Here is a 142,910-nt window from a genome sequence, read left to right on the forward strand (position 1 = left end):
CTTGCCTGGAAGGAAGGAAGACACGCTGGAATCACAGGTTGCAACCTCAGAGACTCGCTTCCTGACTTTGCAGCGACCCAGCGAGGAGGGCAGAGTGCAGGCTCCAGGGTCTCAGAATGCCGGGTCCAGTTCTGCGTGTCCCCTGTAAATGGTCTCACCTAGCAAGTTCTTCACTCTACCCTCAGCCTTGTGCCGGGTCTATAACCAGGGTGCGGCGACTCCTCTCCCACGTCTCCAGGTTGTTCCCGGGACCCAATGTGGGACTCCACACATGGTGCAACAGCTTGTGGAAAGGACTGCAAGCCCTCGCCAGAATAGTTTCTCATGCTTTACGAAGATTGTATTTCTGTTTTTTATCAACATGGCTGCACTCTCACGAAGCCGGTTTGCCTTCTTTATTTGATCATTCGATTGGTTAACAGAAACGTGCTGGGAGTACGCCACAGGCTTCCAGGGAATTTGCTGTCTGACGTCTCCCTTCTCGTGGAATCCAGATTTGTAGGAGGTTAGAGCTGAAGAGAAGCAAGAGGGCGTCTGGATCTTTCTTCTACTTTCCAAAGCTGAAGTCCCTGTCTGTTCTTTTAAACTTTAAAAGCTTCTTTTCTTTCACTCTGACATCGCTCTCTGGCTGGGGTCCACAGACCAGAGACCAAAAACTCCCAAACCCAAGGACCGCCTCTTTCCTTCCATGGCGCCCCCTGCTGTTGAAGGTGTGGCTGCCTCAACTTCCCTCCTCTTGGTGAGAGCCTCTTTCTCCAGGGGCAGGGCTCCAGCCCAAACCTCAGCCAGCTGTCCTCCCAGGGGCAGAGGCCAATGACTTGTGGCTCATGTTCAACCATAACTTGTACAAACAAATTTATGCGTACGTATATGCACAAAGGAGATTTAAAATCCAGTCGAGGAGATTTCTTCACAGCAGACGGGAATGAAAGAGATGGAAGTCTATGCTATTGGCCTCTGTTGGGTCATAGACTCTTCAGGAGTCTGTCATCACAGCTTTGCCACCACTACCCAGAAAAACACACCGAAGCACATATTCACAAAACTTAGCTCCCAAATGCAGGAGATTCTGGACACAGGGTTGAGAATGCCAGGTAAAGAGGCTTCTGTAAGTTTAAGGATACAAGGAGAAAGCAGCAAGACAGTAGGGTGAGGTGATGGGTATGGTTAAGGTGCCCAGTTTTTGCTGTCAGTGACACTGTCCCTGCACCCTCAAGTTGCCAACTCCATCTGAGGCCACCCAGCCACCATCCACCTGGACGCAGACTGAGGCAGCCCAGGTCAGGGGGCAAGCTCACCCAGCCCAGCATCCCTGTCAGCTGCTTCTCTGGGACCCTCGGGAATCTCAGTGCACCATGGCCAAGGTCCAGCATCCTTATTCAACTCTCGGCAGCTCCCTGAGTACCCTCTCATGTTACTGAGTCTTCATTCTCTTGGGCTTGGACCAGTACAAAAAAATAAAAATGTGCAAGTTCTTCACTCTACCCACCGCCTGGTGCCGGGTCTATAACCAGGGTGCGGCGGCTCCTCTCCCATATCTCCAGGTTGTTCCCAGGACCCAGTGTGCTTTCTCCCAGCACAGAAGTCCACACACCTTTACTAGGAACCCAGAGGAAGCAAAAGGAAATAAACAACTAGTTCCAAATGCATTCAAATGGCCTATCATACTCAGGACCTCTACCTGACCCCAGATCCTGGCCACAAGATGGTGGCTCTGGGAGTTGGCTTCTTCTCTCCTTGTCCTTGTCTTATGGTCTGTCCTTCTTAAAGTAGCCCTTTATCACTTTTTTTTTCTCATGCTCCTTCTCACTGCTCCTGCTGTCCCAGTTCTCCTTAGAGCAGGCATCCTCAAACTACGGCCCGTGGGCCACATGAGGCGGTGTGATTGTATTTGTTCCCATTTTGTTTTTTTACTTCAATATAAGATATGTTCAGTGTGCATAGGAATTTGTACATAGTTTGTTTTTTTTTTAAACTATAGGCTGGCTATAGTGAACTGGCCCCCTGTTTAAAAAGTTTGAGGACCCCTGCCTTAGAGGCTGAATATGAAAAAGATTCAGCTATCCCCAGGAAGAGAAAAGGAACTGCTAGTTTTCCACCTACATCCAGTCCCCCTTGTTTCTTTACCATGTCTGTGTTTTGGCTGGGCATACCATCAGATAGCTAAAGATTACACTTCCCAGCCTCCCTTGCAGCTTGTGTGAGGCCATATAGCTAAATTCTGACTGATGGCTAGAAAGAAGTCAGATATATGCCACTTCTGGGTTATGTCTTTAAATGGAATGAATGTGTGCTCCCCTTGCTTTTTCCTTCTTCCCACTAACTGGGAGGCAGACATGATGGCAGGAACTAGAGCAGCCACTTTGAGCCCATTTATGGGAATTATCAGGGATCTCAAAAAGTGACTGACCATGACTGACTGTAGTAGGTGCTCAATAAATAATTTTGGAAAAACTTAACTCATGCAATCCTCAAAACTGTCCTATGAGGTAGGTATTGTAATTATCCCAACTTTACAGTTGGGGACCTGAAACACAGATTGAATAATTTCTTTTTCTTTTTTTTTTTTTTTTGTAGAGACAGAGTCTCACTTTATGGCCCTCAGTAGAGTGCCGTGGCCTCACATAGCTCACAGCAACCTCCAACTCCTGGGCTTAAGCAATTCTCTTGCCTCAGCCTCCCAAGCAGCTGGGACTACAGGCGCCCGCCACAACACCCGGCTATTTTTTGGTTGCAGTTCAGCCAGGCAGATTGAATAATTTCTATAAGGTCACCAAGAACAGTATTTGATCTCAGGCAAATGGTTCCAGAATCTGTGCTTTTAATTATGACAGCATGTGTGTTGGAGAAGACACCTATCTCAGTTAGCCTCTGCATTGGGGGAGACTCTTTGTTATGGTAACTTAGATGTACTTTAACATACCCTCTGTGCCATCCCATAGGTAAACATAAGTTTCTGCCTCTCCAAACTCTGAGTTCAAACCCCTTGAAGGCCAGTAGCCAAGCAAGCACAATCCTAGGAGGTTTCTGGGGGTGGGGAGAAAACGGCGCTCTAAAGGAGCTGAAAGCTCCTAATTGGTTCCATTTGTTTTCACTCCAGGCTGTATATTACTAAAAATCAGAAAAATCCCCATTCTACTTGGGTTACCAGCTGCTGAAGCACCTGTGCATAATCACAATCCCTCCCATTTTCCCTCCCTATTAACACAAAGACATGGGCGCACTGCACACACACTACCCTCCAGTGAGAAAACGCCCTTCAACGCTCCCCAAAAGGTAGTTTTTTCTCTGAGTTATTTAAATTAACTAATATTTCAATAGTTTTGCACGTTAAAAGGTACCAACATGGAATATCAGCAGGGAAATATATCCAAGATATATTTTTAAGCAAAAAAAGAAAACTTCAGAACAGGGTGCATATTCTGTTCTTGTTTCCACACACATACACACATATCTACATGCTTGTAAAACTGTAAACCCCTCTCTGGAAACAGTACTCATAACTGCTGAGGCAATGGAACAGGTCTCAGTATCATCCCCATTATAAGATGAAGAAATTGTGGCTTAGCAAGGTTCAGGAAGAGCTAGAATAAGTGAGACCCATGTAATGCTGTCCTGCCCCACACTTCAAAGCCCTTCTATTTCAAATTGCTCTGTCTCCTGAGGTTCTAAGTCAATGCCATTCTAGGTCATGGTCCCCATAGTCTTCCCAGCTCACTACTCTCCACCCCAAACTTGGAATAAAACCAGAGATAAAGGGTTGGTCTCTGGGAGGGCTTTCCCATAGGAAAGCTCTTCGGCCTGCTTTTGTCAAAACATTAGATATTCCAGGGTGTGGTCTCACCCCAGGGAACAAAAGAGTCTAAATATGCTGGATACCATGATAAAAATATAACAGAGCCCAGCCTGTGTAGTTCTAACAGGTTCCCTAGAACTCAACGTGTAACACTTAATGTCTGGAACTGACCCTAGGCAAACCAAATTCTTTTCTCAGGAGGATAGTTAGTGTGGGCATTTTCTTCTTTGATTTCCCACAAAGATCATTTACATTTCTTTGGTGGGAGAGGACAGCTGGGAAGAAGAGGTGAGAGCAGTGTGGAGATCTTGGGGTGCCGCAAATGAGAGGCCCTCATTGACCTACAAGGAGAACTATCTGGAGGAAGGGGTTACCCCATCTGGCCACTTATCTTTGGACCACTCCTTTTCATCTCCAGAGCTCAGGCCTGGAAGATGTTTTCCTAGACTTATAACACCTCTGCATCTGCCACTGAAGTTCCTTTCTTTTCTTTTTTTTTTTCTGTTTGTAGAGATTGGGGTTTTACTAAGTTGCCCAGACTGGCCTCAAACTTCTGCCTTCAAATTATGCTCCTGCCTCAGCCTTCCAAAGTGCTGGGATTACAGCCTGAGCCACCTAACCTAGACTAGAGTTCTTGAATAATAACCAGCATTTGAAATGAAATGTGCCTTTTGCGCTATCAGCTAATGTTCTATGGGAAAATTAGCTTACCTGGCTCTCAGTGCACCCCCTGAGGCAGGGATTATTGTCCTCAACTCACAGATAAAGAAACTGAGGCTCAGGGAGATCAAATGACTTGCCAAAGTTCTACAGCTAGGAAGTTACAGACTTAAAGCCAGGATGTTTAATTCCAAATGGCAGGTTGATTTCCTCATCTGTAAGCCACACTGGGGAGAAGGGGTGGGTGGGAAAGGGAGAGGTTCTGCAGTTCTCATAGTTAGTTGGCAAAAGCGTATGTGGAAGGGGTAAAGAAGGAGCAGGCTTCTCATTAAAGGGAAGATTCTCAGGCCCATCTCCCAGAGATTCTACATGTATAATATATCAGTGGCCCTGGAATCGGGTCCTGAAATCTGCATGTTCTCAAGCTCAGACTAGCAGCCAACCAGGCCCATTAGCAACTCTTCTCTGCTGCCCTCTCCTCCTAGACTTGAGGGAGGAAAGGGGACACATAAGGCAATATAGCTGTAGTGCAGCAACTCAAGGACCCCAAGGACACTGAGAAGAGGAAAGACCATATCCCACCACCACAGAAAACTACTAAAGACCCCAAGAGAAAGGATGGAAAAGAAAGGAAGAACAGATGATCCCCTTACCTCTTTCCCCATCTAAGGCCTGGGGCTAAAGATTCTCATGTTCCCTGGCTGCTTAGACTAACTGGGAATTCCCAGTACTTGTGCTTTAATCTGATCTGTGTTCAGGTGGGAGTGCTGCTTTTATGATAGGGGAGTGGGAGGGGTTCTGGGTCACAGTTCTGGGAAATGTACATACAATCACAGAGCAGCACCTCAAATGAAAGTTGTCACCAGATCTCAAGTCACAAGCCCAGTACCCCTCCTTCTCTTTCTCTCTCTCTCCCTCTCTCTCTCTATCTCTCTCTCACACACACACACACACTGCCACCCTGTTTCTTTAAGGACAGTCTCAAAATTGAAGACAAACACCCAGAGTAAGGCCAGGTGAGGTGGCTCACACCTGTAATCCTAGCTCTCTGAAAGGCCAAGGTGGACAGATTGCCTGAGCTCACAGGTTCAAGACCAGCCTGAGCAAGAGCAGCACCCCATCTCTAAAAATAGCCAGGCATTGTGGCAGGTGCCTATAGTCCCAGCTACTTGGGAGGCTGAGACAAGAGAATCAATTGAGCCCAAGAGTTTGAGGTTGCTGTGAGCTATGACACCATGGCACTCTACCAAGGGTGACAAAGTGCAAAGTGAGAATCTCAACAATAACAACAACTGTAGCTCAGTGGGTAGGGCACTAGCCACACACATTAAGGCTGGCGGTTCAAACCCAGCCCAGGCCAAAATAACAATGACAAATGCAACATCAAAAAAAAATAGCTGGGCGTAGTGGTGGGCGCCTGTAGTCCCAGCTACTTGGGAGACTGAGGTAAGAGAATCCCTTATGCCCAAGAGTCAGAGGTTGCTGTGAGCTGTGACGCCATGGCACTCTACCCAGGGCAGCAGCTTGAAACTGTCTCAAAAAAAAAAAAAACAAAGTTGGGGCAGCACCTGTGGCTCAGTGGGTAGGGCACCGGTCACATATACTGAGGGTGGCCGGTTCAAACCCTGCCCCGGCCAAACTACAACAAAAAAATAGCCGGGTGTTGTGGCAGGCGCCTGTAGTCCCAGCTACTTGGGAGGCTGAGTCAAGAGAATTGCCTAAGCACAGGAGTTGGAGGTTGCTGTGAGCTGTGTGACACCACAGCTCTCTACCAAGGGCGATAAAGTGAGACTCTGTCTCTACAAAAAAATAAAAATAAAAGACTCAGAGTGACCTTAATGAACTACTCCATTACATACCTGCCTCTGGAGTCCTGCTCACTATGATTCTTGCTTCTCCTAGATGTTCTGAGCTGGAGAATGTCCTGCAGGGGGGGTAGGAGGCTTCAGTATCAGAAGGTGCCAGACTAGGCCAATGGGAACGAGTGTTTGGTGTACCTGGGAGTCCATATGTGTCAGGTGTGTGAGGGATCTCCTGGGGCACAGAGTTTACCCCCATCCATTAGGTTCTCTGCTACGAAGGTCACCTCTTTTAGAAATGCCAGTCATTGCTGTCACCATCTCACACTTTTTATCTTCTCTGAACAGTTGGCCCAAGACCCCTGGACTGAGCCAGGGTTGCCACTCACTCTTCCCCAGACTTTTCCCTCTCTAATGTGCTGGCTGGGGAACGCAGGCTTGCTGATCACACTATAAGGGGAGAAATTTCTTTTTATTCTTGTGCTATGTTATTTTTTAATTGACAAGTAAAACTGCATATATTTATAGTGTGCAACATGATTTTTTTTTTTTTGAGACAGAGTTTCACTATGTTGCCCTCAGTAGAGAGCTATGGCGTCACAGCTCACAGCAACCTCAAACTCTTGGGCTTAAGTAATTCTCTTGCCTCAGCCTCCCAAGTAGCTGGGAATACAGGTGCCTGCCACAACGCCCGGGTATTTTTTTGTTGTAGCTATCATTGTTGTTTACCAGGCCCAGCCGGGGTCGAACCTCACAGCGGGGTATGTGACCGGCTCCCTAACCACTGAGGTACGAGCGCCGAGCCATGACGTTTTGATATATGTATACACGTGGTGTAGGGGAAGAAATTTCAAACTTTCCAGGCACCATGTCAGTTGGGGGCAGCTGACCCCAGAAACAAGATGGAAGCAGTAAAATCAATGAAGAACCAGCAGTGAGGGTGGAACTCAGCAACACTGCGTCAACCTTTCCCTGCGCAAACCCCTGAAGCCCGGAGAAGCCCTGCTGCCCATTTGCGAAGGCCAGCAAATCAAATTAGCAATGTCGAAACCCTCAGCGCGACAGCTGCAGTAGTGCAAAGATGACAGCAGAGGGAGCTCTTGCCTAACTTTTCTCGCGCCCAGGCCGGTGCGGGGACCAGAATTGCGAGAGCCGGCGGGCTTCTGATTTTGCTCGTAGTGTAAGGGTGACTGAGGCTCGGGGCTGGGCTGGGGGTAAGAACAAGGATGACTAGAGGCTCATAACTTCCCCTTTAAGAACTCAACCCGAAAAGAGAGCAGCCGCTTGCAACAGCCCAAGGAGGATCTTTCTAGCTCTCTAACAGCAGAGACATGAGATGGTCCCTTCCTCAGCCTCACCCCACACCCGGACCCTGAGCGTTCCTGTATCTGTGGGTTCGAATTGGGAGCCCTCCCCAACTACAGCCCTGCTATATACCTTGCAGCAGGCCCCTACTAAAGGCTACGTGCTAGAAAATGGGGTAGTTGTCTACCGTGAGGGGTAGCGTACTCATATAAGGGCTGGGGCTTTGAGAATGAGACGGCGCCAGGGTGGGTATTGAGGTTCCGGTTGGGTAGGTGCGGGAGAGGGGTGGCGGAAGGGGGCGAGCTGCTGTTGAGCGTCTTCATAAATGCCACTAAGTGGCGCTCGAAGCTCGCGTCACAGAGAAGCGCGGGATTTTAAAGAGCAGGGCTCTAGTGGAGAGGGCCGGCTGGGAGACCCGAGAGGGCTGGAGGAAGAAGGAGCCAGGGTATAAGGATCCTTCTCAGTGAAACAGAGAACAGCAGCCGTTGTTCCCGGAGGCATGAAGAGGAAAGATGAAGAGGAGGCTGAAGGCTTGACACGCGCCGAAAGGACTAGAGGATGCGTCCTCCGACCTTCTTTGGAAGGTAGAGAGAGGCGAGGAATTCAGGGTCTCAGTCTGACGTCGGCACACCTGCCTCTCCGAATTTATGGATTCTATTCCATGGAGGCCACTGGAGAAGAATTAGGGTTTTGGAGTTCAGATTCAGCCTGGGAGTCAGTAATACAAGAGCACGCCCATCTGTCTTTCTCCCCAAGATTTGTGGGTCAGCGCATGTGCACCTGCGCTTGCCAGGCTCCACCTCTTGGGACTGGGGAGAGCAGAAGGTGTGGATTTCCGCACCTCTGAGCTCACTTCCTTGCTCTTTTTTCGGACACCCTAAGCAGCTTCACCTGATTTGGAGAACCTACTCCAATCCTCAAGGAACTGATCCTCCAGGGGAGCCAAAAAGGAAAGGGGCAGGGGGCTCTATATGTGTGTAACTCAGACCCGCTCCCCTGGTCAGAATTAGTCCCTCAAGGACGTCCCCGCGCTGTGCACCTTTCTCTGCCTGAGGCCTTCCCTGGACTGATCCATGGAGCACCACCCTGGCTTTCCACCACCGCCTGTAAATTAGAAACCGATGCCCCAAACGGGGTGTCCTCCCTCCAGCCCATCCCTATCTCCCCGACGTTTGGCCGAAGGTCCCATCCCTCCCCATTCCACTCCTCACCCTCCCAGTTCAGTCGGGGAACCTGTGGGGAGCGAAAGGAAGACCTGGAGAGATCGAGCGGCCGCTCTACTGCAGGCGTTGGTCCCGCCTGGCCACCCATCCAGGAATGTAGGAAGTCGAGACCCGATGAGCGGTACTTAAAGCCACCGGCAGGGCGGGGTCAGGCCTAGCGGACTAAGCCTCCTGGTGAGACCGGAACCCACTGGCTTCTCCCTCAGAAACAGAGGGCGGCGGGGACAGGATGTATTCTCACTGAAGGGGAGATAGAAATCCGGAATCCTATAGGGGCGGGGACTGGGATCCGGGAAGGGGCTTCCTGACAGTCCCTGCCCCCTTGCCCGGCCCCACAGGCGTTAGCAGCGTCGCTGGGGTTACTAATCCCCTGGAAAGGATCTTGAAAGGATTCCTTCTCCCTTTGGGGCTGCAAAGTCCGCTCAACTTCCCTGGCGGTAGCTCCGAGCCCAGCACCCTGAGATGTAGGCTTGCCCAGTGGGTGACCTCAAACGGAACGAATCCAAGATTCTGGGAGAAACTGGGAGAAGTGGTGGGTTGAGTGTCTGCCACGACAAGGTTTGCCAACAGTTTGACAGCTTTGGTTCTACCGGCCCTAGGCCTCCCGGGGAATGGAGCCCGCCCCTGAGAGTCTCCGCCCCCTCCCCGAGGCCGGAGGTATTAGTGCTGCTTGATCAGACCTCATTTCCTGCGAAAATGTTAACATATCCAGGGCCCTTAATAAAGTGAATGACGAGGCTTCAGTATAATTGGGCTTCCATTTGGTGGTTATTTCCTTAAACTGACAGTGGAAAAAATGTAAACTCACAGCGCCCAGATGTAATTATGGTTATCAGAAGACGTGCAGGGTGGATTAGTTGAGAACCAGAGCAAGGACCTGCGGTCTGAGAAATGGGCACAAAGGCTTACCCAGATCAAGGGATACAGGCGCCCGGGACTTCCACACTGATCCCCGCATCCAAGCAATCGCTTCTGCAACCTTAGGCCTCAGCTCCCAGCCTGAGACTCGCCCTGCCACAGCCCTCAGAACAGGAAAGATCTTTATACGCTGGGGCTGGGGCTGGGGTGGGTCTTGTCCTTCCTGGTAGAGGAGGAGCGTCCTCTAGGCCAGGGGGCGCCAGGCCCCCAACCGCTCCCCCGGCCCGCGTGCGCTGGCTGCATATTTCTATGCATAATCCAATTTTCTCCGTGACTATCTAGTTAAACTCTTTAACAACAGCTACATAATTAGAATTTGGATTCCCATTAATTTTCCTTGGGCCTTAAACCATTTGCAGCTCACACTAGTAATTAATGCGATACATCACTAACTTTACCCAGTGCAGGCCAGATTGGTTCAGGTCACTCGGCCCGCGCCCGCTGCACCCGCGCAGGACCCTGACTCTGGACCCTGTTTTCCGGGTGGGGCAGTTTTCCTCCCTCCAAAGCCGGGTGCCTCGGCCGCGTACCCAAAGTCTTCTTTCCAGGAAATTTCACAATTAAAAATATTTATCGGGAGCAGATTTACGTTTCTGGGTTTCCAGTCTTGGGGCGTCTGGGTAGGCTATTAAGAGTAATTAGCATCTTTTGCGCATGCAGATTTACTTCGCTCATTACCACATAACTCATCCCTAAAAGCCGGCGCAGGCAAACGCAGGCGCTGCCGCCAGAGCCGCTGCCAGAGTTACCGCTGCTGCCCGGGTCTGACTCGGGCTCCCCGGGCTCTGCTCCCCCTCTGCGCTGCCGGCTCCCAGTCTCCCCGGCTGACTTATCCGCTCCAGGCTGGATAGAGAGCAAAAAAGGCTCCCATTCTGAAGACAAATGACCAAAGGGCGACCTCAGGCGGCGTGGGGAAGGCCCAGGCCAGTCTGAACCCCAGGCATAGCGACCGTGCACTGTGTGCACCAGCGAGTGGGCATCTCTGTGTGTCCATGCTCGCGTGCGCGCGAGTGCACATTAATATGGTTGCTAGCACGCGCTACTTGGGAGTGAGCGAGGGTGCATGTGGAAAACGAGTTGATTTCCATCTCAACCTCCCCTGCAGCCCACTGGTTCCCAGGATGGAAACTCAAATGCCAGTCAAATGCTATAGGGTAGTGAGTTTCAGAGGGAGACTCGGGCCCCTGCCTTACCTCGATTTCCCTTCTACAGAGCCAGCTCTATCCAAACGGTCGGCCTGGAGCACTCGGGGGCCCAGATGGTGAAGGGGGATTGGGAGGCCCTTCGCCGGCCGCGTCCAAGTGTGTGGCCTGCCGGGTACCGGTGAGAGGACACACGAAAAAGCGCAGGTGGAGCCGGGGGTCACTGAACGGACATCCGGGGCCTCTAGGGGGTGGCCTGAGACAATGAGGCCAGGCCAGTGAAAGGGTTGGGGCGGGGAGGGCAGGATAAGCGGGGGCACAAAACGTCAAAGCAGTGGTGAAAAGGGCCCAGCGGAGGAACACGGCTGTGGCTCCCGCTCTCTGGGCTGAGACACCCACCCTGGTTTCGTTATTAACGCACTGGGAAGTCCGCGAGCCGCCCAGAGCCGCCCAACTTTCTTCTCTTTAATGAGCCTAGAAGAAGAGGTTGCCCTGAAGGGGTTTGTTCATTAAAGATGTAGCTGGAGGAATATTGTCTCATTAATTATCTGGTTTTAATTACACTCCTACCCTTCGAATCCGGAGATGGGAAAAGTTGATTTGGTGGCACCACCCGCTTTAGCTTAAAGAGTCAGGCTGGAGTAGGGGACCGGGAGGGGGCAATGGGGACCGCCAGGGAGGGTGTGGGCTGGTGTCTGGGGCATGTCTCATCAAGGAAACCTGTGTGAGGGGCCTTCATGCTTTGGTATGTGTGTAGAAGAGGTCTGTGTGTAGATCTGAAAATGTGTGTGTGTGTGTGAGAGAGAGAGAGACCACGTGTGCCTGAGAAGCTGTGTGAACGTGACTTGGGTGTCTATGTATCTTCCTGTGTGTGTGAGTTTCTGTGTGGCTGGGTGTGCATGTGGGTAACTGAGTGTGTCTACACACAGGCTGGAGAGCAGGGGTCTCAGTGAATAGCCCTGGGACTGGGTAGCTGTGACTTTTGTGTCTAAGACTGTGGCTATCCTGCCCATCAGCTCAAGAGACAGTGTCTGACCATCTCTCTGGGTCTCTGCCATGCCTTCATGTGCCCCTATGTATATGAATGTTGGGGGAGGAGGTTCATGACTGGAGCATCCTGGGAGTTTGACTCCAAGGACACCGCACTGTTTCCAAGAGTCCCCAGAGCTGGGGCCCACCAAGAAACCATGGTCCTGGGGGGGGGGGCGGGGAGTTATTTAAGGGGGGAGCTCTCCCTGCCTCGTCCCTTGTCATTCGGGTGCGGTGCTAAAGTGGGGGCTGTTTTCCCTTTAAATCGCGGACACTTTGACAGGGGACATTAAGGACCCGGCTGCTCAGGCTGAGCAGATCATAAAACCGGACAGGCAATTTCTGCTCCCGCCAAATAGCCGGGCAAACTCGTTCTGCATCTTTGGTTTTAATGCACTAAACTGGCAGCTAAGCAGGGAGCGACCAAAGGGAGGGGGTTGGGAGCCCCCACACACACCGCGCACACACCGGCACACGCACAAACACCCCATCACACCCTCAAGCCCCACGCCCCGCCCCTGACACCCCCACCAGCGGAATTATCAACTAGAATTTGATTAATATGCAAATCGCAGGCAAACAGCTCCATATAATTCTTTCAGTGGAGAGTAATTAATCACCAGTTAAAGCAAATTAATACATATATCAATTTTGTCAGAAACATGCTTAGTTCAATCGCCCGTAAAATTGAAGTTTGAAGTATTAAGAGGCTCTGCAGAAACGCCAGGACTAAAACTTTCAAATTGATCCTATTTAGTAATCAATCAGGCTCTCCCCTCAGGTTAATCTGCCTAATTTTTCATCTCAAATCATACACTTTACTGACACGCCATCTAGCAAACAGTCGATAAAAAGTTAACAAAAATGATAACGACTCCAGCCAGAGCCATTGTGCAGGGCGGGTGGGCAGCAGTAGCTTTGATTGCATTTCGGGGTGGTTGGGGACTTGGTTTTTCAGTGGGAAACCTGCACTGGTGGTGCAGTGGGAACCTCCCTGCGCCACCAACCCTTGTCTGCTGCTGGCTGCCCTCTCTGCAATTGAAAACCCCTCAAAACATCACAACACTGGCAGAATTTCCACAAAAGTTGCCTAAACCAGCTAGTGCCCACCTCACTCCAGTGTTTGCATAAACTGTCAGGAAGCTTGTGCCTTGTGTGCGTACAGTACTGTGAGCTGTGCCTCTGTCCTGGAGCATGTGGTGTGTGTGTAACAGTGGAGATGGAGTATATGTATGACTGTTTAATTCTTGTGTGTGCTACTGGCTGCCTGTATTTGGATGGACGAGCTATGTCATATGTGACCACACTGTGTTTTCCAGGCACCATGTTTGTGTCATTGTGGTTGTGTACTGGGTTTCTGCATTGTCAGTCTGTGTAAACGGATGCCTGCCTTGTGTGTGTTTGCAGTTTCTGGGATGCTTGTATTATGGGTGTTCTGGAATGGCTGTGGGCCTGTGGGCCTTCCTGGGCTTACCCTTCATCTACATGTGGATGTGTGGTCCCAGGGAGACATTAAAGCAGCCAGATCGATAGGACCAGTGATGACATCAGGAGAGAGGAGACAGTCCCTATGGAGATCCAGACACTTCACCTTGAACAGCCTCTGGGGGATGGAGGGGGTCACTCACCTCTTTTCTACGTTGGCCTCTATCCCAGCCTCTGGGTTGGGAGTAGGAGTTATGAAGGGGAGAGGAAGGCTGTCATTTTTTTGTTGGAGGGGACTTAACAGCCTAGGTCTCCATATCTACAGAGCCCTAAACCCACTCCTGAATTTGGGAGGACTGGTGCAGATACCCACTTCCATCTTATGTGCTCAGATGTCACATCCAGATCCAGCTGTGGCTACAACTCGTCCTGTACTCCTGTATGTGCTTGATGACAACTAAACCTACCCGGGCCCCTGGATACCCACAGGTAACCAGTCTCCCTTCCCCACCTCATCCACCCACATTCAAACAACTAGCTACATCCACCCTTTCATGGGGAAGCCTGCATGTGCCCCTGCATACACTGAATGAATGCACAGCAATCTCTGACACATTTGCACACACAGAGACCAGACTCCAAAGTGGCAGGACTCGCTTGCTCCCAATCCTGCTGGCAGCATCTTCCATCTGATATTCCCACACCTGCACATTGCCATTTGTGTCCTCCCCAATTTGGGCAGCCCTGACCCTACAAGGAGGAGAAACTCCCCTTAAATGAGCTGAGGGAAGCTGCTCCTTTGAGGAAGGAAACTCTCCTTGAATGAGCTGAGGAAGCTGCTACCTAGGACTGGAGCAGCCAAGTGTAGGTCTGCAGAGCACTCCGGAGACAAACGTGCAGCCTAGTGACCAACTCGAATGGCAGGGAGCAAGCAGGCCAGCCTGGCTATTACCCAACCTCACAGCAGAGGACCCACATACACAACCTGTTCTCAAAGAGTCTCTGCCTGCACAGTGCTCATTCAATATTCCCAGCTGCCCTCAGAATAAACTCACACCCAAGCTAACAGTTCTGTCCCTGCCTCTGCCCCTAGTTTTATAAATGTAAATAAATTTGACTAGTCTGGTTGAGCTAGGATTCTGGCTGTCTGTAGCTTCAGTTCCACATCAATATTCATTCTCCCAGTTATCCGCCCAGCTCCCTGCACACACCCCAGGCATTGCTCACCTTCGGGTCATACCCACTCCAGTGACAGATTTACTTTTTTCCTCTTCATCGCACAAACTTAGTCACACCTAGCTGCACACACTAGTTTGCAACAATCATTCACATCAACACAGCAGCATACACCCAGTCCCACACTCCAGTTCCATCAATCAGCCATACATGCTCAGTCTCTGAGTTGCACATGCTCCATGACACACTCAGGAACACACCCTTCCCCCCCCCCCCACAGCTCACCAAACATACTCTCACAGCCTCAAATCTCTCCCAGAGCTGGCAGCTGTTAGGAGGAGACAGGGAGATTTGCTAGTGCAGCCTTGGACCTGGGAGTGCAGAGGTGGGATTCCAGGGGTTCTTCTCTCTCCTAGTTATTGGCCTTGCATACACTTGTGTACCAAGCCCAGGAACCCCCACCATTCTTTGCTCCCCAGGAGCCTGTTCTTTTCACCTATAGATACATGCAGGGGTCAGGTTGGCTCCCCAAGGCCTGCCAATCTTTGCCAAGACCTCCATTCCTGTGCGTGTACAGTCTAGGGAGGCAACCATTCCCAACCGACTCCTCACACCTACCCAACTACTGCCATCCAGCACACCCATTTCTACCCCGCCTCCAAGCCACATGTACTTCACTTTACTACAACAGCCTCCTGCTCAGTGACCCTGGCCACCCCAGCCCGCTCGGGGATCTCCTCCCTTCTCTCACATGCCTTATACCCTCGACCTTACCCACCATGGCCTCTTATCCAGGTGCTCGTGTTTGGGGATCATACATACTGTCCACACAAATCACTTTCTGGGTTCAGAGAAAGAGGGTTTGGTTGTTGGGGGTGAGGCAAAAAGGCTGAGTGTCCATGGATCCAGGTGACGGGTAAGCACAGGGCAGGGCGAGTGGACTTCTCTGGATCTGGTGTCTCAGAATGATGGGGAGGAGGGGGTCCCCACGGCGACCGGCAGGGGCGGAGGGGAGGTGCGAGGCCCCAGCCCGTCCCTTTCAGGGGGGACTCATGCATCAAACTTCAATTTTCCGGACGATTGAATTAGTGATTTTTTTTCTCCTGAACTAAAATACACTTAAGTCTTTGGGATTAATTACCACGTTCTGGTCCCTCAGACTGGAGTATTACTTATCGGAGCTGCGTCTGACACTGGCCCGACACCTCGTAAAATAAGGAACTGCGCCTCCCGGCCTCACCCGGCGCCGCCCGCCAGTTGGGAAAGCCGAGCCAGCCGAATCACGAAGTGTGGCCCGGCCTGTCCCTTCTCGATGGGGTCCTCGACCTGGACCACAGAAACTGCTGGAGTCCCGGGATTTGGCAAGCTGGGCTGGGCCCAATGGGAAAAGGAGAGACAAAGCCCGGCCAGCCTTCCCCTGGGTAGCCTGGAATCGAAAGTAGGTCCGCATAGAGGCTGGAGTCTTCTGGGAACAGATTGGCAACGGCCTCTGGCAGTCATGGAACTCTGGCCGGCTGAAGGATGGGCAGCTCAGAGGGTCCCAAGCTTTAACGAACTTCGCCCTGTGAATGGGAGTAGGGCCTATAACCTCTCACACAATGTACATTTCAGACCCTGAGAAGGGACAGACACTCAAGCACTAGCCCTGCTGTCACGGAGTGTACACATTTTAGGTGCACACCCAACACACATCTGCATCCGGAAACTGGCCAGTGGGCCAGGCAGGTGCTGGCTAAGAGGCCCAGGGCCAGGAGTGCCCTTCTAGGCCCTGCGACATTACAGGTCCCCTGAAGTGAACCCAAGACCATCCAGGCTCCCAGCCCACCCGTGCCCAGAAAACAGCCTTCATCACAAATGCAAAAGCTAAAAAGGTGAGTTGGAGCTCCAGGCCTCCCTGGATCCCAGCCCCTGGCCTCTGTCTACCGCCAAGCCCAAGCCCCTAGGCTTTTGCCCACTGTTACCAACTTCCCTGCTGCCTGTCTGCCCAGTGAGGCCTGGAGATAAGTCTCTGCACTTGGCAGGGCAAAGTCAGGTCTCAACAGCCTCACAAAGTGACGGAGCTCTGGAAGCCCACTCAGAGCACAATGGAGGCATGGAATCCCTCAGAGCCCCAGAGAATATGAGGTGTCTCGTATCCACTCCCCACACTGTGCAGGACCAAGCGCCTGCACCATCCCGGGGTCTCCCCATCAGATTCAGCCCAGGGTTCTGAGGTACACTGTACACCTCATTCCCTGTTCCCTCCTGACATCCATCCAGTCTTCCCTTTCATCCACCCTCCTCTGACCTATAGAAACAACGAAATACTTCTTGTCTTTCAAGGCCTGGGTTCCTTATCACTTTCTTTGTGAAGTCCCCACCACCCTGGAAGCCCAAAGCCATCTCTCCGGGTTTTTCAAGTGGCATTTCCCTGACCCTCGTCCAGATCTTCCCTTAGCGCCAAGAGTGCTGCGGGTCTTGCCCACTAGACTGGGAGCTTCTTGAGGGCAAGAACTGGATCTGATTCGTTTCAATTTCCCCAGCTTCCTGAGCGGCCTGGGATAGAACAAACGTTTGCCGAACTGAATTGAATTTTCCCTTTATTTTATTAATCCGACCCCTTCTTTCTTTCATTCTTTCTTTTCCTCTTTCCTTCCTCCCTCGTTATTTTTTATTTCTTGGTTATATTCAATTGTCATGTTTTTCAGGCTCATTAAATCCATTTAGAGACAAAAGAATAAAAGGCAGAAGGGGAAGGGAGGGGGAGGAGGAAAGGGGGAGGGGAGGGGAGGCCGGAGAAGCAAACAAATAACCCGCTTTAACTAGACGGGCGGATAAATGGCCCCGTTTCTCCTCAGCCCCGATGCGCCTGCTTAGCTGCGCGCCCCGCGGGCGCCGCAGCTCGGGTGGGCTCAGCCCCGGGGCCGCCTCCCCCGGCCCGAAGGGACTCAGCAGGGCCCAGCCCAGGTCCTGGAAGCAGGGAGCGGCCGGAGGTGCCAGGGCCGCTTCATTGAGATTCATGGGCGTGTTGGGCGGGCGGCCCGGGGCTTAGGGCGCGGGGCGGGGGCCGGACAAGGGGGGGTGCACACGGCGGGCGCAGATGCCCGGGTGACCGCCGCGCCGCGGTCCCTGCGCCTCCTTTGTGCCGGGGAGGCGCGCGCGGGGACCTAATCCATCAAATTGTCTACAAATTGTGAAGAAAATTCAAAAACCATATGGTCGCCAGCGCCGGCGCGCTCTGGGCTGCGGAGGGCCGCGGCCGTGCCCGCACCAGGAGCCACGGGGGGCTGGGCCGGGCTATTGTCGCCTGTCAGCGGCCGCCCGGGCCCATTCGTCCCGGCCTTCATGGTCCGCGCTCCGAATTACAGACCCATCCATCCTAAGAGAGGGCGATTTATGTCGCCCGAGAGGAACCCGCCGCATGCTGGCCTGGCTGCCAGACCACCTCCTTCCTTCTCTCCCCTTCTTCCTCCTTCTCTCTCTCTCTTTCTTCCTCCCTCTCTAGCCTTTCCTCTTTTTCTCTCCCTGTCTCGCTGTGGCTGTCCACTTTCTTCCTCTGCTTTTGAAATGTCTTTCTGAGCTCCTTTTTCCCTGTTTCTGTTTCCTCTGGACATGCACGTTCCTGACTTAGGCCCGAGGGCCCCATTGCCTGCCTCGTCGCCTGCCTCGTCTCCTGCCCGAGACCAGATGCGCATTTCTCACATCAATTTTGCGGAGATAGAGTCGGGCGGCCTGGAGGAGGGACCCTACTCTGGTGACAGTGGCCACTCGCCAGCCCAGCGACAACAAAAGCCCAGAGAGAAACCCACTCTGGGAAAGTGAAAGCAGCCTGAGCCCCCACCCAAGCCGCCCTCGGGGCACCGCAGACCACAGAGAGTCTTTGAGAGATAATGTTTCTGTCCCTAACCCAGTTCCAGGCCCAGGATTTGTGATGTTACCGGAAAGTCAGCCCAACTCAGACGCTTTGGGTTCACAATTCCGGGTGCCCATATGCTCAATTAAACCTATTCTTGCTGCCTTTGGCCTCATCCCTCTCAACTCCCAAGGAAGATCGAAACTTAAAGCCCCAAGCTCAGCAGGGATGTCACACTGAATGATACCCACGCTGCACTCCCGGCTTAGCCCGGGTCTCAGAGCACTGGGCACGATGCCCTAGGGTCTGGGGTGCCACTCAGGAACTACAGAGCAAGTCCTCCTCCCCAGCCTTCGTTCCACACTAATTTTGTGCCTGCGATAACCCCCAAGTACACGCGAATTTTCTCCTAGTATTGCACGCCTCGATGTTTACCCCGACCTGGCGAATCCCGCTTCTTTCCGCAATTAGTAGCTGACCCGCATTATGAACAAGAAGCGCCTCCTTCTGCTGCTTCCCTTTCGCCCCTCACCCCTCACTCTCACGCCTGCCCTGAAAGTCCCCACAAATCTTCAAAGCTGGGGTGACCAGAGAGGAGCAGCAGCTAGAAGCCCAGCTTGCCGCTGCTTCTCCGAAGCCGGCCACTCACTCAGACAAGGTCACCGCTGGTTCTAGTAAAATGGCAAAGACTTTATTGGAGAAAGAGGCCTTGGGTACAGTCCAGGGAGGAGAGGGCAGGAGCAGGGAAGGGGCACTCAGGACCACCCTCATCTGGCCACCCTTGTCTGGCCAAGTCCAGTTAGGAATAGGGTTGGGGACAGCAAGAGAGACCCAGAGCTGCAGAGGCGGTGGGATAAGGACTTGGGTGGGCCTCCTCTCTGTCTCTGTCACATGCAAAAAAATTCTAAAAAGAGTAAAAAATAATTCTAGGGCTTTAGGTTCTGTTTTCGATGGTTGGTTGGTTGATTTTTCCCCTGCATTGTCCCTAAGACTCGGACTTCTGAAGTCAGTCTGAGGAAATGCAAGGAAATGTGGGAGAGAGGGAAGAATCTTCAAAATAGCATTAGTGGGCATTGGGAGACAGAAATGGCATCGAAAACAGACTTCTCTTGGGGTGGAAGAGGAAAGATCAATTTTGAAACTTGCAAGTCAGGACCCAGCTACCCCTCTCATCCCCTTCCCAAGCGGGAAAACAGGCAGAAGGAAATAAGTCAACTGCAATAGGACGAGGGCGGCGAGGAGGGAGTGGGCCCGTGCATTCGCCACATGCAGAGAAAAATCAAAATAGCGGTTGCTGCCCCCTCCTCTAGACTGCAGGTTTGTGTTCGCCGCCCTGGATTCTGCCTCGCCCTCAGCAAACCCAGCAGTCCAAGAGCTTTGAAAACACCGAAATCTCCGAGATTTAAAAAAATAAAAGAAAAAAATCAGGCTGCAATGGGGAAAAACCCGCTATGTAAGTTTAAATATTTATACAGAAGCCATACAGAATTGCACGGCGAGGGCTCCGGGGGCGGCTGAGGCCGCGTGCGGTGGCCGGCCCGGCCGGCCAGCCCGGGGTTTATTGCTTCGAGAGGAAAGAGGCGGCTGCTGAGAGCCGAGTCCGGGGCCAGAGACAAGGGAGAAAGCGGGAGTTCCAGAGGAGGTCCCAGCTCCTCTCTGCGGTCCGGTCCAGGAGGCGACCAGCGGGCGTTAGGGGCCCAGGCAGCGGAAGATCCCGGCGCCGCTCAATCGTCCACATCGATCTCTTCGTCTTCCTCGTCCTCCGAGCAGTCCTGGCTGCTGGCTGGCTGGTCCGTGAGCGGAGAGGCCGGTGAGAGCTGCAGGGGCCCAGCGCCCGGGGCCTGCGGAGCGCCTGGGGGGAGCGCCGGAGAACCAGGCCTGGACTTGGCCCTGCCACAGCCGCCACCACCGCCGCCTGTGGCCTCCGAGTTCTGCTCGAGTTCGGCCAGCGCCACGATGTCCATCTGCCCGCTGGGGCCCAGTTTCTTGGCGGACTCCACGTCGGCCTTCATTTCCTCCAGGTCCCGCTTGAGCTTGGCGCGCCGATTCTGGAACCAGGTAATGACCTGCGCGTTGGTGAGGCCCAGCTGCTGCGCGATTTGGTCGCGATCGGCGGGGGACAGGTACTTTTGGTATAGGAAGCGCTTTTCCAACTCGTAGATCTGGTGGTTAGTGAAAGCGGTGCGCGACTTTCGCCGCTTCTTGGGGGTCTGCCGCTGCCCAAAGATGGTCATCCCGTCGCGGCCTGAGAGGAAAGGACAGTGTAGGCTCATATTGGGAAACAGGAAGCCCCACCCTGGCTCTCCCCCCAGTAACTCCCTACCCCACCCAGGCACTTGGGGCCTGCAGTCTGCGTTTCCTTCTCAGATTTAATTCCGCCTCCGTCACTAAGGCAAGCAAGCTTCAGCTATGGCAAAACTCCTTCTTCTGTCTCTGGTGTCCCGGAAGTCCCAAAGAAAAAATTGTTTTGGTCTCTGACCTCCTCCCAGAGTTGTTTTGAAAGACCCAAAGTCTGAGAGCAGGAGAACACCAGACAGGGACTCCAATGCAGTGTGAACGTTGTTTCGTTAACCTTTCCCAATCACCCTGACTCTACCCTACCCAGAAGTTCCCCGTACGATTCTCCACCCCAAAAAAGATTCCCCACCCCAAAGAGCAGGGCTGGGAGATCTCAGGCCACCAGAAATAGGAGGGAGCCCGGCAAAGCACTCAGACTGCAGAGAGAGTTTGGGTTCCTGCCACCGCTCAGGTCATCCAGACTTTGGCCAACACAGCGATCCCTAAAAAATAGGTACTAGGTTCATCCCACCTAGCTCCACTCCCAGCAGGAAGGGCCCTGGCGGCAGGCTCGGGTAGAGGCGGACGGAGGCATAGGGCACGAAGCGTGCAAGGCACGGGGCACTGGGTGCAGGATAAACGAGTAGCGGCGCCTACCTTCGGCTGCCTGCAGGACGCTGACCTCCAGCCCCTTAAAGGTCTTGCTGGCTAGCTCCTCCAGAGCGCACAGCGGCGAGGTCTGCGAAAGCAGCGCGCGGCCCGCCAGGGGCAAGCCGCCCGGCGCGTGCTTGTCCGCGGCGGCCAGCAGGTGCGCCGCCCCACACAGCGAGTAACTTCTCCGCACCGACGGCTTGTTGAGGATGTCCTCGATGCTGAAAGGCGTCAGCGGCTTGTTGGAGTTGGCGGGCGGCGGCAGGTGGTCCAGCGGGCTGCGCCGCCGCTCCTCCCCCGGCGCCGCCTTGCCGTCCTCCTTGGAAGTCATCTCCGCCTCGTTCGGGGGCCCGGCCGGGGCGGCTCGGGCCACGGCGACCCAGCCCGCGGGCAGCTCGGGCGCCGGACGGCGCGGGCGGGCAGCGGCGGGTAGGAAGGAGGCCGCACTGAGCCGAGAGCAGGCCAGGAGCGGGGCCGATTAGCACAGCGGCTGAGGCGGGCAGAGCAGCGCAGGGCCCCGGGAGGAGAGCGCTGACGCGGGCGCCGTGGCCGCTGCCGGGGCTTCCAGCAATCCCGGGCCAGAGCCGGGGCGCGCCGCGCGGGGCTCCAGTTTCGCCAGCCCCGGTGCTATTTAAAGGTGTCAGGTGGCTCAGTGGCGGCTCCTGGCCCGGGGTCCTGGCGGCCGCAATTGGAAGAGCCAAGGCTAGGGCGCCGATCCCGGACTGAGAGGGAGGCAGAGAGACGGGGCAATTGACTATTGCTAACAAGTTAGCCTTGATGGAGGAGTAATCAATTATCTGCAGCAGCACTTCTCTTTCTCTTTCCTTTCTTTCTCTCCTCTTCTGTGTTCTCTCTCTCCCTCCCTCCCTCCCTCTCTCTCCGCTGCTCCCCCCGTCTCTCTCCTTCTCTCCCACTCCCTCGCCCTCTGTTTCACTCTCTCTCTGTCCAATGCAGGCGGCTCTAAGTTGGGAAGCTCATTAATTAGCGGGCCGGGGGTAGGAGGAGCCGGCTGGAATTAGCCTGCCTAATGCGCCTGTCAGTCCGGGCGCTGAGCCGCGCTCGGCCCGAGATGTTTGTAAATTACATTAGCAGCGCCTTTATTGCACTCGAACCTCGGATTACTGAAAAGCCACCGCCCCCCCACCCCAAACTGAGAGCCGTTCTCCCGGTTCACCCGCCTCCCGCCCGCCTGGCAGCACCAGCCCAGCGGTCTCAGACTCTCCGACCCGGGATGTAGAGCTCAAGAAGGGTGGCGGGAACTTCAGCCGGGGAGGGACCCGGCAGCCGTGCGGGCCAGGTAAGACCAAGGCTCCGGGTGGACCCCGCTACCACCCAGCGTGGACCTTCTCCAGCCGAGATCTAGAATCCAGCGTCTCTTCCCCTGACCATCTTGCCCCTCACGCTCTGTCCTGGGCCACCCGCCTAAAGAGAGGGGATCTGAAGCCCCGGAGCTGGCCCGCAGGAGGTCAGAACCATCTCCGCAGCCCAGGGTGGGGACGCGGAAAGAGGGTGGAGGACTCCAGGGGCCGGGGGAGGGGGCTAGTCGGAGAGCTCAGCCTTCTCCACGCCGAGAGGCGGAGGGGTGGGGGAGTTAGGGGTGGCTCCGGGCGCCTCACTCCCGGCCTGAGCCCGAAGCGGCCGCCCTACCTCCTCTGGCAATCTTGCACACTCTTTTCTCCAGCAGCAGCTCTCCGGGCCGGCTGGGGCCACAGCGGCCTGATGGCGGGCCTCTGACCTGCAGCCGCACCAGGTGCGGGGGGCTAACGGGGAGGCTTGGGGCCTCCCCGCTGCGCTCTGCCCGGGCCGGGCAGGGGCCCCGCTGCCCGCCCCGCCTAGCCCAGCGCCCGGCTCGAGTGCACCGCCCGGTCGACTCCAGCTGTTCCGGATGCGAGGCGGGGGCCGAGGGGCCAGGCCTACGGCTGGGGCTCCGTTCTCAGGAACTGGCCGGGAGGCCCAGGTTCCAGTCAGGCAGGGGGCTGAGGACCCTAGGGCCTGCAATCTGTGAGCATTTTGTGTGCATTATTGGAAGGTGTTTGCTTTTGAGTATGTGTATTTATTCGAGTGTGGCTCTCCATGTGTATTATTTGTGTAAGTGTACTTGAACCTGTGGGTATAAGGCGTGTAGGAGCCTGAGCTGTCTTTCATTTCCCTGAGGTGCCCCAGCTGGGAAACCCCAGCAGGGCTGCCCTCTTCTCTCTTGCTCCACGGTCTGGTTTGTGTAGGACCGTTGGCCTTCCCTGCCTAATTTTCCATTTCTGCCCTTGGAGATAGGAGGGGAAGAAGGGGAGTTGGAGTTAAGGCAGGAAGAGCTGTTCTCCCCGTATGCACAGCCCAGGCTGGCTTTGTTTGTAAACTCCTGGGCAGGCTGTGTGGTCAGGCACCACTGCTTGGACCGGAGAAGGGCCCAGAGAGGCCAATGCAAGGACTTGTGACCCAGGCCAGAGGTTGGGATGGGAAGAATAAGACTTCTTGCCCTAATACTGCCCGGGAAAGGGAGTGGGCTAAGCTCAACTACAAGGCTTAGCCCAGCTAAGGCAGGGAGCAAGTTCTTTCTCAATGCCTTCAGCATCAGGGCCTCTGCACAGCAGAGATAGGTTTCATTATCTCACATTTCCTTATTTGTCTGGAATCATGGCTTTCAGTTCCCTGGAGTAAAAGGGATTGTTTAGGGAGAAAGGATTCTTCTTTGGGGCCCTAGGGCTGAGAGCGTTGGAAAGAGTTCCCTACCCCCTTTTCATCTTTGTTCTGCATTTTTGGGAAGATGACAGGTGCTCAGAGGCAGGAACAGTGAGACTGGGGATTTCCCAGAGCTGCAGACCCATCCCCAGGGCAAGCCTATCTGTGATACATCCCTGCTGTCCAGGAAGGTGATGTTGGACCTTCCACAGTGGAGATCAGTGAGAGGGACTTGAGGGAGAGGGCGCCAAGGAGCTGAATCCAATAGCTTGGACACTCCAAAGGGGTCTGCTCTCAGGACCTCACCTCAGCCCTTTCCTGCCATAACCCCAATCCTCTGACCCAAAGCTTTAGGCAAGCCACACCCTCCCTAGCAGGGAGGCCTCTCCCAATTAAAACCCTTGAGTCTGGGGATGAGAGAGAGAGAGAGAGAAAGAGAGAGAGAGATTTTGATGCTTTCTCTAAACCTCCTCCCCTTTCCTGTCCACTCCAGTCTCCATACCTAGTATTGCTCCTGCAAAGAGGACCTTAAAGACAAGCCAAGTCCCTGCTATAGCCCATCTCCCAGTTCCTCAAGACCAGTGGAGTTCAGGGTTACTGAGAGGCTGCCAGGAAGGCTTGTCCTGATAGCCAGTTTTGAGACCTTTAGTCTTTAGCCATACTGTGTTAAGGTGGAAAGGACGCTCCACAATTGTCTGCTGTATTAACCTCCGCTCACTAAACCTCCTCTTTCCTGGCTACCCTGAACCTAATGCCCAATCCCACGATTTTGCTTTTTGGCCTAATTTATTGACATCTTGGCCAAACACAATCAGGCTTAACACACAGCTGGGTGGGGGCAATACATGGTACCATCCTGTGTTTTGTTTCAATTCCATCTGCCCCCCCATCCCCTCTTCCAGGCCACCTTCAAAAACCAGCCCAACTTCCCCCACCAACCTTTACCCAACCCCTTTGTCCAACCCTATCTCCATTCCCTTAAAACCCCATGTGGGGATTCCTAGAATATTTTGGACTCCTAGAAGCCCAAATCTGCCACACCCCTCCTGCTTAGCAACCAGGTGTATTTTAGGTTTGTGGTCTCGCTCCCAGCCTGATTTTGAAATCCTTGATGGCAAGAGACTGAATCTACCTTGGACCTGTCCAAACCTGGTGGACACTCAGCTCCCACTAAATATTGGTTGAATGAGTTTTCATAGAGAAAATGGGAGTATGAATGATTGTGTAATATGGAAGGAAATCCGTTTGGGCATGGATTATCTCCCCTCAGAGGAGTTTAGATATTATGAGGATCTGAGAGGGGAGAGGAGTAGAGCTTGCTGTGACAGAACATACCCAGATCTAATCTCTGCCCAACCCCCTTCTGGGGCCTTGCACTCTGAGGCCTCCCCACCCAGAGCCAGCTGGACAAGTGAATTCTCACCTGTACCTGAGAGTATCTGATCTGAAATCCCCTCTACAGAAGGAGTGCCTGTTTTCAGAGCCTACAGTGCAGTATCCTGACTTCCAAATTTCTGTTCAGTGCCCCCTACAACGTAAGCATATTCTAACTTCAGTGGAAGGGAAAGGGATTATTCTACCAAAAATCACTCCCCCCCAAAAAAAAATTTAGGAAATATTTCAGACAAAAAGGAGGGAAAGAACATTTCATGAATTGCCACAATAAGGGGATTCTACAGACCTCAAATAAGTTCTTCCTTAGCATAGGAGAATAATTTACTTAAACCCCCAAAGGCTCAATTGGATTCAGTCTGGATTGTTTTGGTAGCCCCATTCCTTTCCAGAGTATTTGTATAAGCACCAGCATTGGCCTTCAGGCCAGAGTTCCTTCAGAGAAAAGGATCTGACCCCACTTAAAATGAGTTAACTTCACCAGCAGTCCACATCATTTTTTTTTCATATTTTGTCCCATGGAGACCTGCTATTCTGACACTGTGTGTATAATTTGGAGAGTGATTCTTCTGCTATAGAAGTGGACTACAATGGATGACCTCCTGTACCCTGGCTGAGCCAGGACTGCCCACTTTGTTTTTTATATTTTGCCTTAGGCTGAAGTCTATAGGAGCAACAATAACCTGACAATAAATACCAAGAGTCCTTACCTGGTTCCAGGCTAGAGTTTTATTCATTTCATTTATACTTACCTACACTCAACCCTTTGAGGTAACTACTGCTATCAACCCTATTTAAATATATGGAAAAGGAGGCCCAGAGAAGTTAAGTAACCCACCCAGAGTCACACAGACTGTTTTGGAGTAATCAGGATTAGAATTTTTTTTTCTGACAAAAGTTTATGTCTTTAATCTCTGAATCAGGAGGCTCTTAACCAGAGGGTCCTGGGGCTATTTGGACATCAGGGGCTCTGCAGAACCTAGAAATTGTGTATAAAATTGTGTATGTGTGCCTAGGTGGGCACATTTTTCTGTGAGCAATATTACAAAATATTGGATTCTCAAAGTGGTGGAGATGCAGAAAAATCAAAGGGCAGAATCCGACCACGGCAGGCAAGGGAGGTAGGCCAATGGGGCAAGGAGAGGGAAGCTCCTCTTCCCATCCTGGGAGAAGGAAGCTGGCTACTCTCAAATTCAGGTTGGCCTTCCAGCCTACTTCTGGCCATTCTGGGCTTTAGACCTCACATCTGGCTTGACACAGATGCCTCAGCATCCACCAGACCCAGGGTCTCCTCCCGACATCTTTAAAATTAAACCCTCAAGTCACTACACCTAAAATTACTGTTGTTGTCCTGTACCTCTCCAATTACAATCTGGCTGTCAAGGATAGGTTGGGGCAAGACATCCCTTTAAAGAGCTGCCCTCTCTGCTTCTCCGTTTCCTACTTCTTTTGTGAACTGAATTCTTCAGAGCTTGGTGATGATGTGTCCACCCCACACCTCAGCCTCTTCCTGGCACTTCAGCTCTGCATGAAGGGAGGAGACTAATTGCTATTTGGAAATGTAGGAGGCATAGACAGACCATCAAGTGACAGAGACAGGCAGGAAGGAGAGAGCTCCCAACAAGACACTTACAGCCCAGGTACCCTTGCTCTGTAGACTCCAGAACAGCCTTCTCTTTGGTCTCAAGCCTTTGGTCTCCTCATCCTGGGGCCAAAATGGTCTCTGTCTCTTCCCTTTCTGGCATCTCTTGCTCTGTCTTAGTGCCCTGTTCAGCTCCTTTCTGCTCCTTAGCATATACTCTCTTTAAGTCACTGGTCACATTGCCTGGAATGTGTTGGTATGTCTGTCCTTCTACTTCTCTCTCCATCTGCTTGTGAATTTGGAGAGAAAGGAACTTGAATGTCCTCTCCATGCCCCTATGCCAGCCTGGTATACATCAAGGGTTCCCCCAAGTGTTCGTTATTTAAATAAACTAAAAGAATAATTAAAGGACAAACAGAGAGACAAGTAGAGAACTTAGCCTGTGCCCCAGAGACAGGACCAAGTTTGCAAGGGAAGGATAGGTGCATTATTTTTGCCAGCAGCCTGCAGATACCTAAGGTACCTCTGCTGCTCACTCCTCCAACACACAGTTAGGGACACAGAGACCTCATTCATATATATAGTTTCTGTCACCCGGGCTAGAGTGCAGTAGTGTCATCCTAGCTCACTACAACCTCAAACTCTTGGGCTCAAGCTATCCTACCACCTCAGCCTCCAGAGTAGCTGGGACTGCAGGTACATGCCCCAGCACGCCACTAATTTTTCCATTTTTAGTAGAGACAAGGCTTCACTGTTGCTCAGGCTGGTCTCAAACTCCTGAGCTCAAGTGATTCTTCCCCCTGGCCAACAGAAGTGCTAGATTATAGGCTAAAGCCACTGCACCTAGCCAAGACCTCATTCTTTTCCTTTTCCTTTTTTTTTTTTTTATTGTTGAGGATTCATTGAGGGTACAATAAGCCAGGTTACACTGATTGCATTTGTTAGGTAAAGTCCCTCTTGCAATCGTGTCTTGCCCCCAAAAGGTGTGGCACACACCAAGGAAGACCTCATTCTTTAATGCCTTTTTGCTGTGGCTGGGGATCTTGGTTCTGGATCTAGTGGGTGTGCTATGGCCTGACTCAGGAAGGGACTTTGTTCACTTTTATTTTGAAAGCAAGACTGAGCTCCCATTATGTGTTGCATCCAGAAGCAGGAAGGAAGAACAGGTGAACTCTGGGAAGCTGACTCGGGTGGATTGCCTGAGCTCACAGGTTCGAGACCAGCCTGAGCCAGAATGAGACCTTGTCTCTAAAAATAGCCGGACTTTGTGGTGGATGCCTGTAGTCCCAGCTATTGGGGAGGCTGAGGCAAGAGAATCACTTGAGTCCAAGAGGTTTTTTTTTTTTTTTGTAGAGACAGAGTCTCACTTTATGGCCCTTGGTAGAGTGCCATGGCATCACACAGCTCACAGCAACCTCCAGCTCCTGGGCTTAAGCGATTCTCTTGCCTCAGCCTCCCGAGTAGCTGGGACTACAGGTGCCCGCCACAGCACCCAGCTATTTTTTTGTTGCAGTTTGGCCGGGGCTGGGTTTGAACCCGCCACCCTCGGCATATGGGGCCGGCGCCCTACTCACTGAGCCACAGGCGCCGCCCCCAAGAGGTTTTTTTTTTAAGACAGAGTCTTACTATGTCACCCTGGGTAGAGTGCCGTGGCGTCACAGCTCACAGCAACCTCAAACTCTTGGGGTCAAGCGATTCTCTTGCCTCAGCCTCCCAAGTAGCTGGGATTGATTATAGGCACCTGCCACAATGCCTGGCTATGTTTTTGTTGCAATTGTCATTGTTGTTTTGCAGATCTGGGCCAGGTTTGTACTCACTAGCCCCAGTGTATGTGGTCGGGGCCCTAACCACTGAGCTACAGGCAGCAAGCCAAGCCCAAGAGTTTGAGGTGGCTGTGAGCTATGACACCATGGCACTCTACGAAGGGTGACAGAGTGCAAGAGACTTTGTCTCAAAAAAGAAAAGAAGACAGGAGGTGATGAGCAGGCAGGAGTGATAGGAAACAAACACCAACCCTCTACCTCAATAGCCTTGGGTCTGTGAAGAGAGTAAAGGGGCCTGAGTGAGTAGGACCTGAGTGTGTGTGTGTTGAGGGAGTGTGTGTCTGGTTCCCAATGGAGGTGACTTTTGAGTAGAACTTTGAAAAACCAGAAGCTACCCAGGTGTTGTAGTGGGCACCTTTCATCCCAGCTACTCAGGAGGCTAAAGCAAGAGGATCACTGGATCCCTGGAGTTCCAGGTTGCTGTTAGCTACGACACCAAGGCACTCCACTGAGGGCGACAAAGTGACTCTGTTTAAAAAAATGAAAATGAAAAAATAAAAAAGAAATATAAAACAGAAGCATTTGAGTAGGGCAGAGGCTGCCGGCCTCCTCCAATATTTAGGGTGGGACTGGTTGTGAGAGAGGGTGCATTCCCATCCTTGTGGCTCTTATGCATCCAGGGGGGGTTCTGTTCTCTTTGTCCATGTCAGATGCTCCAAAACCTAACCTCTCTTACTAGCCCAGTTTTTGGCTGGAAACTCTAAGGTCTAAACAAAACAGCTAATTGTAGCCAGCTCTTTCCATTCCATAAAGGTCTCTTGGCCTGTAGGAGGGCGCACTCTGGGCATCAAGGTGGAAAGGCAGAGGGACTGGAAGCAGGACAGGAGGGTGAGAAATCCAAGGAGCGGGCCGGCCCAGCTGGGAGGACGCAGGAAAGACCTGAGTCAGGTTTCTTGTAATAAACTGCACCTGAATAATTCAGCAGACGCGCGGGGGCTCATTGCATTAGCGCTGCTGAGGCTCTTGGCGCCCCTCGTGTCCCCGTGGAGGAGAGGAGGCCACTAATGCGCTTGAAGAGGGGAGTTGGGTAGAAGACCCCCTGCCCACCCCCATTCTGGAATCTGTCGAATTCCGGAACCTCCCTGGTCTCCGTCCCTTCGGGTCCCAACGATTGGGAGGCCTCCGGGTGGGCAGTGCTTCTCCCAGCTAAGCCGCTCCAGTTCCCCAAGACTCCGAGCAAAAGAAGATAGGGAGCGGGAGCAAGGCCACAACAGGGGATGTGGGTGTCTGACCCGCGGAAAACCTGTCATCCGCAGCGCTCAACCACACAGTGAACGTGGGCGGCTGCGTGGCTTGTAAGTACAGTGGAGAAGGCAGGCTCGGGTCTGTGCTCAGAGCCCAGATCCCTTGGGCCTGCTTTGTCCTGGCCATGATTTTCCTTGCAATGGAAGCCGCAGGGTCCTCCACCCTCTCTGGACCCCCTGGTTCCTGGATCTCTGCCCAAACTCTTCTGGACCCGGGAACCTATTACCTATTACCGTCGCATCTGGCACGGTTTGCCCCGGCCCTCAGCGCTCTGCCGACGCAGAAAGAGAGCCGCAGGCTGCTGGGCCTGGGACAGAGGCTAAGTACACAGCGCCCGCAGTCCAATTTCGTTTGAGCTCAACCAGGTCCCTTTGGCTTTCCCCAAGTCTCACATGTCCCTGGGTCCCTGATCTTAAGGGAACCCACCCATCGCACCTCACACCAACCAACACTTAATTCCTCCAGCTCCCCCCCTCCGCCCCCGCCTTCACTTTATCAGGTCTACTCCTCCCTACCACGCTCCCACCTTTTCCCAAGCAGCCTTCTTACTCTTCAGAGGTGAGACCTTCGCCTTGGCTCCGCTGACCCTCCGGAGGCTGGAGGCCGGCATGGACAGGGTCCTCTCACCGGTATCCCGCAGAGCCTGGAGGGAGGCAGCCGCCCCCATCTTCCTCCTACTGCTGCTGCCTCCACCTCTTCCTCTTCCTCATCCCTTGGCCTCTACGCATTTCTTTCCCATCGTTTTGCTTCGTTTGGTTTCGTTTGCTGAAGCGCGACTGGGCACAGCTCTAGCCCAGGGGAGGCCTGGGCTTACTCTGCCCCCTATGGCCTCAGCCCCGGTGCTGAGTTGGCGTCAAACCTCCGAGGGCTTCCGGGAGGCTGCGCAGAGCCAAGAGAGGTGGGCTGACCGCTCCTTGACCTCCGATTGACCGGTCCACTGCCCGCCGGTTGTAAGATCTTGGGTAAGTCGTTCAACCTCTCTGAGGGTCGACTGTGGTAAAGGCAAGAGAGTGGTGACGGGAGACGAAGGCTTTTCCTTCGTTCGGGGAAAAGGGGTCGCCGTGCGTGGGGCCCGAAGCTGGAAGTGAGGTTCGTGAGAATTCTGGGTCTAAAAGGGTCATTTATCTTAACGAATATTTCGGGAGCAGCTACTAGCTGCTTTTTATTTTTCTCTCTTACAGCCAATAGGGTGCCAGGCATTGGAAGCCTTCCTTCCAGTTCTCACCGTGCCTCCATTTGCTGAAGAAGAAATCCAGGTTACGGTTGTATCACGCTGGTCAACACGTCAGGTGGGATTCGAATGCGGCCCTTGTATTTAAGCCATGTAGTCACACCATCGAAGGGTGAATTCAGTCCTCACAGGGTCCGGGAGACGTAAGCAGAGAGGGGCTGAGCTGAATCTCCAGGCCTTCCTTTTATTCTCCCTCAGGCCACCCCTCAAGCTTTGAAATTTTTATTTTTTGGGTAAATGATTTTGGCAGTGCCCAAAGAAGGATGGAAGTAAGACCCAGAAGGAACTTCCAGCATGTTAAAGGAGAATCCCTGGGGTGGGGAGGTGAAGACAATTTCCCTCAAACCCAGGGGAATGGAGGCGGGCCAAATTAGCAACTATCATTCCTGAATTTGTTCTCCTTGGAGTCTGAGTCTGTCTCGGGCAGTCCTAGCACAAGGGGCGGGAGGAGCGCCGAGAAGGGGGCACATGGCCCTGCGGGGCAGAGAGGTGGCCTAGAGGATCCCTCCTCCCCCTCCAGGGGTCTGTCTGTGGAGTTGGTCCTCCTATATATAGCTCAGAGACGGGTGGCTGGCTGTAGGGGAGTGGAAGTGGAAGCCAGGACCTGGGACCCTCTGGTCGGGGAGGGAGGAGCAGGATTCCGGCTCCTTGGCGACCGGGTCCGAGCACTAGCAGCGGGGTCGCCTTATGGCAACCCCATAGGCCACCGGAGTCCCTCACGGCAACTCCCATTACGTAGTATTTATGTTTCATTTTATTGGTTTTTCGCCTCTCTTATTATTGTCTCACTCTGGGGGAGGCAAAGGATATAATATATTCATCTTTATTATACCAAGTCTGTGTGCAGCATTTAATAAAACGCTGTTTCCACACAGCCAGGGATATTCTTAAGTTAATGCTCCTGTACTGAGGGTGCCTCTGCCACAGCGCCTGCTGCTGGCGGATCTCAGGAAGCGCAGCTTAGCCTCCACGTTCCGGCGCCCATCCCACGCTGGCTGTGCCCTCTTCTCCTGAGTGTTGCAGCCCCCGCACGCATCCTAGCGCATTTGTTAGGGACCCTTCGGCCTCCAGCCTGGGAAGAGAAACTAGGAAGTGCGGAATTCAATGCTGTCCCCTCCCGCACCCCCTAGTTTCTAGCCCATTGTGGACCTTGTTTGCTCAGATAAAAATAGGAAGAATTCCATGGCTATCTCCTTCTCAGGGCTCTTGAGAGGCTGAAGATGCCATGAGGATGGACAGGGCTTTATAAACAGGAATGGAAAAGTTGAGGACTTGTCAGGACAGGATCAGAGAGGGCCAGAGAGGAACAGGGAGGCTGAAGGAGTGGTTTCAAGAAACATAGACCAAGCTGGACCCCAAGGGAGCAAAGAGCTCAACTTGGGTTTGAGCAGAGCCCAAGAGCTCAACTTGGGTTTGAGCAGAGCCCAAAGCTTTGGCATGCCTGGGCCTCACCCCCAGCCAGTGAAGACTATTGAACCTAGTGAGAACCTTGGTCTATCACAGTTGGTGCTCATATAATCCTCTCTGTAGGTAGGAAATTAGCCTTTGCAAGTCCAATTTTACAGCTGGCAAATTGAAGTTCAGAAATCACATGGGGAGGCCTAGTGGTTCACACCTGTAATCCTAGTGGAAGCAGGAAGGATCCCTTGAGTTTAAGAGTTTGAGAATAGCCTGAGAAAAAGCAAGACCCTATCTCTACTAAAAATAGAAAAATTAGGGCTGCGCCTGTGGCTCAGTGAGTAGGGTGCCAGCCCCATATGCCGAGGGTGGCGGGTTCAAACCCAGCCCCTGCCAAACTGCAACAAAAAAATAGCAGGGCGTTGTGGCGGGCACCTGTAGTCCCAGCTGCTCGGGAGGCTGAGACAAGAGAATCGCGTAAGCCCAAGAGTTAGAGGTTGCTGTGAGCCGTGTGACGCCACGGCACTCTACCCAAGGGTGGTACAGTGAGACTCCGTCTCTACCAAAAAAAAAAAAAAAATAGAAATATTAGCCAGGTGTCACAGTGGGTGCCTGTAGTCCCAGCTACTTTGGAGGCAGGAGGATTGCTTGAACCCAGGAGTTTGAGGTTGCTGTGAACTAGGCGGACACATAGCACTCTAGCCTAGGTGACAGAGTGAGACTCTGTCTCAAAAAAAAAAAAAATTTAAAAAAAGAAAAATCAAGTGACTTGTTTGAGGTGACCCAGCTAAGAAAAAGTATAGCAGATCACACTCCAGGCCCCTCGCACCCACTCCCATCCTCCAGTGTCTTCCTACAAACTATACACACACACACTCACACACACATACACATGCACACACCCCTACCTAGAGGTGCCCATGGGAAGAAGAAACAGTCTCGTGACTTGGTATATTCAGGCCCACTGCCCAATGTCCTTTATTTATTTTATTGTTATTATTTGAAAACAGAGTCTCACTATGTTGCCTTTAGCAGAGTGCTGTGGTGTCACAGCTCACAGCAATCTCAAACTCTTGGGCATAAGCGATTCTCTTGCCTCAGCCTCCCAAGTAGCTGGGACTAAAGGCACCCACCCCAATGCCTGGCTCAGTTCAAACCGCCAGCCTCAGTGTATATGGCCAGTGCCATAACCACTGTGCTATATGTGCCAAGCCTATTTTATTATTTTTTGAGACAGAATCTCAGTCACAACACCTTACTAGTTCTATTTTCAGTGGAGATGAGGTCTTGCTTTGCGGCTGGTTTCAAACTACTGCGCTCAGGCAATCCACCTACCTCGACTTCCCAGAGCTCTAGGATTACAGGCATGAGCCATCTTTTTTTTTTTTTTTTTTTTTTTGGTAGAGACAGAGTCTCACCCTATCGCCCTTGGTAGAGCGCTATGGCGTCACACGGCTCACAGCAACCTCCAACTCCAGGGCTTAGGCGATTCTCCTGCCTCAGCCTCCCGTGTAGCTGGGACCACAGGCGCCCGCCACAACGCCCGGCTATTTTTTGGTTGCAGTTTGGCCGGGGCCGGGTTTGAACCAGCCACCCTCGGTATATGGGGCCGGCGCCCTACCCACTGAGCCACAGGTGCCGCCCAGCATGAGCCATCTTACATGGCTAATTTTCTCAGTGTCAGTTAGAGCACACTGCCTCAGTTCTTTTAGGGCCCAGATTTGGGTATACAAATCTTATTTGGGCTGCTTTTACCAGTGTTGTGGGGAATGGAGTTGAGGCAACCAGGCCAGGAAGAAAGAGTTGTTCAAGAAAGGCTTGAAGGGGCGGCGCCTGTGGCTCAGTCGGTAAGGCGCCGGCCCCATATACCGAGGGTGGCGGGTTCAAGCCCAGCCCCGGGCTGAACTGCAACCAAAAAATAGCCGGGTGTTGTGGCAGGCGCCTGTAGTCCCAGCTACTCGGGAGGCTGAGGCAAGAGAATCGCTTAAGCCCAGGAGTTGGAGGTTGCTGTGAGCCTGTGTGAGGCCACGGCACTCTACCGAGGGCCATAAAGTGAGACTTTGTCTCTACAAAAAAAAAAAAAAAAAAAGAAAGGCTTGAAGTGGGCAGGTTGATTCTCCCTAGTTAGGACCGATACCCTCCAGTAATTCTCAGTCCTCCTTTGCCCTCTTTTGGGGTTGGGCCTAGACCAAGTCACCCCACATTCTGTAGGCTGCTGGTGGGAGCTGTTTTGGAGGTTTAAGGTACTTAAGAAATATGACAGCTCCGCCCTGATGCTGGCTGAGTCTTAACAGACTTAACATTCACAGACTTAACAGACTTAACATTCACAGACTTAACTTTGTAACAGGGCTGGGTCTAGGGAGAGGCTAGAATAGGTGCCTAGGGCCCAAAGTCTAAGGACCATGCACTTGCCTCAGTGCTGCATATGACCATTTAAGTTTTGTGCCTTTGACGTCTTACTTACTTTCTACCCTGGTCCCAGTACTGCTATGTGGTCTAGGGGATGGAATAATGACCAGTGAATTGCAGAAAGGGGACAGGGACAAGCTCATCTTTGTCAAGGGTTTTTGAGAGGTTAGGGAGGCTGAGGCAGGAGGATTGCTTGAGCCCCATATTTTGAGATTGCAGTGAGCTATGACAATGCTGCTGTGCTCTAGTTGGGGCAACAGAGCAAGACCTTACAAAAATGTCAACAATGGAATGAGCCGTGTGGGTGTGAGCTTCTCCGAACATGGGGAGTATACAAGCAGGGGTTAAAACCTGCAAAGAAGGATAACAATCAAAGTTTATTGTCATCATCATCTTCTTCATCTTCATCTTTTTTCTGTCATTTTATGTTAAGTTCAGCTTTACTCACATTGTTTCATTTAATATAATGTGTTTTGGCAGAGGATAGGATATCAGAGTTTCTGACCTTTTGGGTCCTTTACAGCTCTGAGGGTCTATTATAAATAAGACAGACATTCTGTTGATTTTGGTTGGTTCATTGCTTTGTAATTATTATTTGTGGATTTATCTCATGATCTTTACTACTGGATAACCTCTTGGAGAGCAGCCACTTTGTCTAATCTCATTTTTTTTTTTTACAATTCTGTATCCTGTTCCATCCTGAGCACAGGCCTAGGCACACAGCATGTGTTTAATAAATGTATGTTGAAGAAATATGTCAGTAAACCAATATCTAAAAGCTATCTGGCTGGCTCAGCACCCGTAGCACAGTGGTTACGGCGACAGCCACATACACTGAGGGTGGTGGGTTCGAACCTGGCCCAGGCCAGCTAAATGACAATGACAACTGCAACAAAAAATGGCCAGCCATTGTGGCGGGCACCTGCAATCCCAGCTAATTGGGAGGCTGAGGCAAGAGAATCACTTAAGCCCAAGAGTTTGAGGTTGCTGTGAACTGTGACGCTAGGGCACTCTACCGAGGGCGACATAATGAGACTCTGTCTCATAAAAAAAGGTATTATCTGTTTACCTCTGACCATCTGCTTTCTGGGCTGTGACCAGCAGAGCAAGTAGCGTGACCTCTGCAGTTATTGTCCCCTTCTCCCCACAGATGAACTGAGTTCAGATGGGTACTTTTAGAGCCTCCCATGACTTCATTCACCTAGCCTTGTGCTAGTGTCTGGGTAAGCAGGGGGCCAGCCCAGGTTCTGCCTGTGCAGAAAGATCTCAAGACACACTGGACAATCCTCATGAAAAGCCATTATATTGGGCAGGGGGGCTCTGGGAGATCAGAGCAGGAAAGAGCTCTGCAATCAGAGAAGTCTGCCTGGCAGAAATGGGACTAGAGCTAGTCCTTGAAGGATGGCAAGCACTGAGTGGTTGAAGGGAGGAAATGGAGTATTTTAGGTAAGAGTGAGGGGGCAGCAAGTGCAAAGGGACAGAGGCAGGAATGCCGACCATATTTTGAAGAACAGACAGGCTGGCCTGGCTAGAACACCAGAAGAAAATAAGTGGGAAAAGCCACTGTGGAATAGCTTGAGTGTCCAGGCCCAGAGGTATACAATAGAAGGGGGGGTTCTGGGGCCTGCTAAACAAAATAAAATTAAAAATAAAATTAAAGGCTTGGCACCTGTAGCTCAGCGGTTAGGGCACCAGCAACATACATTAGAGCTGGCAGGTTTAAACACAGCCTGGGCCTGCCAAAACAATGACAACTACAACCAAAAAATAGCCGGGTGCTGAGGTGGGCGCCTGTAGTCCCACCTACTTGGGAGGCAGAGGCAAGAGAATCACTTGAGCCCAAGAGGTTGAGGTTGCTGTGAGCTGTGATGCCATGGCACTCTACCCAGGGGGACAAAGTGAAACTCTGTCTCAAAAAAAAAAAAATTTAAAAAAACTTTAGAAAATAGGGTTCAGAAATCAGGATCTACATCTTAGAGCCCAGAAACCAGAGTCTAGAACTCAGAAACCAAGGCCAAAGTCCAGGCCCCATTCTTTCACAGCTATTCCCCAAGCTGGTATAAGGGGCCACTTTGGGGACCCAAACTCAAGGTTCATGATCTTTTGGGAAACAAGATGGACTCTTCTAATTAGGTTGCTCCAGGAAATCCGAGGCCTGTACCAAGCCCAGGACCAGCGTGAGTCTGCCTGAGGCTTCTCCCCAGGACCGGCATGAACGGCTGTCCTGAGCCCCCAGATTACAGCCTGAAACCTTGCATTATTTGTAGCCCAGCAGGTGCCCTGGGCTGGAGCAGGAGTTGCCCACCAATATTTGCCCTCACCACCCCCACCCTCCCTTCTACTCTCTGATACAGGTGAGCTCGGAGATTGTAGGCTGGGCCCAGCTGGGCCAGCCTCTGGAGGGTGGAGTCGTGGAGCCTGCAGCAGTGCCAAACGAGCCAGTGGGTAGGCGTTGCTGCGCCGGCCTGTCGCTGGGCGCAAGCCTGCCAAGGAGCCAGAGCGCTGTGCCGCGTGGAGGGTGTCAGGGGTGGTATTGTCAGCGCACAAATGCTCAACTTTATGTACTTTTAACTAGAGGTGTAACAGATGGCCCCGTTTCTGTCCAAGCCAGGGAGACTGGTGCCCATTCCGGCTGTAGCCAATCAATCCCGCCACTCTGGGGGGAGCTACAAGCTGGGCTGGGAGGCCTGGAGCCAGCAATCGCGCAAGGCTGTCTGCTCAGGCTGGCCCAGTGCTGCCTCACCAGCCACTCAGCCATGGGCCGAGGGAGGAAGAAGGGCCGGCAAGTGGCAGCTATGCCTGGAGCCTGGTCAGAGGCCTATGTAGGAGAGAGAGTTTTGATCCACCCATCCGACCTCAAATAGCCAATGAACACAATCAAGTTCCTATCTCATCGCCTTTGTGTCCTTACCTGTGGTCCCTGCTCAGTACCTGGCATTCAAATCGTTAGCTTCCAGAAGCTCAGGATCCATAGCCCTTTGGTGTCCTGCACTGTGGACACCAGAAATTGCTGGGGACTAAGAGTACATAGTGGTGCCTTTGGGAGAAATGATCACAGGATGGTGAGAAGCTTCAAGAAATGCCCAGACAGCAGGAGAAAACAAGAAAACAATAGGACCCAGGGATCCCAGAGCTGGAAAAAAGAAAAATGCAATTTAATCTATTCTTACATTCATACAGTTAGTCGGCAAATAGTTAGTGAAAGCCTATTGTGAGCTAAGTTTTAAGGTTCATGAAAATGGCATCATAGCAATCTAGGAGGCCGAGGAAGGTTGATTGCTTGAGCTCACGAGTTCGAGACCAGCCCAAGCAAAAATTGAGACCCTGTCTCTACTAAAAAATAGAAAAACTGAGGCAACAGGATCGCTTGAGCCCAAGAGTTGGAGGAGGTTGCTGTGAGCTATGCTGCCATGGCACTCTACCCAGGGCAACACCTTGAGACTCTGTCCCCTCCCCCACTCCCACCCCCACCAAATAAAAGAGTCATAAAATCTCCAAAAGAACTACAGAAGCACAGAACAAAATCACTTTACTGCCCGGGAGATCCAGGGAAGATTCCCACAGGGGGCTGGCTCTGAGCTGAGTTTTAAGACACTGGGTGGTACCTGTGGCTCAAAGGAGTAAGGCGCCAGCCCCATATACCAGAGGTGGCAGGTTCATACCCAGCCCTGGCCAAAAGCTGCAAAAAAAAGACATGTAGGAGTTTTCACTAGAGGTGAAGGCAGAGAAGGACATCTGAGGGGGAAGAGGCAGCATGCACAGAAACACCAAAGACATAGTAAGATAGAACTTGATGAATGTAAAGCACCACTACCTACCCCCCATTTGAAAAAATGTGAGTGTTGCTGGGGCTTGGGATATGGGAAAGGGAGTAGAAAGGATGAGGCTGAACAGGAGGAGTCCCATTTCAGCAGACTAGCCACCTGACTCAACAGGTCTCTTCCCTCCTGTTACCTGCCTCTTATCCTGAGGCCAGAGGGAGTGAGGAAAGGAAGAGGCAAGGTCTAGCAGTGTGTAAGCAAGACTGAAATTCAGGGAGAATTTCAGCATCAGCATCAGTCCTCCAGAGCGATCCTAATCCTGGCCTTCCTTCTTTACTGCATAGAGGGACAGGGCCATGGACCAACAGGCTGTTTCTCCCTAAACCATGTACCCCATGGATTTTTGAGTCTCCTAAAAACGGCCTTTCTGTAGATTCCCTAGAAAGGATTTAGAAACATATTCATTCATTTGTCCACCAAGCATGGGCATCAGCTGTGTTTAAGTCCCAAGCAGGAATACTTAGGTAGACAGATCATTATTCTGGACTTTGAGGATCTCAAGTTCAGATGCAAGAAGAAGACAGGGTACTGCACAGGGGTTATTCCCTTTTCAAGATCCCTTGAGTAATCACAAGAAAAAGGAAGGCCTTTTGTAATAAAGAACATGGTTTGTCATTGGAACTGAGTGCAGAAAGCATGCAGGGAGCAAAGCAACTCTGGGGACCAATTTCTCTCTCATGGTAAGATGGAAGGGCACCCCACCAGGTCTCTCTTTCTGCATCTCTCTCTTCTACTTCCTTCTTTTCTTTCGTTTTTGCAAGATAGGGTCTAGCTCTGTCACCCCACGTAGAGTATAGTGTTGTCATCATAACTCACTGCAACCTCAAACTCCTGGTCTCAAGAGATCCTCCTGCCCCAGCTATTTCCCAAATAGCTGGAAATACAAGTGTACACCACCACACCCAGATAATTTTTTCTGGTTTTGGTAGAGTTGGAGGTCTCACTCTTGCTCAGGTTGCTGTCAAATTCCTGAGCTCAAGCAATCCTCCCACCTTGGGCACCCAGAGTGCTAGTTTTATAGACATGAGCCTCTTCGTTGTTATTAATGAAATTAATGATTATTTTATAGGAGGAGGAGGAATTAGTATTAACAAGTTCTAAGTTGCTTTCCATGCGTATCTCAGTTGATCCTCTTCAGAACAGAGTGAAGTTAGTTAATATCATCCCCATTTTGTCTATAAGGACACTGAGGCTCAAAGAGAGTAAATAACCTGCCCCAGGTTCAAGCCAGTAAGTGTCAGAGTAAGAATTCTCATTCAGGTTAGCTTTCTGAGCCCTAGCATATAACTGCTGCTGACTCCTGCACTGCACGAGAGCTTCCTGGGTTTTCCCATAATTTCTCATAACCATGACTTGCATTTGACCAGCCGGCCTCTCTGAGTCGCTCCTTACATCACGTCCACTAACTGCTCTAGTCTCTCAGTATTTCATAGTTCAAATTCCCAGGAGAGGAAATCGGATTGGCCCAGCTCATCTTTTAATACCAGGCCACATGGTAAGCAGCTGCCCAGCCAAAGAGCTGGCTAGGAGTTGAGCTGTGTGCCGTCACTGATCAAAGAGAGAGCAAAGGCTCAGCACCCATAGCTCAGTGAGTAGGGCACCGGCCCAGGCCTGCTAAACAACAATGACAACTGCAACCAAAAAAATAGCCAGGCATTGTGGCAGGTGCTACTTGGGAGGCTGAGGCAAGAAAATCGCTTAAAGGGCGGTGCCTGTGGCTCGAAGGAGTAGGGCGCAGGCCCCATATGCTGGAGGTGGCGAGTTCAAGCCCAGCCCTGGCCAGAAACCTCAACAAAACAAAACAAAAAACAGCGGTGCCTTGTGGTAGGTACCTGTACTCTCAGCTACTCAGGAGGCTGAGGCAAGAGAATCGCTTGAGCCCAAGAGTTTGAGGTTGCTGTGAGCTATGAAGCCACAGCACTGAACCCAGGGCGACAAAATGAAACTCTGTCTCAAGAAAAAAAGAAAAAAAAAAAATAAAGAATAAAGAAAATCACTTAAGCCCAAGAGTTTGAGGTTGCTGTGAGCTGTGATGCCACAGCACTCTACGGAGGGTGACATAATGAGACTCTGTCTCAAAAAAAAAAAAATGAAATAGAGAGCAAAGAGTAGAAATGATACTATAGTAAAGAGGAAATGCAAAGTGCAAAAAGAAGATGAGGGAAGGCTCTGCGGAGGATAGTTTGTGGTTGAGTCTTGAAATAAAGATAGGATTTGGGGACCAGAGATGGAGACAAGAAATTCCTGAAGGAAGAATCAGCCTGAGCACAGGCACAGACGCAGGATGGTGTGAGTCAGGTTCAAGGACCAATGCATAGTTCTGCTTATTAGGAGAATGGGGTACATGGAGGGAGCAGCAGAGAGGCTAGAAAGATAGGCCTTGAATGCCGAGGAGTCTGAATGAAATTCAATGGGAGTCATAGAAGGTCTTTGAATAGGAGAGGAATTTTATCAGACATGTGCTGTAGGTAGGGTGACTGTGTGCCCAGGCCAGTTCCATTTTATTTCTGTTGTCCCTCTGCAATTATTTTTTATTTTAAATTATTATTATTTTATAGAGCCTCCTTTTACTCTCAAAAGCCTTCTGGTTTGAATATACCAGCATCGGTATGTTATTATTAACCAAACTCCAGACTTCATTTGGCTTTCAGGAGTTTTCCCACTAGTGTCCTTTTCTTATTCCAGGATCCAATCCAGGATGCCACATTGCATTTAGTATACATACTGTTTTGCAACCTGCTTGTCTTATTCAACATTATGTTGTGAATGCTTTTCAACAATGCTAAACATTATTCCACACCATCATTTTAATGGCTACATGGTATTCTATTGATGGTTTTACCATTGCCAATCCCTACTGTGGGATGTCTAAGTTGTTTCCAATTTTTCACTCTTATAAGCAAGGCTGGGATGAGACCCTTGAAGCTAAATTGCTTGGAATATCCCTGTATATTTCCTTATAATAAATTCCTAAACATGGCATTGCTGGGGCAAGGGAGCCTATGGATACATCTTACCAAGCCCCCCTCCCGAGAGGTTGTCCTAATTTACTTCGATACCAACATTACTAAGGGAGGGGTAGTGGTGCAGACAGACCCTTAGGAGGAGCTGTCTACAATGCCAGGCTTCTCAGTGCCATATCCTACCTCTCTACCCTCAACTCTTCTCTAGATCACAGGGTCTGTGTAGGCCCTGAACACAGTGAGCAGTTGGGGATGGGTGGGTGTGGCCTGGGCCATGGGCTCTGGGGATACTTCTTGAGCTAGGAACTGGGGAAGGGACCTGGGTGGCTGCCTGGGCTCCACTATTTCCAGGAACAAAGCTGGTGGGAGGAAGGGATGAGAAGAGGCTGTAAGGTGAGAGGGAGCCCTCCACTCCCCCAACCCATGAAAACTGAGAGGCAGGAGGGCAGCTCCCTGAGCTGGCTGGGGACAGCAGACAGATTGGGAGAAACGTAACCTCCCTGAGATGCATGCTCCAGTTCAAGCAGGAGGCATTAAGGATGAAATATCTCCCGAGCAACAATTCATCTCTAACTGGGAGGAGAGGGACTGGCTGACATTTAGCTGTGATCAGGGGCTGCACACGCCTGTCTCCAGAAGCCTAACAGGAGCATGACTGCCTGTGTGTATGAGAGATGTGTGTGTGTGTGTGTGTGTGTGTGTAACGGGGTATGAGGGATCGTGTGCAGCTGTAATGAACCAGTAGATACATGGGGGACGTGGTGTGTGAGGAACAGTGTGTGCCATAGAATATGAAAGCTTGTGTTGTACACATGTGACAGTACATGTGTGAGAATCTTGTGTTAATGTGAGGATCTCCAAGTGGGCCTGTGTGTGATGTTGAATAGTGTGGGTGACTGTGCAAATGTATGACTGAGTATTGTGCAATACTGTATGTGTGACAATGAGATTGACCCTGAAATTGGGATTGAGACCTCATAAGATTGGGTATGAGAGATAGTAGATATGAAACTGCCCCCCAGACAAAGCCTGGAGCTGAGGCCACTGCCAGCCCAGGAGTGGGCTGAGACCATTCCCAGCCCAAAGGGAATTAGGGAAAGGCACCTCCTCTGCCACAAAGACACAGCCCATTGCCTGTTCTTATAGAACTTTCTTTCTTTTCTTCTTTTCTTAGCAGTTTTTGGCTGGGGCCGGGTCTGAACCCACCACCTCTGGTATATGGGCGGGCGCCCTACTCCTTGAACCACAGGCACCACCCTCTTTCTTTTTTTCTTTTTTTGAAACAGAGTCTTACACTTTACCCTAGGTGGAGTGTCATCATAGTTTACAGCAACATCAAACTCTTGAGCTCAAGCAATTCGCCAGCCTCAGCCTCTTGAGTGGCTGAGACTCTGGGTACCCACCATGATGTCTGGCTACTTTTTCTTTTTCTTTCTTTCTTTTCTTTTTTTTTGAAAGAGTCTCACTTTGTCTCCTTCAGTAGAGTGCTGTGGTGTCATAGCTCACAGCAACGTCAAATTCTCGGGCTCAAGTGATTCTCCTGCTTCAGCCTCACCACTAGCTGGGACCACAAGTGCCTGCCCCAATGCCCAGCTATTTATAGAGATGGGGTCTTGCTCTTGCTCAGACTGGTTACCGACTCCTGAACTCAGGCCATCCACCTGCCTTGGCATCCCAGTATGAGCCAATGCACCTGGCCTTCGTGGCGCTTTCTCATGCAGTACACAGTCTTCATAACTCTAAGTGAAGGCCCTGTGTGGACATCCTGCTCTTTTTCTTATATTCTAGTGAAATTTTCTCCACCGTGGCACTTACTAGGATTTTAATGTCTTTAACAATTTTGCATAACTATTTGTTTAACTGTCTCTCTTCCCTGCTAGGCTGTGTAAACTCCATGGAGGTTGATCATGGTTGAAATACCAGCTGCTAGCCCAGTGCCTGGGACAGAGAAGTTGCTTCATAAATATTTGTTGGATGACTGAATGAATGAATAAGACAGGATGCATGTGTACCTGTGTGAATACGTCTGCACATAGCAGTATGGCCCTGAGCTAGGGCATCTGCTGCATGTGTGCCCCTGTCAGTGTCATTATCATTCCCAGAAGACCTTTCTCTCCTATTTCTTTATGACCCCCACCCCCAGACAGGGCAAGCATGGGAGTTGGATATAGAATAGTATACATATTATGGGGTAAATGTGACAATTTGATACAAGCATATATGTAATGGTCAAATGAGGAAAATTAGGGTATATGTCATCTCAAGCATTTATCATTCTTTGTATTAGGAACATTCCAATTCCATTTCTTGGGTTATTTTCAAATATGCAATAAATTATTGTTAATTGTAGCCCCCACACAGTGTGATACCAAATACTAGATTTAATTCCTTATACCCAACTGTATTTTTACACCTAATACCCTCCCCTTCTTTATCTCCCTCTCCCTGGTACTCTTCCCAGCCCTTGGCAACTATTATTCTGCTTTCTTTCTTCATGAGTTCAGTTTTTTTTCTTTAGCTCCCTCATATGAGTGAGAACATGTAATATTTGTCTTCCTGGGTCTGGTTTATTTCATGTAACCTAATGTCTTCCAGTTCTATCCCTGTTTATTAAAAAGATAGAATTTCATTTCTTATGATTGAATAATATTCTATTGTGTATATGAGCACATTTTCTTTATTCACTCATTTGTTGACTAATATTTAGGTAGATTCCATATCTTGGTTATTGTGAATAGTGCTGTAGCAAACATGAGGGTGGAGACATCAATTCCATATACTGATTTCCTTTCTTTTGAATATATATATATATATATATCTCCACACAATAGTGAGATTGCTGAATCATACAGTGGTTTTATTTTTAGTTTTTTAAGGAACCTCTTAAAAAACTAAACTGGATATAGTAGGACATTAGAGGAGATGGTGGCCAGCTCCACCCCTGCATTGTGTTTGGGAAGGGGTGGCAGGAGTGATGGGATTGTGTTACGGGCAGGACAGCAGGGGTCCAGCTCTCATCCATCTCCCAGATGCTCTTCCACCTCATTTTCCAGGTCTGTGTAAGGCCCTAAGAAGATTTCCATGAATTTGGCCTGTCTTAGTCTGTTGCTGCTGCTTTAATAAAATACCTTATACTGGGGAATTTGTAAATAGCAGAAATTTATTTCTTACATTTTTGTAGGCTGAGAAGTCCAAGATCAAGACTCCAGCAGACGCAGTGCCTGGTGAGGGCTACTCTCTGCTTCAAAGATGGCGCCTTCTGGCTTGGTGCCTGTAGCTCAGCAGCTAGGGCACCAGCCACATATACCGGAGCTGGCAGGTTCGAATCCAGCCTAGGCCTGCCAAATAACAATAACAACTATAGCCAAAAAAATAGCCAGGCATTGTGGCAGGCAATTGTAGTCCCAGCTACTTGGGAGACTGAGGCAAGAGAATTGCTTAAGCCCAAGAGTTTGAGGTTACTGTGAGCTGTGATGCCATGGCATTCTACCTGGGGTGACATAGTGAGACTCTGTCTCAAAAAAAAAAAAAAAAAATGGTGCCTTCTTGCTGCATCCTCACATGGCAGAAGGGGCCAGCTCTCCCTTTATCCTCCTTTCTAAGGCACTGATCCCACTCATGAGGGCAAAGTTCTTATGACTTAATCACTTCTCCAAAGATCCTACTTCTTAATACCACCACAGTGGGAATTAGGACTCCACATGAATTTTAATGGGACACACATCATAATAGGGACACACACGCCTAGTATAGGACAGGACCAGCACTATCTTTCAGGGCTGGACTCAAGAAGACACCTGCCCATGCAGTTCAAGTCCCAGTCCCAGGACCAGTCCTTAACACACTGCTTGTCCCACCCTAGGGTCAGGCCACCAATCCTGCTTATGTCCCCATGTGACTCACTCAGGTAGTAATAGGATTTCTTTGTCTCTAATGCCACACTAGCCCTGTGCTACCCCCTAGGCATGGCCTTGTCCCTGAGAAGGAGAGCCCATGGCCCTGTATTTCAAGGGAGGTATGTATGAGGGAGTACAGGGAGGAAAAGGATCAGGGTGGAAGGAGATTTGACAAGGAAGTTTACAGAAGAGCAGAGAAAATGAACTAAGAAGGCATGAAGGGGACAGAAAAGTTATAGTGTTGGGGGCTGAACAGGTTTAAAGCAGATCAGGAGGCAACTTGCTCTAGACAGAGGCCTGACAATGTCTTGGTTGGGGGTTGGGAGGAGTCTGGAATTTGTCAGAGCTTCAAATGGCCACCAGCGCAGGTAGCCCTACTCCTATCCTCTAAAACCTGGAACTGCCCCTAAGGCTTATTCATGCTGGTGCTCTAGGAACAGAGGTGAGAGCTTGCTCAGCTGGGGAAATGCACTCAGAGAGTTGCTGGTGGCAGTGATGCTGTCTCAGTGTAACCAGAGGACACAGGGTGGTCCAGTGTAAGAGACCCAAGCCAGTGATTGTCTTTGTGTGACCTCAGCCTCAGTTTTTCCTTCTCAATGAAGGGAGAAAACCAAACACTCTGCTGGTCCTCCAGCTCAGAGTGTGCTAACAGAACTCTGATTACTATGGTAAGATCCAAGGGTTACACTCACCAGCAGCTGCCACTGGCCTGCACTTTCCCATTGAAGGCTCCACACAGTGTCCTAGGGGCCCTTGAGGCCCTGGAGGCCCCTTTCCCTAGCCCCGGGGACTCTAACCTTTTACCCTCCCTTTCCACTCCTACCCCCTTTCAGGGTCTGAAAAGGCTTGCTGTTTGTTCTGGAATCTGACCTCAAGAGCAGGCAGTCCCCTGCCTCTGGCCTCTGCCCTCTCTCCTAGGGCCTTAGTGCTTCATCGGTAGGGGCTCCCAGCCTGTGCAGAGACTGGCCCAGTGCAGCGAAGACACAGAGCTGTTTGCTCTACTCCTGGCTGTAGGAAACCACACCTTTCTTCTCTCCAGATAGCGATCAGGACAGGGTGGTAGGCTCCTTGTATGAAGCACAGAGGTCTGTTTGCCTCTGTTACCATCCTTCCCCAACTTTCAAAGCTATTTGGCTCCATACATGACTGGAACCAATTGCAGGTAATGTCCCTGTCAGGGCATAGCCGTCCTCATCCATTACTTGCTTGAAAATCACTCACTTCCTTCTCTGGGGCACTGACTCAGGCATTTAGTAGACCCTTGATAAGCTGGAAGGGTCAAGGGTATTTCTTTTTTTTTTTTGCAGTTTTTGGCCAAGGCTAGGTTTGAACCCACCACCTCCCATATATGGGGCTGTCGCCCTACTCCTTTGAGCCACAGGCACTGTCCTGGCCAAGGGTATCTTTTCCTTCCTCTCCACTCAATGATGACTTAAGGATAAGAAGTGAGTTTTATTCATCTTTATGTCACCAAGGTCCAGTTCAATGCTCAGCACATGGTAGTCACTAAATAGAATATAGGACAAATGGTAGGGGAAGAACTGTATCCCTTTTCTCTGGTGATGGAAGTGAAGAGAGGTTGTGTTTATTAACTGATGTGTCTATGGCCATAATATCCTCTGGTATTGGCAAGGGGAAGCTACTTATTTCCCTCCCACCTAGCCACCTCCCCGAGTCACTTCACAATCCATTTGCCCCAGCACTGGGATGGGGAGAGGTCACAATTGAGCATTTGTGCTCAATGTGTAGGTGCCCAAAGTGTAGGTGGCTGTGAGCTATGTGCATATGTCATGGAGCCACCAACGCTACCCTCAGTGTAGACAGGCTCTGCCTTGGGCAGAGGCCTGTGGCAGGCATTGGGAAGGGGTCTAGTCTCAAAACACATAAATAAGAATCCTGTTCTCTTGGGCGACACCTGTGGCTCAAAGGAGTGGGGCGCTAGCCCCATATGCCAGAGCTGGTGGGTTCGAACCCAGCCCTGGCCAAAAAAAAAAGAATCCAGTTCTCTTCTTCCTACTTCATCCCCCAGCATTCTGGTAAATTTTATTCAGATCTAGTAATTAGAGACCTATTCCTTTTGAACTAGATCAGATCAAGAGGATTGCTTGAGCCCAGCAGTTTGATGTTACAGTAAGCTAAGGTGACTGAATTGCACTCTAGTCCAGGTAACAGAGTGAGACTCTATCTTGAGAAAAAAAAGGTCATGTATTTTGGGGTCTGAACTCAATGCAGATGCACATCTTAAGCCTGTCTCTCCCCATGCAGGGAAATGAGCCATGTGTCATTGCCAAAAACCTAGGTGCCTATGTACCCTGGGAGGGCAAGAGAGCGACTGGAGTGACTTTAGCCAGAGTGCAGAGGTGGAGGAAGTTACATCTCCTGCTGCCTCTGACACCATCAGCAACATTGGAGGAGGTGTCTTTTCCCAAATTCTTCACACCCAAGATCTCACCATCCATGCAAAAGACATAGGGTATCCAGGGTCTCTCTTGACAGCAAGCCTTCCACAAAAGAGCACAGTGTCCCTGGGGACAACTGGGGAGATACATAAGCCAGAACAAGACCATTATCATATCCACTGGACAACCCAACAGGAAAACAAAGAGCTTGTCCCCTTGGACCTTTCCTCCTTCCTTTGACATTTTCTATGCACCATATTGGTAAGTCTTTCCAGGAGATGCCCTTTCCCAGCTTCCTTTGGGTTTGGAAGTCACCACACTAGCCTTCGGGAACCAACTATACAAACCCAGCCTATTTTGCTCAGCAAAAATCCAACAAAAGATGCTGGCAGGTTATAGAATCCCTGAGAGGGCAAGGCAGTCCTAAACCCCCCAGACCTAGCCAGCCAGACCTCTGTAACTGATGGCAGAATGCCCAGGGCTAAATGGCCATAAGTTAGATATAAACCAAGGGCTCAAAAGCCAGAGCATCCAAGCAGACAAGTTGCAGAATGGGCAGTGGTCAGCGCAAGAGTCCAGAATCTTAAAAGTCAAATAGGGCAATGGGAATTTGATCCTGAGGCAAGAATGATTGGGTAAGGGGGATGCTGTGCTATAAGGGACATAAGAGGTTATTTCGACCAGGTGGAAATTATGGGTATACTTGGACACTTCTAGATGGGAAAAGGAGATCTAAAGGAATCCTTACAATACCAAGGAGATAGAGATGTTGGAGGTCCTAATACTTATTATTATGGTCATGGTAGAAGTGGTTGTTGTATTGAGATTGATAATTATAGTGATTATAGTGATTCTGATAACAGTAGGAATGGGGTGATGAGTGGTCACGGTGCTGCCATGGTTAATGATTGTTGCCATGGTGATAAAGAGAGTAAGTGATAATAACTATTGTCATGGTGAAGGACATGGTGATATTGAAGTTCAGAATAACAGCAACAATTATTTTGGGGATGATGGTGACAATATAGTCACAAGTGAAGAGGTGGTCGTGATGGTGGTAGAGATGTCGAATTGTTGTCCAGATGAGGGAGTTGCTGGTAAGGATTACATTGGTACATATGAACTCTTTGTGCGTTATCATTGTTATTTCTTTAATCCCATTAATCACATGAGATAAATCTGATCCTTTAAATGAGCTCAGGAAGAATATGTCTTGGCCCTGGGTCTTCCTGCCTAACACCTCTGTGATCAGCCTGCATTGTCTTTCCTGGTCCACTCTGTTCAACAGTTGTGGTGGCTCATGCCTGTAGTCTTAGCACTTTGGGAGGTCAAAGAAGAATGATCCCTTGAGCCCAGGAGTTCGAGACCAGCCTGGGCAGCAAAATGGGACCTCTACAAAAAATTTAAAAATTAGCTGAGCATGACAGTATGTACTTGTAGTCCCAGCTACTTTGGAGGCTGAGGTGGGAGGATCACTTGAATCCAAGAGTTTGAGGTTGCTATGAGTTATGACACCACAGCACTCTACCCAGGACAACAGAGTGAGACTCTATCTCAAAATAACAATAACAACAACAACAATAATTAATAAAATGAAAAATAAATTTTTTAAAAAGTGAAAAAAGTTGAGATTGGCGGTAGCCCACACTCCAGCTTTTCCTTTTCTTTCTCCATCTTCCTAGGGTTTTACTTGTTTTCTAAGATAGTCTTTTCTCCATGGTCCAATATTATAAACTAAGGCATAGAGGTTTTTCTTCATAGGTTAAAGCCAGAGCACACTGGGTATGCTAAGCATCTGACTAGAAATGGGTAAATTTTATCAAAAAAATAAAAATAAAAAAGCCCTCCTTATAGAGGAGGAGCAATAGATCCTTAACTCAGGGCTGGTTCTCAATTCCTAATTGGTTTTCCACATCTGGAGTAATTCCCTTAATCTGTTCTGGCTAATCTGTTGCTACTGGCCAAATGTGGCTATAGGCATTTAAAGTACACCTAATCCAACTGAGATGTGAGTATAAAATATACATTGGGTTTTGAAGACTTAGATGAAAAAGAATGTAAACTCTATCTCTTTAATATAAAATTTTGTATGTTCAGGGCGGTGGCTGTGGCTCAAAAGAGTAGGGCGCGGGCCCCATATGCCAGAGGTGGTGGGTTCAAACCTGGCCCCGGCCAAAAACTGCAAAAAAAAAAAAAAATTTTGTATGTTCATATGTTGAAGTAATATTTTTAAAATATAGGGTTAAATAAAATATTTTCTTAAAATTAATTTCACTTGTTTCTTTTTACTTTTAAAAATTATGTCTGCCAAAAGATTTTAAACAACATATATGATTCACACTATGTTGTTGTATAGTACTAGCTTTGCTTGTTCATTTTTCTTTCACCCAGGGAAGCAATAGAAAAGAAATGAAGCAAATCCAAAAGAACAATGGGGGCTGGGTTCGGTGGCTCACACTTGTGATCCCAGCACTGTGGGAGACCGAGGCAGGTGGATTGCCTGAGCTCAGAAGTTCCCACCAGCCTGAGCAAGAGGGAGACCCTGTCTCTATTAAAAATAGAAAAACTAACTAGGCATTGCAGTGGGTGCCTGTAGTCCCAGTGACTTGGGAGGCTAAGGCAGGAGGATTGCTTGAGCCCAAGAGTTTGAGGTTGCTGTGAGCTATGATGCTACAGCACTCTACCCAGGGCGACAGAGTGAGACTTTGTCTCAAAAAAAAAAAAAAAAGAAAGAAAGAAAGAAAGAACAATGGGTTGGCCAGGCACAGTGGCTCACGCCTATAATCCTAGCACTCTGGGAGGCCAAGGTGGGTGGGTTGCCTGAGCTCACAGATTCAAGATCAGCCAGCCTCAGCAAGAGTGAGACCTTGTCTCTAAAAATAGCCAGGTGTTGTAGTGGGCGCCAGTAGTTGCAGCTACTTGGGAAGCTGAGACCAGAGAATCACTTGAGCCCAGGAGTTTGAGGTTGTTGTGGCCACGAAACTCTACACAGGGCAACATAGTGAGACTCTGTCTCAAAAACAAACAAATAAAAAAGAACAATGGGGGGCGGCCCCTGTGGCTCAGTGAGTAGGGCGCCGGCCCCATATGCCGAGGGTGGCGGGTTCAAGCCCAGCCCCGGCCAAACTGCAACAAAAAAATAGCCGGGCGTTGTGGTGGGTGCCTGTAGTCCCAGCTACTCGGGAGGCTGAGGCAAGAGAATCGCTTAAGCCCAAGAGCTGGAGGTTGCTGTGAGCCGTGTGACGCCACGGCACTCTACCCGAGGGCAGTACAGTTAGACTCTGTCTCTACAAAAAAAAAAAAAGAACAATGGGTTAAGCACCTAATAAGTTTTTTCTTTTATCTAGGATGTCTACACAGAAGTGCCTCAGGTACTTGGCTCCACTCCCATGTCAGGGCCCCAAGCTCCTTCTTTGATGTGGCTCCACAATGGAAGCCACACATGGCTTCCATCTTGAAGTCTAAGATGGCTGCTCTAGTTCTCATATCCATTTACACCTTGTGAAAAGGGGACACAGGGATGTGGAGGATCAACTCCTTCATAGGGGCAGAGCCCAGAAGAGATGCATTACTTCACTTGCATCACACTGGCTAGAATCTAGTCAGCTGAACACACCTAAGTACAAGAGAGCCTAGGAAATGTAATCCTAAATTGGATGGCTATGTTCCCACTACCACTTGAGGATGTTATTATTAAAAGAAGAAAGGGGCCAGGTGCAGTTTCTCACACCTGTAATTCTAGTACTCTTGGGAGATGGAGATGGGAGGATTCCTTAAACTGAGGAATCAGAGACCAGCCTGAGCAAGAGTGAGACTCCATCTCTACTAAAAATGGAAAAATCAGGCTGGCTCAGTGGCTCACACCTATATGTAATCTTATCACTCTAGGAGGCTGAGGCAGGTGGATTGCTTGAGCTCAAGAGTTCAAGACCAGCCTGAGAAAGAGTGAGATTCCCCCTATCTCTACTAAAAAAAAAAGTAGAAAAACTAGCCAGGTGTTGTGGCAGGTGCCCGTGGTCCAAGCTACTCGGAAAGCTGAGGCAAGAAGATCACTTGAGCCCAAGAGTCTGAGTTGAGGTCACTGTGAGGTATGACTCCAGAACACTCTTCTCAGGGCAACAGAATAAGACTCTCTAAAAAAAAAAAAAAAAAGAAAGAAAGAAAGAAAGAAAAGGGCTCGGCACCCCATAGCACGGTGGTTATGGCATCAGCCACATACCCTGAGGCTGGCGGGTTCAAACCCAGCCCAGGCCAGCTAAACAACAATGACAACTGCAACAAAAAATGTAGCTGGGCGTTGTGGTGAGTGCCTATAGTCCCAGCTACCTAGGAGGCTGAGGCAAGAGAATCACTTACGCCCAACCAGTTTGAGGTTGCTATGAGCTGTGACACTACGGTACTCTACCAAGGGGAAATATAGTGAGACTCTGTCAATAAATAAATAAAATAAAATAAAAATAGAAAAAAATAGCTGGTTGGGAGGCTGAGGCAAGAGAATCACTTAAGCCCCAGAGTTGGAAGTTGCTGTGAACTGTGACACCATGCACTCTACTGAGGGCAACAAAGTGAGACTCTATCTCAAAAAAAAAAAAAAAAAAGAAAAGGAAAGGAAAATTGGGCGGCACCTGTGACTCAAGGAGTAGGGAGCCGGTCCCATATGCCAGAGGTGGCGAGTTCAAACCCAGCCCTGGCCAAAAAAAAAAAAAAAAAAGAAAGGAAAATTAGCTAGGTGTGATGGTTAGTGACTATAGTTCCAACTACTTGGGAGGCAGAGGCAAAAGGTTAGCTTGAACCCAGGAGTTTGAGGCTGCTGTGAGCTAGGTTGATGCCATAGCACTCTAACCTGGGCAACAGCGTGAGACTCTGTCTTTAAAAATAAAATGAAAAGCGGGCGGCACCTGTGGCTCAGTGAGTAGGGCACCAGCCCCATACCCCGAGGGTGGTGGGTTCAAGCCCAGCCCCGGCCAAACTGCAACAAAAAATAGCCAGGTGTTGTGGCGGGCGCCTGTAGTCCCAGCTACTCAGGAGGCTGAGGCAGGAGACTCGCCTAAGCCCAAGAGTTGGAGGTTGCTGTGAGCTGTGTGACGCCACGGCACTCTACCGAGGGCAGTAAAGTGAGACTCTGTCTCTACAAAAAAAATAATAATAATAATAAAAAAATAAAATGAAAAGAAAGAAAGAATGGATATGAGGGGACAACCCACAGTCTCTCCACACCCAGAGGAGGGCTATCACGCAAAGCTCCTACCTTTATAGGCCTGAGGAATGGCAGCAAGAGAGTGAAGCAGATAATCTCCAAGAAAGGCCTGCTCCTCTAAAAGAGATGTCTTTAATAAAGACAGCTCAAGGCCCAGCATCTTCTGATATTCCTTGGTCAGAAAGATTTTAAGAGAAAGAACAAAGAGGATAACCAGGTGTGTTGGCTCATGCCTGTAATCCCAGCCCTGTGGGAGGCTGAGGCGGGAGGATTGCTTGAGCTCAGGAGTTCAAGGCTTGTCTGAGTGAGAGTGACACCCCGACTCATGAAAAAAAAAAAAAGGAAAAATCCAGCCAGGCGCCTCAGCGAGCTCCTGTAATCCCAGTGGCTTCAGAGGCTGAGGCAGCAGGATGCCCACAGACCAAGTATGAGGTTGCTGCGAGCTATGACACCATTGCACTCAACTCAGGGCATAGGGTAGAACTCTGTCTCAACATAAAAAAAAAAAAAAAAAGGCAACTGTGCACATATGCTCATCCCAACCCCCAATTCCCTTAAAAAAATAAAATAAATAAATAAAAAGGAACAGAGAGGATACTACGTCAGACAATTAAGTTCGCTAACTCATCCTAGAAAAAGTGCTACATACCTTATTGCTGAATATTGCTACTGCAAGTTTTTGAACTTAATTGTCAGGCTTCATATAACAGCTTTGATGGTCATTCCAGAAAAAAAGAGTTCCAAAATTGCTTTGAAAGGTAGACTAGGCACTGGCATCTGTGCATAGCTTCCCAAGGGGAATATTTAGAAGGTGACCCTAATCATGACATTCATCATTGAGGTATATAGCACTTTTTCTAGGATAAGTTAAAAAACTAAATTGTCCCACCTTTTAGTTTGATGAGAAAGAGAAAGAGTGAGTGCCTGTGCATGGCTGGGAATAATTATTTGAGTTCTAAACTCTCTTGGTGGGACAATGTCTATGATCTTAATGTTTTGGACATTTATACACAAGGTCTTCACAGGTCACGTGACATAGGAACAATGGGTCGAAGCATTTGTTAAGTAGGTTCTATTAAATGCCTACTTGCCTGCCTTCTTTCCTTCCACCTATAACCTCTTCTACTTCTATCAGGTGCAAAGGATTGGAACAAACATGGATCCAGGAGACAAGCAAGGCCTATATTTAAGACAGTGATGCGACTGGGCCATCAGAAAACAAACAAAAACAATTGTCAAACAACCAGAGTGGACAAAGTCTAGGACAGGTACACTGGTATAGATTTGACTTTCTCTTTTATCTAGATATTCTGAACAAAAAAATTAAACTTAGGTGGGGCACAGTGGCTCACGCCTGTAAACCCTAGCACTTTGGGAGGCCCAGGCCAAGATTGCTTGAGCTCAGGAGTTGGAGATCAACCTGAGCAAGAGCCAGACCCCATATCTACTAAAAAAATAGAAAAATTAGCTGGGCATTGTGGCAAGTGCCTATAGTTCCAGCTATTCCAGAAGCTGAGGCAAGAGGATTGCTTGAGCCCAGGAGTTTGTGGTTGTTGTGAGGTATGATGCCATAGCACTCTACCCAGGGTGGCATAGTGAAATTTTGTCTCAAAAAAGGAAAGAAAAGAAAAGAAAACTTGGTCTTCATGAAGACTGGATCTTCTGGACACTTCATCAATGTATTCCTGTTGCCTGGCACATAGCACAAGTTTGGTGAGCATTTGTTGAATGGATAAATAAACAGGGTTGGGCTTACTCTGAGTTAGGGTCAGATTTGAGCTGTGAGGAGAATCTGTTGGGAAATTATCTTGGTTTTGAAGTTGGGGACTCCACAGCACCACCCTTTCCCTTTTCAGTGGCCTAGTCTCTGGACCTACAATCCCATTCTTCTCAGGATCTTTCTCTCCATTACCACTAAGCCAGCCTCTCAAGCTCCAGGCAGGCTGCCAGTGAGAAACTGGAATGCTGGGCAGAGAGATGGGGCAAATGTGGGCATTGCCTAGGAGCCCTGCCCCCCTCAGAACCCATCCCTGGCAGACTCATGTTTGTTCTTAGTCTGAGACAAGAATTCCCTGACTGCTACCTCCTCCATCTACACAAGGAGCCAGGTAATAAGATCACAGTCAGACCTAGGAGAAGGCATGGCCCCTCTGGCCATACCCTGGACTTCCCCCCTCTTCCCATACATCTTGGTGTCAAACACATTTTATTTCCTCACGTCTGGGGACCCCAGGGGCTTCCCCTCCAGGATTACTTCCTCCTCCGGTTTGTTTTCCAGCTGGAGACTCTAGGAGCCCCACGGCAGGGGGGCGGCTCCTCTACTATGGCCCAAAGGCTTCAAAGGGCCCCACTGGAATGCCAGCCCAGAGGCTGCTGGCCTGGGAGGAGGGGTGCAGGCACTATATGTCCAAGGTAGGGGGGCCTCTACATGCCCCCCCTCATTTTGAAGCTGGCCTCCACTGGCTAAGGGGAGTTATCTATGGGCAGAAGTTGACTTCAAAGGTCAGGAATAGGGGACTCCCTACCACCCCCTCCTCCAAGCCCCAGAGGGGGCCAGGAAATGCCCCCCCCATGATGGATTAGGTGCCTAAGAGCCATAGCGAGCTCATGGATGGGGAGACCTTCTCTATTTTCATGGGGCTCAGATTTCATGATTTTGGGAGGGAGGAGGGGGTTGAAATAATTAGTAATTTGTGATTAAGTCTTTTCATGGAGATTTTGTTTCTTTGTTCTGTGATGTTGCCCGGAGCCATTTAAAAAATGACTTAATGACAAAAAAAAAAGTAATTGCTCTTTGTAACTAATGACTGTGTCAGAACTTGGAAATCACCAAAGCCTCAGCAAGTAGAAATGGAGACACGGACGAGGTGGGGGTGCCACTCCCCCAATCCAGATCAGGGATTGTAATGTGGCCTGGGATCCGTTTGTGTCTGGATCATGCCCCTCCCCGCCCTGCTCTGGAGTCAGCCAGCACTCCATACTGCCCTCAGACTGGTGGCTTCAGGCCTAGGGTCCCTTAGGCGCCTTTGCCCCCGGTGGGTTGAAAGGAATGGTCAGAATGCCTGAGGCAACTAGACTGTCCCAGTTTGGCCTTGCCTTGGAGTTGCTCCCTCCATAAAATCCTCCTGGAGGGAGACTTCTGCACTTCAGGGTGGGGATGAAGGAGTAGGTATGCCCTCCCTTCTCCACTCCAGCAGCCTCTATAGAGCCCCACAGTTGCCCGGGAATTCTGGATTCATCTGGGTCTTTTATTTATTTATTTAGTATTTAATTGTCAAATAAAAATGGAATATATTCAAAGTTACAATGTGATGACTTAATACTTACCTGGATCTTCATTGCTTTTGTCTCCCCAACTAGACTAGTCTAGTTGGAGAAGAAGCCCCCTCTCAATGCTCCTGCCTCTCCTCTCCCAGGTGGGGAGGTGTGTGTACTCCAACCTGCAGCTTCACCTTGGGCTGGGGCCCTGCAGAGCTCTGGGCCCCCAAGGCAGGGATCTTGCAGGGCCTAACAACTTGGGGTGGCCTACCTCCTCCTGCTACCCGAGGCACCTCTTGCAGCCTCTGGGGAATGGGCCAGGAGATGGGGAATTGCTCACACAGCAGATTCCACTCCACTCCCTTCCTTAGCCCTCCCTCTGATTTCTCCCAGGGGGAAATGCTGGGGGTGAGAAAACCGTTAACTTGTGCCTTCTATTTGGTTTTCCTCTGGTTATTGTTTAAAATGCAGAGATTATGAGGTCAAACTCTCCCAGCCAATATTTTTCTAATGAAAAATGTAGTAAGGCACGACTGAGTAATCTAATCTATAAGTTAAGCATTCCACACAGCAGCGATTTTCACCGACAGAACTTCAATAAATCTTGTTTTGAGAAAAATGATATGAGGCTGATGTTCTATTTTTGTCAATTTGAATGGACTCCCCTGCTCCCCCAGTACCCAGAATCACTGCATTGCACCCAGTCCATCTCCTCCTTCCCTCCCCAGAGCAGACTGATGAAAGGGGGGACAGGAATGATGGGTGGGAGGCTGGAGTCCTGATCCAGCTCTGCTCCTAGGCTCTGGGGCCAGAGGTATCTGCTTCAGCCCACCTGGTCTCTGAGGGCCTCTTTCCAGTGAGCCGGTTGGTGAAGGGACCAGAGGTCCTGAAGGCAAAGGCAGCTGGTAGTCTAGGAAAATGATGTCGCCTTTCCTAATCATGGGGTTAGGGCTCCTGGGGCAAGCCTGTCTCCCCCAGCTCTCTGGAAGCTGAGCAAAGAACAGACAGCCCTCACATCTTCCCTCAGCCTCCAACAAGCCATGGAAAGGGCTCACCTAGGCAGAATTATTTAAATCCACCCTTAAAACAGCTACACCCCTTAGTCTGACCTGATCATGGTGGATGAGCCAGAAGTGGTAAGCTCTGGCCACCAGATGTGTGTTTGTGTGCATGTGTATGTGCATGCGTGGACCTGTATGTAGTACCAGTGGATTCCTATGTGCTGGGCTCTGGGAAGGAAGCAGGGCTCTGCTGATGGACATACAGGGCATGAAGCTGTCATGAGGGATGTCTGCCAAGACTGATATCAAGAGATTCCAAGCCCAGTGGATATGTGGGAGGCCCAGAGAAAGACTATGGAGAGGCTGCTTCAAGAAACTGGAGAAGCGGGCAGCGCCTGTGGCTCAAGGAGTAGGGCGCCGGTCCCATACGCTGGAGGTGGCGGGTTCAAACCCAGCCCCAGCCAAAAACCACAAAAAAAAAAAAAAAAAAAAAAAAAAAAGAAACTGGAGAAGCTATAAGGGCAACCAGAAAGGATTATGGCAGCTCATCAGAGAAATCAATTAGGAGAGGTTTTTCAAAATGAGAGCTCCTCCTCCCCTCCTCCCAACGATAATCCACTGAGGGGAATGTGCTTAGAGAAACAGAAATTTCCAGGAGAGAGACATTTTCTGGTTGGAATTATTAGATAGCATCTAGTTTCAGAAGACCAGGGGTTGCCTCCATCTGAAATTCGCAGGATGGAAAACCAAGACACGGGGGACTTGATCTCTCTCGGCATCTGGGAGAGCTGCACACTGAGGAAGGAGGGCTGAGCTAGGGTACACAGATCAGAGGACTTGAGTTCTGACATTACCAAAAATCAAACTTCAGGGCTCAGTTTCTTTCATCTGCAAAATGAGGAAAATTAAGACCAATTCTACTCACCTGACTGCAACATTAGCTGATCCAGTGAGAAGATGTGCATGAACATGTGCTGTCTGAAGTACTGCAGAAATACACTAGTGATAGAAGTGTTACCTCCTTGACCGGGAAAGGAGATCCAGGAACAATGCTGGAAGCCCCTTTATTCTCTGTCTCACATTAAACTAAGTAAGGAGGATGGGTACCTACCAATGGCCTGCCTCTAGTCTGAGCTCAGAGATTTCCTCCTACAATAAGAAAGGAGTTCGCATTCATCTACTGTCTGCCCAAGTGCACCCACAACCTACATCCTAGGAAAGATGACCCTGGGAAGACTTTGGCCTGGGGGACAGTCAGGACAGAGATCTGGGGACTGGGAAGAGGGCCGGGAAAGGAGGAGTCTTTTGAGAGGAAGGGGAAGGGACAGTAACCTCTTGCCTCTGCTGAATCAAGTCCAGGCACCAAGGCATGTATCTTTCTTCCCAGGCCTTACTAATATGTCTTCTTAGTCGTCCACCCACTCCCAGTGTTATTGAAAGGGCCATTCTGAGGCTCCTAGGAGCTCTCCAAAGGGGAATGGGTGAGGTTTTTTTTTAATATTAAACATAAAAGGTTGGCTCCAAGTCCCCTTTCATCTTCTGACCCCCAAGCCACCACTCTCTACCATTCCACAACCCACTAACTGTTCCCAGGAAAGGCAGCCCAAGCCCTGGGCTGCTGAGGATGAGGGGAAGTGGGAAAGTGGTAAAGGAACGTTTGAGGCTCATCAAAGTGGCCTGGAGCTGCCTGAGCAGCCTCAGAAACCCTGGAAACCTGTTTCTCCAGAAAAATAGTGGGTGAGAGGAGACCAGGTAATGATTTCTTGTGTGACTAGGGTGGGAGGATGAACCCAAAGCAAAGATTCCCCTCCAATTTCTCTGTGCCATGGGTACAGCAGAATCTAGCCAGGGCTAAGGGGGTCTGCCTGCAGGATAAGTCTGAGAATACTTAGAGCGTGTCCTAGTCTTCCTCCTGCCACCAGCGAGGTCCCAAGGCCCTGGGACAGCTTCATATACCATGTACTAGGAGCCCTTGAAAACTATGGGTTGTGGAGGGGGAGAGAAGGGCAGTTGGGGGAGACAGGAGCTTGTGGACCTGTGGTAACTTACACCTGCTAAAAATCTGATTTTCAAAGAAATTTTAATCACCCAGGAATGTTTTCAGGAGAAAATAAGAAAAAATTAGGATGCAAATCACTAGATATAGAATGAATGCATTTATGGAGCAAAAATAGATCTATAGATTTTTTTTTAAAGACTACAATAAAAGCAACAAAATATAAACAGTGATTGTTTCTGAGTGCTAAGATTTCATATGATTTCATTTCCCCTATACTTCTCTATAGTTTCTGTATTTTCTACCATCAATATTTATAATTAAGAAATTATTTTAAAAGATTAAGAAGATTCTGGCATCAAGTTGACACCTCAAATGTAGACCCAGAACTTTTGCAGACCCCAGGCCCACTGCCCACTCTCAGGTCTGCCTGGGGGATCCCTGGCTGGCAACTCATGGGGGAGGGGCTGAGAGCTAAGCAGCTGGGAGTCAGCTGCGCCTGGAGACAATCCGTGTCCAATGGGAGGTGGGGGGCTCATTTCCGAGCTGAATGGAGGCCAGGGCTAGGGACTAAGTCTGCCAAGCAGCAACCTGGAGCACCAATGCTCATAGACTTCTCCCCAACCTCTACCCCTAAAAAGAGGGCAGAGGCTCCAGACTTACTCAGCTTCTGCCCGAAAGGTTTCTACCCCAGTAAATCTGTGGATATAGAAGAGAGGGTGAAGTTGGCCCCATCCCTAGCCCTGAGGTTCAGTGAGAATTTATGGAGATATATTCAGGCCTTTAATTGCCCCTTTCCCCCTCTTGCGGCAGGATTTTCAAGGCCATGGACTCTATCAGGGGAAGAAAGTAGCTGATCAGAGCTGGGAGGGGGCCCCCATGGTGTCAGACCAAGGTTTTCCAAGAAGTCTCAGTTAATCCCAGCTCAGGGTTCGTAAAAACATGGCTAAGAAATTCTAGCCTACCTTCAAGTATTCAGTTATGTTCAAGGGAAAAAAAAAAACATAAAAAGGCTTTTAGACAATTTATTTATGAGCATGTGTCAAAGTTTTATTTCTATCTTGCTGCAAGAGACCTAGAAGAGGCCAATTCAAGAGTGCTTCGTGGTAGACACATTTAGAGGAAAGGACAGTGGTCAGAATCATTGTTAAAACGGATGTACAAAAATAATGTCTGGATAAAATTTACCAAACTCTTACAATTGGCAGGGTGGATGAGAAACTGGTTTCTAAAACGAAATCTGAATCTCATTAAAAATTTACCATAAGATTGGGCGGCACCTGTGGCTCAGTGAGTAGGGCGCCGGTCCCATATGCCGGAGGTGGCGGGTTCAAACCCAGCCCCAGCCAAAAAAAAAAAATTTACCATAAGATTGCTTAAGTATTTTTATCAAGAATGCTCATTTCCTCGCAGAAGGAAATAATGGATTATACTTGGCAAAAAAACACTGTCACATTCTTTTTTTTTTTTTTTTGAGACAGAGTCTCACTATATCGCCCTCAGTGGAGTGCCATGGCATCACAGCTCACAGCAACCTCAAACTGTTGGGCTTAAACAATTCTCTTGCCTCAGCCTCCCAAGTAGCTGGGACTACAGGCACCCGCCAAAATGCCTGGCTATTTTTCTGTTGCAGTTGTCTTTGTTGCTTAGCTGGCCCCTGCTGGTTTTGAACCCACCAGCCTTCGTGTATGTGGCTGGTGCCGTAACCACTGTGCTACAGGTGCCAAGCCAGCACTGTCACATTCTGACTTAGCTGCTGCTAGGGCTGGAGGCCCAACCACAAGGCAATCAATATGGAAATTCTAGGTTCCTGTGTGCCCAAGCCTGTGCCAACAAGAGCACAAGATGGTGGGCAGAAATTTCTGGGAGCCTGAATTATCTTGTGCAAGGGAAAATTTCCTGACAAAAAGTATTTGTCCAGGCAGATGCACCCAGAAGTTCTGAGTTCTCTCGTGTTGGAGGTAAGTAAGACTGCAGAGGGAGCAGGCAGCCTCTTGGTACAGATATTTTAGAGCTATTTACCCAAGTCGGGAACTTGGACCTCTGGCAGAATACCAGATGATTTTCAGTGGTACACTGACAAGACACTAAATCACACTGAATCCCATCGCGAAAAGTTATTTCCTTGTCAATTCTCTTTCTTTTCCTCTTCCCCCCCACCCCAGTGGAATTTGGGTTCACAAAAGTGGATTAATCATATACCTAGGTTCATGATACACTCTCATCATTGGTCCTTGCATGCAACATTTTATTACATATTCAGTTTGTCTTCTTCATTAGTTGTTTTGAAATAATATAAGCATTCCATGAATTTATCCCCCAAAACAATATCTCAGACCTTGACAATAATTAACAACTAACGAAATGGTCCTCCCAAGCCATTCCTTGACTCCAACCTTAGGCAATTGTCACATTGAATCCCATACTCATTATCATTTTGCTTTCCTTTTAATATAGTTATATTGTACCTACACTTATTCCTAAAAAAGAACATTTTAAATTTTAACTGGTTTTAATTTTATTAAATAATAGAATCAGGTTATATATAATTTTTTTTGGTTTGCTATTTCATACAATATTATATTGCTAATAGTTACCCATTTTGTTGCATGTCATTTATGTCCCTCTGTTTTGACTACGTTTTGACTACAGTAAAATATTCTACAGTGTGAGGTTACCTCAAACTATTGTAAAGATATCAGTTTCCTTACACTCTGATCATAGCAACATTATTCACAAAAGGTAGAAGCAACCCAAGTGCCTAGCAAGAGATTAATAGATATGCCAGGCAAAGTGGCTCACGCCCATAACTCTAGCACTCTAGGAGACCAAAGTGGGTGGATTGCTTGAGCTCAGGAGTTCAAGACCAGCCTGAGCAAGAGTGAGACCTCTGTCTCTAAAAATAGTTGGGCATTGTGGTGGGCACCTGTAGTCCCAGCTACTGGGGAGGCTGAGGCAAGAGGATCACTTGAGCCCAAGAGTTTGAAGTTGCTGTGAGCTGTGATGCCACCGCACTCTACCGAGGGCAATAAAGTGAGATTCTGTCTAAAAAAAAGAGAGAGAGAGAGATGAATAGATAAATAAAATGAAGTATATACATTTAATGGAATATTATTCATCCTTAAATTCTAACACATGCTACTACTACATGGCTGTCCCTTGAAGATATCATTCTAAGTGAAATAAGTTGGTCACAAAAGGACAAATACTATCTGATCCACTTATATGAGGGACCAAGAATAGTCAAATTCATAGAGACAGAAGTAGAGTGCTGGTTGCCAGGGGCTGGGGTGGGGAGGGCAGTAGAGAATCATCATTTAATGGGTACAGAGTTTCAGTTTGGGAAGATGAAAATAATTCTAGAGATGGATGGTGGTGATGACTCCAGAGCAATGTGAATATAATGCCATTAAACCATACACTTAACAACAGCTGAAATGGTAAAAATTTTATGTTATGTATACTTTACCACAATAAAAAGATACCACTTTGCCATCAATGGGCATCTGGGTTGTTTGCTTCTTGCAGTTTTTTGTTGTTGTTGTTGTTTGTTTGTTTGTTTTGAGACAGAGTCTCAAGCTGTCGCCCTGGGTAGAGTGCTGTGGCGTCACAGCTCACAGCAACCTCCAACTCTTGGGCTTAAGTGATTCTCTTGCCTCAGCCTCCCAAGTAGCTGGGAGACACCTGCCACAACGCCCGGCTATTTTTTCTTTCTTTCTTTTTTTTTTTTTTTTTGGTTGTAGTTATGATCATTGTTGTTTGGTGGGCCCGGGCTGAATTCGAACCTGCCAGCTGTGGTGTATGTGGCTGGCGCCCTCACCGCTTGAGCTACAGGCGCCAAGCCTCCAGTTTTATTGAAGAGAATGTCTCATTTTGTTGCTAGTGCATCTTTAACACCCACCTACCATGTGTTTCTTTTCTTTCCCTTTTAAAAGAAAGAAGGCTTCCACCTCAAGAGCTTTCAGCAGGCAGAAGTATTCAGCTAGAATCAAAAAATATCTTTGGTTTTTATTTTACTTATTTTTATAATTATTTTCTATTTTTTTGGCAACTGATGGTTGGTTTTATAGTTACTGTAATGCTATAAAGTTTTATAAAACAATAAATACACATGAGTAAAAAATAGTTGATTTAAAGAAAATTATGAAGTAAATAACCTTATAGGTGGTGTATGGATGTGCTGTGAATTGTTAAGTTGGTATGTGGATAGTGAAGTCTGGAAAACATGATTTTAGAGGTTTCTCAGGCTCTGGTCAAAACAGTGATTTCTGTGGCCCTTCCAAGGTTAATAGTCTCTGATATTCCAGATATACATATAGTACAAGTCATGAGTGCTCAGAAAATGCTAGAATGGACAGGGAAGGCTTTGTGTAAAAACATGTTCGTGGTCTTAAAGGATGAGTAGGATTTAAATGAAAATAAAGATAAAATAAGAGTTCTTCCAGGCAGAAAGAATAGTATGAAGGTCAGACTAATCAAGGTATGTGTATGAGCCGCTACTGAGTTTGCTTGGTGGAAGCAAAAGGTAATTATACAAAATAAAGAAAATAAACTTGGAAAGCCAGAAAAATCCAAGAAAAGGACCTACGACTCAGTTATGAGGTTGTAGGGAGCCCCCAGAAAGTTCTTGTGCAGGTAAATGACATGATGAAGGGACTCGGATCTTGAGCAACTGGTTTTTGGTGAAAATTCTCCTCTAGTCCAGCCTGAGACTGCTGACTAGTTCATTCATCCCTCAGATATTTATCAAGGGCCTCCCATATACCAAACACTGCCATGTGGTTTCAGTGATGCACAAAAACATACTCCTTATTTTACAATCCTCTAGTGGGTGAGCCAGACATTAAATGAAATAATCACATCAATATAAAATTACCTGTGCTAATAAGCCCAACTGAGGAGGAGTTCCTGATGCCAGGAGTACACATAGTAGGGGAGCTTACCTGGTTTGGGAGTAGAAGCAAGGCTGTTTGGCTGTTCTGAGGAAGTGACAGCGGAGCTGATACTGGAAGGATGAGAAAGCATTAAATGGGTAAAGAGAAGAGGGAAAAACATTTCAGACAGAGCAAGCAGCATGCCCCAAACCCCCATGGCCTGCAGAGGACGCCTGGAGGGCCCTGGAGTAGATGGACCATGAAGAAGGTCATTGTGTCTGTGTCTCAGGGAGTGCAGAGGATCATGGAGAAAAAGGAATCTGGAGCCAGCAGGCTCTAGGAAGGTTTTGGACTTTATCCTAGAAGAAAGGGGTGCTGTTGACAGGGCTGTGATATGATCAGATCAGTGTTGAAAAAAAAAAAATCAGACATCATGGTGCCTGTGAGGAGGGAGGGCTATGTGAGTAGCGCTCTCTAGGGCAGCCCCAGATCCGTCAGGGCTCTTGTCACTGGGGAGCTTGTCCAATGACAGCATGCTGGAGAGTGGGGTGTCAGTGGAGGAAAAGCAAGTCCGATTGTAAGAATCGGACAGAGATAAGCAGAGGGCAATCCAAAGGGGACCTATATGACTCGGGGAGGGGGACTGGAAAGGACCCATGAGCAGGGTCCTGCTGGCAGTTGGGGGAGAGGCTGGAGCTTGGAGAAGGCAGGGTTGAAGTAACCGGCTGAAGCGCAAAGCTGCAGCAGTAACTAAGTTTGCCCAGGAGAGGGCTCCACCTTGGGAAAAGGGCTACCTCTCAAGGACTCAAAGATCTTTGAGGTTCCCTAGAGAGAAGAGGGATGATCAAGGACAGGCCCTAGGGGGACTCCTGCCATAGTTGGAGAGGAAGGAGCTAGAGACAGTATTTGAGGGCAGGCTGGATGGGGATGGTCCAGCAAGGGCACCAGGTTAGAAGCAGGAAAGGGCCCAAGGAAAGCACAGTGGCCAGGGCCTGTGAGTGGGGACGGAGAGGCAGCTGAGGAGTTAGCCTGCAGGCCCCAACTTAGTTTTTGTTTTCTCCTAGATGTGACTGGAGTCAGGGAAGTGGTAGTAGAGGTAGGTGGAAGCAAGTAGAAGAACCCTGATCAGGAGGGCAGGAGTGGAGCTGACCAGGAGGTGAGAACTCCTCACCTGACCCTACATTGTCCTGCCTTTCCTTTCTAAACCTTCCTGGGCTACAGAAAAATAGGGAGACCGAGGATAAAAATTCTCTCTAAACAGAGCTTGGGGAGGGAGAAGAGAAGAGGAAATCTGAACACAAACCCCACGATGCTTTTCACTATTTTTTAAGTGAAGGGAATGAGGTAAATTTGGGGACTTGATGGCTATGTGCACACGTGCACATGTGGTCACCCCTACTCACTCACCCATGCACACTCTCTCACAGATTCACAGCTCTCACACAGACAGCACTCATTCACACACCTCCTCACTCATCATGCACACTCACACACCCATGCTCAACACATGTTCCCTCTTACCCTGCCACCCCTACACATACACCCAGGAGAATCTCAGACAGCTGTTCACAGTAGCCCTGATCTCCAGGAGTATATTGTGAGTATCCTCTAACAGAGATAGGTGGCTTCATAGTGTGTCATGTGTGTGTCTTTGTAAGTAAAATATCCAGTACTGAGGGGTGCCGCAAAGGTGACTGGGGATGGGGGATCTCCCAAGACATGATGTGTGTCCCTAAGGGGATGAATGTAGTGATGTGTGTATTGTTTCGTTCACTCATTCACTCAACCAGCCTAAGGAGGAGGCACTGTGCTTGGTTAAATAGTGAACCACACAGACATCATTACTGCTCAAACTCTAATGAGCTCCAGAGCAGACAGGCTCTCAGGACCCAGCAGTAAATACCACGATGGGGGAGTGCTGTGTGCTATGGGAACAGGCAAGGAGACCCAAGAATTTCTGAGAACACACTTTAGTGGGGCAAGTACAGACACTGATTGGGGAGCACCTCCAGGATGCGTGCTGCATATCAGCAGGCAGGGGTATATTTTGGAGGGTATGTGGATTGGGATGTGAGGGTACCACATGTGCATGTGTATATGGCCATGTATGCATAGGAAATGGTGAGGTGTGCATCATTATCAGAATTATCAGAGCAAACCAGCTCTTTATTACGTGTATAATTTCCCTGTGTCCCATTGGGTCCCTCCATGAACAGGGAGCTGGAGTGGAACTAAACCAAATAGGGGATTTAGCAACTTCAAGGGGCTGCAGCAAGCTTAAAGTGCTGCTGATGAATGGTAATGGCAGGCAGGGGACCTCGGGGTGTCACCAGTAGTACAGAGGGACTGAAGGAGAGAATGTTGATTGGGCTTGGGCTAGGGACCAGTGCCTGGTGCAAGGAAGTCTGTGGATAAGTCCAGGGACTGGCAGGTCTTTGCAATAACCTGGAGGAAAAAAAGGGAGAGAGAGAATGCCCAGCCCCGCCCAGTCTTGCCTGGAGTAGGAAACTCAAGTGTGATAGCCTGGCTGCAAGGGCCTCCTCTCTTTCAGGAGTATTTCTTGAACCTCATATGCGGAAAATGACCTGGAAGTTTAACAGAAAGAAGTCGTCTCAATGTTATGTCCAAATCTCAGTTTGACAGTAGGACTTGGGCAAGTTACCCCTCAGAGTGGTGTAATAATTGGGGTAATAATATTTATCATGCAAGGCTATGGTGATGATCAGCAGTAATATAAAAACTGTGGTCCCTGGTAAGCACTCAAAGAAGATGGCATTTTATTTAAGATATTGGATCTGTCTGTAGTCTACATCATCTACATGCCAAATAATCCGTGCCTTTCCCACCCTTTAAGATTCAAACCCAGCTCACTCCTACCCACTCCTATAGGGACAGCCCCTCCTCCCTGGTCTGGTTGATTTTTTTTTTTTTTTTTTTTTTTTTGAGAGGATTTGAGCTGCTGAAGCAGCTCACAGTCCACCTCTTAGGGATCACAGGACTGGAAAGAGGCAGAAAGTCTCTCAGGTGAGGGAGGCAGGCCCTCTTCTCTTTCACCCCAACCTCTGGAGATGAAAGCCCAGATCTTAGCCCCCTCCAACCTGCCCAGCTACTGAATAGCCAGTGGGAGGTGCATTAACTGGGGACAGTGCCCTTCATTCATAGCCAAGGCCATCTTCAATCCTTTCAGCTCATCCCCATCTTATGCCCTCCTCTCTCCTCAGTAGAGTGCTCTGGTATCATAGCTCACAGCAAACACAAATTCCTGGGCTCAAGCAATTCTCTTGCCTCAGCCTCCCTAGTAGCTGGGACTACAGGTGTTCACCACAACACCTGGCTATTTTTAGAGATGAGGTCTCACTCTGGCTCAGGCTGGTCTCAAACTTGTGAGCTCAGGTGATCCACCAGCTTCAGCCTCCCAGAGTGCTAAGATTACAGGCGTGAGCCACTACACCCAGCCTTTTAATTATTTTTAAGCAGTCCTTTGGAGAAATATTTCTTTCTTTCTTTCTTTCTTTTTTTTTTGAGATAGAGTTTTACTGTGTCACCCTCGGTAAAGTGCTATGGCATCACAGCTCACAGCAACCTCAAACTATTGGGCTTAAGCGATTCTTTTGCCTCAACTTTCCAAATGGCTGGGACTACAGGTGCCCGCCACAATGCCTGACTATTTTTATGTTGTGGTTATCATTGTTGTATAGCTGCCTGGACTGGGCCTTGTTCAAACCTGCCAGCCTTGGTGTATGTGGCTGGCGTCCTACCCACTGAGCTATGGGTGCCGCCTGGAGAAATATTTCTAAACAACAGTGTCCATCCCTATGGCTGCCCCTTCAAGTATGTTTCTATCACCAGTTTCTTCTTTCTTCTGTCTTTTATTTATTTTTTCCTGCTTAGCCAAGTAAAAATTAGTATAAAGAAGCAAAAAAAAGGAAACCTTTAATCCCACCACTCAGAAGCAATTATAAAAATTGCTAACATTTCTTAAGTGCTACTATATCAGGCATTATTCCAAATGCTTGGATGCTTCATTTCATCCTCACAATAACTTGGGGAAACAGGTAACATCATTACCATCATTATCTCCACTTAGCAGAAGCAGCAGAGGCACAGAAGGTAACTTGCCCAAGATCACATAGCTAGCTAGTAAGTGGTATGGGAAAGATGCAAACTCAGGCTAACTACACTTTCCTTTGTATCTTTTAGCTATTTTGTTTTCTGAGGACTTTCCTGCTGGCTTCCTGTAGCCACTTGCTATCCTAGTTGAGGCAGACCTCTAGCCTTCACTTTACAGTATTAATATTTATTACCCATCTCCTCTGTCCTGAGCATAGTGCTAGGCAAGAAACAGGTACAGAGAAGCACTTTCCAGCGCCCAGCTGACAGCAGCCCCACAAGGCAGGCACTAGAGCACAGTGCTCTTGCCCAGGAGTAAAGCAATGCAGAGGCAGCAGCAAGAGTTGCCCCCAGCTGGGACTTGGGAAGGAGCCTCCCTGAGTACTGTACCTCAGCCGAGCCCTCTCCTAATGCCCACTTCTGCCAACTCGCATCACTGCAAGCTCCTCCTGGGGCTTTTGCCTTGCAACCAAAGGGCCTGAGGTCCAGGATCTCACAGCCTTGGGGCTGCAGCAGGCCCACAGACTCACTAGTAGGATTGTTTCAGCAGCCTAAACGCCATCATGCTCTGCCTTTCTTTTCTCTATTCTGCAGATCACTAGCATCTATGTGAATGGCTTACAGCACATTCTTGCTGATCTAATCGCCAACTGCAAAATGCCTTTGCAGCCTTCTTACTCAACCTTCACACAATTACACCGCAGCTGGAAAACTTCCCCTTCTTGAGAGCCCTTTCATTCTCTACTTATCAATACCTCACCTTTCCATCAAGTCCTGTAGTAAAAGCCTCTTCTTACAAAATCTTTCATAAGCCCAAACCAGGTGTACCTCTCCCTTTGGGGTCCATAGTCCTTTTTACTCCTCTCAGGATATCAATCTTAGGCTGCCTGATAGCATAATTTTTTTAAATTAAAATATAATTATGTACAGGGTGGTGCCTATGGCTCAAGGAGTAGGGCGCCTGTCCCATATGCCGGAGGTGGCGGGTTCAAACCCAGCCCCGGCCAAAAACCACAAAAAGAAAAAAAAATATGTATATATATATATTTAATTACGTACGATCAAGTACGGTAATTTTAAGTGAATTTTAAATGAGCTTTTTTTTTTTTTGTAGAGACAGAGTCTCACTTTACTGCCCTGGGTAGAGTGCCGTGGCGTCACACGGCTCACAGCAACCTCCAGCTCCTGGGCTTAGGCGATTCTTCTGCCTCAGCCTCCCGAGTAGCTGGGACTACAGGTGCCCGCCACAGCACCCAGCTATTTTTTTGTTGCAGTTTGGCCGGGGCTGGGTTTGAACCCGCCACCCTCGGCATATGGGGCCGGCGCCTTACCGACTGAGCCACAGGCGCCGCCCCTGAATCCCAGTGATTTAAGTCCATGTGTGTTAAGGGTGTCATCAGGCCAGGTGTGGTGGCTCACGCTTGTAATCCCAGCACTTGGAAGGCTGAGGCAGATGGATTGTCTGAGCTCACAGGTTCAAGATCAGCCTGAGCCAGAGTGAGACCCTGCCTCTAAAAATAGCTGGGCATGGTGGGTGCCTGTAGTCCCAGCTACTTGGGAGGCTGAGGCAAGAAAATTGCTTGAACCCAAGAGTGTGAAGTTGTTGTGAGGTATGATGCCACAGCACTCTACCAAGGGTGACAAAGTGAGACTCTGTCTCAATTAAAAAAAAAAGAAGAAGATAAATTACAAGGGGTTTCTGTGTAAAGGGAATGGGACTGGGGCCAGGAAGAATAAGCAGTCTAATTCCTGGGGTCTCAGGCCTATGCACTTAACCTCAAGAAACAAGCAGAAGTGACCACAGGTTTAGCTCCTTGAGGAAAATGGCTGTTTCTGTCACCCTTATTTGGCCATAGCTAAGTGTGGGAACAATCAGCCCTTGCCAGGCCCTGAGTGCTAAGCAAGTATGGCACTCCCCAGGGTCTGGCCTAAGAATCAATCCTGCTAGTCCCCTGACCCCAAGAACCTGGGCATCCTAGGATATTGTCCTTTTCTAAGAGGTCAGAGATAGAACAGTGCAAAGACCACCCCACTACTCCCTTTTTACCCAGGGTCTCAGTCTTACTGGGCTGAGACCAAGCTTGAGGTTTCTTCTACTCTTTATGCTCAGAGGGGGTACCTGGGGGTCTATGGGGCTAAGCTAGAACTACAGGGAATGTCCTGGAGTGGGAAAGCGTAGAGGTCCTGCTAGGGCTCTGAAAAGGAGGTGGGAAGAGAAAAGGGGAAATAAAATAGAGGGTAGGAGTAATGAAGTGACTTCTAAAGCTAATAGTGCATTTACCAACATCTCCTCCTCTGCTTCTCCCATCCCAGGAGGACCCGGCCGCAGCCCTGAGGCAGCCTGTCCAGCTCACAGTCCACCTCTTAGGGATCCCATGACTGGAAAGAGACAGAAAGTCTCTCAGGTGAGAGAGGCCCTCTTCTCTTTCACCCCAACCTCTGGAGATGAAAGCCCAGATCTTAGCCCTCCTCTGAAGCACAGGTCCACCTCCAATCTGCCCAGCTACTGAATAGCCAGTGGAGGTGCATTATCTGGGGACAGTGCCCTCCATCCATAGCCTAGGCCATCTTCAATCTTTCTTTCAGCTCATCCTCATCTTATGCTTTCCTCTCTCCCAGGCCTCCTTCCTGGAAGCTGACCTGGAGCTGGATTCCCAAATAAACAGTAACTAATTGGATTAGGAGCTGATAATATTGTTGACCTTTCTTAATGTCTGCTGGCTGTCTTTCCACCACGCTGAGGCTTAATTGTATGGGGTGGGGAGGAGAGAGGGGGACTTCCAGGAGTGAAATGCGACCCCTGTTAACCTCAGATAAAATGGGCTCAGCGTCTTCCCAACTGCCTGTCATCCCCCATGGAGCAGAAACACACACATGCTCCCACTGTCATCAAATAATTACACAGATGATACACACATGCATAGGCATGCATGCAGAGATGCAAACACACCCAAAGGCACATGCACACCCCTACATGGTGCGCACATGACTTTGAACCTTTGATCATACGTGTACACAGTCACACACAAGTCACACACATGCAAAATTACATATACAATAGACAAGGGTATGCATACACATAGAAATACACATTTGTAAAATGCAAATACAGAGAAACATATAGACAAATATAGTTGCACACACGATGCAAATGTATAATAGATGTATTCATTAATGTGCACATATGCAAGATACATATACACGTTAAGATAAACTGACATGTGCACACATACTCATACATAATGCTTAAGTAAATGAGCATGCAAAATACATGATACACATGCATACTAGGCACATATCTTTGCACACGGGTGGACATCAGAGCCACACACACACACACACACACACACACACTTCCATGTGCCTCATTCCACACTCCATGTCTTTCAGAACCTCTGCTGTTTCCACTTTCTATTTGTTTCTGGGTTCCCTGGCTGTGTTCCTAAGTTTATAGGTCTCCTGGAGTTCTGTCCCAGCCCCTCTTGAGTGTTGCCTTGTCTCAACATCTCTGGGGCTCTGTCTCTGGATTTCTTTCATCCTGGGATGCCGAAGTTGAGAAGGACGTGGCTGATAGGGTGGTGGGAGGGCATGAGAAGAGAAGAGATTAGAAGGGGAGGCTGGAGATGGGGTCCAGGAGGGTCGAGGGAGAGGATGGTGAAGAGGGAAGAGGCGAGGGGCGGGGAGCGAGGGGCGGAGGAGGGGCGCCTGCCTGCGCACAGCAGATGTTGCCGCTCCTCCGATGGAGCTGTTAATGTAAGTGGAGTTTCTGCAATGGTAATTAGGAGGGCCCTCATTACCCTGGCGGAGCCGGCTGAGAGCCGATAAAGCCGAGGGGGAGAGGGGCCGACATCAGGGTAATGGGGGAGCAGGGCCATTGAGGAGCTGGAGCCGAGCCGGGGACCGCTCCGCGCGCAGCTGGAGCCCAGCGAACAGGGCCGCGGAAGGAGGGGGGGCACGGACCCGGCCTGAAGCCCTGAGAGAAGCCGGGAGGTGGGCGGCGAGGGGCGCGTCGCGGTTGGGTCTGCCCTGGGGCTTCGTGGCGAAACAGAAGCGGGAGCCCGGGAGGACGAGGTGCCGCGAACTGGCCCTGACTATCTGCAGGATGAGAGTGTCGCGGAAGTCTCCAGGCTGGCGTGCTGGCCTTATGTGCAGCCGTGGGTAGGGAGAGCCACCGAGGCCTCTGTGCCTAACTTCGGACACCCCTGGTGGCCCGACAGAGATGGGGTAACAGGGTGGGGGTACAGAAGGAACACCCTTCCCCTCTACAGCCCCGAGCCCTGTGCAAGCGTGAGGAACGAGGACATTCATTAAGTTGACCAAGACATAGACTCTAGAGTAGCCAAAAAGAAAGTTAATGTCCAAATCGAAGGCTTCCAGAATGTCAGGTCACAGACTAAAGGAGACCTGTATTCGGGGTGGAGGTATAAGCATTAACTCTTGACTCCCTGGGGTGAAAGGCCCCTCACAGGTCTCTCCCTCCCATCCTCCCATACACCACCCCCAAGCAATGAGTATGCTGGAAGCCAGTCCAAGCAGCCCTAAGCACCTTGCTTCCTTTCAAGACATTTGCAGAAAGAATAAGAGAGATAGGAAAGAAGACAGTGACAGCTGGAGACACCTGCAGCTCTTCTCTCCAGATAGGAACCTAGAATCCCCTCCCAGACCTCCACAATGGGGATCCAGGGTAAGGAACTCATTTCACCATCTATGCCCCTCCCGCCTGAGTATTCCAAGATGATTAGTCACTACCTTCTGGGCTGAGAAGTGAGCAAACCCAGTTTTTTTCTGTCAACTCAGAGCCCATCTTTACACAACAGAAACTTGTCCTCTCCTAGTCTCCCTGCCCCAGGCCAGGGGACTTCCAGGGGGTAAGGAATCTGCAGCTAGGGCAGAGAGAAGGGAATTGTGGGGTCTTTGTAGGTACCCTCCAGTGGAGGGCCCATCACCTCCTTTTCTTATCCTCTCCTCTCACAGCTCCCCACCTGCCGTGTGGCCTTGAATGCCAAGGTCATTGACCCCCTGCTATTCTGTTTTGCCAACTTCCCAAGGACCACAAGTCATGGAAGGGTGGGGAACAAAGGAGAAGGGCTCCTTTCCCTTCAGGCTTTAGGGAAGGCAAAGGAAAGTCCTGCCACTGCTAACCCCAGAGATAGCCACATCTCCAAGACGACTAAAGGGATGTGGTGGCTCTGCAGAAACCTGGGCTGGGGGGGCTCTGCAGCTCCTCCCCTCTTCAGCTGCATGGCAGAGCAGGGGTTAACAGGGAGAGGCTGCCAGGCTGGAGCAGGCGGTGGCTCCCGCCTCCTCTCCCCTCCACCCCCCAAGAGTTGCTGACTCTTCTTTTTTGTTCGGGCTGACAGCGAGCACCTGGTGTGCTCGTGCAACAATATTGTTCCTGCCTCCCTCCCCCCAGGCCCCAGGCTCCCCTCTCTCTCCCCCTCCCTGCCCACGGGCAACCTTCCCCTCTGCCTCCTCTTCTCTTTGCCCCCTCCTGCCGGTGGCCTACTAGGCGCCCCCCCCCCACCACCACCACAAGCACCGACCCTGCGGTGTCAATAAACACAACATATGCTGCCATTAATGTGAAAATCATGCCCTCCACTCCATTCATCTCCTCAGCCTGCCCACCTACTGGGGGTGGGGGTGGGAGTGGGGGAATAAAGGTCAAGTGGGAAACATTAACTACCCTCTTTCTGCGGTCTGCACCATCCCCTGACTCCCCTATCCCCAGATTTGACAGAGGAAGAGGAATTGGATGGGAAAATGGGGGAGGGGTCCTGAGACCCACATTCTCCAACATGCCCACTGAGCTTCCCCTCCGGAAACATGTGAGGATCCTCATGAAGCCCATGCTGCCTTCCACTATGGGGTATAGGGCAAGGCAGGTCTGAATGAGGCTCTCCCATGAACAACCATGTTGCTCCTGGGCAGAGGTGGTTATTGGTGGGGAATCTCATACTCTCAAATGTCGGTATGTCTCATAGTCATTTCAGTTCCTGGAGACTTTCTGTATGTCTACAGGATTATAAAAGAAACATTAAAACTATTCTTCAAGTGGGGTTGGGCTTCAGAAAACCCTTATAATGGGAGCCAATACTTCAGATGGCTAAGGGAGTGGCCTGGCCTCAGTCTCCTCAACTAAATCACCAGTTCCAAGACATCAGGGAATAATAAAGATAAAAATAATATAATAACAACAGCTAACATGTATTGAAGTCTTATTTATGTACCAGGCATTGTCCTAAGCACTTTATAGGCTTTATCTAATTTGCTCCCCATAAAACCCCTATGGGGAAGTTATAAGGGATATCCCCATTTTACAGCTGAGGAGACAGGTTTAATAAGGACAGTTAGCATGTATTGAGTGCTCACTGCATGCCAGGCCCTGTGCTGAGTTCTCTAAATACCCTATGTGTCAATGACCCTATGAGGTTAGCATCACTTTTTGGGTCATCTTACAGAATTGGAAACTGAGGCTCAGAGAGGGTGAGTAACTTGCCCCAAATCACACAGCCAATAAGCTAAACTTGACCAGCAAACTTGGACAACAAAGCTTGTGATTTTAATTCCTGTACTTTCATGCCTCCTTTTATTATTTTCCTTCATTGCCAGTAGTCCTACAGCATAGCCGCTTTAAATTCACCCTGTGTGGGGTTGGACACACAGTAGGGTGATGGAGACAGAAGAGCCAGAGAATAGCCTGAGCATGAGATGGACCTGAGACTCATTTCTCTACCCAGCTCCTTCTTGTTCCTTTATCACTACTTGCTGCTACTGAGCTGTGCCCACCAAGAGCCTGTGTGTTCCCTGTACACATACCCCCCTGCTCAACCCCATTTTGAGGATTCATTGTGGCAAGGCAAAGTGCCCCTTTAGGCTCCCAGAATACAATGACATTGTGCTTGGCTCTGCAGCTCCTCACTTCTGAGACTCCAGTAGCTTTATTGATATTAACTTAACACTCCCCCCAGCAGTTCCCCACCCGCCCCAACCTAGTCTGACGGGCAGAAATCTGCTGCCTGGGCACCACCCTGACCTCTCTTTTCTTCTTTCATTATCCACTCCAGGCACCAGGGAGCCAGCACCAAAATTAAAACAATAACTAAGCCCGAAGTGGACCCAGCAGTCCCCACTCCCACCCCAAGGGAGGAGGGGGAAAAGCCACAAAAATACCTGGAGAAGAGAATAATCAATGGAAGGGGAGGCAGTGACCCACTCCCAAGCCAGTACCCACCACCTGCCTTAACCCTTTGTCCCCTGCACAGTAACCAGGACTCCCCATTTTATCCTTCCTAGCCCATCCTATAAATAAGCAGCAGATTCTGGCAACTGTTTGGCCATTTGGTGCTTTGGGATTTGAATAAACAAACCTAGGATGGTGAAGTTCCCAGAAACCCACAGTCCAGGGCTAAGACCTCTAGAGAACCCCAGTCCTGCCATAGCAGGAAGTTCTTCCTCTAGCAAATTCTTAGAGAACTGGCTGATTATTTACTTAGTAACGTGTGCTAAACAGTTTATAAAGTGCACTACCTTAGTTGATCCTCACAACAACCCCATTAGGTAGGTACTATTGTTCCCAACTTTTGGATGAGAAAACTGAGACTACCAACTTAAATAACTTGTCCAAATTCATACCAGCTAATAAATGACAGAATTGGCTTCAAACTCAGACTAAAGACTCTGATTCCAGGGCCTACAACTTAACCTTTTGGCTAAGATGTCTGCATGGATCTCTCCCAAGTGTTACCGGAATCTGGTTAAACAAGTAGGCTTAGTTCAGGTATCCTCTGGCCCTTGATATCCCAGGCTATCAAATGGGACTTTTGTGACTTCCTTCATTTCAAAGCCTGCTGGAAGAAAAAGGCCCCAGTTCTAGCGCTGCAGAGGCCAGCAGAGGGGGCTGCTGTAGCTGAGGTCAAGTGGCCAGAGAGAAGGGAGATCAGAGGCCAGCCCTGGGAACCAGAAGGTGCTTATGATCCCATGGTGGCAGACAGCTCTCCCAAGCAGCCCCCACCACACACACACCTATGTGCTAGCAGCTCCAGCAGGGGGTGCCCTCCAAGAGAGGGGGCACCTCTCCAGGGAGAGAGGGCAGAGTTAACAGCACTGAACTGTCCTGAGCATGCTGGGCTCTGCACAAAGGACCTCATTCCCCCGTCACCTGACTGCCCTATACCTACTCAGCCTCAACTGAAAGAGTCTATCTCATTGTTCCACTGGTTCCACACTGGATCCCCACATCCCCCGCAGGTCCTTTCTTGGTTCCTACTCCCCACCCCCACATTCCTACCTCTCAAGGTCTTCTAACCACCCCATTATCTCATCCAAGGTGTAAGTCCTTTTTCTCCTTAATTCTGCTGACTCAAGAATGGGACTTTTCCAAAGGCCCTACACTAGAAAACTGAAGGAAAGACTGAAAAGAGCCAACACTTAGGTTACTATGGCCAGGTGCTATTCTAAGGACTTTACCTAAAATATGCACAACAATTCTAAGAGGTAGGTACCCCTATTCTATGGATGGAAAGAAAAGAGGGTCTGAGAATTCATAAGCTTTAGCTAGTAAATGGCACAGCTGGGACTTTAATCCAGGTAGTATGCTCTTATGTAACACTACTGTTTCCGGAAGCAAAAAAAAAAAGCGAGAGAGAGTTTAAAGTCTTTAAACTTTCTACATCAGACTGTAAACTCCCTAAGGGCATTCTTACCCATCCTTGCATTTCTATAGGATGAGGCAAAGTGGGGCATCCATAAATGTGCACCAAAGAGATTTGAAGACAACTAAAGGCTTCAGAGAACTGAAGAACTGAACTTCTGTCACACCACACTGGGTGCAGAGGGCACATTCTTCCCCCCTTGCCTCAACTTTGGCTGGCTTGGGTGCTAGATTCAGCGACACTGACAGCTGGCCAGTGGTAGGCTCTGCCAATACCAGAGCCAAGTCTAATGAGGTCATAAGGTCTTTCCAGAACCTTTTCCCTTCTCTTTTTTGTTTTTGAGACAGAATCTCACTTTGTTGACCCTGGAAGAATGCCATGGCATCATAGCTCAGCCTCCCAAGTAGCTGGGACAACAGGTGCCCACCACAATGTCCGGCTATTTTTAGAGATGGGGATCTCACTCTGGCTCAGGCTGGTCTCAAACTTGTGAGCTCAGGCAATCCACCCGCCTTGGCCTCCCACAGTGCTAGGATTACAAGTGTGAGCCATCTCACCTGGCCTCAGAAACTTTCCCTTCTCATTGGTCTCTCTTGACCCAGTCTCAGCCCCTCAGTTGGTCCTAATAGCCCCCCAAATGCCTGAACCACCTCTCTCCCAAGACTAGCCAACCCTCACGAGGCACTTCATGGCCGTGCCCCTCAGAATCCCCTCCTCCTTCGGTCCAGTGCTCTGGCCTCTGCCTGTTATCCCGCAGCGTGTTTATGCTTAGAGACTGCTCTGCCCTTCAGAAGTTCTGCTCTCTCACCCCACAGCCTTGTTTCAAGTTGTTCTGAGGACAAGTGCTCTGGCCCCAGGAACCCTTCTCCTGCAACCTGCCCCCTGCCTACAGCCAACCAAAGACTTTCCTTTGCCACCCCCTCAACACAAGCCCTCTATTGCTCCTGTTTCTGACATGAGAGTTTCCTCCAAATCCCCACACTGCCTCCTGTGACCCACTTAGAGTCCTAACTCTCTGAACTTAAAATAGAAAACACTCAACACAAGCTTTTACACTTCCTGCTACCAGCTGAATAAAGCTTGCGTCTTTAGCAAAAACAACATAACCACCTATTAATAATGATAGCTGCCCACCAATTCAGCACAAGTGGCTTTGTCATTTGCCTAGCTCTCCAACCCATTTACTACCTGTCCCTAGGCTGTATAAATACATCTGGGTTTCTTGGGATGTGTGACACATGTGGCTATGTACTGGGTGATTTTGCCTCCACCAGAAAAATTCCACAGTGACTGCTTGCCCAAGGCTCATCTGTAATGTAGGGCATTGATCGGGCCCATTGATAGCTGATTGTTCTCACACGTGACACGGTTACATTCCTCTAATCTCCATCCTTCTGTTCAGTTTGCATGACAAGAAGTGGCCTCAGTGGAGAGAGGTTACTCACCTCTGACCAGGATATAATTGGAAAAAGAAGGTCATTGCTGCCTTTGCTTCTGGGGCAGATCAGCTTCGTTCCATTTGTGTCACAAGCCCTCACCAGCATACCGTCTCAATGACATGGAGACAATGGCTGTGCCCCACAATGGAGCCCATATAGATGTGCTCCACACAACAAAAGCACACCATGGGACTGGCACTCCCTCTTACTAGGACAGGCATGTACAACACAGACACAATAGGTGCTCTTAATAAACACTGATGATAACACATAGCCATTGACATCAAAGCACAGACATGCACAAAGAGATACACAAAGCAATGCTTACGCAACGACTTAGGAATCCAGTGACATACGTACATAGTGACACCCAGACATATCCACAAGGGCAAATGTCCCAGGTTGAGTTGCCTGACCTGAGGAAATACACAAAAGTAATACCTTTCTTCAGGCAATCCCCATATGGGAACATATCAGAATTACCTGGGGGGCTTTGACAATGTGCATATGTCCAGGGACCCCTGCCTATACACACACACACCTCTTACAATGAGTATGTGTGGGTAAACAGTTAATGTCCAAAAGCTCCTCAAGTAATTGATATCCCATGCCCCAGAACCTTTGAACTGCCACCAGGCTTTCCTTTCCAGGGTGGCAGTACTCACTGGCTGGAGTGTTGAGCTATATTTTATTTTCTGAGTCCGTTTGGGAACCGGGCAGGCTGTGGAGCTGGATATGACAGTGGCCAGGAGATTGGGAGGTCAGACAGAGAACAGGAACTGAAAGAGTTAAACTGGGCATTAGGACATTGACCCCTGGCAGCTTTGGCTGGCCTCATTAGCACAGCACACACAAAAGGACCCTTCTCACAGAGACCCTTCATGTTCAGGAGACTCGCATGTACCTCCTCAGCAGGTTGCAGAAGGCCCAAGTCCCACACGGCCTCGAATGTCACGTCTGACGCAGCCTTGGAGTATCTTCGGGGAACATTAGCCACCCCCAGGCCAGGTGACCCAGCTCTTGGGCACTTTCCGGTTCCAGGGAGCCAAGGCCAACCCCAATGAAAGGCAGAAGGTTCCTTCTGTTCGGTCTGGTGGGGGAGTTGGTTAGTGGATGTGCCGCTCAATGCCCTCCCTTCACCGCGGGAGGCCTCCGGGAGCAGGCGGAGGGCACAGCGCAAGGATCAGGCTTTGGAGACTACCGGTCACTCGAGCTCCAGAGAGAGACACCCAGGGTGGAGAGCACAGGGTCGCGCCGCCCCCTGGTGGCTCAATGACAGAGTTGAGGCCTGGAGGCGGGCTGCAGTGGGGTCAGACAGCTCTCGGACAGGTTCCTCCTTCCCAGCTTTAAGGGCGGAAGCATGTTAAAGGGACTCCCCATTCCCGCCCCAAGGACTGTCCTGTCCCTTCCCTCCCACTCCTTCTGTCCCCTTCTTTATTTTCTCTCTTCCTCCTCCCCCAACATCTTCCACTCTCCCTGCCCTTCCCCCTTCCCCGGCCTTACTCTCCCACCCCCCCCCTTTCTTGCTCTCGTCCTTCGCCCACCTCCTCCAGTCCCCGCCGGGCAGCGCCTCGGTGCGTCCGCTTGGCAGTTAGCCCATTAGATCTCGTACTATTGATCCGCTTCTGAGCAAAAGCTGACAGCCCCCCTTCTGGCCTCCCCACGTCCCAATTCCTGGCGCCCCCCTCCTGGCCGGCGCCAACTCCCCCCCACACACACACACACACACTGGCCACGCAGAAGTCTCGCCCTCACGAAGGACAAGAACAAATGTAATTAAAGCGACCGGCGAAGGGGGTGCGCCTCTACCAGCACTGGCGCGAGCAGGGGTCCCAGCCGTCCGCGTTTGGCCTGCCACCTCTGCACCCCTGCCCGGTCCCCGCCCCCCGGAGCGGGAGCGTTTGGTTTGAGCTGCGCCTGTCCTATAAATCCACATATAATTCTCGCCTTTCCTGTTCAGCTAAGGAAAATAAACGTGTAAGGCTGTTTCTGGGAGCCCAGCTCAGGGACCGCTCTAAATTCTCCTCTTATTGAGTCCGGGCTGGAAATCATTCAGCTCGGCGGCGCGCCCGAGCCCCCCCACTTCCAGCCCGCGCCCGCCGCGCACACGCACGCGCGCACACGGGAGGCAGGCGCTGGGTATATAAATATCTCCAGCTCTCCCCATAGCTGGGCAGATTTATTCCGCTGCCAAGCCTGCAGAAAATTGACTTGTTCATGGAGGCGGCTATTGACACATCACCGGGGGGAGGGTTAGGGGAGAAAGCAGTGGAGCTGGCGCCCCTCCATTATACGTTAATGTAATCAGCAGTGTGCGAAATGACTGCGCGGAAAATAGCATCACTGACATTTATATTAGAGGATATTGATGGCAGGAGCTGTGACCGCATCACTCTGCCTCCCGTTTCCACGGATTGACACAGGAGCCTCTTGTTGGCTCCATCCACGCTCGCCTCCCCTCCCCCTCTCCCCTCCCTTTCTCTCTTTCTCTCTCTACACCCACTCTGTGTCTCTCCAGCTTTCCCTCTCCCCTTGCCTCACCCCCAACCTCCCTATCCACTTTTCCGAAATCACTCATTTTCCAAATAATTCTTGAGCACCTACTGGGTGCCACGTGCAAGAATTTCTCCTCGGTGCCTCTCTCCTTAGGTTTCTCCCTCTCCTTCTCCCCTACCGTGACCTTGCCCCCTTTCCCCCTCCTCCTTAGCTCTGCCTCTCCCCTCCCCCTGCCTTGGCTCGGTGGCTGGACCGCTGCTGTCACAGCAGATAGATAATTGAAAAATGGGCCTCACCTTTGCAGCCAGCAGGAGTGGTTCAGGCAGTTACCACCGGGGTTACCTACTCCATCTCATGCCGAGGCTCCAAAAGAGATTCTGAGGAAATTGGATTTTACTGGATGTTTTATTCCAGCAGAGGCTTTAGTGTATATAAATACAGGCGAGAAGGCCTGGGCGGCAAGGATGAGTGAGGACAGACAATCCTGCCTGTAGCCTCCAGGCTCAGGGGAGGCAGGCCAGCCACGTGCTAGCTCTGGGTCCCAGACCTGGACACTGGTGCATCCCTCCTCATTGTCTGGGACTGAAGAGGTCAATGCTTCTGACAGCTCCTCAAAAGCTGCCTTGGGAATAAAAAAGTGTGTGGTGGTTGGGGGCTTGGCAGAACTATATACTAAGAAAAAAAGGAAATACCCTGATGAAGTTTGAAGACTGATTCTTTCAATAAATATTTATTGAACCTTTAACTTTTGAATTATTTTGAGGTACAGAAGTAAGTTAGGCATGGCTATTGCCTTCGAGAGCAGCCTAATAGTCTGAAGAATGACAATCTGAGGTTTCTTTTTTAAATTTTTGCTATTTGTTGTTGTTGTTCTTTTCTTGAGACAGAGTCTCACTCTGTCACCCTGGGTAAAGTGCCATTGGCATCATTGTAGCTCACAGTAACCTCAAACTCTTGGGCTTAGGCTATCTTCTTGTGTCAGCCTCCCGAGTAGCTAGAACTACAGGCACCCTCCACAACACTCAGCTAGTTTTTCTATTTTTAGTTGAGATGGGGTCTTGCTCTTGCTCACGCTAGTCTCCAAGTCCTGAGCTTAAGCAATCCACCTACCTTGGCTTCCCACAGTGCTAGAATTACAGGCATGAGCCAGGGCACCTGGCCTGTTTTATTCTTTTTTTAGGGGATCTTGTTCTGTCACCAAGGTTGGAATGCAGTGGCATGAACATAACTTACTGCAGCCTTGAACCCCTGGGTTCAAGGGCCTCAGTCTCCTGAGTAGCTGGGACTACAGGTGCTCACCATCATACCAAGCTAGCTTTTTCTCAATTTTTTTTTTTTAGAAAAAAGGTCTCAAAACGTTGTTCAGGCCAGGCTCAAAAGATCCTCCCACCTCAGCTTCCCATGTGGGATTTCTGGTTAGGGGTAAGGAAAGGGAAAGGTAAAAAGTGGGTTCTAAGATGACTTTTCTTTCTTTCTTTTTTTTTTTTTTTTTAAAGCAACTAGAATTTTTTAAAGCATTTTATTTATTTATTTATTTATTTATCTATTTATTTTTAAGTTTTTTTTTTTTAATTTTTTTGTTGTTGCACTTTGGCTGGGGCCGGGTTTGAACTCACCACCCTCGGTGTATGGGACTGGCACCCTACTTACTGAGCCACAGGCACCACCCAAGATGACTTTTCTAGGACTTGACCAGCTGGGGAGCTTAAATGAAGGAGCAGAAGGAAAACTAGTGGATTTGGGAGATGAAGGTCCTACTGACTTCCCAGTCTGCTCTCTGGGCCTGGTTAGCAGAGCATCTGGAAATATCTAGACATATGGCCAACAAATCTGTAGACAAGATCACATCCAAGGCTCGGCACCTGTGGCTCAAGCAGCTAAGGTGCCAGCCCCATACACCTGAGCTGGAAGGTTCAAATCCAGCCTGGGCCTGCCAAACAACGACGGCTGCAACTAAAACATAGCCAGGTGTTGTGGCAGGTGCCTGTAGTCTCAGCTACTTGGGAGGCAGAGGCAAGGAGAATCGTGTGAGCCCAGGAGTTGGAGGTAGCTGTGAGTTATGACACCATAGCACTCTACCCAGGGCGACAGCTTGAGGCTCTGTCTCAAAAAAAAAAAAAAATCACATCCAAGGTATTTTCAGTGAGTAGGGTGCCTGGTAAGAGTCTCTAGGAGGATCATTGAGGACCAAGGTGAGGCCTTCCTGAGAGGTACAAGATATGAAGAGGCTCTGAGTCTGGGAGGCCGAGGTGGTAGATTGCCTGAGCTCACAGGTTCAAGACCAGCCTAAGCCAGAGTGAGACCCCGTCTCTAAAAATAGCTGAGCTTTGTGGCTAGCACTTGTAGTCCCAGCTACTTGGGAGCTAAGTCAGGAGAATCGTTTGAACCCAAGAGTTTGAGGTTGCTGTGAGCTATGAGGCCACAGCACTCTACTGGGGGGAAAAAAGTGAGACTCTGTCTCAAAAAAAAAAAAAAGAAGAAGAAGAAGAGGCCCTGAGTGAGGAGTCCTTTGAAGGAAGCCTACACTGAAGGCATATGGGCAAATGAGGGCCTTATGAAGACTGGGGATGTGGTATATTGGGGATGAGGAGGGAGATGTTTCAGGACCTAGGGTAAAGAATGCTCCAGGGTCCAAATGCCCTCTTCCTTGTAAGAAGGCCTCCATTTCATTCTGGGGCAGGGACTTTTCTACATCCTGTCTGATCTCTGTTTAAAGTTTATGTGGCTGACAGGTGCCACCCAAATAATTTCTGTTTCTTTGATAGAGAGTCATGAGCCATCCCATAATTGAAGACTGGAATTAAGGTGGGTGGAACCAGGCTCAGTCTGCTCATAGAAGGGGTAGAGGGTTCTCCTGATATCAGCGTAGAGACAACAGCTGCCTTATCCCAGCTAGATCATTGAAAGCCAGACTAGTCCTCCCTCAGAGGACAAAGTGCCCCTTGTCCTCTGTCACATTGTTATACTGTTACATCATCAGCCTTTGGGGGCAAGACAGGTGCTAGATAGATCATGGCCATCCCTCCAGCTGCCCCCTACACTTTTCAGGCACACCCAGATGGCACTCTGGGAACTCCAATCCAGCTGTAGGATGGGAATATTCTAAGACAACTGGACTTCTCTCAGAACTCTCCCTATCTGATAGCATCAGCATCTTCCCTCTCCCCTAGAGATTACAGTTATCCTGACAGCCCCATGTGAACGGAGTCCCTTTTCAGCTCTTAGGGAGGCAGACCACACCCACTTGCCATAGTTACCTGTGCTGTCTCCTCACCTCTACCCTCAGAAAACCATTCATGTCCTCATTCTCCACCTCCAAAATCCGTTCCTGAGGGGTCTTCCCTCCCTTGTGACTCATTTGATATACAGACCCTTAAATTTCAGTCTTTTTTTTGTTGTTGTTGTTGAGACAGGGTCCCACCCTATGCCCCTGAGCAGAGTGCAGTGGGCATGGTAGCTCACCGCAACCTCAGACTCCGGCTGCGGGCACCCCGCTGCCTCAGCCTCCGTGCCCGCTGCCTCAGTCTCCGGAAGCCGCTGGGATTACAGGCACTCGCCGTGGCGCCCGGCTGGGTTTTTCCATTTTTTTAGGAGTCAGGGTCTCACTCTCTCTCAGACGAGTCTCGAACTTCTGAGCTCGAGCAATTCTCCCTCCTCAGCCTCCCACAGTGCTGGGATTACAGGCGTGAGCCACCACGCCCGGCTTAAATTTCAGTCTTGCTCTTAGTGTAGGACTCTGCCATGGTTTGAAAGTTTGTGTCCCTCCAAAATTCATGTTGAAAGTTAATCCTCAGTGCAGTAGTAAGAAGTGAGGCCTATAGGAAGTGGTTATATCATGTCCTCACAAATGGGATTAGTGCCCTTATAAAAGGGCTTGAAGGAGCTTTTTGGCCCATACCATATGAGGATGCAGCAAGATGCTCTATCCATGAAGCAGACAGTGATCCTTTACCAGACACCAAATCTGCTGGCATCTTGATTTTGGACTTCCCAACCTCCAGAAGCATGAGATATGATTTTCTATTATTTTTATTTATTTATTTTTTTGTAGAGACAGAGTCTCACTTTATGGCCCTTGATAGAGTGCCGTGCCCTCACACAGCTCACAGCAACCTCCAACTCCTGGGCTTAAGCGATTCTCTTGCCTCAGTCTCCCGAGTAGCTGGGACTACAGGAGCCCGCCACAACGCCCGGCTATTTTTTGGTTGCAGTTTGGCTGGGGCCGGGTTTGAACCCGCCACCCTCGGTATATGGGGCCAGCGCCCTACTGACTGAGCCACAGGTGCTGCCCGATTTTCTATTATTTATAAATTACCCAGTCTCAGGTATTTTGTTACAGCCACAGAAACAGACTAAGACCCCTAGAATACGTTGGTGAAGAAAATATGAGTTCATACATATATGTGTGGGTGCATCCATGTGTGCTCACTTGGGTTTTGCACATCCAGAGCAGAGAGGACACCATTCAAAGAGCAGCTCTTGTCCCACCCTGCCATCCATATAAGGAAACTGACATTCAGAAGAAAAATGAAGGAGCAGCCAAAGAAGTGGCTTCCCACAGTAGGAAGGATACCACTCACTCCTCCAGGCCTTATGAAGATGGGATTCTGGGCAGTCATTCCTCCAGGATCATTTGCCCAGTAAGCCATCATAGAGAACCCTAGGAAATGAGGTGTTGAGGATCCTGGGACTCAAAGCTTATCCATCCTCTCCCTCTATGTAACACTGAAATTAAAGGCAGGGCTCAAAGGAGAATGAACCTCTGAAAGGTAGCTAGCCTGTTATGGGGGGAAGGCAAAAGAAGCCACAAGGAAGTGAAAGTTTGAAGGTCTGAGTGGAGAAGCCAAGCATGGCAGAAGAGCAACAAAGCCAGTATTAGCTGTGTGACTATCGTCAGAGTCATTTAACCTCTCTGGCCTTCAGATTTCTCATCTGCAAAATGAAAATATTAAGATTTATTTCAGTTCTAGTTTCTAAGAATCTAAACTGGTGAGTGGATATGTTGGAAAGCCCAACTTGGGATAAAAGAAGGTACATTAGGGACAAAGATCCAGACTATTCCAAGAGGGATGAGAGAAGTAATTGTGAGGCCAGTGGAGCCTGAAATTCCTCAGAGGACACTTGGTGGCTGGGAACTTGCCAGGGCCAGGACAAGTACAGATCAAGAAAGCAGCCCAGTCCTAGGGCAGAGGAAAGACAGGGATAGATCTGGAAAGCAGTGTTACCTAAATTGTCTCAACCTCAGAGTCTCTGCCCAGAATCTAGTTCACAGCCCAGAGATGTTGGTTAGAAATAGCCAAGCAGCTGTCGATCAATCCAAACGACAGGAAACTTGTGCTTAGAAATCTGCACACTCTCATGGCCTGTGCTTTGGAAGGGAATGCGTGGAAGGTAAAGGTCTTTGTTTTGTTTCCCCAGTGTTTCTTAGTAAGTTTCCTGGCTAAGAAATACTAACATCACTTCGCTATTGGGATGGAGAAGGGATCAGGGAGCCTCTAGTGGTAGAGACTGGTGATTGACAGGGGAAACAAGCTTGCTAGGAGCCAGAGCGGGAAGCAGCTGCAGGGAGGCAGTGTGGGAGGCAGAGTGTAATGGAGACAACCCCTCCCCCCATCTTGACTAAGAGCAAGATGAAACAGGGCAGGTGACCAGGGAAACTTGGAGCAGAAAACCACCCTAGAGGATAATCCCTAGAGGAAAAAGACTCAAAGCCTGTGGCATAGGCAGCCAACAGGCAGCAGGCAGGAGAGAAGTAAAGAGAAGGGAGAGAAGATATCCCTTTCCACGGATGTGCCCTGGCCCCTGCCCAGACAGAGAGGGGCATATTTTCTGTCTTGTCCCAAGCCCCTGCATCTGCCACCTTGTTTACCTCTTGCCTATTAATAGTCTTAGACTCCATGCCTGGCATGGGACTCTGCAATTTATATGACTATAAACCTCCAAAGGGCAACAAGGGCTGGCAGGGGATGGATAAAGACAGGAGCAGGCCGCCCAAGGTCAAAATGACCACCTTCCCATGCCCACTGACTTTACATCCTGCTAGGGGGCAAAAGGTCATAAGGCCAGGGTCAGGCAAATAAGAGATGACCAGGAAGCCACAGTCACCTCTTTGATTCTTCCCACCCTGACCTTCCCATCCCAGTTTAGGATTTTCAGTAAGAGTGTTTTTTGTCCGCACTCCCCACTTTGGGAGGTGGTAGGGAAGTTCAGTGTGGGACAGTGGATCTCATTAGGGAATAATCAAATTTGGTGAGAGGGTGTAAGTTCAGCTTTTTGAGGGAGAGAGGGGAAATGGGGACCAACATTCCAACTCCCACCTGCTCCACCCTCTTGAAAGAAGAAAGGAAGAAGAATTATGCCTAGAGCACTCCTGGCCCCTGCTTCCTTCTGGGGGCGCCCTTGGATGCCTGAGAGGGCCCACCTCTCACCTAAGACAGGGAATGCTGGTATACCCAATGCCTGGTAACATGGATTCTGCTAAAGCAGCTCGTTCCCTTTAGAGGCAGTCCCCTTCTCAGCCTCTGGCTGCTCTTCTACTTCAATTCATTGCCCTCTGTATTACCTCTTGCCCTTCATCCCCCCAGTGTTCTCACACAAAGCGCTCCACACTGTGCGTGCTATGCCTGCGCTTTAGCTGACCATCAGGGAGCATGTCCTGCACCCAAAGCCTTCGCAATGGTCCCTACCCCTTGATTTATCATGTGTGCATTAAGGCTGGACATAGCTCAGGTGTGTGTGTGTGTGTGTGTGTGTGAGAGAGAGAGAAAGAGAGAGAGACAGAGAGAGAGAAAGGGAGAGAGACAGGGAGAAAAACGTGCTGGGTAGATGGATCAGAGTCACAGGCCAAACAGGCATGAACCTGAAGGAAGGAAAAACCCGAAATGACTTTCTTTCTCCTTTCTTTCTTTCTTTCTTTTTTTTTTTTTTGAAACAGAGCCTAGCTCTGTCACTTGGACCACAGTGTAGTCATGTCATCACAAGCTCACTGGAATCTCGAACTCTTAGGCTCAAGTGATTTTCCTGCCTCGGCCTCGCATAAGAGTACAAGCACATGACATGCTTCCCTGGATAATTTTTCTATTTTCTGTAGAGAAAGGGTGTCACTTCTTGCTTAAGCTGGTCTCAAACTCCTGGGCTCAAGAGATCCTCCTGCCTCAGCCTCTCAGAGTGCCTGGATTATAGGTGCGAGCTGCCATGCCCAGCCCCTGAAATAACTTTCCCCTTCCTTGACTATTTTGTTATTTTTCTGTCAACCTCCAGTCTGTTGGACTAAGTCTGAGGACTTGGGGAGGGGTAATGCCTCTCTTTTTGAGTCCATGTGACACATAAGATTAACCAGTGGTCATTTCTAGCCCTCTCTTAGCCCTCTGCTCTCTACCACCATCTTGAGTCTTTGTCCCCTCAGGTGGGAGGCAGGCAGAGCTGTGGGCCAGGGGTTGCCCAGCTGAAATCAATCCTTTGAGGTGGAGGCACTGGAGGATACTGAACTACCAATTAATGTAGACTCAGGTAGGTTTGAGCTTGGTCTTAGCCCTGGGTAAACTCCAGAAAGAGCAGGAAGCCACAAGGGATAAGCTGATGGTCAGTCCCACTCCCCTCTCTGCGATTCTGATCCATCCCATGCTTAGGGGTTGGGATGCAAATGACTAAGTCACATTCTATCCTCTGAGGAGGGGAGACAGGGAATAAAGAGGATTTCAGGTTACAAAGAGTCCCTTTTGCTCACCTACTATTCCACTTCTTTTTTTTTCTTTTGAGAAAGAGTCAGAGTCTCACTCTATCGCCCTGGGTAGAGTGCCATGGCATCATTGTAGCTCACACACCTCAAACTCTTGGGCTCAAGAGATCATCTTATCTCAGCCTCTGGAGAAGTTGGGACTATAGGCGCCCAATACAACACCAGCTATTTTTTCTATTTTTAGTAGAGATGAAGTCTCGCTCTTGCTCAGGCTGATCTCCAACTCCTGAGCTCAAGCAATCCACCCATCTCAGCCTCCCAGAGTGCTAGGATTACAGGTATGAGCCACCATACCTGGCCTGAGATGGTTAATTTTATGTCAACTTGACTGACCAGGTAGCTGGGAAAACATTTTTTCTGGGTGTGTCTGTAAGGATGCTTACAGAAGAGATGAGCATTTGAATCATTATATTGAGTGAGGAAAATCCATCCTCACCAGTGTAAGTGGGATCTAATCTCTTGAAAGCCTAAATAGGACAAAAAGGAAGAGAAAGGGAGAATTTGTTCTCTCTGCTAAAGCTGGGCCATCCGTCTTCTCCAGCCCTGGCATTTGGCATTCCTGGTTGCTGAGCCTTCAGACTTGGACTAGGACTTATACATCAGCTCCCCACATTTCTCAGGCCTTTGGTCTTAGACTAGAACTATACCACTGACTTTCTTTCTTTCTTTGACAGAGTCTCATTTTGTCACCCTGGTAAAAGTGCCATGGCATCATAGCTCACAGCAACCTAAACTCTTGGGCTCAAGTGATCCTCTTGCCTCAGCCTCCCAAGTAGCTGGGACTACCAGTGCCCGCCACAACACCTGGCTATTTTTTTTTTTTTTTTGTAGAGACAGAGTCTCACTTTATGGCCCTGGGTAGAGTGCTGTGGCCTCACACAGCTCACAGCAACCTCCAACTCCTGGGCTTAAGCGATTCTCTTGCCTCAGCCTCCCGAGCAGCTGGGACTACAGGCGCCCGCCACAACGCCCGGCTATTTTTTGGTTGCAGTTCAGCCGGGGCCGGGTTTGAACCCACCACCCTCGGTATATGGGGCCAGCGCCTTACCAACTGAGCCACAGGCGCCGCCCACCTGGCTATTTTTGTAGCAACTGGGCCTCGCTCTTGCTCAGGCTGGTCTTGAACTCATGAGCGCAAGCAATCCACCTGCCTCAATTCAGCCTCCCAGAGTGCTAGTATTACAGGATTGAGCCACCACACCCAGCTTTATCACTGACTTTCCTGGGCCTCTGGCTTACAGACATCAGATCATGGGATTCTTTTTTTTTTTTTTTTTTTTTTTTAAGACAGAGTCTCACAATGTCTCCCTTGGTAGAGTACTGTGGCATCACAGCTCACAGCCACCTCAAACTCTTGGGCTTAAGGGATTCTCTTGCCTCAGCCTCCCAAGTAGCTGGGATTACAGGCACCTGCCACAATGCCCAGCTATTTTTGTTGTTGTTGTTGCAGTTGTCATTGTTGTTTACCTGGCCCAGGCTGGGTTCGAACCCTCCAGCCTGGGTGTATGTGGCTGGCGCCTTACCCACTGAGCTATGGGTGCTGCCCAGATCATGGGATTCTTTAGCCTCCAAAATTGGATAAACCAATCATTCGTAATAAATCTATCTTCTATTGATCAGTTTCTCTAGAGAGCCCTAATACAACATCTGAGGACCTGGGGACAAATCAAGGACCTAGGTGGGGACAAGGTGCAGTGAGAAGGAGCAGTAGGGGCAGGGAGGAGAGCAGAGCTTACCCTCTTTCCCTCTCCCAGAGGGAGGCAGCAGAGGGCCATGGGAATTGCCCCATCCAGCTATCGTCACTTCACTTTTCTTCATGTCCTCTCTCCACCACAGAGTCTATATCAGGGGACTCGCCTGGTTTGAATGTTTTTACACTTTTGGCCCCTGCCCCTCTGATGGAGAGAGAGGCTTTAGGGAAGTCAGCTTGCTCATGATTTAGCCCTCCCCCAAACCCCTCAATTCATTCCTAAGCAGGGCTCTCTCCCTTCATGTCTAGAGCTTAGAAAATACACTTTTGCCTGCTCTCCCATCTCATGACATTCCTCAACCTCCCCAACTCCCTACCTCCCACATGCCCTTGGAGGCCATGATACATCTCAGAGTTAACACAGTCTGTTTAGGGCAGCTGCCCTATGCCACTGGCCATAACCACAATGACTAAATATTGTTAGCATCTGACCCCCAATCCTACCCAGGAAGTTTCAAGGGAGGGCCATACTCCTGATGTCTCCTTACCCCTCCCCCATTCAGGGTCCATCAGGCCACCACTTCCCTGGATATGAGGATCATATCTGGCCCTGGAGATGTATAGGAAGACAGTCTTTCTTTCTTTTTTTTTTTTTTTTTGTAGAGACAGAGTGTCACTTTATGGCCCTCGGTAGAGTGCCGTGGCGTCACACAGCTCACAGCAACCTCCAACTCCTGGGCTTAAGCGATTCTCTTGCCTCAGCCTCCCAAGTAGCTGGGACTACAGGTGCCCACCACAATGCCCAGCTATTTTTTAGTTGCAGTTCAGCCGGGGTCGGGTTTGAACCCACCACCCTCGGTATATGGGGTTGGCGCCTTACCGACTGAGCCACAGGCGCCGCCCTGAAGACAGTCTTTCTAACACAGAGATCTGATGTGTGGCTTCTAGTAAAATGAAAACAAATGCCTCTTGGCATTTGAAACATTCCCCTCCCTGCCAGCATGACACCTCTGTGGTCCCTCAGCCTGGTTGGAAGTGGAGTGGGGGGAGGGGAGGGGAGAACACAAGCAGGTGGGGAAGGCGAGGAAGGGGTAGGAAGGCACAGATCAAGGAACAAATATGTTACTTGCTAGCAGCTCAAAATTAGGAAACTGGAAGGAACCTAGACGCTTCAAAGCCAGACCCTGGGGCAGTGAGAACATCTCCTGGGCATGGGGTGGAGGGAGCAAGGGAAAGAATGGACTTGGTTTAAGGATGGCCTTAACCAAAATGAGGGCAGGAGTGACCAGAGTTTTAGAGAGCAATGAGAACCAAGGAGTTCCTTTGGAACTCTTACTGGCATGGAAATAGCTGAGAGAACCACAGACTTGAAGCACAGAAAGAAGTCCATGTGTTAGTAACCAGTGTAGCCACAAGAAAGGCAGGATCAGGGAAGACTGCACTGGTACTTGTCTCTCTTACCCAGTCTCCTATTATTGGCACCAAGAAACTTGAGGCTCAGAGTCCCAGATGCAAGGCAGACAGGTCCCTTACAGATCATCTGCCCTAGCACCCATTTTATAGATTGGGAAGGGAGTTTCAGAGGGGGCTGCAAAAACCCTAGGTCCCTGACCATATCACCAATTCGAGTCGTCCACCAGCCATTAGACTTCAATTTGGCCTCATCCTGGGGAATCCAGGCTGATCTGTCTGCCCCATGGATTTTGTTCCCAAATTAAATGTTCCCTCACCTCCCCATTGCTACCTTATACTTTTATCCTTCCAGATCTGCCTTATTGAGGAGCCCTGAGTGGGAAAGCTCCCTTCCTCTTTCCTATCTCAGACTGGGGCTTCTAAGGGACTCCCTCTGCAACTTGATTCTTTATTTTTATTTTATTATTATCATTATTATTATTATTTGATGCAGAGTCTCACTATGTCACCCTTGGTAGAGTGCTATGGCATCACAGCTCACAGCAACCTCAAACTCTTGGGCTCAAGAGATTCTCTTGCCTTAGCTTCCCAAGTAGTTAGAACTACAGGCACCCACCACAATGCCTGGCTATTTTTTTGTTGTAATTGTCTTTGTTGTTTAACTGGCCCGGGCCAGGTTCGAACCTGCAAGCCTCAGTGTATGTGGCTGGCACCGTAACCACTGTGCTACAGGCCCTGAGCCTCCCTCTGCAACCTGAGATGTCACTGTCTTTCTATTAAAATGTGTTTCCCACCCTCCCTCTGCCTCTCCCTTTCTCTCTTCTTCAACCCTCCCCCTGCCATCTCTTCTCTGGATAGAGCCCCAGAACTGCTGAGTTCAATCTCTGAAACTCCCTGGTGCTAGGCTATGTTCCTGGTAATTGAGTTGTGCTCTCTGGTCATGATAGGGGAGGGTGACAGGCAGCCTCTAGGTCCAGTCCTCCTCCTGCCAGCTTATCCTACCCCCCTGCGATCCAGTAGGGAGGATGAGAAACGGAGAGGTGGGAATGCTTCCTTTTCTTTTTTTTTTTTTTTTAAAGATTTTTCTTTTATTTATTATTTTTTTTGTTGTAGTTTGGCAGGGGCTGGGTTTGAACCCGCCACCCTTGGCATATGGGGCTGGCACCCTACTCACTGAGCCACAGGCACCGCCCGAATGCTTCCTTTTCTCCAGCCTTCCTTCTCAGCTCTCTGGCTCCCCCTCTTCCCCTCCCTGCTTCATCTCCAGCACAAATCACATGGTGACAGCCCTATCCAACCTTTGGGAAGGGTTTGTAAATGTGTCTTCCTTAGCTGTGATCTCCAAATTGTTCCTTTTATTGCATTTGTCACAGTGAAGATTAAAGTCCCTGGGTGGCCTGAACCGCAAATCATGGAGTCTGCTCAGGAAGCAGCTGCAGGTTGGGAACTGATAGAGGGGTCTGGGCCCTGTTACAGAGTATGCATGTGTGTGCATGCCCACAAACACCCAATCCCATGTGTGGGGTGGACTTGTACCCTGGAACAGAATGATGTGCCCCTGATATCATTCTGAGCTGTTGGCTGCCTTTATAGCACAGTTTGTGACCTCTTCTTCCAGGCTGTCTTCCAGGATCACTCTGCCCATTCTGTAGTTTGTGTCACTGTATGTGTTTGTACTTTGTGTCTCTTCTATCTGGCTCAAGGTTGTGGTCACATCAGAGATATTTAAAAAAAAAAAAAAAAGAGAGAGAGATTTCAAGATATCCCCATGGATCTCTGATCATACTAATCTCTCTCTCTCTCTCTCTTTTTTGAGACAGAGTCTCACTCTGTCACCCTGGATAGAGTGCCAAGGTGTCATAGCTTACAGCAACCTCAAACTCTTGGGCTCAAGCAATCCTCTTGCCTCAGCCTTCTGAGTAGCAGGGACTGCAGGCACCCACCGCAACGCCTGGCTAGTTTTTCTATTTTTTTAATACAGGTGGGGGTCTCACTCTTTTTTTTTTTTTTGTAGAGACAGTCTCACTGTACTGCCCTCGGTAGAGTGCCATGACGTCACAGGACTCACAGCAACCTCTAGCTCTTGGGCTTATGCGATTCTCTTGCCTCAGCCTCCCAAGCAGCTGGGACTACAGGCACCCGCCACAACGCCGAGCTATTTTTTGGTTGCAGTTTGGCCAGGGCTGGGTTTGAACCCGCCACCCTCGGTATATGGGGCCGACACCCTACTCACTGAGCCACAGGCACCACCTGTGGGGTCTCACTCTTATTCAGGCTGGTCTGGAACTCCTGAGCTCAAGCAATCCACTCACCTCAGCCTCCCAAAGTGCTAGGATTACAGGCATGAGCCACCATGCCTGGCACAGCCACATTGATCTCTTCCTGGAAACACTCTTAATGGGTCAAGGCCCACTTGGGTCCAAAGCTCCCAAAGGATGCATATTCAGACCCCAGAAGAACAGCTGAACTTACCCTGGCCCAACACCCCCATATCCTGACTTTCTCATCCTGGGACATAACTGGGTGCAGGAGGTTAGGGCACAGCTGAGACAGAGGAGGCACAACTGAGGAACCAAGAGGACAAAAGCTCCCTTGTACACATGCACAGAAAACAGTCCCTTTCCTACCCCCGTATGAGGTGGGCTTCCTGGCTGTCCCTCATGCACATTCATAACATTCAAATTTATGCTGTAATCTCTGCCACTCCATATGTATGAGCTTTTGATGGGTGTTTGGGTTTATGGGATGCACCCAGCCCTCCGTTCCCTCACCCACCCACCGCCTCCAACCACTGCAAAGATGCTCGTACATAATTGACATCGGCAGATTCTTTCATTATACAAGATTTAGCATCTGCTTGGGGATCGCTCGCTCCTCACTCACTATAGATGACTTTCCCCTGCGTTTCCTATTATCAATTCAAATTAGCCCCATTTCCCCACCCGACCAGTGCAGCATTTACACTTGACAGTGAGGAAACAGCAAGGCTATAATGGGGGCTCCTCAATTATTTAGGCCCCAGTTAGGCCAGGACCCAGAAGGCCCCAACAAGGGGGTGTGCTGAGGTGAGGTCATCACAGGGGGAGGATAGAACAGCAACTAGTTGGTCTCTGTTTGGCCTTACAGCCCTTCACCCCCTCATATTCTACCCTTAGAGACCCCCATCTGGGTCTCTAAGGTGTAAGACAGTTCTTTCCTGTCTCCATCCCCATCCTTATACTGTATTTGTTCCAAATGAGTAATGGGGCCACCAGCACAAACCGAGAAGAGGTCATTAGCACCTGCCAGGCTGGCCCCTCCCCTTAAAACGTCCCTCTATCTTTTGTTTGTTTGTTTGTTTTGAGACAGAGTTTCACTCTGTCATTCTGGGTAGAATACCGTGACATCATACCTCGCAGCAACTTCAAACTCTGGGGCTCAAGAGATCCTCTTGCCTCAACCTCCTGAGTAGCTAGAACTACAAGCACCTGCCACAATGCCCGGCTAGTTTTTCTATTTTTAGTAGAGGTGGAGTCTCACCTTGCTCAGGCTGGAAGATATTCCTCTATCTTAAGATATATCTCCATGAGGTTGTGAGGTGGCTGCCCTAGGATTTCAGAGATCATGGAAGAGATCGAAATCCAGAGCTCCAGGCAGAGAGAGAAAGGCAGGCCCAGAAATAGAGAGACACACGAGAGCAGGGGGACTGAGAGATGCTGCTGGAATTTTGGAAGAAGTCACAGGAAAGCAGAAAGGCTTGGGTGAGGCCCTTTCTCAGACCACAAAGGTTGTACAGAGCTGTAATTAGGTCAGTTCTGCCCCCAATCTCCTGTAATAACTCTTGGGCCCAGTGGCTATTCAGGAATCATGGGCTCTCGTGAGCCCAGTCAATGGCCAAAGTACAGGAGCAGAAGCTCCAAGTCAGCACAGAGGCCCTAACCCCTGATTCCAGTCAACCCTCAGCTCATCTCAGGAGGGGCCCCAGGCTTAGCTCAGCACAGTCCTGAGCCCTCTCCACCACCTCTCCCTCTCCCAGCTCAGATCAGTTTCCAAGGGCAGTGATGAGGGGGTGGCAGACAGGGGTCCAAGAGGCTCTGGGATTAGAGGTGTCTTTCCCATGCTCAGCTTCTCCAGAATCAAAGAATTCCTCCATCTGATTGGATTTACCCTAAGTCTCAGGCGTGTGAGACCTTCTTTCCCTCAGCAACAGCTGGAAACAGCCCTAAATATGATTAATTAACTCTGTAAAAAGCCCTGGACACAATTAAGATTTATGTGCATGTGTGTGTGTGTGTGTGTGTGTGTGTGTGTGTGTGTGTGTGTACATTGCAGGGGGAGATGAGAGTAGGGGAAAGCGGGTGGATTACCAACCACCTACAGGGCCCTCTGGGGGAATGGAATGACATTTCCTTAGAGACATGCCTTCAACATCCATCCCAGGCAGGGGTCACTTTATCCAGGCTTCAACTTTTGAATAGATTAGCCCCTTTTTTTGTCCCAGGGCCATCAGGCTAATTTCTGCTGTCTCTTCTCTGATCGGACAGGCGGTTTCCTGGGGCAGGTGCCTCATCTCTCTTTCTTCTGCCACAGCAGAATGTTCTCTGTCAAACCTCAACTCCTCTTGCTGGGATCAGGTACACATGTGCGATCTCCTAACATAGCTGCACAGACACAAGCCCAAAGGAGACATAAATAGGCACCTCAAGGAATCAGAATAAACGAACAGCCAGTCAAGCCTCCTGCCCTTGGAGATATCTCATTTTAATCCTCAAAAGACTTATATCTCGGGCGGCGCCTGTGGCTCAAAGAGTAGGGCACCGGTCCCATATGCCGGAGGTGGCAGGTTCAAACCTAGCCCCGGCCAAAAACCACAAAAAAAAAAAAAAAAGACTTATATCTCCAAGACAGAGGTCCTCAGACTCTCCCTTGCACCTCTAAGAGAACAAAACCTAGCCGGGTGCGGGGGCTCACGCCTGTAATTCCAGCACTTGGGAGGCTGAGGCGGGTGGATTGCCTGAGCAAGAGCCAGACCTCATCTCTAAAAAGAAATAGCCAGGGGCCGGCGCCTGTGGCTCAAGGAGTAGGGCGCCGGTCCCATATGCAGGAGGTGGTGGGTTCAAACCCAGCCCCGGCCAAAAACCAAAAAAAAAAAAAAAAACAATAGCCAGGGATTGTGGCAGGTGCCTATAGTATGCTGCTTGGGAGGCTGAGGCAAGAGAATCACTTGAGCTCAAGAGTTTGAGGTTGCTGTGAGCTATGATGCCATAGCACTCTACTAAGGGTGACAAAATGAGACTCTGTCTCAAAAAAAACAACAACAAATGAACAAAACCTTATTCAGTGGGACCTGTCCTGCCTCCTGGCACACACCCATGTGACTTGGGTATTCATTCCCTAAGATGTGCACATTACAGCCTTGATAAGATTCAGGTGATATTCACCAGATCCCATGTATTTATAATCATGAAAAAGAAAGGAACAGGAGCAGGACAGAATCATCTGAAAAATCAGTTCTCAGGAATATGAAAGAATAAACGATTTTAATTCATTCCCTTTCATTAATTGCAAATGATTGATTTCTTTTGTTGAAATGACTAAGGCATCAGGAAGAGGTTGCCTAGGTTCTAGCCCTGATAGCCAAAGATGCAGTGTACCAGAAGCAACATGGAGAAGCCCCAAACTCTACATCCTCTCTTGGGATCCTTCTGGGGTCAGTGGCCTCCGTGCCTGGGCCTTCTGCTTTATCACGCACAATCCCCTGGGGAAGAACCCTGGAAGGTTTGGCGATGCCTAGGTGATCCTTGGGAGGGAGTTTCCACACATCCTGATGGCATCCTTTTTTTTTTTTTTTTTTTAATTGAGACAGAGTCTCACTTTGTCACCCTTGGTAGAGTGCTGTGGCATCATACCTCACAACAACTTCACACTCTTGGGTTCAAGCAATTTTCTTGCCTCAGCCTCCCAAGTAGCTGGGACTACAGGCACCCACCATGCCCAGCTATTTTTAGAGGCAGGGTCTCACTCTGGCTCAGGCTGATCTTGAACCTGTGAGCTCAGACAATCCATCTGCCTCAGCCTTCCAAGTGCTGGGATTACAAGCGTGAGCCACCACACCTGGCCTGATGACACCCTTAACACACATGGACTTAAATCACTGGGATTCAGGGGCGGCGCCTGTGGCTCAGTCGGTAAGGCGCCGGCCCCATACACCGAGGGTGGCGGGTTCAAACCCGGCCCTGGCTGAACTGCAACCAAAAAATAGCTGGGTGTTGTGGCAGGCGCCTGTAGTCCCAGCTACTCTGGGAGGCTGAGGCAAGAGAATCACTTAAGCCCAGGAGTTGGAGGTTGCTGTGAGCTGTGTGATGCCACGGCCCTCTACTGAGGGCCATAAAGTGAGACTGTCTCTACAAAAAAAAAAAATCACTGGGATTCAGCTTCCTGATATCAAGGCTCAGTAGGGCCAAGGGAGGGTGTAGGCCCTCCTTGTCAGTCTGCCCCTTATCTCCCATGACTCTTCGCAGGAGAATGGCAAAGATGAACTTTTATTGACCTTTTCTAGGACCCAGAGATTTTAGAAGCTTTGGTAAAATTCCTGAATTTTTAGGTGGTAACTGAATAAAGGAGCTAAGGCTCATGACAGGGCTCTAGAGTGAAAGGTGAGCCTTAAAGAGGGGGAAAGAGAATCAGAGCCCCAGTACAGGCTTATTGTGAGGATCAAAGCAGGGTATGGCCAAGGGTCCCCAGATACCTGTGTGGTGGCTCTACTGCAGGGGTCAACTGTGCAGAGCATCCCACCTCTAGCATTTCCACTCACAGCGACTGGGCTCTACAGAGTTCCACTCACATCCCTTTTCAGTATTTTAGCTAAGATCAAGTGTAATATCTGTTCTTAAATTAACTTACTATTTGATATGTCCTCTATCTGAGGACAATGTATTAAATGGAGTTTGGAGCAGGGAGATGGAATTGGGAGCTTGCTCTGTCTACTCCACGCCTTGACCTGGAAAGGTACATTCCCAGGGGGGAATGTACCACCCACCTCGGCCTCTCAGAGTGCTAGGATTATAGGTGTGAGCCACTGTGCCTGGCCATCAAATGGGTTCTGAGTTGAGGCTGAGATATGAGAACTAGAAGGAGAACAGAGAGACTCTGAGGGGCACACTAATTTCCAACTGATGTGTCCTGGACATGAGCTTCTGCCAGAGGAGGGAAAGCAATTTGATCTGATACTTGATGGGATGGCCGCTGGGCAGACTGGTTGCTCAAATAGTCCATTGTGTGGCCCTCACAGGCAGGCAGGGTCCCCCTTCCTGCCAACCAGCACATCCCACCCTGCTCCCCCATCTTCCTGGAAGAAAGGGAAACTTGGGAGCTCAAAGGAGGATGGATTCAATTTTGTTCTGGAAGCTTAGAAGAATAGCTAAAAATGCATGAGGCTTGGTTTGGGGCTTACCCTTAGTGCTTGCTTCACCCTTGCAATCAGCTTTCCAGAACTCTAAGCAGAACTTATAAGGTCAGGCCTCCACCAGGGAGACCCACACTAACATCAGATCTGTCCCGAAAATCCCCCTACTCAGGCAGCTGCTTCCAGGGTAGGAATCCTAATACAAGCCTTTTATTTGACTTCTAAGAAGACTAGGATTGAGATGGGAAAGGAAGAACGGGTAATTTATATAAGGGGGTTGATCTTTTTTTTGTGTTTTTTTGGCCGGGGCTGGGTTTGAACCCGCCACCTCTGGCATATGGGACTGGTGCCCTACTCCTTGAGCCACAGGCACCACCCTGGGGGGGTTGATCTTTTATAGCTGCCATTTATTGAGTGCCAGCTTTGGGAGGAGATTGTGTTGGGGTTTTTTGTTTGTTTGTTTTTTTGTGTGGTTTTTGGCCGGGGCTAGGTTTGAACCGCCACCTCCGACATACAGGACCGGCGCCCTACTCCTTGAGCCATAGGCGCCGCACCGGGATTGTGTTGTTTCTTGGTCATTTATTTTGTGGTAGATAGTGGACTAAGCATTTTACATACTCAATTTCATTAAATGTTTACTACCATCTAGTGAGGTAGGGATTAATACCACCTATTGCTCAGAGAAGGAGACTAAGAGCCACAAAACTATTAACTGGTGAATCTGGCTCTTTGCACTCAGGGACATTACCTTCCACAGTAAATCAATACAAAACATGAGGTCAAGGTGGGGGTAGGGTAGGGTTGCCAAATTTAGCAAATAAAAATACAGGATGCCTAGTTAAATTTTCATTTTGAACAAACAACAAATAGTTAAGTATATCCCAAATAGTGCCTAGGATATACTTATACTATACTAAAAATCTATTTGTTGTTTATGTGAGATCTAAATTTAACTGGGCATTCCTGTATTTTTTTTTTTTTTCGTAGAGACAGAGTCTCACTTTACCGCCCTCAGTAGAATGCCATGACATCATAAAAAAAAAAAAATAGCCAGGCGTTGTGGCGGGCGCCTGTAGTCCCAGCTACTCGGGAGGCTGAGGCAAGAGAATCGCGTAAGCCCAAGAGTTAGAGGTTGCTGTGAGCCGTGTGACGCCATGGCACTCTACCCGAGGGCGGTACAGCGAGACTCTGTCTCTACAAAAAAAAAAAAAAAAAGGGCGGCGCCTGTGGCTCAGTCGGTAAGGCGCCGGCCCCATATACCGAGGGTGGCGGGTTCAAACCCTGCCCCAGCCGAACTGCAACAAAAAAAAATAGCCGGGCGTTGTGGCAGGCGCCTGTAGTCCCAGCTACCCGGGAGGCTGAGGCAAGAGAATCTCTTAAGCCCAGGAGTTGGAGGTTGCTGTGAGCTGTGTGAGGCCACGGCACTCTACCAAGAGCCATAAAGTGAGACTCTGTCTCTACAAAAAAAAAAAAAAAAAAAGAATGCCGTGACATCACGGGACTCATCCAACTCTTGGGCTTACGCTCTCCCGCCTCAGCCTCCTGAGCAGCTGGGACCACAGGCGCCCGCCACCCTCGGTATATGGGCCCGGCGCCCTACTCACTGAGCCACAGGCGTCGCCCAGCATTCCTGTATTTTTTCTGGTATATCTAAGGTAAGGCCACAGTCAGGCCCAGTCCCACGTCCCCTTTTCCCAAGAAAGTCCTGAGGGAAACAACTGTCAAGTAAGAGATGGTCTGAGCTCAATTGTTATTATTATTATTATTTATTAATTTTTTTTTTGCAGTTTTTGGCTGAGGCCAGGTTTGAACCTGCCACCTCCAGTATATGAGGCTGGCACCCTACTCCTTTGAGCCACAGGCGCCTCCCAGATGTAGATTATTGTTATTATTATTATTATTATTGAGACTGAGTCTCAATATGTCATCCTCGGTAGAGTGCCATGGCGTCACAGCTCACAGCAACCTTGAACTCTTGGGCATAAGGGTTTCTCTTGTCTCAGCCTCCCAGTAGCTGGAACTACAGGCTCTCACCACAACACCCAGCTATTTTTTTATTGTTGTTGTTGTCATTGTTGTTTAGCAGGCCCTGGCTGGGTTCAAACCCACCAGCCCCAGTGCAGGTGACTGGTGCCCTAACCACTGGGCTACAGGCACCAAGCCTGAGCTTAATTAGATTGATTGAGCAGAGCTTGGAATCTGAGTTGCCCTGTGGGTCTGTGCTGGGGAAGTCAGAGCTCACGCTCTCCCCAGTCAAAAGGAACTGACCCTTATTCATCCCAGAACTGGGCTGGTAAAAGGGCAGAACAGACCCCATGTAAGGCACCAGCATAGCAGGGTCCCTAAAAAAGAAATGAAAAATCGAGAAATTTGAGATGTCAAAAAAGCGTCAAATAGGCTCGCTGCTCATAGCACAGGGGTTATAGTGCCAGCCACATGCACCTAGGCTGACAGGTTCGAACCCAGCCTGGGCCAGCTAAGCAACGACAACTGCAACAAAAAAATAACTGGGCATTGTGGCAGGCGCCTACAGTCCCAGCCTCTTGGGAGGCTGAGGCAAGAGAAACGCTTGAGCCCAAGGGTTTGAGGTTGCTGTGAGCTGTGATGCCACAGTGCTCTACTGAGGGCAACATAGTGAGACTCCATCGCAAAAAAAAAAGTATCAAATAGTCACCGTAGGAGAAAAATTAAGACTTCCTGACACTCGTGGTATGATTTAGCACTGAATTCTACAGTGTGAGTGATAGGGGGGTAACTTCTGAAGGCTTAGCCCAGCCCTGCCTTTGGTGCAGCGCTCCTCTTCCCATTCCTGGCAAACTTAATCTGGGTGGCCTGAGAGGGGGCAGATGGTGGGAGTGGCTCCATTGAACCCCATAGTCCCCAAGCTCTGGCACCACAGCCACCTCTACCCCATCAGGATCCGGGCTGGGCCTGGATATCAGGTGCTGCCCTGGCTCCCCGCAGGTTCCTGCTCTCTGTCCTCTGTTGCAGTCCCCCTTGGCTCCAGCCGAGGCTCCACCGCCTGCTCCATCACTCGCTCCCCATCCGGCTCCTGTTCCCACTCCTGGCCGGGTGTGCTCAGCTTGCTTGGGGCGTCTCCCTACTGAAGAATTATGTTGCATAAAGCAGCCGCCACCATCTTGAACTGGCAGTGAACTTTGCTTTCTACATATAAATACAGATAGCAATCACACCCCAATCAGCGCAGAGGCTTCAGGGCATCATCTCAGCAACTCTAACTTTCCCATTACGATAATGTGATTTTCACTCAGTCTATAATATCAACAGCCATGAATAAAGCAACTGGCTCTTTCTATCTCTTCCCTTCCCCCTTTCTCCGCCTCTCTCCCATCCACCTCAGTCTCTTTTCTTTTCCTCCTTCACTTCCTCTTCTTCTGTCACTCCTGCAGCCCTTCCTAGTAACTGTCTCCATCTCTATCGCTGCATCTCTGAACATCTCAGCCTTCCTCTCCCACTGTCTCTTTCTCTCCCTCATCCTCAGGGATTCACATTCCTTAACTACTAATTGCAGGGATTTGCTTGTGCCTGGAGGGCTCAGTTAAGTTCTGCTCCCCAGCTCTGCAGTCGTCTGCCTTTGCCTGAAGGTGAGAAACTCTGTCGGGTGGGAGTGGGGGTGGCCAGCCAGGCTTTTGGGGAGGGTAAGCTTGCTCCTCCCCTTTTCTCTCCCCCTTTCCTTAAGTAGCAGAGTGGCTCTCTGCAAGGATTCCTATCAGGAAGGCCATAGGATTCAGCTGAAAGATCTACAAAATTCCTGTTTAGGGGTGGGTCCTGGAGGCTCTGATCCTGAATATTGGGGGACTGAAACTAAACCAGATTCTAAATGCCAGACTATTGTGAGTAAACACAGCTGGTGAAAGGGTGCTCTGCAGAGGCCTGAAGAAAAAGGAGGAAACTGGCCCAGCCTTCTAGGGTCAATTCTGTGTACAGTTTGGCCCTGAGCCTGGCAGAACAGTCCTGGCTGAAACTGCCTTCGCCAGGACATCTGATAAAAGCCTACAGATCCTTGATCCAGGTGTTAACTACCTTGTCAGAGCTCCTTCCAGGAAAGGGCTTCTCATTCTGTCAGAGCTCCTTCCAGGAAAGGGCTTCTCCTTCCTTTCTGGTAATGGTGCTGGTAGGGCAATTGTCTGTACCTGTGGTCATTCATCTATCTGTCCCCCTGGATTTGTATCCCAGTTCATTCACCTGCCCAGTTCATTCATTTCTTCAGGGCCATGCACAATGCTGTTACCTTATCTAAGCCTCAGTGTCCTCATCTAAAAAATAATGTAGTATAATAAGAGTACTTACCTACGGAATAAAATAATGCCATGTAAAGCTTAACACAGTGCTTTGTGCATTGTTAAATTTTCAATACATGTTAGCTATTATTACCATCAGCAATTATTGAATAATCACCTGCTATGTGTGGTTCCAGGACACCAAGGAAGTTAAGATTAGAGTTTAACTCCTGGCTTAGCCATTTTCAGGCTTTGTGGGCTGGGAAAAAAAATCACAGCTTCTGGGAGACTCAGTTTCCTCATGTGTAACAGGAATAATAATAGTCCCTACTTCATAGGGTTGTTGTGAGGATGACTCAGGCTCACCTTGTGTTTGGTGCAATGCTGACATATGGCAAGACTCCTGGGAATATCAGTGAGTAATTGTCAGTCACTGTGGAGCCAGCCATGAATAAGGCAAATGCTATCCTGGAGACAACACTTTGTCCCTGCGTTATTGTCCGGGCCCCTCACTTTTCTATTTTTTCTTCAGACAGAGTGTCTCTATGTCACCCTCGGTAGAATGCCGTGGCCTCACAGCTCACAGCTTATCTCAAACTCTTTGGGCATAAGTAATTCTCTCACCTCAGCCTCCCAAGTAGCTGGGAATACAGGCACCTGCCACTACACCCAGGTATTTTTATTGTTGTTTTTTAGCAGGCCCTGGCTGGGTTCAAACCCACCAGCCCCAGTATATGTGGCCAGCACCCTAACCACTGAGCTACGGGCACCAAGCCTGGATCCCTCCCTTTTCTATCACACTAACCCATTGACGACTTTGACATTTCACTTCTGAGGGCTTCCTTTTTTCTGGCTGTAAAAACTGTACCTTTTCAGCTGCCTACCTGTCTAGAGTGGGATAAAGACTCCTGCCCAGCCCTTTCCCTGGGTGAGGATGAGAGAAGTGACTAACTCTTGAATATGCTCTCTTAGACAGGGGTGACAAATTAGAATCAGACATTTTCATTCTGTCCACTTCTGTCTTTCTTTCTTTTCTTTTCTTTCTTTCTTTTTTTTGTAGAGACAGAGTCTCACTTTATGGCCCTGGGTAGAGTGCCATGGCATCACACAGCTCACAGCAACCTCCAACTCCTGGGCTGAAGCGATTCTCTTGCCTCAGTCTCCCGAGTAGCTGGGACTACAGGCACCTGCCACAACCCCCAGCTATTTTTTTTGTTGCAGTTGTCATTGTTGTTTTAGCTGGCCCGGACCAGGTTTGAACCCGCTAGCCTTGATGTATGTGGCTAGCGCCATTACCACTGTGCTACGGGAGCTGAGCCCACCTCTGTATTTCTAAGTGTTTGTGGGTCTATTTTCTTTTCTTTTTTTTTTTTTCATTCTGTGGTTCCTTCCTACTCCTTACTCCACGGTTTATAGATATGTTCCACGCCTTCCAGGTAATCACAGCGTAGTGAGGAAGACAGACATAAGGGAAGGAAAGTAAAATACAGAGTGAGAGACACAAAGAGAGGTAACTGCAGAGTTTAATGGGGGCAAAAAAAGAGAGTGATCAATTCAGCCTGAAGAGACACATAATCCTTCACAGAGAAAGTGGTGCTCCAGATAATTAATAAATGTGGGCAAAATGGGAGGGAGGGGAGAAGAGAGGACATTGGAGGCAGGGGAGGAGCATATGCAAGAGCCTTGAGGTGTGAAACAGCTGGCATTTGAAGAATTCTACTGAAGGAGGGAAGGCTGGGTAGGGAGGTAGCATTGGGGGAGAGGCCAGCAGGAGACCCATATGGTAAAGGGGCCATGCCAGGGAGTAAGGATTTTAGCCTGTGAGTTGGGGGCTACTAACAACCTTCTCATTGCATTTCAGAGAAATAGCTCCTGGAGACTCTGAGGATCATGCAGAGCATGATGGGGGGAGAGTGCAACTAAAAACACCAGAGCCTAGGAGACCCGTGAGGAGTCCCCTTTGAATGGTGACAGAGAATAGAAGAGGCTTGGGAAGAATGCAAAAATACTGCATTCTGAGTGGAACATGTACTTGGGGGATGTTGTGGGGTATGTCTCAATAAAGATATCCAGAAGGTTAAGAGACTATTAAGAACAACTTTGTCTCCATACATTTTGACGTTAACTTGTCTAGTAGGGAGTTGGAAATACATATATGTGTTCAAGAAAGTTTTGTCAGGTGTATGGATTTGAGAGTAAGTAGCTGTGGATGTTAATTAACTTAAGGCCATGGGAAGGAGGTCGATTACTTGGGAAAGAAGAGGGAGAAGAGACCCAAGAATAGAGTCTTGTATCAGCACTTAGAGGAGTGGTTCTCAACCTTGGCGGCACATTCGGACAAAATAAGGGACTCAAAACACCAGTGTCTGAGCACCACACAGACCAACTCAATCCGAACCTCTGGGGTGCTTGCTTCGGCAGCACATATACTAAAATTGGAATGATAGCATGGCCCCTGTGCAAGGATGAACCTCTGGGAACAACCTGTAAAAGTCTTCAGGTGATTGGAACATGGTGTTGAGATTAAGAATCACAGGCAAGGGCGGCGCCTGTGGCTCAGTGAGTAGGGTGCCGGCCCCATATGCCAAGGGTGGCGGGTTCAAACCCAGCCCCGGCCAAACTGCAACAAAAAAATAGCCGGGCGTTGTGGCGGGCGCCTATAGTCCCAGCTGCTCGGGAGGCTGAGGCAAGAGAATCGCGTAAGCCCAAGAGTTAGAGGTTGCTGTGAGCCGTGTGACGCCACGGCACTCTACCCGAGGGCGGTACAGTGAGACTCTGTCTCTACAAAAAAAAAAAATAGTGAGGCCTGTGTGGCACCTATAGCTCAAAGGAGTAGGGTGCCAGTTCCACCATATACTGGAGGTGGCAGATTCAAACCTGGCCCTGGCCAAAAACTGCAAAATTAAAAAAAAAAAAAAAAAAAAAAGAATCACAGGCAAACTGCTACCAAGTTTGCACTACACTGCCTCTCTTGTAGAGAGCTGAGTAAGATGAGCACTGTCCATGAGCGTTGGCAGTTAGGATTCTAATAACATGTTAGAATCACCTGAAGAACTTCTACAGCTCATTCCAAGAGGCTTGCTCTTTTCTCCTTTCCTTCTATCTCCTTCCCTATTCTCTCACCTGAGGTCACCAGAACAGCAGCCATCACCTCCCTAGCCTTCTCCCGGTGACTGAGCTAGGTAGGGCTGGTTCTCTTTCCTTACTCTTGGTGGGACAACAATGTCTCCCCCTTAAAAAGTAGCCACAACTGAGTCTTAATCCATCATCCTGAGTGGGCAGGCACCCTTTTAAGTCTCTAGAGTCTAGGAGTGGGGCTGCAAAAGAAACAGTGAATCTGATCCTCCTGGGAATTAAGTCTACAGAGAAGTAGGTTCAGAGATGGATCTTGAGGAGGAAAGAAACTAGAATCTATATTCACCTGGAGGGGATGTGAGTGTGCCCTCCAAGCCCTGGACCAGTGGTTCTCAACCTACCTGCACTTTAGAATTACCCGGGAGCTTTAAAAACTTACCACAAGAAGGCTCGGCACCTGAAGCTCAGTGGCTAGGGCATCAGCCACAAACATCAGAGCTGCCGGGTTAGAATCCAGTCCAGGCCTGCCAAACAACAATGACAACTGCAACCAAAAAAATGGCCAGGGGATGGGCAGTGCCTATGGTTCAGTGGGCAGGGCACTGGCCCCATATACCAAGGGTGGCAGGTTCAAACCCGGCCCCGGCCAAACTGCAACAAAAAAATAGCCAAGCATTGTGGCGGGCGCCTGCAGTCCCAGCTACTTAGGAGACTGAGGCAAGAGAATCGCCTAAGCCCAAGAGCTGGATGTTGCTGTGAGCTGTGACGCCACAGTACTCTACTGAGGGTGACAAAGTGAGAGAGATTCTTGTCTCTAAAAAATAAAAAAAAATGGCCAGGTGTTGTGGCGGGTGCCTGTAGTCCCAGCTACTTGGGAGGCTGAGGCAAGAGAATCACTTAAGCCCAAGCATTTGAGGTTGCTGTGAGCTCTGACACCACAGCACTCTACCCAGGGCAACATAGTGAGACCCTGTCTCAAAACAGAAAAATAAATTACTGCAAGCTCCACCTCTAGAACAATTGGATCAGGATCTCTGGGAGTGGTACCCAGGCATTAATGGGGTTTAAGAGCTTCCCAACTAATTCTAATGTGCAATCAGCACTGAGAACCACAGCCTCAAGAAAAGAGCTCTGGATAAGTACAAAAACACACTGCTCTATTTTATTTTATTTTGGTTTTTGGCCAGGGCTGGGTTTGAACCTGCCACCTCTGGCATATGGGACCTGCGCCCTACTCCTTGAGCCACAGGCGCCGCCCAGAACACACTGTTCTAAACCCTAGCTTTGTCACTTCTAGCTGGGTGGTCTCGGGCAACCCATCAGACCTCTTTGAGCCTCTCATGTCTCTTACATCTTCAAACTGGGGATAGTAATCTCCACCCTACATATCCTTATACAAATTGTTATGATGCTCAGGTAGACTGTTGGATGTTGATGTATTTTGTTAATTAGGTAGAATACTATATAAAAGTAAAGTGGAATTAACCTATATAGACACACACACACACTCCACAGAGAATTGCTAGTTATATTTTGAAAGCAGAACTGCAGTTTTCTAGACACACAATTTTATGTTTTTAGCCTTCAGAATATGCCATTAAAATATGGAGAGATGATCGGAGGGGTGTGTGTGTGTGTTTAAATGAATGCTAAAGTGTGGCATCATTTGAGTCCACCTGTCAGCCTATCAGAGACGTCCTCTATAACCTTCACTGTTTGCAGTTTAATCTCCCCTGCCTCCCCGCAGGCCCTGTTCTGACATTTTAAACCCCATAAATGACAGTAGTGCTCTAAGCCATTTTGAAAAAGCCAAGCATTTGGAAAAAAAACACACATAGAGACATACCCCTAAATTCCTCTTGCCTTGAACACATGCTCACTCATGCTCATAAGTAGAATCATACACATGTTCACACCCCTGCACTGGCCAATTTGAGAGAAGTTATAGATACTGGTTCTGGCCAACAAAGTGCACATGTGTGATGGCAGGACACAGATGCATGGAAGCATGACTGTGTATCTGGCCCATGCACAAATTCTAGTGGCCAAAACACAAGGATACCTTTCTGCTATCATCCTTAAGTTCCACCCATTCCTCTGTTCTTAGGCTGTGAAATGGAAAGGAAAAATCCAGGGCCCTTGGAAGGCTGATGTTGGAAGCTATATTTGGACTTAGAAACTAATGGGGTGACATGGCAGTCTGAGGGGCCCCAAATCTTGAGATTTAGTGTCAAGCAACGATGTGCATTAGCTGGCTCAAGATTCTCCACTCTTGGAAAATCCATGAGTAGAGGGGATAACGAGCAAGTTGGACCCCACCCTACCAAAATCCAGCTCTCCATGTTTGGAGAACCAGAATGAAGAAAGAAAACCTAGAGATACTTAGGAAAGGAGCAAACATGTGAGCATGGAAGAACATGGTATAATATGTTGATTGTGAGCTTCAGAAGGGCAGGGCCTTCTCAGCTTCAAGATCAATCCCTAGGGTCTGACACAGCGTCTTCAACATGGCAGAGGCTCATTTGTTGAATGAATGACTGAAAGGATGTGTGAGCTGTAGAGCAAGTAAGTAAAGGGTATATGTGTGTGTGTGTGAGAGAGAGAGATTGGAGATGGGGGTGGGAGATTTGCCAGTTAAGGATAGTTTCTTAGAAAAGATGACTTCCTATTTGCCACAGAAAGAGATCCATATTATACCTGATATTCACATATTCCAGGTCAAGTTTCCAGGTTTTCTTCTTGCCTTAGACCACCTCTGATTTTGCATCAAGATTTCTCCACTCCCAGACAAGAAAAACTCTCCAATAAAGCAGAAAATGGTAGACTAGGATTACCTTTATGTAGTTCTATGGATTTTGCAAGCTAAGAAATCTGGAAGCCAAAGAGTAGGACAGCAGTTCTCAACCTGTGGGTCACGACCCACAGGAACTGTATTAAAGGGTGCACAGCATTAGGAAGGTTGAGAACCACTGGCCTAGGATATTTTCCTGAGCTGGTAAACCTTTCTCCTTATGTGCTAGGCATGTCTTCCAGCAGAAGACAGGGACTCAAAGAGCTCTGCTTGATTTTGAGGAGCCCTGGGTCTTTGCGGCAGGGCTGGCTCCTTGGCTCTCCCTCCTACACTTCAACTCATCATGCACTTTAAGGAACTTGTTTCCAAGGCAACCAATTAGTGTCAGGAAGTGAGGGCTGTGATGTCAGGTGAGGATGCGGGGTGGGGTGAGAAACTCCATCCCCCACATTCCTGGCTCCTGGCTCCCAGCTCCGTGTTGCAGCCTTGAAGGGAGAGCTCCAAAAGAAGAGATGCAGGCCCGCGCCCTCCTGGGGAGGACAGTTCTGGGTCAGGCCCCAGGAGTAGGGACTGGGTTGCAGACCTGATTCACCCCACCCAACAGTGTACTCACCTGCCACCCCTTCCAAAATACTGATGAGGCTGTGGGCCCAGTACTGAGACAGTGTGGCACCCTTAGGAGGGTAAGAGTAGTCTGAGACCATTGCCCATGCCACCTCCACACCCTAAGAGGAAGAAATGCTAGACTTTCTTTATTTGGTACACCTGTAAACAAGGCCCAGCATGAAAGAGGTCTTGGCTCAAAGGGGAGGAGACTCTGCTCTCAGGCCTCATTTGAGACTTTTCTGTCTGCTGCCATGGGAAGATAGATATTTTGATTTATGAGAGAATGGTGTATGCTTCAGACAAAAGAGTAAGATGCAAACTAGGAACAAATTTGGAGGGAGAATCCAGTGGTTGTGTGGTTTACTAATTGTTTTTTAAATAAGAGAATGAGATATAGATAACAACTGCAGCAGTTCGAGCCTGTAGATCCTTGGGACCATGGATAGACTCTTGACGGACTAGTCTGGCAATTATTGAAGGACGTTCTAATCAAAAGATAAAAAGTAGGATGCGAAAGACCTTGTCCTTAGGGTAAAAAAAGACTTACATTTATTTATTGGACTTCCTAGCCTAAGTATGCTAACCCATCGCACCAGCTGGGTAGGCCTGCCTATGAAGATGATGAAGATGACAACGATGATGTTGATAAACTACAGTAGCTATATTTTTATGGCATTATACAAGTAAACACTTTTATCTTTATAAGTAGCCACATTGATAAGTAGGGCAGGAATTGTCTGTAGGTGTGGTCTGGGGAGCAGACTCCGTGATTACTGGTTAGGTGCTTTACTGGCAAGTACTCTGTGAAGGTGTTGAAAAGTGTGGGACTGGCAACGGTACCTGTGGTTCAGTGAGTAGGGCGCCGGCCCCATATACCGAGGGTGGCAGGTTCGAAACCAGGCCCAGCCAAACTGCAACAAAAAATAGCGGGTCTTTGTGGCAGACGCCTATAGACCCAGCTACTCAGGAGGCTGAGGCAAGAGAATGGCCTAAGCCCAAGAGCTGGAGGTTGCTGTGAGCTGTGACGCCACAGCCCTCTACTGAGGGCAACAAAGTGAGAGTCTGTCTCTAAAAAAAAAAAGGTGGGGGGGGCAGCACCTGTGGCTCAGTGAGTAGGGCACTGGCCCCATTTATCAAGGGTGGCGGGTTCAAACCCAGCCCTGGCCAAACTGCAACAACATTGTGGCGGGTGCCTGTAGTCCCAGCTACTCGGGAGGCTGAGGCAAGAGAATTGCCTAAGCCCAGGACTTGGCGGTTGCTATGAGCTGTGTGACACCACAGCACTCTACCAAGGGCGATAGAGTGAGACTCTGTCTCTAAAAAACAAAAACAAAACCAAAAAAAGAAAAAAGAAAAGTGTGGGACTGGGCAGGGGAAAAAGCTAGGCTGTCCTGTCTTAAAAAAGGCCTCAGCTAACCACAAGGGGACTCTGAAGCCAGCATGGCCCTTCAAAATTATCCTGCCTTGAGGAGAGGTGGCTGAACCTTCGTATGCCCATGATGACCAGTCATTGGATGCAGGCTGTCTGGGGAAAGAGACGCGACCCTAGGCAGGGCAGCACTCCCTAGCACAGGCAAATCCAAGGAAGTCTGACAGGCAAAGGAGCAGGGGGGACCCATCCAGTACTGAAGGATGGCTGCATTTCACCATGGCACCCACTATAGTAATTACCACTCCCATTTTTTTCTTTTCTTTTGAAACAGAGTCTCGAGCTATCACCCTGGGTAGAGTGCCACAGCAACCTTCAACTCCTAGGCTCAAGCGATCTTCTTACCTCAGTTTTTCTATATATATATATTTTTAGTAGAGATGGGGTCTCAAACTCATGAGCTCAGGCAATCCACCCACCTCGGCCTCCCAGAGTGGTAGGATTACAGCTGTGAGCCACTGCACCCGGCCTACCACTCCCATTTAAAAGGTGAAGAAACTAAAGTTTAGAGAGAGGTGATGACTGGCCTCATTACACAGCTATCATACAGGCAGGGTTAGAGTAATTGTAACATGGAGGAAGACTTTTAGTATAAAACTCCTCCAATCATTGGAGGACCCTCTCCCTTAGCCCCAAAGCAGGACAGGCGGTTGGAGCTAAGGGTGCCTTAGGGGGGGAAGCTCAGTGTGCTGCCCACCTGGTAGATGAGTCAGGGTGAAGAGACCCCATGCCAGATCTCCAGAGGGGCTGCTCAGCTCTGCTGAGGTCCAGGGAACCTCCTCCCCCTCTGGAAGTGGAGACTGTGACCTTAATCCTTCCCAGCTCAGTGCCACAGTGTTGACTGCTCCAGGTCACAAGAGAAGCTTTCCTGACAGATGTGTCAGATTGACCAAAAGACAAGTGGCTTTCAGGAGATTAGGCTGTCTGCTCAGTGCTTGGCCCATAAGCCTCCAAGAAATGGAAGCTCCCAGGGTCTCTTTAGTGGCTTTAGAAAGGGCCAGAGTGTTCAGCAGGAGTCCAGTAATCATAAACCGCGCTGGCCAGCTGGAGGGGCAACAAGCTGCCTCAGGAAGGTGTTTGCTGAGGCATCAAGAGAGAGTGACAGAAAGTGAGGGACAGTCAAGTAGAGGCCAGGGAACAGGGAGGGGTCTGGCTCTCTTGGTATTTGCCACCGCCACAGAAACTGACCCAGGGAAAAGAGTCTGGGCTTGTTTATAGGCTGTTGAAACCAGGCCATGCAGTCCTATTAAGATTTACGGAAGTTGGGCGGTGCCTGTGGCTCAGTGGGGAGGGCGCCAGCCCCATATACCAAGGGTGGCAGATTCAAATCCGACCCCAGCCAAACTGCAATGACGAAGAAAAGAGCCGGGCATTCAGTCGGTAAGGCGCCAGCCCCATATACGGAGGGTGGAGGGTTCAAACCCGGCCCCGGCTGAACTGCAACCAAAAAATAGCGGGGTGTTGTGGCGGGCGCCTGTAGTCCCAGCTACTTGGGAGGCTGAGGCAAGAGAATCACTTCAGCCCAGGAGTTGGAGGTTGCTGTGAGCTGTGTGACGCCATGGCATTCTACCGAGGGCAATAAAGTGAGACTCTGTCTCTACAAAAAAAAAAAAAAAAAGAAAGAAAGAAAGAAAAGAGCCAGGCATTGTGGCAGGCGCCTGTAGTCCCAGCTACTAGGGAGGCTGAGGCAAGAGAATTGCCTAAACCCAGGAGTTGGAGGTTGCTGTGAGCTGTGTGACTCCACGGCACTCTACCGAGGGAGACGAAGTGAGACTCTGTCTCTAAAAACAAAAAAGAATTAGGGACGTCGGGCAGTGCCTGTGGCTTAAGGAGAGTGCAGGCCCCATATACCGGAGGTGGAGAGTTCAAACCCAGGTCCGCCAAACGACGACAACTATAACCAAAAATAGCCAGGGATTGTGGCGGGTGCCTGTAGTCTCAGCTACTTGGGAGGCTGTGGCAAGAGAATTGCTTAAGCCCAAGAGTTTGAGGTTGCTGTGAGCAGTGACGCCACGGCACTCCACCCAGGGTGACAGCTTGAGACTCTGTCTCAAAAAGAAAAAAAAAATTAGGGAAGTCATTGCAGGCTTATGAGGAGGGGGGAGGGCACTGTGGTGGGGGCAGTGACACAGTCAGAGTTAAGGGAATCCACTCCCCACCTGTTCTCACCTTCACACTGAAATTGCTGGGAGCAACAGTCATACTCTCAACTCTTCCTGAGTAGGAGGTGAGAAAGGGAGCCTGGGCTGTCACAGGGGAAGTTCCCAGAGATGCAAGAGGCAAAGGGACAGGAACGTGATGACAGCTCCAGAGCCTCTGCTGGGAAACTCAAGAGAATCTACTAGCTCCTTCCCACAGAGTTATGGTCCTTCTTACCCTTTTCCAGGGGAGCAAGCGTGAGTGGCCACAGCCTGTGTCCAAGGCCCCTGATCAGAAAGGGATTGTTTCTATCAGGTTATTTATTTTTAGCTCTGTCACCCTTCCCCTCCCCCCACCCCATTTCCCTTCATGACCTTGTGACTCTTCCATTAGGTCTCTATTCTTCTTGCTTCAAGAAAAAGCCAAGCGGGGAGGGCTGGGGACTGGGAGGGAAGCGAGGCAGGCGGAGAGGCTGAGCCAATTGCGGGTCTGCAAGGTGCAAAGCAATCAGCGGAGCCGCTGGTGAGCGGGGTCACTCAGTAGTGTGCACATCAGGGTGAAATCCTTTCAGCTCTTCGCCAAACCCCTAGTGAAAGACAATCAGGCTCGCTGTCACCGAGCTAATTCTGTCTATATAAAAGCAGTAATGAAATTCACGGCAGGATTACCCTCTCCATCCAATGGGCCAGCGTCGTGGTGACATATCTCTCTTATTGCCCGAATGTAACACACCATCTAATTTACGTCGTGTAGCGAGCAGGAATGAAATGTTCATAAAGAATTGCTGCATCTCGTCACCTTAACTGCGGCCCGGGGCTCTGAGGCATCTGTCAGGGAGAGGAGCAGGAGGAGGGAGGGCGGGCGGGGCTCAGGGAGCGGCAGCCAGGGGCAGGGGTTTCTGTGGGGTTGTTGTTTCTTAATAGGGTGAAGTGGAGGCAGAGGGAGGTAGGGGCTGGACGGGGGTCTAGAGAAAAGAGGGGAAGGGCGGGGCAGGAAGGGCTCTGGGAAGGCGAGGATAAATAAGGGCAGGATAAAGTGGTCTGCAGGGAGTGTTTGGAAGCCTGTGTGAGTCTACTGAGCCAGGGAGTATGAGAATGCGTGTGCTTGGGTTTGGGTGAGTTTGGGAGGATGAATGTAAGATCCTAAGTGCCAAGGGGTCGGTTGGGAAAATGTCCCTCTGGGTGCCTCCCAGATACTGCAAGGCCCCTGGTAGTTTCTTCTATTCTCTGGAAGTGGAAACCCATCCATTTCAGAAGACTATCACAACAAAACTAAGCCAGAAAGTAGACCCTTTATAAAAGTGAAGAAGTTGCAGACAAACAGTAGGATCAAGTTTTACAAACCTAGGAGTTATCTGTGGGTCCTCTTTCACCCTCACCTGCAATTGCAGGACCCAACCAATCATCAGTGAGTTCTTTCAACTGCATGCTCCAAAATTTTTCTCTCTTTTTTTTTTTTGTAGAGACAGTCTCACTTTATGGCCCTGGGTAGAGTGCCGTGGCCTCACCCAGCTCACAGCAACCTCCAACTCCTGGGCCCAAGTGATTCTCTTGCCTCAGCCTCCCGAGTTCCAAAATTTTTCTCATCCACACTTTTCTCCATTGCCATCAGAACACTGTTCCCACCCCAGCTCAAGGTCACTGCCATCTGTAGCCTGGATGCCTCAACACCCTCCTGACTGGTCTCCCCATGAACCCTATTGCCCCCTCAACTTGGCCAGATAGGAGTATGCCACCACTACCATCTCTCAACTTTAAACCCTGCAATGGTACCCCCTTGCTCTAAGGATAAAGGCCAGACACCCTACCTCCCCAGCTTCTTTGCCCCTGCTCCCAATCTCAAACTGCTCCAGCCACATTGGCCTTTTCCAGTGGTCTGAATGTCCCACATTCTAAGCAGCCCCAGGGGCTGGGCACATGCTATTCCCTGTCTTTGGAAGACTACCCTCAGCAGCAGCAGTATCACCCCCACCCCCACCCCCGGTATGTCTTAATTCCTATTCCCACGTCAGATGGCATCTGAAATACTACATCCTGAGGGAAAGCCTTCAGTGACTATTCCAGACATGGGTAGTTCTTTTTTTTTTTTTGAGACAGAGTCTCAAGCTATTGCCCTGGGTAGAATGCTGTGGCATCATCATAGCTCACAGCAACCTGCAACTCTTGGGCTCAAGAGATCCTCTTGCCTTAGTTTTCTTTCTTTTTTTTTTTTTTTTTTCTTTGCAGTTTTTGGCTGGGGGCCGGGTTTGAACCCGCCACCTCCGGTATATGGGGCCAGTGCCCTACTCCTTGAGCCACAGGCGCCACCCTTTTTTTTTTTTTTTCTTTTTTTTTTTTTTTTTTTTTTTTTTTTTAATTTGGCCGGGGCTGGGTTTGAACCCGCCACCTCCGGCATATGGGACCGGCACCCTACCCGCTGAGCCACAGGCGCCGCCCGCCCTTTTTTTTTTTTTTTTTTTTTTTTGAGACAGTCTTACTTTGTTGCCCTTGGTAAAGTATCGTGGCATCACAGCTCACAGCAACCTCAAACTCTTGGGCTTAAGTGATTATCTTGCCTCAGCCTCCCAAGTAGCTGGGACTGCAGGTGCTCAACACAATGCCCGGCTATTTTTAGAGGCAAGGATCTCACTCTCACTCAGGTTGATCTTGAACCTGTGAGCTCAAACAATGCACCCACCACGGCCTCCCAAGTGCTGGGATTACAGGTGTGAGCCACTGTGCCCAGTCTCAGTTTTTCTATTTTTAGTAGAGACAGGGTCTCACTCTTGCTCAGGCTGGTCTCGAACTCACATGCTCAAACAATCCACCCACCTCAGCCTTTCAGAATGCTAGGATTACAGGTGTGAGCCACAGCATCTGGCCTAGCTCTCTCTTCTTTTATATGCTTTCTTGGCATTATTTATTTCCTTTTGTGATAACTTAATTATAACCTATATCAGAGCTCCTTGAGGGCAGAGAACATGTCTATCTTACTCATCATTTTATCTCCAGCATCCAGTGCAGTACCTGGTGAGATTATAGGTCTTTTTTTTTTTTTTTTAAGACAGAGTCTTACTTTGTACCCCTCAGTAGAGTGCCGTGGCATCACAGCTCCCAGCAACCTCAAACTATCCCGAATAGCTGGGACTACAGGCACCCACCACAACATCCAGCTATTTTTAGAAACAGGGTCTGGCTCTAGCTCAGGCTGGTCTCAAACCTGTGAGCTCAGGCAATCCACCTGCCTTGGCCTCCCAGAGTTCTAGGATTACAGGCATGAGCCACTGGCCGGCCCCAGGACTTTTTTTCTTTTTTTGAGACGGAGTCTCACTCCATGCCCTAGATAAAGTGCTGTGGCATCACAGCTCATAGCAACCTCAAACTCTTGGGCTTGACTAATCCTCTTGCTTCAGCCTCCCATGTAGCTAGGCCTACAGGCTTGTGCCACTATGCCCAGCTACTTTTTCTATCCTCTTTTAAAGAGATGGGGGTCTTGTTCTTTCTCAGACTGGTTTCGAACACTTGAGCTCAAGCAATCCACTCTCCTTGGCTTCTCAGAGTGCTAAGATTACAGGTGTGAGCCACTGCACCTAGCCAATGTTATAGATCTTGATAAATATTTATTGAATGAAGGAATGAGGGACCTGAACCATCACTACAAGGCTAGATGCCCTTTCCTTCCTCCTTCCCTCCCTGCCTTCTTGAGCAAACATCTACTGAATGTTTTTTGTGTGTCAGGCACTGTCAGAGGCACTGTGGCCAAAATGTTAAGCAAATGCAGACACCATTCTTATCCATAAAGAGCTCATCTGGGGAGGCATACACACAAATAAACAACCATAGTGATAAACCTTTCCTGCACTGCTTCACTCTGGAGAAGAGCCACATCCTCACCCACTGGCGGAGTCACCCACAGTGGCTGATCCTCTAGGGTCATATAAAATTCTCCCCAAACTTCCTCCAGACACAGCTCAGCCACCTTTGTAACAGTAAATGAAAGAGTCATAACTGGAATTCTCTTACTAGTGGTAACAATAGCCAGAAGCATCTCTTGAGTATCAACTATGTGTCAAGCACATCTCATATATCTTCACAACTGTGACATCTAGGTGTATTATCCTTGTTTTTAGAGGTGAAGAAACTGAAGCTGAGTTCAAATAGCTTGCCCAGGAAAATGTCACACACCTGACATACAATGGGTACTCACCAATATTCACTGAGTGAATGAATGAGAAGCTAAGCAGAAAAGACAGGACATAAACCTAGACTTTCTAGCTCCAAAGCTTCTGGTCTTTCTACTCTTTATTCCAAGTAATTAGTTTCAGACTCTCAGGGTCAGTGTTGGAATAATAACCTAACATTTGGCTCTGGGTTCATATTTCCCTTGCTCTGGGACCTCATCTAATCAGCTATGGCAGTGGTTATCAACCTTCCTAATGCTGCAGCCCTTCAATACAATTCCTGTGGGTCACGACCCACAGGCTGAAAACCGCTGACAGATACACATGCCACCTCAGTTACCAGGCCTAGTCAGGGCAGGAAGATTAGGTCTAGAGAAAACTTAAGCCCTCTGGGAGATGCCTGTAGTATAAGCTGAACTTTTCCTCATCCTTCCCAGTTTTCCTTCAATACCCTAGATTTGGGGTAACTTATCAAAATGTCTGGGAAAGGGTCTTATGTGTGATATAGAATATCACTCCTATATACATAGAATCGATTATATATTGTAATAAACCTTTTGTGCCTTTTTGATGAATTTAGAAATGTTTACTGACCAGCTGATACGTAGCTATGTATGCATGGTGTATGTAGACTTGTGTTCATGTATGTATACATATGTATTAGTAAATCCATCCTTTCAATAGGTCTATTATAGCCCAATGATATGTACTTTATGTGCACAGACACCTGAGTCTGTACCTTGAATTTCCTTCCCCATAGACATCCAGTAGCTGTCTTTTCCATTTGCTTCTATCCTCCTCTCCTGGAAATTGCATGTGACCTTCCAGCTAATGCTCACAGGCCTCTTATTTTGAGGAACGTTCTACTCCCTGGCAGTGGGTAACTCTTCTTTTCATCAAAGCACTAATACAAACATGTATCATCAGAGAGATAACATCTGCCTGGCACACAGTAACTTCTCAATTCCTGTTAGCTATTAACATTATTATAGCTCATTTGTCGTCCCTCCTTCGACTACAGCCCTCCTAGGGCTGGAAGTACAACTGCCTATATCCACTCCTCACAGGGAGCTGTGTGAGGCTTGGAGCACTTGAAAGGATCTCCTGTTAAAGGGTTAAAGGGTTCCTGGCCACTGTCACCCATATCTCTCAGTAGGACAAAAGTCTCACACATTTCTGGCAGGCAGGACTCACTCTTTTTTTTTTGAGACAGAGTCTCAAGCTGTCACCCTGGGTAGAGTGCCATGGTGTCACAGCTCACAGCAACCTCCAACTCCCGGGCTCAAGCGATTCTCCTGCCTTTGCCTCCCAAGTAGCTGGGACTACAGGCTCCTGCCACAATGCCCGGCTATTTTTTGGTTGCAGGCATCATTGTTGTTTGGCAGGCCTGGGCTGAATTCAAACCCACCAGCTCAAGTGTATGTCGCTGGCGCCTTAGTCGCTTGAGCCACAGGTGCCAAGCCAAAACCTTAGACTTTTAAGATACAAATTGTTTCCAAAATCATCCTTCTGCAGCTGACATCTTTTTTCCTAGGCCAGACATACTGGCTCACGCCCACCAGAGAAGTGTAGTTTCAATCATGACATTTGATAATCCTAACTCCTTTCCTTTGGCCCAGCTGGCTTACCCTTCTAGCTAGTGATCAGCTCTGTATCTGTGCCAGGAATTGACATTCCAAACCAGACCTACTTCTTCAGGTGAAGCAAGATATCATTCAAGTTGGACAGATACAGAGCGTTCAGTAGGCAGGTGAAGGGGAGAGGGGAATGAGAGAGAGAACACAAACAATCAGAGAATCAATCAGGATTCTCCAGACAATATCTGTCCTCAAATTGGCATAAGGCATTGTTTTCAAGGTCTATATAAACCCAAGGTTCTGTGCCTAGAGGTATATTAAGATTTAGTTTTATTTGATTGTCTTTGGACAGACAAGAGAGGGAAGGGAAGATTATATGGAACAAAAAAGCTGGAAGAGGTTGGTGATGGATTTAAAATTGGAATCCAACCCTGTCAATGTGTTCATTTGATTTCCACATTTTCTTACACCCTTCATTCCTCCACTACCCCTAGACTGACATAAATGATATCTTGATGGCTATTTCAGCTGCAATCCTATATATCCAGGGAAGCCTGAGCTCCCCAGCTGCTAGCCAACTCTGATCCCCTAATCCCAAAGAGACCAGCTGGCCAGAGTTCTCAAGGATGGCCCAGCCCAAGTACAAATTTGGCTTCTGCTACCACCAGTCTCTGATCCTGGTCAGATCACTTGATTCCTCTGTGTATTGGCTTTAATATTAGCCTCCTGCTCCCTCTCCACACACAAGATGATAGTAAGAAGCATCCTAAATTTCTTGAAAAACAATTCCAGGCCATCACCTTTCCATTTCCCATTACTATTACTAGAGCAGAATATAGTCCTCAGAAGGATTAGCTTGGTCTTGGGTGGGCTAGTCGGCTTTACTGCTGGCCTGGACAGCTGTTTAGCCATTGGTCACCAGGAGAGAGGGAAGATGGATCAGCACAGCTCATCCTGCGGCTGAGTGCATGACCCATTATAATAACAGCAAAGATAATTTTCCAGCCTCCTGGCTTGTCTGAGCATTTTGTGAGAATCTACAGATACTGCAGGTTTAAAACTGTACCAGCGGAAAGCAACATCCAGCATCCAACCTGCTGGTTATGATGGGGGACATCTAGCATCTAGATAAAACTGAAAGGCCCCATGAAATGGAGACTAATTGATGATGTGAAGAAATAGGCATAAATTCCTGTTAAATGTGGATCAACTCCCTCGCTCATCATGCTTTCCCAAAGCCAGAAACTCAGGTCACTGCCTGCTCAGTGTCACTAAATTCTCTGGTAATCTGCAGAGATGTATAATTACACTGTAGTTAGTGATTGTTCACTAAGTAAACCCTCCGTGTAGTTACCATGTAAGTCAACGGTATTTACAGGATATCTTTTCTGCCTGTAACTCAAAGCCTTACCGAAACAAATTGGAATTGCCTTCTGGAGGCCGTTGTTATAAATTACAGACCCAACATCTGTCCACATCTGCAATGTCTAGACAGCCTGTCTCAGCAATACGAGAGAAGAGAAACGAAGGAGGGAAAGCGAGGGAGACATGAGGACTGGCACAGGGAAGTCTCAGATTCAAATAATTTTTCTTCTTCAAAGGTTTACCCAAATGCATGCTGCACTGGCTTCTGGAATGGACCTAAATGGTCAGCAGCCCAATGCCTTGCTTTGGAGAGTTCGAGGCCTGGTCATCACCCCTGGATGTGTTGGCAATACAGCCACTTATGTTGGGCCACATCTCTGTCCCAAAAGGCTCTCAGAAGTCACAGCTGGGCCTGGAAGACAGAGTTACCAGTACAGAGACTGAGCACGGCCAGATCAGGAGAGCTGGCTGCTTCACCACACTTCCCCACACCCCCTCCGGCTCTCTGACTCTCACCCCCACCTGGCTTGGCTTTCAGGAGTGGGGCGAGGCATTCATTTGCCTACCTTTTCTGGGGTCCCTCTCCCGCACCCGTGATAAGGAGCTTGCCCATCAGCTGAGTGATTGTATTTTTTTACAGTTCCTAGCACAAACCTTCTCATTTATATGTAAAGCAGCCATTAGTCATAGCTCCGTTCCCACACACTGCCTGATGTACAATCACATTTTGCAGCGGATGAATCTTTCCACACAGCTGCTCTGCTATGAATAATCCGTCTCCAGGCCCATAAATCAGAAAAAAATCATGCACCTCGTTCGCCTGATCCTTACACAAAGTCATATATTTTACATGAGGACGAGCTAAATATTCATGAGTCTTAAAGGCTTTTTTCATAGGCACTTGTTGGGGTTGTTTTCTACTATTGGGGATACCAAGGTTGTGTTTAGGAGAATAGGGATTTTAGATAGACAGAAGAAGGAGAGAGAAAAATCTGTGTGTGTGTGTGTTTACAAGAGAGAGGAAGGAGGGAAAGAGAGAGAGATTGAGATTCCAAGCTTAGTCTAGGAGTCATATGGCACAAAGGATGCTTATGTGAGGTCTTAAAAACATGATAAATACTTGTTTACCTGGAGCTTCCACCCTGCTCAGAGCCATGAATATTGCCTTACAGAACTTCAAGATCATTTCTTGAACCTTTGCCCTCTGACCTTTGGAACAATGAATTTGGCCTTTCTCTGTGTAGGAAGGTGGCTAGGAGCCCCACCTGGATTTGATAAAAGCAGAATTTGGGATGGGTGGGGAAGATGGTGGTAAATTAGCATATGCAAAGAAAACCACTCAGGTGCTAACAATCTTTCTATCTACACATATTTAAGGCGTCTAGCAGCTTCCCAGTATTCCTTATATGCCTCATTCTTTTTCCAGAGCACTTTTGAGGGGGCTTTCCTTGTTCTTTGCTTTATCTCCCTCCCCTGGTCTGTCTCCTTCCACTCACCACTCTCTTCTCTCTAGGCTTCTCCTCAGCCGGCCCATGTGCTCAGCCAGGAAATACCATCCCTAGACAGCTCCTCAAACTCTCTCCCAGCCCCCAAATGCAAAATTTGCCTCTCCAAGAAGCCTTCTTCCACTATATAGATGGAGAGTTACTTGTCTTGCTGTGCAAGCCCCACCCTTCTGCCTTCCCTAGCTAACTCACTCATCACACCAACCCCTCTGCTGGCAGGTGCTTTTTCATTTTATTCTGGCATTTGCTCAGCATTTGTCTGTGTGTTCAGTGCCGCTGTCTGTCTAACTCATTAATGCCATGGTCTGCAGTAGCGATGATGATGTGCCCTCACTTCCCTTGAAAAGGTAGAAAATTCTTCTCCCTAGACTTTATTGACAACACGAGGAACATATTTCTAGGTAGATATTTCTTGGATTTAGCTCTAGATGTGGAAACACACATGAGCCCTCAGACCCTTTTTGCCTTCGGTGGATAATGACAATGCCTTGGGACAGTAACTGTCCTCAGATGAAGAACAGTATTAAAACTGTACCAGTACCTCAGTGGGTGACTTCTCCATTCAAAATCATTTCTCCATTTAACAGATTGGCAAATAAAGGTATAATCTTGCTCAATTATTTTCTCAAAGTCAGATCAAGGGGTGATGGCAGGAAGTCACAATTACTGCTGAGCTGACTTATGAATTTAACTCAGGGCATCAAGGTTTTCCCACCAACTTTCAGGGCCAAAGGCCAAGGATCAAAGACTTTCCCCCATTTCTCTGAGTTCTGTGGGTTTACCTATTGTTCTGCAGCCTCTCACTCCTTCTGCCCTCAATCCACTTTTGCTAATATTCAGAAAGAATTAAGTCAAAAAACTGCCAGAGAGGAGGAAAAAGTCCAAACAATCACAGATGGCAGACTCGCAAATTTAATTTAAAATCATTCTTTATTATCCAAAATATTAAAATTAAAGCTATAATGCCCAAAGGAAAACACAGATTAAAACCCCCAATGTTTCACAGCCTCTTCCTCAGGGGGTCCCAAAAACACTGAGTGAAATGCTTTTGAAAAGAAAGCAGGAGTGCAGGAGCAAAGAGCCAGCTGTAGATCATTGAGCCAAACACTCGGTGACTGACCCAATCAGCTTCCCTTAAAGCCAAACACCAACTGTTTCATATGCAATTAATGATTGCCCTGGCAAATTAAAGTGCATCAAGTCATCACAGGCATCATTGAATGAGAAGACACACAGCAGTCACAGGTATCTCATCCCTGGCATCTACATAATGATATTACCAGGCTAATCTAGGCTCAGAGATTTAATTCTACAAAACACCACGCTCTAAATATTTATATTCATAAAAGCGCTAAGAAAAAAAAATGCCCACATGCTACCTCCAGGCTTCTTATTTATCTAAAATAGTCTGCTAGGTCATTTGTTGGGGTCTGTGTTTGGGGGTGAAGGGCATGAGTCAAGTATCAGTAGAATCCCAAGTGTTCCTGGCCCCCAACTTCACCTTTTAAAAGGTAACTCATTACTAAATGAGTCCAAAAGAGGGCAAAATTTCCTTCCTTCTCTAGAAATGCCAAAGCAGAAAACGAGGCCCATTCATATGTCAAGGTCAAAAAAGGGGAAGTAAGGATAGGGTGACTGTCCTATGCCTGTAGTACTAGCTACAAGGGAAGCAGAGGTAGGAGGATTGCTTAATCCAGGGTCTCACTATGTTGCCAAGTCCATCATGGGGCAACATAGTGAGATCCTGTCTCAAAAAAAGTAAAAATAGGGCGGCACCTGTGGCTCAGTGAGTAGGGCCCTGACCCCATACATATACGAAGCGTGGCGGGTTCGAACCCAGTCCCAACCAAACCACAACAAAAAAATAGCTGGACATTGTGGCAGATGCCTGTAGTCCCAGCTACTTGGGAGGCTGAGGAAAGAGAATGGCCTGAGCCCAAGAGCTGGAGGTTGCTGTGAGGTGTGACATCACGACACTGTACCAAGGGCAACAAAGTGACACTTTGTCTCTAAAAAAAAGAAAAAAATTAAAAATAAAAATAAAGTAAGAAAAGGGTCATAGGTGGAGGAGAACTTCAGTTCCTTATTCTTTGGGACAGAAAAATCAAAGTCCAGAGAAGGACCTGAAATGGTAATGGTCATTCTTTACAAATTCCAAATTCTCCTTTTTTTTTTGGAGACAGAGTCTTACTTGGTTGCCCTCAGAAGACTGCTGTGGAGCTCACACCAACCTCAAACTCTTCGGCTCAAGTTATTCTCTTGCCTCAGCCTCCCAAGTAGCTGGGACTACAGGTGCCCGCTACAACACCTGCCTATTTTTAGAGATGGAGTCTTGCTCTTGCTCAGGCTGGTCTCAAACCTGTGAACTCAGGCAATCTCACCCCCTGGGCCTCCCAGAGTCCTAGCATTACAGGTATAAGCCACAGACCCCGGCCAAATTCCAAATTCTCAATTGTAAACATAGTTCTGATTTTGGATGCCACTGTGCTTGGACTATAGAACTGAACAAAAGGACCTCTCCAAACAATTATAAGTAAAACTATGCAGATGGAAAGGAAATGTGTTTTCTTTGACCTTTTAGATTTGTCTTGGTTTCTTCTTCTGAAGCCTAATTCTGAGCTTATGGTTCTTACTCAAATAGTTTCGTTTCAGTACACTGCTGGGTCTGAGCACCCCCACCATATAAGGCACAAGTCCTAACCTGGCTTATCCCAGCCCCCACCTCCCCTTATTGGGTTGCCAGGATCACTTCTGTGTCCATCCTTGAGACTGCTCTCCTCTCCCCGCTGGCATCTCAAACCCAATTCTTTCAATCTAGCCCCCTCTGCCCTTTTTCTCTCCTTGATAAAAAATGCAGATGCTGGAGCCTGTCTGTTCCCTGTGCATACTGTGACTTGGAACCTTCAGCAACTTTTCTGGAGCTCTGCATATTATAATTAAGATGGGATAAGCTAATAAAAATTATATCGGTTACAATCCAAAAAGACAAACCAGCCTTAAGGATTTCACAGCTATGCATCACACTTTTCAATTGTCCTACAATTAAGCAAAGAATAAATAATATCAACAAATAAACTGCCAGATCCACTAACTGAAGCCCTGCCATGAAAAGGGAGGGCAGTTCTGCAGGTCTGTCCATTTCCTACACATAAGGTCCAGCCTGCAAGTTATAGCACGCTGGGGCACTGTCATTCAAGCCAATTGGGTGGACGGCTGATGAGGAATGGTTGTTGATTGTATTCCTAAATAAAGAATTTTAAGGTTTGGTGCCTGTAGCACAGTGGTTACGGCGCCAGTCACATACACTGAGGGTGGAGGGTTTGAACCTGGCCTGGGCCAGCTAAACAACTGCAACAAAAAAAATAGCCGGGCGTTGTGGCAGGAACCTGTACTCCCAGCTGTTTGGGAGGCTGAGGCAAGAGAATTGCTTAAGCCTAAGAGTTTGAGGTTGCTATGAGCTGTGACGCTATAGCACTCTACAGGCACTCTACCAAGGGCAACATAGTGAGACTCTGTCTCAAAAAAAAAAAAAAAGAATTTCAAAAAGATAATAATGTTGACTCCTGCCTTCCTGCCACCTGTGAAGAATTTTCCTAGTTTCTAACAATTTTTCAATTTCCTTCTAGAGACAATTCTATGTAAGGAGACCTGTATTCTCAGACACACTGTATCAACTTATTAATTATTTGTGAAGTCACAAATCCAGGGCCTAAAATAAATTAGACCCAGCACTATCAAAATTCAGGGCAGACAAGACCAAGTAGCTCAACAGAAACTCTCTCCCACAGGCCTGCTGATAGAAGTCTATGGAGGCAAGATTCTGCCTGGGCACTGGCAGAATTTGTAAGATTTTATAAGAGGAAAAGGGTTTCTGGAGGCTGAAAAATGTTTTGAGCACTGTCTGCAAGGGCCAAATTACTTCTCTAGGTTTTTTGTTTGTTTGAGACAGAGTCTCAAGCTGTTTCCCTGGGTAGAGAGCCATGGTGTCATAGTGAAAGACTTGGGACAGGACCCCCCAATCTGTCCTGAACGACGACGACCCCAATCAACCGCAAGAGACGGCACTTGATGCAATCCGCAAGAGGATTTTATTCCAGCATTCTGGGGCTTAACTCATAACTCTCTCAGGAGCAGAGGAGTCAAGCCCCGAACAGCAGGTTTTACAAGCTTATAAAGGCAAAAACCACAAAGTAGGGAGGGGTAGCAGACATACCAGGGGCTTTCCAGATAAGAAGAACTCTGGTTCATTACTCATCTGTCTTAAGACAAGATCAGCAGTTAAACATTTGCTTAGCTCTTTTCTCAGAACCGGTTACCGGTTATCTGCTTCAGCTCCGGGCTATTTCCTAGAACAGTTACAAAAGGTCACATTCTTATGGTAGGGGGTGAGAGGTGCTGCTACATGGCTGGTTCCCCCCCCCCCACCTTTTTGGATTTGGTAGTACTTTCCTTCATTCCCCCATTTGTTTTTTGGGAAGTTCTAATCATGGAACTTCTGGCTCTATGTATTCATTCTCATGGCTATCATCCCGGCGGAGAGACTGGTAATGCTGCCTGAGCATTAACACTTGTACAGCACTCACTCTCTCCCGGACGAAGGTGACTATACGGTTGAAAATGCAGGGCCCAAAGGTAAGAATTAGAAGCAGTATAATAAGGGGACCTATTAAACTAGAAACAAGAGTGGTGAATTAAGGGGACTGGTTGTACCAACTTTCAAACTACGCTTGATGGGCCTCCCGGTCTCGTTGCCTTTTTTCCAGTCTCTCCTTGAGTTTAGATATGGAGTCTTTTTCCATGCCAGAGTGATCTATATAGAAACATTTGCAGATCTCCGGGCTTGTAGGCTTCGATCAGCCGGCTCCACACTTCCTTTTGCACAGTTTCAAGGGCTTTTAATCTGGTGTAGAGATTGAGAGGAGTAAGATTCTGGGGAAGGGAGGTGCTGCATGGCAACGAGCGGGGGGTGAGCTCCATATAGGATTTCAAAGGGGGTCAGCTTGAGAGTACTAGGGGTGTTGCGCACACGGAACAGGGCAAAGGGAAGGAGGACTGTCCAGTCAGTAATGCCAGTCTCTAAGGATAATTTAGTCATGGCCTCTTTTAGGGTTCTATTTATTCTCTCTACCTGCCCTGAGCTCCGATAAGCACAATGTAATTTCCATTCAAGCCCCAAGATCTTGGCCAAACCCTGACTAACCTGGGCAACGAAAGCGGGACCGTTGTCGGATCCGATTACCTTGGGTAGCCTAAATCTTGGAAAAATCTCTTCTAATATTATTTTGGCCACAACTTGAGCAGTCTCCCTCTTTGTAGGAAAAGCTTCAACCCATCCTGAGAAAGTGTCTATGAACACTAGCAAGTACTTGTATCCGTACTTAGCCGGCTTAATCTCAGTAAAATCTGTCTCCCAGTAGTTTCCAGGGCGATCCCCTCGGAGTCGTTTTCCCTGAGGTAGTGTGCTAGGCTGGGTGTTTACTAATTGGCAAGGTCTGCACTCTTTTATAGCTGCATCAACGAGCTTACTTAATTCTATAATATAGTATGGAGAGGACTGAACAATGGTTTTCAGATGCTTGGGGCCCAGATGGGTTAATTTATGAAGTTGCCTGAGAAAGGTGATTGCCTGCTCCTCAGGGAGGATGTTTTTCCCTTCCGGGGTTTCTCGGATCCCCTCTGGGGATTCTAGGTGGAGGCCTAATCTGTCCATCCTCTCGAGATCCCGTTCCGAATATTTAAAGTTTTTGATAAGGGGGGGTGCTATTTCTTTAAGGCTAGGCCTTAAAGTGTTTTCATATAGCGGTAGGATGTTGAGCCCTAGAGCCTCTCGCTTAGCTTCTCGGTCGGCTCTTTGGTTTCCCTCGGCAACTCTGGACCCCCCCTTTCTGATGTCCAGGGCAGTGGATTATGGCCACTCTCTTAGGGAGGTGAACAGCCTCCAGTAGATTTAGGATTTCTTCCTTGTGTTTAATTTCTTTTCCTGCTGAAGTTAACAGTCCTCACTGCCTGTAAATGGCCCCATGGACATGGGCTGTAGCAAAAGCATACCTGCTATTGGTGTACATATTAACCTTTTTCCCTTCTACCAAATGTAAGGCCTGGGTCAAGGCGACCAACTCGGCCTTCTGGGCCGATGTCCCTTCGGGCAGACTACTTGCCCAGATGGTCTGCTTATCGTCCACTACCGCCGCCCCGGCCACCCTTTTACCTTCTATTATGGAGCTGCTCCCATCAATGAACCAGGTCAGTTGGGCATCTGGCAGGGGCTGATCACAGAGGTCCCTCCGAGTTCCAGTCTCCTCAGCCAGTACTTCTTGGCATGTGTGTAATACATCCTCCCGGACAGAGGTATCAGGTAGTAGGGTAGCCGGGTTGAGGATGACAGGCGGGCCAAACTGGATTCTGTCTCCATTTAATAGGAGACTCAGGTAATGTGTCATGCGGGCATTGGACAGCCACCGGTCAGGGGGCTGTCTGATGATGCTTTCTAAGGTATGGGGGGCAATGACTGTCAACTTCTGCCCCATAGTCAATTTGTCTGCATCTTTTACCAGTACCGCCACTGCCGCCACAGACCTCAGACAGGCTGGCCAACCACCAGCGACGGGGTCTAATTTCTTGGAGAGGTATGCTACCGGTCTTTTCCATGGCCCTAAAGGCTGCGTCAGCACCCCTCGGGCCACTCCTCTCTTCTCATCTACGTATAGGACAAAGGGCTTTGTTACATCTGGTAGAGCCAGGGCCGGGGCTGATAACAATGCCTTTTTAATGTTGTCAAAGGCCCGCTGTTGGCTGGCACCTCACTCGAAGGGAGTGCCTTCCTTGGTCAAAGGGTAGAGGGGGGCTGCCAGAGTAGCAAACCCCGGTATCCATAAGCGGCAGAACCCCACAGTCCCTAAGAATTCTCGCACCTGGCGGGGCGAGCGGGGAACTGGAATCTGAGTCACAGTATGCTTCCTGGCTTCCGTTAACCATCTCTGCCCTCCTCTTAGGGTGTAACCCAGGTACGTTACCTCTTTCTGGCAGATCTGGGCTTTTTTGGTGGAGGCTCGATATCCTAAGCGGGCTAGTTCTTCCAGCAACAGTTCTGTGCCCCGATGGCCACTCTTCCTTTGTCGTTCCAGGTAGTAGTAAGTCATCTACATATTGTAGGAGCGTTACCTGAGGGTGGCTGGCGCGAAAGTGAGCTAGGTCTTGGTGGAGGGCTACATCAAAGATGGTTAGGGAGTTCTTGAACCCCTGTGGAAGTCGGGTCCATGTCAATTGCCCCGTCGTTCCAGAGTCCGGGTCTCTCCATTCAAATGCGAAGATGTTCTGGCTAGAGGAGTGTAGTCGGAGGCAGAAGAAGGCATCCTTCAAATCCAGGACGGTGTACCAGATATGGTCCGGAGGGAGAGAGCTTAACAGATTATAAGGGTTAGGCACGGTGAGGTGGATGTCTTGCACCCGCTTGTTTACTTCTCTCAAGTCCTGCACAGGGCGATAGTCTCCTGTGCCGGGTTTCCTGACGGGTAATAAGGGGGTGTTCCATGGTGACTGGCACTTTACTAGTATGCCCAGCTGTAGGAGATGCTGAATATGAGGCCTAATCCCTTCCCGAGCTTCCCTAGTCATAGGATACTGGCGCACTGCCACAGGAGTGGAAGTAGCTTTGAGTTCTATGACTATAGGCGGCCTTTCTGCGGCCAGTCCCATTCCGGCAGTTTCGGCCCATGCCCCGGGATATTTTTCTAGCCAGTCATGTACGAGACTAGTCCCTTTCTCCCGCTGCTTTTCAAAGAGTCTATGTTCATCCTCCAAACGCATGGTCAGGGCTGTTACTCTCTTATTCTGGGTTACCTCTGGGCCATCAGGAGTGAAAGTGATTTGGGCTTCCATTTTGGTGAGTAAATCTCTCCCGAGGAGGGGCGCAGGGCACTCAGGGATAATTAAGAACAAGTGGGTTACCCGTCCCACTCCCAGATCTACTGATCTTCGGGTAGTCCATAAGTACTGCTGATGCCCTGTGGCCCCTACAACCCAGGATTTTTTCTTGGAGACGGGTCCTGATGGTTCGAGTAGGACTAAGTGTTGAGCTCCGGTGTCTACTAGGAACTCAACTGGCTTCCCCTCCACCTTAAGTATTACCCTAGGCTTGGGGAGGGGTTCCGAGCCCCGTCCCTGCTAATCTTCTTCTTCCTCTAAGGCCAGTACTTTCTTGGAGAGTTCTTTCTTCTTTTTTTAGGACATTCCCTGGCTCAGTGCCCCTTCTCCTTACAGTGGGCACATTGATCCTTATCTAACGGGATGCGGTTGCCCAGGCTACCTGACTTCTTAGTTCTACCTTGGGTCTGTTCCTGGCTCTTCGCCCCTACTACTGCGGCCAAAATCCGTGTTAAGTTTTTCTCCTGTCTTCGGTCTCTCTTATCTTCCCTTTCCTCTCTCTCTTTCTCCTTTCTCTGCTCTTTTTTCCCCCTCAGTTTCTCTTTTATGGTATACTTTCTCAGCTTCCTTAACTAAATTCTGCAAGGTATAGTCCTGAAATCCTTCAATTCTCTGCAGCTTTCTTTTAATGTCTACAGCTGACTGCCCTATGAAAGTCATAGCCACGGAAGCCCTCTGTCCTTCAGAGGCAGGGTCAAATGGGGTGTAGCGCCTAAAAGCTTCCATTAGACGCTCAAGAAACACTGAGGGGGGTTCCGTGGCCCCCTGTATTACTTCTCTTACCTTAGCCAAATTAGTGGGGCGTCTTGCCGCCCCACGGAGGCCAGCCACTAGAGCCTGGCGATAGACTGTCAGTCGCTCCCTACCTTCTGCCATGTTGAAGTCCCAGTCAGGTCTGGAGAGGGGAAAGGCAGCCTCAATGATGTTGGGGAGCTGGGTAGGATGCCCGTCCACCCCGAGTACATTCTTCCTAGCTTCTAGTAAAATCCTCTCCCTCTCTTCACTAGAGAGTCTGTATGAGCTGCTGGCAGTCATCCTATGTGGGCTGATGAGAGAACATCAGGGACTCTACCAGCCCAGTCAGGCGTTGGGGGTCTTCTGAAAAAGGGGGGTGATTAGTTTTCCAGTTATACAGGTCTGCGGAAGAAAATGGCCAGTACTGGAGGGGCTGTAGAGGAGGTGGTCCCTCATCTGTTGCCACCGGTGGGGGGCCGTATGCCCTCAGGGGCAGGGCAACAGTAGTGTCGAGAGACATTCCTCCCCGGCGGTGACTCCTGGTACCTTGTGCGGGCCCCAGTGAAGGTTCCCCCGGGGGTGCAGAGGGGGCAATCGCTGGATCCGGCGATGCTGGTCCTCCCTGCCCCCCGACAGGAGCCAAGGCAGGAGGGTATGGGGGAGGAGGAGGTGGAGGGTCGAGTAGAAGATGATCAGCCTGAATTTCCGGGTAGATCTTCTTAGGGGGGTCCGAGCTGTCGCCCCCTTTTCTGGAACCGGAAGATTGGACAGCAAGCACCCTAGGATTAGACGGGGGCCTGGATGTGGCAGTCCACGGCCAAACCCAGGGCGGCGGATTCTGCACCAGGTCCTGCCAGACTATGATGTAAGGTTGTTGATCCGGATGGGCTCCCGGTCCTCTCTGAAAAACAATCTCTTTGATAGCAAAAATAAGAGATAAGTCAAAGGTTCCTCCTGAGGGCCAGCCGACGTTAAAAGTGGGCCACTCCGAGGAGCAGAAAGTCTGCCATGGGCCTTTTTTAACCTCTACTGACAGGTCACGACCTCTTCTCTTCACTTCAGTCCAATGATCTAGAGTCAAACTCAGAGGGGTTGTCACAGTCTGTCCCATTGTCAGTAGATATGTCAGAAACACAAATAACAGGAATAACAGAAATATTACAGATACAAGGACCTACCTACCACACTTGGTCCCTCACAAGCTTACAACAGAATCAGACGGGCGCATTTCCCGTAATTTTTGATCGAACAACCGGACTCGATCAGCGCCCTTACAGCAGGAGACAACCAGGCATCCCTGGTTCTCCTCAATTCCTGGGGCGTCCCCCAGGATTTCAGCCTGTGGTCCTCCGGGCATGTCTACCAACCACTGTCCGGCCACTCTCACGAGGTGCCGAACAGCTGCAAAATCGAAAGCGCGCACACAAAGTCAAACAAAGGACTGAAGACACAGACCAGACAGTTTTCAGGGTACCCCTTTCTTACCTCCAAGGTCGACTCTGCAGGTGAGGGGCGGTCGTCAAATCCCGGACAAGCCCCCAAATGAAAGACTTGGGACAGGACCCCCAATCTGTCCTGAACGACGACGACCCCAATCAACCGCAAGAGACGGCACTTGATGCAATCCGCAAGAGGATTTTATTGCAGCATGCTGGGGCTTAACTCATAACTCTCTCAGGAGCAGAGGAGTCAAGCCCCGAACAGCAGGTTTTACAAGCTTATAAAGGCAAAAACCACAAAGTAGGGAGGGGTAGCAGACATACCAGGGGCTTTCCAGATAAGAAGAACTCTGGTTCATTACTCATCTGTCTTAAGACAAGATCAGCAGTTAAACATTTGCTTAGCTCTTTTCTCAGAACCGGTTACCGGTTATCTGCTTCAGCTCCGGGCTATTTCCTAGAACAGTTACAAAAGGTCACATTCTTATGGTAGGGGGGCGAGAGGGGGCGAGAAGGGGCGAGAGGGGGCGAGAGGGGGCGAGACATGGCTTCCCCCCCCCCCCACCTTTTTGGATTTGGTAGTACTTTCCTTCAATAGCTCACAATACCACCTCCAACTCCTGGGCTCAAGCGATCCTCTTACCTCAGTTTTTCTGTTTTTAGTAGAGATGGGGTTGTGCTTTTGTGCAGTCTGATCTTGAACTCCTGAGCTCAAGCAATCCACCCACCTTGGCCTCCCAGAGTGCTAGGATTATAGGCATGAGCCACCGCGCCTGGCCTCTCTAGTTATTTCTATTACTCAGTGTTGGAGAAGAAGCCAGTGGGAGGAAGAGCTGGGAGAAGACCACAAAGGCAACAACAAAAATTGATGATTGTCATGGTTCATTCACCTTGAGCCAGGCACTATGATAAGTGTTTTCATGCATTAATTTTTTTAATTCTCACAGTAATTACAAGGTAGACCCCCCCCCCTTACGGTGTATCCCTATTTTACAGAAGAAACTAAGACTTGAAGAAGTTCGACTGAACCAAGACTTGAACATAGGTGGGTTTTTTTTTTTTAACATAGGTAGGTTTTGATTCTAGGGTCTGTGCTCTTAACCACAAAACCAGTGAAGACTGCCAATTTTAAGTATAAAAAATGTCTTTCTGGCTCGGTGCCTGTGGCTCAAGCAGCTAAGGTGCCAGCCACATACATCTGAGCTGGCAGGTTCGAATCCAGCCTGGGCCCACCAAACAACAATGACAGCTGCAACCAAAAAATGGCCGGGCATTGTAGCGGGTGCCTGTAGTCCCAGCTACTTGGGAGGCAGAGGCAGGAGAATCGCTTGAGCCAGGAGTTGAAGGTTGCTGTGAGCTGTGATGCCGCAGTACTCTACCCAGGGTGAGAGCTTGAGGCTCTGTCTCAAAAAAAAAAAAAAAGTGTCTTTCAGGCGGCGCCTGTGGCTCAGTCGGTAGGTAAGGCGCCGGCCCCATATACCGAGGGTGGCGGGTTCAAACCCGGCCCTGGCTGAACTGCAACCAAAAAATAGCCGGGCGTTGTGGTGGGCACCTGTAGTCCCAGCTACTCGGGAGGCTGAGGCAAGAGAATCGCTTAAGCCCAGGAGTTGGAGGTTGCTGTTAGCTGTGTGATGCCATGGCACTCTACCGAGGGCCATAAAGTGAGACTCTGTCTCTACAAAAAAAAAGTGTCTTTCTGACTTGGCGCCTGTGGCTCAAGCACTAAGGCACTAGCCACATACACCTGAGCTGGCGGGTCACAGTCCAGCCTGGGCCCACCAAACAATGATGACTGCTAGCCAGGTGTTGTGGCAGGTGCCTGTAGTCCCAGCTACTTGGGAGGCGGAGGCAGGAGAATCGCTTGAGCCCAGGATTTGGAGGTACTGTGAGCTGTGATGCTACAGCACTCAACCCAGGCTACAGCTTGAGGCTCTGTCTCAAAAAAAAAAGTGTCTTTCTAGGCTGGTCCAAGTACAGTGGTGTTTACAACTGATTTTTTTTTTTTTTTTGTAGAGACAGAATCTCACTTTATGGCCCTTGGTAGAGTGTCGTGGCCTCACACAGCTCACAGCAACTTCCAACTCCTGGGCTGAAGCGATTCTCTTGCCTCAGTCTCCCGAGTAGCTTGGGACTACAGGCGCCCGCCCAACGCCCAGCTGTTTACAACTAATTGATTACAATCAGTTACAGATTCCTTTTTGTTGTTGTTGTTGAGACAGGGTCCCACCCTATCCCCCTGAGCAGAGTGCAGTGGGCGTGGTAGCTCACTGCAACCTCAGACTCGGGCTGCAGGCACCCCGCTGCCTCAGCCTCCGGAAGCCGCTGAGATTACAGGCGCTCGCCGTGGCGGCTGGCTGGGTTTTTCCATTTTTTTAGGAGTCGGGGTCGCACTCTCGCTCAGACGAGTCTCGAACTCCTAAGCTCGAGCAATTCTCCCTCCTCAGCCTCCCACAGTGTGAGATTACAGGCGTGAGCCACTGCGCCCGGCCAGTTACAGATTATTTTCTTCCTTTTCTACTCCCACTGCTTCACCTGACTGGCCTAAAAAATAAAAGAAAGTATCCTTTCTATAGCAAGATTTAAATTCCACATTAAGCTAGAAACAGAACTTGTGCTTACTTTGATACTACATTTAGTTTTCATTAAAATCAACACATTTTGGTCCAGGTGAGTAGATTGCTTGAGCTCAGGAGTTCTTTTTTTTTTTTTTTGAGACAGAGCCTCAAGCTCTCACCCTGGGTAGAGTGCTGTGACATCACAGCTCACAGCAACCTCCAACTCCTGGGCTCAAGCGATTCTCCTGCCTCTGCCTCCCAAGTAGCTGGGACCATAGGCGCTTGCCACAATGCCCAGCTATTTTTTGGTTGCAGCCATCACTGTTGTTTGGTGGGCCCGGGCTGAATTCGAACCCGCCAGCTCAGCTATATGTGGCTGGCGCCTTAGCCACTTGAGCCACAGGTGCCCAGCTGAGCTCAGGAGTTCTAGACCAGCCTGAGCAAGAACGAGTCGTCTCTACTAAAAATAGAAAAAATTACTTGGGCATCCTGACAGGTGCCTGTAGTCCCAAGTGTCATAGCTCCCTCTACTTGGGAGGCTGAGGCAAAAGGATCATTTGAACCCAAGAATTTGCAGTTGCTCTGAACTATGAAGCCATAGTACTACCCAGGGCAAAAGAGTGAGACTTTGTCTCAAAAAAAATAAAAAAATAGTCCGAGCATGGTGGCTCACACCTGTAATCCCAGCCCTTGGGAGGCCAAGGTGGCTGAATTGTTTGAGCTCAGGAGTTCAAGACCAGCCTGAGCAAGCCCGAGACCACGTCTCTAAAAATTAGCCAGACATTGTGGCAGGCACCTGTAGTCCCAGCTACTTGGGAGGCTGAGGCAAGAGAATTGCTTAAGCCCAAGAGTTTGAGGTTGCTGTGAGCTGTGACACCATAGTACTCTGAGGGCAACATAGTGAGACGACTCTGTCTAAAAATAAAAGAAAGAAGCTGGGACTATAGGCACCTGCCACAACACCCAGCTATTTTTAGAAGTGGGGTCTTGCTTTGGCTCAGGCTGGTCTTAAATCTCTGAGCTCAGGCAATCCACCCACTTCAGCCTCCCAGGATTACAGGCATGAGTCATCACAACTGGCCCCTGTGTGTTTTTAATTCTAGGTAGGGTTTTTTGGTTGTTTTATTATTTCTGAATTAAGTTGCTTTTTCTTTTCTTTTCACTTTTTTTTCTTTTTGAGACAGAGTCTCACTTTATCACCCATGCTAGGGTGTAGAAGTGTCATAGCTCACAGCAACCCCCAAGTCTTGGGCTTAGGCAATCCTCTTGCCTCAGCTTGTCAAGTAGTTGAGACTACAGGCACCTGCCACATGCCTGGCTGGTTTCTCTATTTGTAGTAGAGATTTGGCTCTTCCTTGGGCTGGCCTTGAACTCCTGAGCTCAAGCAATCAACCCACCTCAGCCTCCCAAAGTGCTTAAGATTACAGGTGTAAATGAATCACTGCCCCTGGCTTAAGCTGCTTTAAAAAAAAAAAAAAAAAAAGCAGCCTGTTTTAGCCCCCTGTGGCAGGGACGAACCAAATCAAATCAAATCATTTTTACTTTCTTTTGGGCAAGTGAGAAAAAGGCAGTCATGGGCTCCTAGGATCCAGATGTAGTGATGAGAAAAGAGACAATCTTAGGAGAATCCCAAAAGACAAATATTCTGGGATGGGAATCCACATCTCTTTGGACCATTGTCCTGGCTCCCTCCTTCTCATTTCTGCCTCTTCTTAGAGTTGTTCCTCTCAAAAAGTGTTTCTTGGCTCGGCGCCTGTGGCTTAAGCAGCTAAGGCACCAGCCACATACACCTGAGCCAGTGGGTTCGAATCCAGCCCAGGCCCACCAAACAATAATGACAGCTGCAACCAAAAAATAGCTGGGTGTTGTGGCAGGCGCCTGTAGTCCCAGCTACTTGGTAGGTGGAAGCAAGAGAATTGCTTGAGCCCAGGAATTGGAGGTTGCTGTGAGCTGTGATGCCACAGAACTCTACCCAGGGCGACAGCTTGAGGCTCTGTCTCAAAAAAAAAAAAAGTGTTTCTTGGTGCCTGACGATTGCATTTAAATAAAGGAATAATCTCTGACATTAAAGTCCTGCCCTTCCTCTACTTCCTGACCCAATCTGCTCCCAGTCCTCATGAAGCTGGCAGCCTGGATATCCTGATTTCTCTCGGTTTGCCTATAGCTAATGTGCCTGTCATGGAAGCTCCTTCCCACTGAAAGTCCCCATGGAATTTTTCCTGGTCCCTGTTTCTGGGGCCTCCCTGAATAATCCACCCTTCCCTGTAGGTCTGTTCAGCTTCCAAATCTTATCCCTTTCTAAACTGGACCCAGGTTCAAATCTTCCTTGTGTCTTTCCAGATATACTCTCCATCTTTTCTCATCTTGTTCTCTGGACCTTGAGAGACAAACCAAAATGGATATATCAAGGTCCTCTATTTATATTTAGCCCAGAGGATATAGAAGAGGAATTGAGGGGTGGTGCCTGTGGCTTAGTGGGTAGGGTGCCAGCCCTATATACTGAGGGCGGTGGGTTCAAACCTAGCCCTGGCCAAACTGCAACAAAAAAGTAGCCAGGCATTGTGGCGGGCACCTGTAGTCCCAGCTACTCGGGAGGCTGAGGCAAGAGAATCATCTAAGCCCAGGAGTTGGAGGTTGCTGTGAGCTGCATGATGCCATGGCACTCTACCAAGGGTGATAGAGTGAGACTCTGTCTGTACAAAAAAATAAATAAAAGAAGAGGAATTGAGGCAGGAGGATGCTGGTATGTAATTCTTTCAATTCTTTCAGATCCCTCTCTGCTGTGGATGTGCTACCTACATCCCTTTTAGAAGGCCATACCTATTGTCAAGTGGCCCCCTACCCATAACTACCTTCTCAGGGTCTTGGTAACAATTCCCTTCAGGCCTAGGGGTGCTGTGGCTCCCTGCTGCTGCTAGCCCGGGGATGCACTATCTCTTCTTGATCTCTCTAAATTCTGCCCACACCTTTGCAAATACAAAGTTGTTGTTGTTGTTATTATTATTATTAGAGACAAAGTCTCACTATGTCACCCTCGGTAGAGTGCTATGGTGTCACAGCTAACAGCAACCTCTTGAACCTGCCACCCTCAGTATATGGGGCTGATGCCCTACTCACTGAGCCACAGGTGCCGCCCTGCAAATACAAAGTTAATTAAACTCTCCTCAAACTAAAGAAGCTTATATGCACCAGGACTCTGATGGTTATAGGCCCAAAGTGTTGCCGAGAGAACCCTGGTTAGTGTATATTTTTTATGTTATTTCCTCTACAAACAGATAGCTTCTGGAAGGCAGGACTCATCTGTTACCTATCTGCAGAGTGATAGACACATAGTGAGTGTTTAATATTCATTGTTAGAACTAATCCTGGCCATGGGCAGCACCTGAGGCTCAAAGGAGTTGGGCACTGGCCTCATATGCCAGAGGTGGTGGGTTCAAACCCAGCCCTGGCCAAAAACTGCAAAAAAAAAAAAAAAAAAAAGAACTAATCCTGGCCTTGATCACATCTTCCTTATATGGTATTTTTGGGAGGGAATGGGCATCAAATGAAAAAATAGCTTCAGATGATGTAAATGTCTGGAAATTATAGCAGCCAAATGAAAGACTCTGCCAACCTGAATGAGTGGAGGAGTCTGCCCAAAGGCTAGTTAAAAAAAAAAATCCTATTCAAACTTTAACTGAAATATACAAAATAAAGTATGGTAAGTACTATTGGTCAAACAGTGTCTAACAAAACCAAGGACAGAAGTTGTGGGCAAAAAAGCTCTGCACAAAATTGGTTAATCTCCCAAACTGGGAAAAAGATGTAGCAAATATATAAAATGTGTTTGTTTGTTTTTTTCCTTTCTTTTTTTTTTTTTTGTAGAGACAGAGTCTCACTGTACCGCCCTCAGGTAGAGTGCCATGGCATCACACAGCTCACAGCAACCTCTAACTCTTGGGCTTACGCGATTCTCTTGCCTCAGCCTCCCGAGCAGCTGGGACTACAGGCGCCTGCCACAACGCCTGGCTATTTTTTTGTTGCAGTTTGGCCGGGGCTGGGTTTGAACCCGCCACTCTCGGCATATGGGGCCGGCGCCCTAGTCACTGAGCCACAGGCGCCGCCCATAAAATGTGTTTTATAATCAAGGTAAATATTCTTTTTCTTTCTTTTTTTTTTTTTTTTGTAGAGACAGAGTCTCACTGTACCGCCCTCAGGTAGAGTGCCATGGCATCATACAGCTCACAGCAACCTCCAACTCCTGGGCTTAAGTGATTCTCTTGCCTCAGCCTCCCGAGTAGCTGGGACTACAGGCGCCCGCCACAACGCCTGGCTATTTTTTGGCTGCAGTTTGGCCGGGGCAGGTTTGAACCCGTCACCCTCGGTATATGGGGCCGGCGCCCTACCGACTGAGCCACAGGTGCCGCCCTCTTTTTCTTTGTTTAGGCAAGGATCTCTGCTTTGGATACTACTGTTTTTTTTTTTTTTTTTGCGGTTTTTGGCTGGGGCTGGGTTTGAACCCGCCACCTCTGGCATATGGGGCCAGCGCTCTACCCCTTTGAGCCACAGGCGCCACCCAAAAGCAAATTTTTTTTTTTTTTTTTTTTTGTGGTTTTTGGCCGGGGCTGGGTTTGAACCTGCCATCTCCGGCAAATGGGACTGGCTCCCTACTCCTTGAGCCACAGGCGCTGCCCTGGATACTACTGTTAATAAATAAGAAACACTGTCACTGCACTTCAGCTCTGGAGTTACATCCTGTAAGAGAATCCTGTGATATTGCAAAAGTGTTGGAAGGTGGCTCCCAAGGCTAGGTTGTACAGGTATTATTATGGCTTCTGCCTTACTCAGTTGGATTGCTTGCTCTGGGGGAATTTAGCCACCATTTTGTAAGGACTCTTAAGCAGCCCTATGGAGAAGCCCACATCACAAGGAACAGAAGCTTTCTGCCAAAAATTGCCAGCCACATGAGTGAACCATTTTGGAATCTGATCATCTGGCCCAGTTAAGCCTAAGACAACTACATCTCCAGCCAACTGACTGCAGTCTTGTGAGACACTAGGATAGAACACTCAGCTAACTTATCCCTAAATTTCTAACCCATATAAAATAACAAAATACAGCATTCCCCCCCACCCTCCAAGAGATAGGGTCTTACTATGTCACCAAGGCAGGATTTGAACTCCTAGGCTCAAGCAATCCTCCCATGTTAGCTTCCCAAGTAGATGGGATCATAGGTACATGTCACCATGCCTGGCTAACAAGTGTTTATTACTGATTTAAGCTGTTAGACTTCAGGGTTACTTGTTATGCAACAATAGATAACCAATATAGATGCATAACCTGAACCTAATCATGAAGAATATCACATACATCCAAATTAAGGAACATTCTACAAAATAACTGGCTTTTTTTTTTTTTTTTGAGACAGAGTCTCACTTTGTCACCCTTGATAGAGTGCCATGGCACTGCAGGCACCCGCCCCAATGCCTGGCTATTTTTAGAGACAGGGTCTCACTCTGGCTCAGGCTGGTCTTGAACTTGTGAGCTCAGGCAATCCACCTGCCTTGGCCTCCCAAGTGCTGGTATTATAGGTGTGAGCCAATGTGCCTGGCCCCAAAATAACTTGCTTATAATCTTCCAAAGTGTTGTGGTCATGAAAATTAAAAATAAGACTAAGGAATTGTTTCACATTGAAGGAGACCAAAGAGATATGACAACCAAATATAATGGATGATTCTGAATCATTCTGTATTGTACTTCCAAGTTTTCTGGAAGTTTGAAATCATTTAGATTTTAAAATATACCAAAAATGGACTTAGCTGATAAAAAAATACTTTGGTTACAATCCAAATATATTGATTGGCCGTAAGAGTTTCATGGCTACACATTACGTCTTCACAGATTATGTCTGAGGTGGGCACTCCAGAGAGAGGCTATCTTGGGAATGACCAGAGAGCAGAAGATGGGCAGCTGTAATATTAGCAAGCTGGGAGCAGTGTTCTTGCCTGTAATCCTAGCACTCTGGGAGGTGGAGATGGGTGGATTGCTTGAGCTCAGGAGTTTGAGACCAGCTTGGGCAAGAATGAGACTCCATCTCTACTAAAAATATCGGGCTTCGTGGTGGGAGGATGGCTATAGTCTCAGGTACTTGGGAGGCTGAGGCAAGAGGATAGCTTGAGCCCTAGAGTTTGAGGTTGCTGTGAGCTGTAACACCATGGCCTTCTACCCAGGGCAACAGAGTGAGACTTTGTCCCAAAGAAAAAATAATAATATTAAATAAAAAACAAACACTACTTTTAGATTGTTTGTGCTAATGAAGGAAAGTACTACCAAATCCAAAAAGGTGGGGGGGACCAGATATGTAGCAGCACCCCAGCCCTCTACCATAAGAATGTGACCTTTTGTAACTGTCCTAGAAAATAGCCCTGAGCTGAAGCAGATAACCGGTAACTGGTTCTGAAAGAAAAAAGCTAAGCAAATGTTTAACTGCTGATCTTGTCTTAAGACAGATGAGTAGTGAACCAGAGTTCTTCTTATCTGGAAAAGCCCCTATGTCTGCTACCCTTCCCTAAAGCCCCTGCTATGTCTGCTACCCCTCCCTACTTTGTAGTTTTTGCCTTTATAAGCTTGTAAAACCTGCTGTTCAGGGCTTGACTCCTCGACTCCTAAAAGAGTTGCGAGTCAAGCCCCAGCATGCTGGAATAAAATCCTCTTGCTGTTTGCATTAAGCGCCGTCTCTTGCAGTTGATTGGGGTCGTCATCGCTCAGGGCAGAGTGGAGGGTCCTGCCCCAAGTCTTTCACTAACAAAGGAAAGAAAATAAATATAATCTAGGAGAACAGAAAATGCAAAACTCTCATTTCTTTGTGTGGCAGAAATTGCTAGTTGCTAACTTAGACAATTAGAAGGGAAACAACTCGGGCGGCGCCTGTGGCTCAGTCGGTAAGGCGATGGCCCCATATACCGAGGGTGGCAGGTTCAAACCCGGCCCCGGCCAAACTGCAAAAAAAACAAAAAATAGCCGGGCGTTGTGGCGGGCGCCTGTAGTCCCAGCTACTTGGGAGGCTGAGGCAAGAGAATCGCTTAAGCCCATGAGTTGGAGGTTGCTGTGAGCTGTGTGAGGCCACGGCCCTCTACCGAGGGCCATAAAGTGAGATTCTGTCTCTACAAAAAAAAAAAAAAAGAAGGGAAACAACTCAACTTTTCTCCTCCAGTTCTATACCTCATCTGCACTCGCACCCAAATGCTCCTCCTCCATTCTTTCGGAAAAGACTAATCCCTCCATCTCCCCCAGATCCCATTCTGCTCTATTTTCTCAGGATCTGGCTCCATCATTATCCCCTCTCTTTATTTATTTATTTTTTTTTTTAATTGTTAAATCATAGCTGTGTACATTAGTGCAATCAAGGGGTACAATGTGTGGGTTTCATATACAATCTGAAATATTCTCATCAAACTGTTCGACATAGCCTTCATGGCATTTTCTTAGTTACTGTATGTAGGCATTTGTATTCTGCATTTAGTAAGTTTCACCTGTACCCATTCTAAGATGCACCATAGATGTGGCCCCACCCATTACCCTCCCTCCACTAAAACCTCCTGCCTCCCTTCCCCTTCCTTGGCCCTTTCCCCATAGTCTTGTGCTATAGTTGGGTTATAGCCTTCATGTGAAAGCTATAATTTAGCTTCATAGCAGAGCTGAGTACAAAGGATACTTTTTCTTCCATTCCTGAGATACTTTGCTAAGAAGAATATGTTCCAGCTCCATCCATGTAAACATGAAAGAGGTAAAGTCTCCATCTTTCTTTAAGGCTGCATAGTATTCCACGGTATACATGTACCACAATTTGCTAGTCCATTCGTGGGTCGATGGACACTTGGGCTTCTTCCATGACTTAGCAATTATGAATTGGGCTGCAATAAACATTCTTGTACAGATGTCTTTGTTATATTGTGACTTTTGGTCTTTGGGGTATAAACCTAGTAAAGGAATTATAGGATCAAATGGCAGGTCTATTTTTAGGTCTCTAAGTATTCTCCAAACATCCCTCCAGAAGGAACGTATTAGTGTG

The 142,910-nt window shown here is 48.9% G+C and overlaps 1 protein-coding gene, 1 long non-coding RNA gene and 1 other non-coding gene across 3 annotated transcripts; 2 read left to right on the forward strand and 1 right to left on the reverse strand.

The window, feature by feature from the left end:
- Positions 1-18,980: 18,980 nt before the first annotated feature.
- Positions 18,981-21,564, reverse strand: LBX1 (ladybird homeobox 1). The gene is made up of 2 exons (XM_053586324.1): positions 21,240-21,564; positions 18,981-20,550 (listed from the first exon to the last, which is right to left on the reverse strand). Exons 1-2 carry the CDS (start codon positions 21,562-21,564, stop codon positions 20,030-20,032), a joined length of 846 nt encoding a protein of 281 aa, XP_053442299.1. The 3' UTR covers positions 18,981-20,029.
- A 389-nt stretch (positions 21,565-21,953) lies between these two features.
- On the forward strand, positions 21,954-71,179 carry LOC128582414 (uncharacterized). The gene is made up of 4 exons (XR_008379044.1): positions 21,954-22,530; positions 31,133-31,240; positions 70,821-70,912; positions 71,127-71,179. It is a non-coding gene; the product is annotated as an uncharacterized LOC128582414 (long non-coding RNA).
- Positions 71,180-98,760: 27,581 nt separating this feature from the next.
- LOC128582920 (U2 spliceosomal RNA) lies at positions 98,761-98,953 on the forward strand. Its single transcript, XR_008379333.1, has one exon. It is a non-coding gene; the product is annotated as a U2 spliceosomal RNA (small nuclear RNA).
- Positions 98,954-142,910: the final 43,957 nt, after the last annotated feature.

This window comes from Nycticebus coucang, chromosome 3 (genome assembly GCF_027406575.1).
Source record: "Nycticebus coucang isolate mNycCou1 chromosome 3, mNycCou1.pri, whole genome shotgun sequence".
In the NCBI taxonomy this organism is placed as follows: Eukaryota; Metazoa; Chordata; class Mammalia; order Primates; family Lorisidae; genus Nycticebus; species Nycticebus coucang.

What these genes read in the sequence shown, in the direction of transcription:
- LBX1 (XM_053586324.1), bottom strand. Translation starts at nt 21,564, where the DNA reads ATGACTTCCAAGGAGGACGGCAAGGCGGCGCCGGGGGAGGAGCGGCGG. An exon ending in CGTCCTGCAGGCAGCCGAAG is followed by an intron (nt 20,551 to 21,239) that starts GTAGGCGCCGCT and finishes CTTTCCTCTCAG; the next exon opens with GCCGCGACGGGATGACCATC.